Genomic DNA, 140,062 nt, shown 5'->3' on the forward strand with positions numbered 1-140,062 from the left:
GCTTCCCCACCTGCCCCGACAGGACACGGAGCCCGATGGGCGAGGGCATCCACTGGCAGGGCTGCTCTCCCCGCAGCTCCCGGCTGCCCTTGGGGGACCACGGCCATGGGCGAGGAGTGCAGTACTGCAACGCCTCCCCCAGAAGGCAGCTGAGAATTAATGTGTTCAGGAAAAATACAGCCTGGGGGGTTATTCACCGGGAATCTTTCCGGTTCACCGCCCCAGCACTGCTGGCAGGGATGTGCGCGCCGCCGCAGGGGCCACGGGCAGGTTTCCCTGTCACCACCAGCTGCCGTCGTGGTGGGCAAGGGATGAGAGCACCGAGTCCAGAACAGATGCTGCCACTGTTCACGTGAACACGCTGTCCCTGGGCCTGTGCTGAGCTATTTCAAGCAAGACGCTGCGGCAGCATTTGTGCGTCTGTTTTGCATTTGCTGTGTTGAATGGCGACGTGGGTCACTTCACCCCTCGGTCCCATCCTGATGCCTCAGCAAGCAAGGCGCTGCCCTGCGCCGACTGCCTGCGTGGGTCGGGGCACGGCCAAGCCCCCGGGGACGCCCTGCTGCTGGCACTGGGGCCACGTCCCTCCTCTCCCCGAAACCCTCGCGGCAGGCAGCATGGGGCCGGAATTACTCGCTTGTGCTCCTGCTTTTGCTCCAACTCCTGCTCCTGCTCGCCAACAGTGCCCAGCAGCCCTCCTCTTCCTCCTCATCCTCCTCCTCCCCCCCTAAACCGCAGCAGCATTTCCCCCACTGCTCTGTTCGATGCTCAGCCACATCTGCCGGCTGGCTCTGGGCAAGCACTCGCCCAGGAAGGGCCAGCAGCCTTTGGGGCTGCCGTGGGGAGAGGTTTAACCTTCAGCTCCTCTGCAGCTTTCAAGTCAACGTGCCATTTCCAAACAGAGGTCTCGGGGCCGCCAGCTCCCACCTGGGCTGGCTCTCTGCAGAAAAGGGAGCCGTGGAAATGTTAGGTGAGTGCAGTTTTTCCATGCATATGTATATAGGAGTGGAGTCAGCTGCCAAAGTAAATACAACCCTTCCCTTTCCAAAAATGTCCTCCAGGAATTGTAAAGGATCCTGGAGCAAGAATTCTGTCTCAGATCCTTTATGCTTTCTATCGGGGGAAGTGTATAAACCCGCTTCTTTTTAGCTCTAGCAAAGTCAGCGTGCTGAGAGTGTTTTTTTTATGACATGTACCAAAGGCGCTGGGAGCCGGAGCCATGGCCATGTGTACCCCGGGCAGGGCTTACGCAGAAAAACAATCCCAGTAAAGAGCTTTATAGCCACTGAGGAATGTGGAACCTCCACCAGCCCGGCCGAAGCTTGCAAAGCTAATTGCTTTGGGATTTACTCTTTGGGGGGGTCGAGTCTCCATGGTTGCTGCCTCCAAGGGTCCCAGCTGCCCTTGCGGTTCATTAGGATGCTGAACGGGGAACTAGAGATGCTTTTAGGAGGCTGCAGCGGTTGTGGGGTAAGGGAAGGAGTCATGCGGTTCCCAGCTCCAGCCCTGCCTTCTCCCGTTACAGCCGGGGACCCTTCCTGCCCCAGCGGGGTCCGCGCTCGGAGCCGGCGGTGGCAGCGGTGGCCGTGGTGTCCCCATGGCTGCTGTGGGTGCAGAGCCAGGCGCTGTGCCTGAGCCCGGCGGGACTGTCCCCTGCAAGCTGACCCGCTGGGACCCATCCCCAGCCCGGGCAGAACCTCTGGGGCAGAGATGCAGGGGATGCTTTCGGAGGCCGATGCATCCTTGTGTCTCCCAGGGCGAAGGCTGTGGTGGCCGACTGCTGCTGCCGCTTGAACCGGCACCTCGCGACGTGCCGGGAGAGCAGCCGCTCCGGGGTGCTGCGCCTGCGGCTGCCGCAGCCGCTCTCCCCAGGCCCCGGCTGGCCGGCGTGTTTTCTTTACTGATCTTTTCTTGCTCATTTAAGTGACTTTGGAAAATGGGATTTTGGCTCTTAAATCGTTCAGGGGCTTTTGAAAATTTGACTCTAAATACTTTCCGAAGTGCATTTGTATGAAGTAATTCTCTCCAACCTCCCACAGTGGTAGTCAGATTGCATTTAATCCATCACTGAATGTTCCCGAAGGCTGGGATCTGGCACCGCGCTCCACACGGAGCCGCGGCTCGCCCCGCGCTGTGCCGGCACCGGCACCGGCGCTCGCTGCCCGGCCTCCTCCCGCCCCAGGCACCTCTCACCTGCTTGTCACCGCCTGCAAAGCCGGGGTGACGGACCCCGGCCCCTCGGCTCTGCCCGCGGCACAGCCCCGCCAGCTACCCAAGCGAGCGCGGCGGTGCATCCCGGCACGCGCGGCTGGCAGGGCTCAGCCTCCCCTGCCGCGGGGACGCCGCGGCGCACGGCCACCGGCACGACGGGGCTCTGCTCGGCAGAAGCACTGCTAACCCCCGGCCGCCAGCCCAGCCCCAGGCCCCTTCCCACCCCCACGGCAGATTTTCCTGCTGAGCACCAAGGGCTGGTTTTCAGAGAACAATTATCCGTCTTGTGGAAACATGGAAACGATATTCCAATGCACGGGGCTGATTCGATTACGTCCGTGACCCACCGAAATTAAGTTAAGGCGTTTTTCAGCCCTAGATTGAATTATTTCTCCTCCCTCTCTTTCGTTCCTCCTGTGCAGAGCAGCAGGGCGGCTGGGATGGGGCTTTTGGGGGGCAGCGAACCCGGGACCCCGCGAGCAGCCCCTGGGTGCAGCAGTGCCCACGCACCCGGGCCTCGGTGCTGCTGAGGTGCCAGGGCACTTGCCGGCTCGTTTACGGCCGCTGGCAGGGCGAGCTCGATGCCGGTCTTCAAGGCAGCGTCTGTCGCTCCCCTGGGAGGCCGGGGCCACCGTGGAGCCCTGGCACGGCAGGCAGGCGCGGAGCTGCCAGAGGTTAGAGGCAGCAGAGCCGCTAAATCCCGCGCTAAGCCCGGCTTCCCTCTCCCGCTGGGAAGGACAGCCTTCAGCAGCGGCTCGGCACAGTCGGCACCCGGCCCCGCGCCTGCTGCGCCTGCGTCCCGGGACGAGCCGTGTCTGGGGACGAGCCACGTCCAGGGCAGCGGTGCCGCCGGCAGCCGCGGCCACGTGCACCCTCGCAGGCACGCTCACCCCTGGTGGCCCACGTGCGCCATTCAGGATGGCACCGTGGGGACACCGCCAAGCACGAAGCGAATGCCCCCTGGTGCTCTGGCACAGCCGGGCAGAGGGAAGGAGCCGGCGCGTGGCCCTCTGCAGCGGGGTAGCCAGGGCGGCACGGCCAGGGTGGCACGGCTGCACCCCAGGCTGCGTCCCGGCGAAGGGGCAGGCGTGGGGGCCGCAGAGGAGCGAGGCGGCGCGGGGGCGATGACAGGTGGGAGAGGCCGGCACGGAGCGAGGCTGCAGCCGATGGTTCACTCTGTGGGACAGAGGAATGTCTGTGCTGGCTAATGAGTCTGCGTGCGGAGGAAATGCTTTGCCAGTGAGAGCTCCGGTTAAACAAGGCCGGTCCGTTTCTGCGGGAGCCGCCGTGCCGGTGGAGGCCCCTCCGTGCTCTGCCTTGCACCTGGGCTCCCTGGCACCGGGGGCTGTAGGTGGGATTAGGGCGAGGGCAGGAAAGCCAGCACTGCCAGGGCACGGCAGCCGCAGGGCCAAGACGGTGGCAGAGCGTTTTCTGCCAGCAGACATCCCGCTGGGGCTGCTGTCCCCGAGCAGCAGGTGACGGTGTGGCACGGTTCAGCTGGGCTCAGCCGTGGCCAGGAGCAGCCTCGGGGCTGCTCTAAGCTGCTCGCCGTGGCCTGCGGTAGGGACCAGCTCCGGGTGGACCCCCAGCCCTGCCCGCTCGGGGCGCGGAGGGGACCCCTGCCCCAGCCCCATCCGCCTGCACGGGGCAGAGCACATCAGCATTCCTGGGAGCAGGGTCCGGCCCCGCGGCGGCCGCTCGCCGAGGGAAAGCATTGAGGGGGGATTAGCCGTCTGATGCCCCCCCCTTGCTCAGGCGCTTAATACAGAAAACAAACACCCTTGTGCGCCCCGGTGGCCTCGATCCAGACGGGCTTTCTCCATGCCCGTTGCCTGAGCAACCCTAATCTGTCTCCCGGGGCACACCGGGGCCCTGCACCCCCCCCCAGGCCCGTGCACCCCAGCAGCTGCGGCAGTGCCGGTGGCGTCCCGGCTGTGCCTGGCACGCGGCTGCCAGCGGGATGCCATGACTCCTCCGCCTCGGGAACGGGCAGCACACGGTGGCTGGGAAAGGCTGGAGGTGTAGGCTGTGGACACCCCACTCCCCCGGGATCGGGGCACCTCCGTCCCGGTGCATGATTTGAAACTGTGCCGAACCAAGAGGCGGCAGGACCTGGCTGTGCCAGCACTGCGTTTCCCTGCTTTCCCACTCAGGGCAGCAGGATTTTTGGGGTGATGAAGTCCCCCCTGCCATAGCAAAGGCGGGGATCAACTCCTGCTCGCACTGGTCTGCAAAGGGAACGGGCGGTGGGTTTGGGGGAGCAAGAAGGGGAAAGAGGGTTGAACCCCAGGCGGTGGGTTTGGGGGAGCAAGAAGGGGAAAGAGGGTTGAACCCCAGGCGGTGGGTTTGGGGGAGCAAGAAGGGGAAAGAGGGTTGAACCCCAGGCGGTGGGTTTGGGGGAGCAAGAAGGGGAAAGAGGGTTGAACCCCGGGCGGTGGGTTTGGGGGAGCATGGGAGCAAGAAGGGGAAAGAGGGTTGAACCCCAATCTGCCCCGTCCGAGGGCAGCGTTGGAGGCAGGCAGCGCCCAGTTCTGGGTGCTTCGCAGACGAAGGGGGCTCTTCTCCCACCCCCGTGGCTGCTATTGCTGCCATCAGCATCCCCGGGGCACCGGGCATCCCTGCACCAGGCGAGGGCAGAGCGGGTCCGGGGGGGTGTGCGTGCCGTGCCCGTGGGCCCCATGCCCACCCCCGGGCTGGTGGGGAAGGGGCCGGGTGCCCTCTGCTCCCACCCCGCCGGTGTGCCGGGGGCCGGGGCGGGGGTGGGGGGGTGCCCGCACTTTTCCTGATTTATTTTGCGCGCAGTCTCCCTCCTGCGACGGAGAACCGGAGAAGCGCTGCCGGGCTGCCACCTCCGGGGCGGGTGGGAGAAAACAAAAAAAAAAAAAAAAAAAAGGAAAGAAAAAAAAAAGAGGGAAAAGGAAGAAATCGCAGCCCAGCCCAGCCCAGCCCAGCCCGGCCCCGCGCTGCCCGCTCCGCTCCGCATCTCCCCGCATCTCCCGGCTCGGCTCGGCTCCGCACCGCCCCGCAGCGCTCCGCTCCGCTCCGCCCCGCACCGGCCCGGCCCGCCCGCCCGCTCCGCCCCGCGGCGGGGGTGCCCGGCCCGGCCCGTCCTGGCCCGTCCTGTCCCGGCCCGGCCCGGCCCGTCTCGCCCGCTCCCCGCCGGCGGCAGCCCTCGCCCGCCCGAGCCGCGCTCCGCCCAGGTAAGGGCTCCGCTCCCCCGGGTCCCCCGGGTCCCCCGGGTCCCCGCGTCCCCGCGCTCACCTGGGCGTCCCCCGCGGGTCGCGCCGGGCTCGGACGGGAGGAAAAAAAAAAAAAAAACCTCTCTTGAATGTCTCGGTCACGAGTCCCTGTAATTCTGATTACTTTTCCCCATGCAGAGAGGAATACTGCGAGGACGCTTCCAAACGCCTCTTTCCAGGCGAGGTCCTAGCCTGCGTGCTTTCCTTTATTTCTTTTTCCCTTTTGTCATCCCTTCTTTTTTCCCCTGACCCACTTTAATCGCGTGCCTTTTCCGAGGCACCGTACCCAGAGGCTTCGCCGGGTTCGGGAACCAGGCAGACCCAGCCGTGCCCTAACGTTCCGACCTTGCTTTCTGCTGTTACAAAATACGTTTTGTGAGAACAAAAGTGTTTTGGGGGAAAAGTGCCGTGACCTTTGGGACGGCCGCTGCTGGGACATCGGCGCTCGGTGCCGTGGCCCCGCCGGGAGGGTGTCCCCTCCCGCGGCTCCAAACATCTGCCCCCGGTGGGTCCCGGGTACCGGCAGGATCAGGGCAGCTCACCGCGGCTCCTTCCACAGACACCTCGGGAAATACAAGGTGCTTATTTTATTTGGGGTTTTTAAGAGCGTTGCTGTTAATTGGCTCCTGATCTACCAGGTTCCCCGGCTTTGACCGTTCCCAGTAAGCCAGGAAAGATCCCCCCTGTACGGTCGCCCCAGGCGAGGCAATAACCCACCGGAGATACTTTCTCATCTGTGGGCAGCTTTGCTATAAGGAACATGTTTAATAAATCATAAGGCCGGTGAATTCCTGGGATTTTTATTGCTTCTGTAAAAATGCAGTTTTGATCCGTCTGTGAGGGACACTGGGAAACAAAGCTGCTCCTTTCAGAGCCGGATCCTACGGATTTAGGACACCGAGCTGGCGGCGGGGCCGGCGGCTGCGAGCCTCCCCCGGGCAGGGGCAGCACCGCGGTGGGTGGCGGGACAGGGGGGCTCCCGGGGCAGGCCCCAGCCACGCTGGGGTTTTCTGTCTCTGCTTTTTGAGGGACTGAGCACGAACCGGGTGCCCGGAGCCCCGTCTTGGCTTCCCTCGCACCGCCGGGGCTGGGGACGCGACCGCGTGCGCAGAGCCGAGGCAGCGATGCCAGGGGAAACATCACAGCTGGAAACCCAGCGAGGCTGCGCCGGGCTTCGAATTACATTTTTCCTCCTCGCCCTATTGCCCAAGGGGGGAAAAAAGCAGCAAAAAAACAAACTGCTAAAAAAAGGGAGAGATTCTTGCAGGAAGAATAGCCCGGTTTCCATCAGCCAGGCTGACCCGATCCCCCCCCCCCGACAGCGGGGCAGCGGATTGCCCCGGCGTGTTTGGGCAGAGGAATGGAAATAAAGTGATTTTCTTTATTTGCTTGTTCCAGTCTGAAAAGTGGGGTTTAGGGCTGGGAGCTGAGCCGAAACGTGAAAGGCACACGGAGAAGTGAACCCAGGAGCTGTCAGGGGGTCGTCGGGATTTCGGAGAACACGAGTGCCCTGGCCAGGGGAGTTGGTTACGGGTTGAAGTGGGTGGTGGAGGGTGCCCGGCTCTGCCCCAGCTGCGCTGGCTCAAACCGACAGCCCGGTCTGCCCTTGGCCGCTGAGCTGTCCTGCAGAAGCAGTGGTTTGGTGATCGGGATTTGTCCCCGTCTCCTGCCATGCCTTTGTTTTAGGCTGCACGGAGCCCAGCCGCAATAGCAGAGGCGGAGAGGGAGCTTTTCTTTGTACAGGGAAGCATTTAAATTCTTTACAGTGATTCATATATTCCATTCATATGAAACACAGTCCTGCGGAGTGTGAATGGGGACTGCTGGGGGATTTTTTTTAAGGCAATAAGCCCTAGAAGTGTCAAAAGTTATTCACACCTTGGTGAAATCAAGGATATTTCTGTCCGTGGCTCTTGGCAGGGGCTCAGCACTGCTCGCCTTGTGTCGGGTTTTCAGTTTCCCACTTGGATACGGTGCGGGGGGAGCGCGGGGGCAGCCCTCTCGCTCCCACTGCCCGGCTCTGTAAGCGTTTCTCGGTGCTTTCTCAGCCCCCAGGGGTCGCGGGGCAGCCCCCAGCGCTCGGCCCTACAGGGGTTCAGACCCCCGTGGGTCACGCGCCCAGAAAGCCCCCAGGGCTGGAAAGCAGCCGTGTCTCGGTGAGCCTGTGGCTGGGTGAGATGCTGCCCCTCGCGTTTCACCACTCGTGGGGTGACCACCGAGGCTGTGACTGAAGCTACAGGCAGGCTGTCCTTGTCCCCCCGTCTCCCGTCTGCCCCCCATCATGGGGGACATAAGCTGGCCCAGCGAAGGGACGGGCCGTGCGAGCATCCCAGCCTCGCAGGACCTGCAGGATGGCTTCACGCGTCCGGCACAAGCCGGTGTCCCTCCGGCAATTGCTCTGTGGCGGCTGTGCCTGCTTCAGCACCGAGAAACCCCTTCCCCTCCTGGGACTTTTGGGGGGTGCTGCCCGGGGCGGCCGGGCTGGGACCTCGGCGAGAGGCTCCGGGGGTCAGGCACGGCCCTGGGGGCACTGACCTGCTCTGGGGGGGCTGCCAAGTCCCCCTTGGGGAGCGTTAGTTTGGAGGGAAATCGAGTGGAGTGGCTGGGGGCCGAGAGGTGCGGGGGCATCGCCCCGCTGCCAGGATGTGCCCCAGGTACGGGGCCAGCACCCGCGGGGGGCTCTCGCCTCCGCCAGCCGCTCCGGGATGCTTTGAGCCACTGTAAATCCTCTCCGAAGGAACTGGGAAGACAGTTTTATGGCTGCTGGGGAGGAAGATTAGCAGGGTGTTGTTTTCAGAGCTGATCCATCACGGGACGCAGGCGCTGCGTGGTGCATCCGAGCGCTCGGCTGCTGGCGGGCGGCGCAGCCTTTCCTGTGAAGGTTGAGATAAAAACGCCTGGTTTTAATGTTCTGTCTGCTCTTGGGATCTGTGTTGTGAGTGACAAAACCACCTCCGTGGGCCCCAGGCCCCACGCCCGTGCAGCGGCCGGGCTCTTCATGAGCCAGGGGAACGGCAGATCGAGGGGATTTGGGCAACGGCACCTGCAAAAGGCATTAACCCCAGCGGAGAGGGCGTGCGGGGCCGGTCGGTCCCTGCCCATCCTCACGCACTCCCTCTGTCATTCTCTCCTATTTCAGCTTGTCCGCAGCCCAGGAAGGAGCAAAGTTTCCATTCCCCTGTGCTAAAGAAAATGTCTGTGACAATAAAGCCTAATAGTTCAGGAGGGGGAGGGATAAAAAGACACCGAATTGCGTTTGTCTTCCCCCAGTTTCTCCCTCCCAGCCCCTTCCCTGTGGGAGGGGGTGCAGGCCGTCAGCTCTGTTGGGGATGTGCTGGGCTCCAAGCCTCCCCACTCCCCCATGTGCTCAGTCACTGGCTAATTAAAGAGGCTAATTAACTGCCTTAACAAAGGTGGAGGGGGCATTGACTCTCACCCACTCCCTCCTTTGCACCCAGGGGTTCCCCGTGCTGGACATTTTGGGGAGAGGGACTGGGTGCTGCTGGAAACCTGGCTGTGTCCTGCAGCAATCCCGTGGGAGCAGAGCCCTCGGGGGTGGCAGGCGAAGCCAGGGGTGATGCCCAACGCCGCTGGCTCCCCCAGGCTCTCCCCTCCCGGTCAGGGCTCAGGCGCACGTTGCTTCCCCTGCGTGGCGACTTGGACGCCGGCACAGACATAATAAACCGCTTTTCCTTTTCCCCTTGTCACCGGAGCCGTTCCTGAGTCACATCCCTGGCCGCCTGGCCTCTTCCCCAGAGCTGTCTGCTCTGGCTGCGTAACCCTGCACATCGGCTGCGAACTTCAAAGCGATGAGACGCAATCTGGCTGCGAAGGGTCCCGGCTGGATGGCAGCTCACTGGGGAAACATCTGCACGGGGTCCGGGGGGTGCAGGGGCCGGGGCGGCCGGTGGGATGCTCTGCTCTGCTCTGCAAAGCCTGGCTCACCCCTGGGCATCGCTCAGCTGCTCTCGAGGAGCTGCAGGAGCTGGTCCCTTCGCCAGGTCCATCTTCTGCCCCGTACCCCCGTGTCCTCGCAGGAGCATCCCACCAGGGACCCTACAGCTCTCGCTGGCTGCTGCCTCCCTGCAGAGCTCCCGAGCTTGGCCGGGGTGCTGCAGGTGGGAGATGGGTGCTATCAAAAATGAGGTGGGAGAAAAAAGGAGCCGACGGTGGCCTTGTGAGGGTTTCTGTTGTACCCTCAGCCCATTAGCTGCAGAGCGCTCCTATGGCCCCCGGCCCCGGCGTCAGCTGCGTTCACGGAGCAAAGCTGCAGATCGCAGGCAGAAACTGCAGCCAAAATCTGCGGAGCAGCCGGGTCTCATCTCCACGACCTTCCCTGGGGCCGAGCCCATCCCACTGGCCCATCTGGAGATGTTTGTCCTCAGAGGCTCTTCCAGGCGCCTCTGTCTAGGACAGGGCTTGGCAAGAAGCAGCCAGGGAAGAAGACAATGATCTCGATGTCCACCTGCGGTGGATGCAGAGATGGAGGCAAGGGCTTTCCCAGCTTGGATGTTTTTCACCAAAAAACTGAGTCCCTATATCTTGCATTGAAGTGCAGCACTCCCAGCAGAAGCTCTGCCTTCCCCGGGCAGGTTGTCCCCCCAGGAATTCCCCAAAACCAGCAGACTTCTGCAAACCTGCTGCAAACCCGAGTGGCCCAGCAGTGCCAGACCGCTGGGATCTCAGAGCGCTGCCTGTGCCTGCCCTGCAGTTCTCTCTGGCCATCGCCGAGAGCCTCTTTATTGTTCTTGCGGAGGGTTTTGTTTCACTGCTGCCTTCCAAGTTCCCAGGGATCTAAATTCTAAAGCAGGGTCTTGTAAAGAGCCCCGTCCAGATGGATGAGATGATATTGCTGGTATCAGATGAGATCTATCCCCTGTCTTTATCCGCAGACAATGCAACAGTGGGAGCAAACAAGGATACGGCCTTTCTTCGGAGGCACATTAGCCAAATAAGAGCCTTCTCTTTGTTTTGTACCGAAACCCAAGACCCAGCGGCCAGACCACCTCGCGTAGCTGCCCTGATCTCCGCAGCCACAGCCACGCGAGGATTTACCCCTCTTGCTGCAAAATCCCCCGTGCCCAAGTTGCAGGCAGGGCAGGGCAGACGGGTCCTGCCCGTTGCATTGCGAGGGTGTTTCCTTTCCTGCGCCCGCTGTCGGGGGGCCGTGTCGGTGCCCCCGGGGCCGGGCAGGTCTCTGTGCTGCTGCAGGGATGGAGCAGCGCTCGGGGCTCTTCTGCTCTCGGGCGAAGAGACGTGAACCCGACACCTGCCGAAGGTGGAAGTTGCTTTGGTTGTGCCCCATCTTTAAGGGAGAGCTGAGTCCATTCAGCCAAGGATCAGGCCCGTCCGGAGCAGCCGAGTCCGCTCTGTGCACAATGCTTGCAGTGATGCTTGAAGCCTGCGGCCAATTCACCTGCTTTCAGATTTCATTACAAGTCCTAAAATTCAGCCCAGGTTTGTTTTAAGAAGTTACCAGAGGCTGAGAGAGCCTGGGGCTGATTTATGGCTTCCCATCAAAATCATGTGGTTTTACCACGAAACTTGGAAGCTCTGGCTGCATTTTTTCTTTGGAGATTTTGGCTTTGCTCCAGGCTCGGCTCTGAGGGGCGAGAGTGTGAATCCAGGGTGTGCATCAGGGCTGGAGCATTCGGGTGCTGCAAGTGAGATGGAGGAGATACAGACTGCTGCAAAGAGAATATTTAATGTCAGGACAACACAGCCATCTTTCTCAGGGAACCACCGATAAGGCGACGGGATGCTTGGCACGGAGGGGAGCTGCAACAGTTCCTTTGCTTTCAATGTGGCTTTAATTTCAACACTTGCCACTTATCGCCCTTGCATCCTGCTCACTGTTCAGCAGCTCGATGTCAGCAACCGAGAGCAACGTCCCCCACCGCGCCTGCGTGCCCGGGGAGGTTGTGAAGTCCCGCTGCTCTTCTCAGAGCCCTGCTCCCGGACCCGCGGGGTGAGCTGCTGGTGCCCACCGGGGTTAAATATGTGGGCTTTTGCCAGAGGAGCATATTTTCAGCCTCAAACATGCATTGTCAATGACTGCAGAAAGGTATTTCTCAGCTGCTCCAGTGTCCTGTAAGCCAGCCAGCCAGCGGAGAGGAACAAGCCTACTTTTATTGCTATTTCTTCATATTTCCTGATATTGCCAGTCTGGCACTCACAACCCACAGGCAGATCCCCGAAGGTCCTGGGTTTGGATTACAGCGGCGATACTTTTGTCTTTTCTTTGCCTTTAATTTCAGATGCTTTGGGCCCCAAAGGGCTCAGGCCGATAAACCCACCCACTGCAGCCAGGCGGGCAGAGACAGCAGTCTCCCCGGGGTGAGCAGCCCGGGCATCGAGAGCGGACCACAAACCAGGCCAGCGTGGGCGATGCGGGGCCGTGCCCAGGGACCTCGGGCGCAGCTGGGACTGGGACCGGGACCGGGACCGGGACCGGGACTGGGGCATCCCCATCGCCACAGCAGCACGAGGGTCCCGGTGCCCAGCGACTGCTGTGTGCCCACAGACCTCTGAGGGTCATGTTGGGGGAGTCTCGGCTGCCGGCTCGTGGATGATGCGTGAACAGACAAAAATAGTGCTTTGTGTTACATAAATAACAAGGTCAGGGCGGCTGCGAGCTGCTCTGGCCACGAGCGAGTGCCGCGTCCTGCCAAGCAACCCCTGGCGCGGGGGCTGGCGGGACAGCAGAGAGTCGCTTCGGGGCTTGGGTGGGTTTGTGGTTTTAATTTAGTGGCTTTTTAAAGTAAAGATGAACGGGGGAGCTGGGCAGCGTCGCATCAGTTCCCCTGTCTGCTTCCAAAGGAAGCTGGTGGGGCCGCACCGAGCACCAGCGGCTCCGTGCCCGCTTCCCGAACCTCGGCTCGCTCCTTCCCACCGGCAGCACGGAAAGGTCTGCGCTGCAAACAGACCTTGTCCTTGCCAAACGCTGCACCGTGCCGCACTGCACCGGCTAGGAAGCGCCAGCTCACGTGGCACGGACCCGGTGTGAGATGCTTGGGTGTCCGGCACCGCTCCTCTGGCCGGGGCGCATTTGATGCTGCTCGGCACGTCCGCCAATGCTTTTTTCCATTACGTGTTCTCCCGAAGCTGTTTCTTAAAGACCACGTGTTATGTTATTGCCGAATATAGACTATGAGCTGGGACAAGACCTCAGAGCTCCTCCGAGCAGTTATAAGCAGAGCTATACAATGAGTTTGTAATTATTTTATACCAAGCCCTGTATTTTCCTCCCCGCAGGGAAAGGCCAATAGAGCGAACAAGAGCAGGCCCATGCCAAACCATGCCCAGGCAGTGCTTTTATGAAATCTTGGGTTCGTAAGAATTAATTTCATTTAAAACATTCTTTTCGTTTCTCATAAAGCGCAGCAAATCCGTGGTACTTAGGGCAGGAATGCAGCGAAAGCGCTGCCGGGCAGGCAGCAAATTACCTGCGGCAGATGAGCCGTGGCGGCGGGGTCGCCCGTGGTCCGGACCTGTGCTGGCCTCGGCTTACTCCGGGCACGCGGCTGGGAAGAAGAGAGATGTTGGAGGAACTGTCTTGGATGCACTTGGGTATGGGACTCCGGCAGCACCCCCATCCCATCCTGCGCTCCCAAGGGATGTGGGAGTTTGGGCATGTTTATCCCCAAAGTTCAGGTGAACGCCGGCGTGGCCGTTTCCCAGCCCAGTGCCTGTGTGCTGCGGGGCTGTGGCATCCTGCACGGGTGGGACAGGGTGTCACGAATCGTCCCTTTGAGTCCTCTGGCTGGTGGCGGCTGGTCCAGGGATGAAACCTGGCCAGAAACCCAAGCAGACTTGCTCAGGTGAAAGGTTGCAAATAATTCAAGTGAGTTTTGGGGTTGGGGGTACCTGAGCAGCGGCTGGGGGCCGGGGTGGTGCTCCTGGATGGGGGCTGGCAGCCAGCGCTCCTGCCCTGCATGTGAAGGTGTGAAGACCAGGGCTGTGGGAGAAGCAAACCTCTGTCCACCTCATTGCTGGACCGCCGGAGGCATGGCAGGGGGCACCTTTCCAATGGCAAGACCCCTGTGGGGCCGGCTGCTGGGGGGCCCTCGGCATGGGATGGGGTTTGCTCCCTGGGGTCCAATCCCAATTGGAGGAACAGCCCCGAAATCCCATTATTCTGGAGCACAGCCCCACTGAAAAGGGGTTTAACTCTCCTCCCTTCAGCCATTTCCCCCTCTCCCAGCCTCCCAGGACAGGACCCAGGCGGGCATCTCATGTAGCATGTCCTCTTCGGATGCAAACGGGCGCTCGTGACCTTGGGTGCCCTTCCCCGGTGCCCTCGGGTGTCCGGCTGCGAGCTCAGGTGTGGGACGTGCCCACGGGAGCTGGGAACCGGAGGCAGCTGATGGGTCCGTCTGGCTGGTGCCGCCGCCGGGCTGGGATTGCTCCCCGCCGCGCTCACCGGCACTTCCAGAGGGGCTCGCTTGCTATAAATCCCTGCCTCCCACCTGGCTGGTGGGCTCCAAGCCCGCTGGAGAGCTGATAGGGATGAACAAGAGGAGGATTAGAGGGTTTAGCAGGTGTCAAGCCTCATCTTTCATCCCACTGCGGGGAAGTCTGTGGCTCGCTCTTCCCCGCTCCTGCACAAGCCCTGCCGGAGCTGGGGCTGCCCTTTCCTTCTGCGTGTTCGCTGCTGACCTGGAGGGAGCAGGCGATGGGGCTTCCAAAATGCAGGGTGAGCTGGTGGCCCACGCCGGGCTGCGGCAGGGGGTCTGCAGCGTGCCCAGAGCCCTCCGGGCACCGTCCAGCTTCGGGCGGTACATTTTTGCTGGCTAGATGAAGCTCCTGAGAAGGAGAGGTCAGCAGCTCTCCGGCACTGCGTGGCACGGCACAGCCGAGCAGCCGGGGCCGGCGGGGATGCCCCGGGCGTGCGGTGAGCCGGGCGATGGAGTTTGCCAGCTGCGGTATCAGGTTGAGCCGCGTCGCTCCGCGGTTTGCTGGAGAGAGCGTGAGAGCGCAGGGCTGGGCGCGCTGTTTATTTTGGTTAAATTGAGTTTTCTCCGGGAGATTGCGGGGCGCGGGGGGCCTCCAGACAAGGGGCTTTTGTGAGCCGGGCTGCAAGCCGATCCCCTTTTGTGGTTTTGCTTTTTTGGATGATACAATTTGTTATTCCAAGAACTACCCAGCAAATGGACCCCATTAGCCGAGTCCCCGAAGTGGCTGGAGCTGGCGCTCGTGGTGCCTTTGTCTGCGCCCACCTTGGGCCCGAAGGGAGCCGCTGAGGCCGCGTTACCGCAGTGCCTTTGCCCCCGGACGGTGCCCGGGGGGAGACGTGGGGCCGGGGGGCCGGGAGCCGCCGTCCCTCCTTGCAGGCTGCGAGGCCACGGCTGTGCTGACGGGGCATCTTACAGGATTAGCCTGGGCTGGGAAAGCCAGTGGGACAGGCGGAAAGCGCCGGGTTTGTTGAATTCCCCGGCACACTTGTGTCCCCGGCGGCACGCTGACAATAACCCAATTGTTGCCGCGTTGCTGGGGGCTGGAGCCGGTGCCGGGGGGGAGGCCATCCATGGGGCAGCCCCCTTGCCCCCTCGGACGGGGCTGGACTCTCACCCTCACCTCCAGCCACCTGAGCTCGGCAGCTCGGTGGGAGCTGCGGGAGTTTGCATCCCCCTCTGCCCTTGGGCACGAGGGCTCTGGCCCCAGCCCCAGCCAGTATTTAAGGTACTCCCCCCCGACCCCGCAGCATCCCTGGGGTCCCGTGGCGGCTGCAGTTCTGCAGTTCCCCACAGCAGCTCTGCAGAACCCTGAGCGGGGCACGGGCACTTCTGTGCCACGCACGTGGGTCCCTGGCACTGAGCAGCAGGACCCGCGCTGGGGGCAGCCCGTGGAACCCGGCCGGTAGCCCCCCACCTGCTCCACGGCCGTCCCGGCACGTGTGGGTGCACCCTCGGCGGCCGTGCAGCCTCGTGCTGATGAAGCCCAGCCCCAGGGCTGCGGTGCCAAGGCATGTCCATCCCGCCGGGCAGCCCAGGGCTGGGCGGTTCAGCCGGAGCATCCTTGGCCCGCTCGGCGTTACGTCCTACCATGCGGGGATGCTGCTGGCTCTGTTTGTCTTGGCTCCGTTGGGCTTTTTCCTGCATGCGAGCTGGCTGGAGCTGGGCAGAAGCCAGTGAGTTTATAAATAAAAGCATCGGACACCTCTCTGGGTGGTGCTGAAAGCTCCCAAAATAGCCCCGCTGCCCCGCCAAGGCTCGCGTGGCCAAGATGTTCGTGGCCAGGATGTTCGCAGAGGCAGCTCCGGGGCTGGGTGTGGGAGCAGGGCTCCCCCCCGCTCCCTGACTCCCATCCCGGCCGCCCTTGCAGAACAGCCCCGGTGTCTCCTTCCCCAGCCGGGACATGTCCCCGCTCCCGCCAGCCTCCCGATGGGACGTGTCCCCCAGAGCTGGCAGTCCCTCGGCGAGGAGGGATGCTCCAGGATGGAGGGGATGGGTTTGCCGCAGGGGTTGGGTACCAGCAGAAACCTCCCCGGCAGTGCAGGCACGTGGTGTCGCGGAAAAGGGGGATCGGAGCTGACAGGGACCCGACGCCGCTCTCCCGCGAGGGGAGCAGAGCGGCTCTGGGGCAGGGTGGGTGCCAGGCACCGCACGGAGGGGACATTGGCTGCGGCAAAACGGCCCCTCGGCCAGCTCTGGTTGACGGAGAGCCGGGAGGAGAGTGCCGGCTCTACGGCTTCACCTCCAGCACCTGGCGCTGCTTGGCCGCGTGCTGTACTTTTGCCGCGGCGCCGCAAAAATACATTTTTGCCCCAGCCTGGGCAGGGATGGTCGGAGGCCGTGGGACGCTGGCCTCGCGCGGCGTTTGCTTTCCGCCGGCGGAGGAAGCCTGGCTCGCCGGGGGCCGCGGTCCAGCCCTGGCAAATCCCAGCGGGGGCCGTGGGAGGGGGCAGCCATAACATCCTGACAAAAGGAGCCTGGCAGCGGGCAGGAGACGGCGCCGGGAGCCAAGCGCGGGGGCAGGACCCCATCCGGGGCTCCTTGTGCCGGCCGCCTCCGCTCGACGCCGTCTGCCCTGCCTGCAGCGTGCCGGGAGGGATGGAGGCGGTGGTGACCTCGCAGATCCCGGTGCCTCCCTTGGGGCCAGCCGCAGCGTGCCAAGGGCTAGCATTTGGGGGGGGAGGGTGTTCCCGGCACTCAGCTGCAGCCAGAGCCGTCCTCCCACCGGGCCCCCGCCAAATTCCACCCAGGGCCTGGCATTTCAATGTGCTGTGCTTTTGGAAAACAGCATTTTAATGCTCTTGCTGTAAATGAGGTGGAAAATGTCCGTGGGCTTGTGCGGGAAGGCTTCTGGGAGCCCGGCCGTGCCGTAGGCGTGATGGGGTCTGGCTGAGCCCTGGCCAGGCGGCTGGGGATGGGGTGGGATCCTCCAGAGCCTCACGTCTCTCCGGGACTTCCCTGCGATTTCAGGCCAGCTCTGCTTATTCCGGTGATTTCTGTTGCAGCGGCGAGGCTGATGCTGCCTGTCCCCGGGGTGGGTCCCGCCAGCTTCTCAGTGCGAAGATTTGGGGTGCACCCTGACCTTCCTGCGGTGAGCACAGCCGGGGGGCTGTCACCCCTCCCCGGGCAGGGATCGGGGGGCATTGCCCGCTTCCGTCCCCGCACCACCCCCAGCCCGGCGAGTGCCTCCAAGAGCCTTTCCCTGCTCCGTTCCCACACAATAGCTCCCGGGTTGAAGGCTGAAGGGTTTCTTTTCTCTTTTTGGTTTTTTTTTTTTTTTTATAATTGTGCTCTAGAAAAATGGGATGAATAGGTCGATTTAATTTTTTCCCCATGTTTCATTGCCACATGTGAAGGCTCGTAAGTGCCAGGCGAGTGCGGCAGCGCGGTGCCCGCGGCAGACACCCAGCGCTCGCCCGAGCCGGGGCTGCCACGTGCCCACCATTTCCTAGAAGGCAGCAACATGCCAGCACCTGCCCCGGGTCAGGTCTGCTCCCCGGAGCGGGGGGACAATCGGGATCAGCGTTGGGATCCCTCGGGTGCGGGAACGGGTGCCAGTCCCCTCCCGAGAACCACGGCAGCCTCCTGGTACCCGTGCCCAAACAAGGGGGTACCCCCATGCAGAGGCGAGGGGGTCTTTGCCGGGCTCAGCGCCGTGCCACCGGCGGCCTGCATGGCCTTGGGCAGGATGAGCCCCTCTTTGGGCAGCGGGTCCTGAGCGGGGACGGGGGGAGGTTCCCGCATGACACAGCCCAGAGGAAAACTCTGCTTGGAAAAGAGGAGCTGAATGTTTTTCCAGCTTGAAGCCTAAACAAAAGGTTTTGTAATAAGTGCGTCCCCTGGCCTCGGCTCAGCACCCGGCTCAGCCGGCCGCAGTGGCCAGCACAGCCCTCCCCATCCCCCCTGGGTCGGTCCCCGGCTTTGTACCCCGGTGCTCCGGGGATGGGGCATGGCCCTGCATCGTCACCGCTGCAGGCTTCGTCCCATCCTCCAGGAAAACGTGCCCCCGGGAGACTGCAGGGACACAGGGACACGGGGACGGCCCCGAGTGCTGCCGGCTGCGTGTCTGTCTGAGGGCTGGCGTCTCTAACAGAAATAAATAAGTTCCACTAAGAAAATATTCTGTATATTCTGCACTGATTTCCACTGGTGCTTGAACTCCAGGTCCCCAGTTTTGCTTGGCAGAGGGTCCATGGTAACAGAGACGCCCAAGGCAGATGCTCTGCGCCCCGCGGGGAAGCAGGGCTGGTCCTGGTGCTCCCGAGCCCTGGAGCCTGTGGAGGTCACCAGCTCCTCGGTGCCTTTCCCAGTCGGCTTGCTCCCAGCGCTGTCCTGGCTACTCCTATCGCTCCCTTCTCCGACCTGCATCTGGAAGCAGTTTTTCCCCTGGCATGGTCTGGGGCACGTGAAATCCATCCCATTTTCCTCTGGGCTGCCCCGGTGCGGTCCAGGTCTGGCTGCTGCGCAGGGCACCGTCTGCCCCCAGGCAGGGCAGCTCTGCCGGATGGTGCTGCGTCGGGAGAAGCAGGAGAAAGCAGAAGCTGCAGGAGATGAACATGGTTTGTGGGTGCAGGGGTCCAGCCAGGCGCAGGCGAGGGGGATCTGGAACCCTTTAAAGCAAATTAAATGAGATACTCGATTGCACTGGAAATTAGGAGCCTGGTAATAAGATTATGGCTTCGGGTAGCGGCACACTGGTATTACTTGAGGTTGAAAGCTCTTTGTTTATGACAAATAGAGATGGTGCACGTGGGAACGGTGAGCGGCTCCCCGTGTCCCCACAGGACGCGGCACCCGGCTGGCTGAGACCTGGGAATCCTGGGGGAAGAAGGGAGCGGAGCTGCCGCATGGGACTCGCTGCTGCCTCTGCCACAGGGCTCGAGGGGAATGGGGGTTTTGGCATAATCCCCAGGAAAGCGGGGGTGCTGGAATTCCCTGTGAGGCTTTCGGCTCCGAGACAAAGGAAATGTGGAAACTAAAAAAAAAAAAAAATATAAAAATTTCAAATTGAAAAAATCAAACCAGCTGATTCAGCGATGTTGAAACATCTTGTGACAGCGTCGGACAAATTTTTTCCAAACAAAATTCTGGGAAAAAATCATCCTGATTTTACACAACCCACGTCCGGCCTGATGGAAAGGCACGTGCTGGGGGTTGGCCTTGGGGCTGCCCGCAGCCGGAGCGGCACTGGGATCGGTACACGGAGCCCCACGGTGCTGCGGAGCCCTGGGAGCGCAGCCTTGCAGAGGCTTTGCACCCACCGCGGCGCTGGCCCCGCCGAAACGGTCATTACAGAGCGCAGAGGAAAATCTGAAATCCAAGCCGGCAGCGCGGGGCCAGCCCCGGCCGGGCGGCGGGAGCGCGGTTTATGGTAGCGTCTTGTCAGAGTTTCCACTGAACACCTCAGGCTTGCTGGGATCTCGCATCAGCTCACATAAATTAAATTAAATTAAATAACATAAACTAAAGTACTGCCTGAAAAGCTTGCGCTCCATCCCCTCGCCGGGGTGTGAATATGTGTAAGCAGCTCCGCCGCTGCTGCTGTGCCAGAAAAGCTCCTTTGTGGTGCACAGCCCCAGGGGCAGCCGGGGATGGGGATGGGGATGGGGATGGGGATGGAGACGGGTTGGGGTGCTTGGGGCAGCGGGATGGGGAGGGTTCAGGCTGTGGCAGTGGGGGACAAGGGTCCTGCCGGGAGCCCCCGCTGCCCGCAGAGAAGCCGCCACTCATTTTCTTTACTGGGCTAATTGAGAGCGCAGCGAAGTCACGTGCTTTAACCCCCCCTGACAGCCCCGAGCCAAAGCTGGGCTTGTCGGTCACCCTCCCGGGCACGGCGAGGGCAGGGCAGGCGAGGGGTCCCTCCAGCCGGAGGGGTGCAGCCCCCACCACTCCACCTCCTCGCCACGCCACGGCCACCCCGCGGCTCCGCCGCTGCCCGCCCCAACGCCGCACCCGCATCCGGCAGGTACCGGTCCCCGGCGGGATGCTCTGCCCTGGGCACGGCACCGGAGAGACCCTGGGATGGGACCGGGGCAGGGCTGGGGGATGGCGGGGACGTTGGCGACCACCCTGGGGGGGATTTGCTGAGCAAACGGGGGGGGAGGAGGGTCACTGGCGCGGAGAGGTGCCGGTGGGAAGAACCGGGGGACCGGGACCCCCGTGCCACCCGGCTGTGCCTGGGGAGCAGCATCTCGCCCCGGCGAGCCCCCGTGGCACGGGTGGGGATCAGCCGGTGCCAGGCTGTGTGCCGCCGAGGCGAGGGCAGCTTTCGGAGCGGGCAGGACCGCGGCACTGCCCCGGCAGGTAACCCTATCCCCCCGCGCCGCCCGCCCGCCGGGGAGGGACGCAGCCGAGGCTCCCGCTCCTGAAATTTATTTTAATGTAAACCTAGCTCTAAGGCAGCTTTTTCTCATTTTTAAACTATTTCATATCAATCCTTGGCCTGACATTTGTTTTCTTTGAGTGCGGTGGGGAGCGTGGTCGGCATTGCTGAGGATATCTCCTCAGGAATCTTGGCAGAGGCGGCTCCCTATCTTTGAAGAAACGGCAAATGCAAAACAGAAGGCAGATATTAGAGAAGCATAAACAATATTTTCCCCCTGCTAACCCCAGAAACGGCGCAGCGGCCGGCTCGGCGACACGGCGGCGGGGGGGACCCTGTGCCCGGACCCCACCGGCGGCACAGCACCTGCCCGGATTGATCCCCAGGGCAGACGGACCGTGGGTCCCCAGCATCGCTCCGGGGCAGGTCCCCATCATCAGCGGCCACGACGTTGTGCGGAGGCACGTGGCCAACCCGGTCCCCAAGGGCTGTGACCGAGGAGTGGTCACGCCAGGAGGGTTTCCAGTGGATCGGGGGGAGGCCGGTGCAGCCGGGGGTGCCCCCACCGGGGTCTTGCCCTGTTGGGGGCCAGGAGCCGGGCTATGGGGTCACCCCCCAAATGCTGAAACCCCAAGGAAACGCTGCTCCGAGGGTGAAGCTGGTTTCACCAGCGTGTTACCGCGGAGGGGTTTTGTGGAAGACGTGCACGGCAAGGACGGGCGGGAGCGCGGGCAGCGGCCGGAGCGTGGGCTGCACACGCAGGTTCACCTGGGGGTGCTGCTAAAAAGCTGGAAGAGGAGAGGAAACGGAGATCAAAGGACCCAGCAAAAGCAGGGAGACAGGATTTCAACCCCTGACATTAAAATAAAATGACTGTTAGGATAAACACTGCAAGGCAGCTTCCCATCCCGGGCAGCCAGGCTCGCTGGCGGGGCAGAGGCCGGCGTTATGTTCTTTGGCATTTCACACTTGAGAAGGAGTTTTCGCAGCAGCTCACAAATTCGCTGTCGTATCTGGGCAGCTGGGAGAGCGGCGGAGGGAGGTGCTGGTGAGGAGCAGCGGTGCTCAGCCTGGGAAAACAAGGGCACGGGGGATGCCGTGGTGGTAACGCTGTGCCGGGGAACGAGCAGCTCTCCTGGGGGCACCGGGAACCGGCTCGGGAGCTGCTGTCCCCATGTGCTCCTTCTGCTCCGGAGCCTGATTCCACCTTGGTGTGAGGCTGTGATGGACGGAGCAAGTCTGTCTTGTGGGAGGGCAGGTGCTGCTGTTGAGGGTCCTTGTTGCAGCCGGAGGTGCCGTGGGGATTCTTGCAGGCGGCGAGAGGAGACCCGGGCGTCAGGGTGATGAACGGAGGGGCTGGGACGGCGGTGTTGGGGTCTGGGGCAGGAGAAGCTCCTGGACACGGTCACAGGGACGGGTCCTGCAGAGCAGCCGCTCGCTGCTTAAAACCTAATCCACTGAGGAATGAACGTCCGTGGGTTCAGCCCTGGCCTCTCCCCCTGTTTGCTTTCAGCAGCTCAGGCATTTCTGGCCCCCTCCATCCTCGGACCCAAATTTTGCCCTAGTGATGGATCATTAGGTGCCAAGGAAGTGGCTGAAAATGCTGTTGTGCTTGCTGCGGGGACCTCGGACAGAAGGGATGGGGTGCCCAGTTTAGGGCAAGGTCCTCCCCGGTGACCTCTGAAGCCACCGCAGAGCTCTTGGCCTCGCCAGCGGCTCCCCACGGCAGCGGCTCCCTTAGTGCTGTCACGGGTTCCCGCTGCTCCTCGATCACCCGCATCCCCCTTCACAGGGGTTCCCTTCCCACGGGGTGCGTGGGCAGGGGCTGGAGCAGCCGCAGTGTTGCTGCGTTCACTCGTGTGCAGAAGCTGCATCCCCCCCGTGATGCTGACGCAGGTGCGGTGGGCTCCAGCGGCACCGGGCTGCTCTGTGCCGTGCCATCGCCCCGGCTCTCGGCGGGGACAGCGTGAATGGGGACACGGGAGGTCCCTGGGGCATCCCTGCCCCGTACGTCCCAGCCTGCGGTGCGGGTAGCAGCCCCCCGAGCGAGCTGCCCTGGCCACTCTGAGCACCCCTGCCCCAGAAGGCTCTGGCCCGGACCACAGCTCATTATAATTAAGCCGGTGACCCCAGCACGAGGCTGGAAGTTTAAATGTCTGCGGTTGATGGCCACTTGCCCGCAAATTCCCCGAGATGGGAATCGCTCTCTGCGGGTCCCTCCAGGCTTAGCAGATTTCTTTGCAAAATACCCGTTGCATTAGAAAATGCTGTTTCTGCACAGGAGCTGCGAGGGCAAAGCAGCATCTGACCCACAGACCCCGGGTAAACACCGTCTGCTTCCCACCAAAGCTCATGTGTCCCTGGAGCAGGGCTGCTTTGGCTGACGGAGCCGGCACGCGTCCCTCGGGGAGCGATGTCCTGAAGCCCCTGCAGCTCGCTGGGGCTCACAGCCCGTGTCCCTCCCCGGGGCGTCTGGGCAGATGCTCCACATCCCGCACCAGAATCCGGGCATGAGAGGCTGTGCTTGGGTCGCGGCACGAGCCGGGGCTCATGTGGCAACGTGGACCCTGCGCAGCCTGGCCCCCGGGAAAGGGGCTCCGGATCCTGCCCGGTGGCTGCCGGGGTGACAGAGGGGACGGGACCCTCCGGCACCGCCGTCCTCGCTGTACGCCGCAGCTCCGACACTCGGCTCTTGTTCTGCTCCGTCTTTTGGCTACGAGGGACGGTGTTGCTGCTGCCCCCGGGCAGGCCACCATCCCACTGGGAGGAGGAGGAGGAGAGGGGAAGAAGAAGGGAAGAAAAAAATGAATCCCCACAAAAATGTCTTCATAACAGGAAACGTCTCATAAAATACCTGTGGTTTGGCATGTGTGATCCGACTGGTCAAACTATGCACCTGGCAGGCAACCCTGCTATTAATGCTGCGCACAGTCTGGTATTTCGGTGGAGCTGAGGCTGGCGGAGGGGGGAGGATGGGACCGGCGAGCTCAGGGCACAGAAACCCTCTGTCGGGGCCAGGGTGAGGGGGGAACACGTCCCTTGGGTCTTGCTCGCCTCCATGTGCGCCCGGGGGGACATCCCAGCTGTATTTTGGTGAAGGGACCACAATGCCCCTGGGATGTGGTGAGCCGGGCTGAGCCTCGCACTCCGGGCAGAAACCCGGCGTTTCTGCAGCTTTGGGCCAGGGTTTTCCACCCAGACCCGGGTCCAAGCCAGTGCAGACCCGAAGTTCTCTGTCCAAGTCCCCAAACGCCGCGGTGCCCGCCATTCCCCAGGGATGGCTTCACCCCTGCGTGCACCCTCGGCTCCGACCGAGTCGGCAGCGATCCGCCGGGGCTCTCCCACGCTCCGCGGAGGAGTTTTGACAGCTGGAGGTGAGGGATTAAGCCCCGAACTGTGACCTGCGGCAGGTTCATGCCTTGCTGCGCTCCCGGCACACACGGGCGGAGGGTCATTAATCCGCCTTAGCTGATCCCTGACCCGCCGGCTGCGGGATCAAGCGGCGGCACCAATCCTGTTGTCAGTGCTGCCACCGGACCCGGGCTCCTTGGCTCTGGGCAGTGTGCACCGCGGGCAGCGAGCGTGCACCGCGGGCAGCAAGTGTGCACCATGGGCAGTGTGCACCGTGCACCATGGGCAGTGAGCGTGCACCACGGGCAGCGAGCGTGCACCATGGGCAGTGAGCGTGCACCACGGGCAGCGAGCGTGCACCATGGGCAGCGTGCACCGTGCACCACGGGCAGCAAGCGTGCACCATGGGCAGTGTGCACCGTGCACCACGGGCAGTGAGCGTGCACCACGGGCAGCAAGCGTGCACCATGGGCAGTGTGCACCGTGCACCACGGGCAGTGAGCGTGCACCACGGGCAGCGAGCGTGCACCACAGGCAGCGTGCACCACGGGCAGCGTGCACTGTGCACCACGGGCAGCGTGCACCGGACTCGCCCCCGCCACGGCCCGAGTGCCGGCCCGTTGCCAACGCGGGACATCTCCCGGCCAGCGCGGTGGGGCAGGGTGCGGATCCCGCACGCTCCCCGCTCTCTGCGCATCACGGATGACTCAGGCGTGTCCGGAGGCGAGTCAAGACAGGGAGAAACACCCAGGTCGGTTTTGCGGCAAGTTCTTCAGCAGCTGCCTGCAAACCAGCTGTTTTACGACCGGCGGAGCGAGCAGAGCCCTGGCGTCCCACCACCTCGTGTTGTACACCCACCCCCGGGCTCCTCCTGCTGTGGCCCCCCAGTGCCAGCTCCGCTCCTGGTGCCCTGAGCTTCGCACGTGCCAGCTGGCCCGTGGCTACCAGAGCAGCTCAGCCCGTGGCCTTTCCTTCAGCCCTCCACCCCCGCCTTCCTCCGCAGTAGTCGCTAACGCAGCAGGAGTTAATTAGCACAGAGCCCCCAGCCTCGGCGTTAATTTGGCTGCAACCCCTGCCTGGACCGGAGCAATACAGATGGACGCCGCAACCCCCCTCAGCAAACCGGGCTGAAGGCACCGCGGGGCTGTGCCGCAGGGCAATGCGCCGTGCCGTGCCGTACCATGCCATGCCATGCCGTGCCATGCCGTGCCATGCCATGCCTTGCCATGCCATGCCATGCCATGCCGTGCCGTGCCGTGCCGTGCCGTGCCATGCCATGCCATGCCATGCCATGCCGTGCCGTGCCATGCCGTGCCCAGCCTGCTCCACACGGGCGCTGCAGGGGTGGCAGGAGGCTGTCTGCAGATGGGGTGGGGTGTTTTTCTTTCGTCAAGGAAAATGTTTTCTTGTTCCCTCGGCTGATGGGCGGGTGAGGCTCCGGGTCCGTGCGGCGCGTACAGCAGCTTTTGGATCGGATCAGGTGTCATGCATTTAAGGACCGGCTCGTGCCAAGACTCTCCCCGCGCGCTCCGGCGCTGCTCGGCCGAGCTGCTGCCTGATGCCTTTGGCTTTCGCAGCCCGGCCTACGGAAACAACGTGCTCGCTCTCGGTTTCAATAGCTCACTTTTCGTTTTTGACTCGTTTTATTATTATTTTTAAAGCATGTGTAGCGCAAACCAAATCATCTACCTCCTGCTGGAGGCAGTCCAGCCCCGTGTTGGGCTTGGAAAACCTCCCTGCTTTATTTTTTATTGTAAATGACCGGAGGATGGAGCGGCTCGATGGGACACGGCGGCGTCCAAGCCTGCGCTGCTCCAGCCCACCCACACGCGCCGGCTGCTTTCTTGGTGCTTTCTCTTCGCAGCGTCCTCCTGAGCCGGGCGAGCGTGCGAGGTGCTCGCCGCTGCTTGCTTCAGCCCAGGGCGAGCTTCTGCCGCCGTTTGCAGGGGTCGTGCCCGTGCCCCGTGCTCCCGGTGCGCGGCACGGGGACGGCGACGGGGCCACGCCAGTGAGCCTGGGTGTGCGGTTGAAGCACATCGAAGGTCCCATCCTGGCTCATCCCCGCACCCCAGCAAACCTCCGTGGGGGGCTGGCGTGGCCCCGGGTTTGATGCAGGGGCAGAGCTGGGGCGAGGGCCAGCGAGCAGCACGCCGCGCCCCCGCACCGATCGTGCTTTTACTGCCGGGTTTAAACAAGTTCTCCATTTTACTGACCTTCAGCCGCAATCACAGATCCCCCGTGGATCACATATATTGACTTAAAAAATAATTAGCCTTGAAGGGAGCAGGCGCGGTGCCTGCCTGGCAGGCCCATAATTAATATTTAAATAACAGGGGCCATAAATCAGCTGCAGCTCAGCGAACAAGCCCCCGGTTGTGTGCGCGGGGGAAGCGCACGGCTGCGTTGCTCGCAGGAAAGTCGCCCAGTCTGCGAGCAGGGCCGTGGCCCGGAGCGTTGACATGGATGCCGCGGGGAGAGGGGAACGGTGCGGGGCGGCAGCAGCCCCCTTCCACCGGGAACGGCTGGGAGCCGTGTGCCGGGAGCGCGCCGGGAGCTCGCCGGGAGCTCGCCGGGCCGACCAGCACAAGCCACAGACTGTTTCTGGAGCGATGGGAGCGGCACGGGCTCCGGCTGCCCCAGCCCCTGCGCTCCTGCGAGAACAAGGTGACATTTCTTGTCTCCTTTCTCATGCTTCAAGTGTGAGATTTTTTTTTTTAATTTTTTTTTTCCTTTTCCCGGAGCTTTCATTGCGTGCCAGGGGTTTTTAACACGTCTGCTCACCGACTGCCAGGGGAGCAGACACTCGCACAGTTCGCGCGGCGGCGGGGCGTCTGAAGCCGTGCCAGGGGTCTCCGTGCCGCGCCACCGCACCGGCTGCAGCCGGGTTGGGCCCCCCCATTCCCCCTCCCCGGATCCTAGCAGCGCGGTGCTGCCGAGCCCCGTCCCCGCTCCAGCGCCTCGCCGGACCCCTCGAGCGCTTCCCCTGTATGAACTCTCCCGGTCCAGCTGTTCCTTGCTGGGCTTGGCTTTTCTGCAAGGAGCGGCTGTGGCCGAACTCCGTACTGTGCCGGGGGGGGCTGCAGTTGCACCCAAAGGACGGCAGCCCCACCAGCTGCCATGTCCAGCCTGGCATTGCAGCACCGTGCCCGCGAGCCGGCCGCGGTGCCCCCAGGCAGCAGAGCGGGGCTGGGGAGCATCTCCCCTGCTCCAGGTGGGAAAAAAGTGACTCCTTGTGGGATGTCTGCTGGCCATACCGGAGCAGCTCCCAGCCCCTGGACTCCCATGAGGATGGGTGGGTGACACCCGGCTGTAGCGGCCCCCACCATACCACGAACCAGCCAACGTTTGCAACCTGCCCTGGGAGATGAGAACGTTGCACGGCTGCTCGTTGTGATTAATTATCATTTCATAACGCAGGAGATTTCAGGCATGAAAGAGCCTCTTCACAGACACGTTCTGCACACTTTATCCATCATATGAGACTCCAGATGTTTCCATTTTATTCTTATTAAATCACCGCCTGGAGAGCCCGGGTAACGTGAGGCCTCCTGCCCCAGTGCCGGGCACCGCCGCGGGGGACGGCAAAGCACCGGAGACCCCTTTTCCTTGAGGGACAGAGACATGTGCCTGGGGGTGTCGGACCAGACCCCCCCTCAATGTCCCCACAGCCCCTTGGGAGAGCAGGGGCAGGTGGAGCGACCCGTCCGGACCAAGGGAGGACGTGCAGGAGCTAACCCCGTGTCTGGAGATCCCAGGTTACGGACGGCCACCTCGGCGCGGAGCAGGGGGACTCCGTTTCTCATCTGGCATGCAGCGAAACCGCGGCCGGAGCCAAAGCGGATGGATCACCTTGTCCTCCTTCTCCCTTCCCTCTGGCTCCGGTTTCCCCCGGTCCCGTGTCTCCAAGGGCTGAGGTCTCACAGAAGGACAGGGGGACGTTTGCAAACACTCCGCAGCACCCAGCAGCGAGGTGCTGAGCCACCCCAGGGTGCTGCTCCTGCGGCATGGGCTTGTTGGAGCAATGAGCAGCATCCCGTGAAAAAACCCCAGTCGAGGGGAGGAGCAGGGGAGAATAAAGCCCAGGTGGGAGAAGAGAGAGCTGGGAAGGGAGGGAGTTAGAAATGGAGGCACAGGGGTCATACCAGGTAAGGAAAACAAATAAATAGCTGATTCAGGGGTTTGTTCTCCTCTTTTATTTAGCAGAAACTGTATTTTTACAGCTGCAATCCCTTAAAATGGGATTCTTTTTCCCTTAAACAAATCCTTGTAAAATAATGCTTCATAAAAATAAGCGTTCCTCCTCTCGACCCTGAAGACAGAAAAACAATAACGCCAGCAAGGCCCTCTCCGTGCCGCCAAGGAGGCTGGTGGTGGCTGTCACGCATGTCCCTGGCTGTGCCCACCCGAGCCCAGCCGTGGCCTCCCCTCCGGGTGCCGCGGCAGGTACGGCACAGGACCGGTAACCGCTGGCTCCGGCGGGATGGGCAGAGCAGAACTCCTCTCCCAGCATCTGCCGTGGCCACCTGCATCTTCACAGGGTCTGGGGTCTGTCGTGCCACCAGCGGCAGAGCCGTCCCCGTCCCCTCCAGCCCCGAGCACAGCACAGGGGGCACAGGGGGCCTGGCTCCGTGGGCGTTTACCGGGCAGGAGAGCAGCAGTCAAGGCTGCCTCGTCACTGGAGACCTCCAAAAACCTGCCAAGCACTTGTAGCATCAGGAACAATCCCACGCCAGGGCTCGCCCTTCCCTTTACTTATGTTTCCTTTAATTTTGTTTTAATTTGGGTTGGGGTTTTTTTTTGGGGGGGGGGTGTTTTTTCTCCAGGCTGCAACTTTTTTTTCACTGCTGCTTCAGCAAAAGCGATTCAGGAAATTCCGATCAAATCCCGGCGCGCAGCAGTCCTGCCCCTGCTCCCCGGCGGGAGAGGCAGAGGGCTTAATTCTCATTAATAACCACCATGGGTCAATTATTGCAAGAAGGAGGAAAACCAGCAAAGCTCTTCGGCATCACATGTTATTTAAGCTTCCGAAAATAAATGTTCTTTGCAAATCAATCTGTTTGCAGCTCTGCGCGTGGAGCTGGCAGAGAAAAGAGTTGCTAGAGAGAAGTTATATTTATAGAGGTTATTTATTTTAAATAAACAGGCACTTAAGGCAGAGGCTGCTGCTCCCAAGTGCTGCAGCCCTCCCCTGGGCTTTCCCAGCCAAGGGCTCCCGTCCCTCACCCTCCAAGAGAGCTCCCATTGCTGCCCGCAAAGTGCCGCAGTTGAGCCACAAACAGCAAGTCTTGGGCTCCAACAGCGTGGTTTTGGTCCAGCACCCACCAAGAAACGCAGCGCCCGTTTGGGAGGTGCAGCACCCACCCAGCCGCTCCTGGGGCAGACAGGGCTCGGTGGCAGGAGCCACGGCCGGAGCGCACGCAACTATTGTTAGAGGAGACCCTGCTCACTTGAGAGATGCAAAAGCAACACTCGGCTCAGCAGGCTGTGGTTTTCATTCTACCTTTTCTCCCCCCTCTTCTTATATATGTTAAAAATATATAAGGGAAGCCTGACATGGGCATAACCCCAGACAAACAGGTACTGGGGCAGCCTCTGACAGGCTCTGCTGGGTGCCTGTTGTTAGTTATTGCTCACAAACCATGTATTTATTGTGCATCTCCCAGCTGGCACGTGTTGGGAAGCGTAACGCGTTCAGGGCACCCGTGGTCCAGAAAAAGACGAACTGGAGGGAGTCCCACTCCCGCCGTGATCTTTCCCGGGTTCCCGGTTGATCCTCGTGGGACGGAGGGTGCAGGCAGGGGTCGTGGTGCCCACTCTCACTGTCGCTTTGTCCGCAGGAGCAGTGGGGAGCAGGATGCTGCCGGACGCCGTGGCCCTGCTGGTGGTGGTGGTGATGATGGTCGGCCTTCGCTCGGCGGCGGGAGGAGGCGCGGCAGGCTACGCCCAAGTGAAGTACATGCAGCCCATGGTGAAGGGACCCCTGGGACCCCCCTTCCGCGAAGGCAAAGGGCAGTACCTGGGTAAGGGATGCGCTCTGCGGGAAGGTGGGATGACACGGGGCCGTGGCTGCCTGGGACACTTGCTGGGATGGCGGGAAGGGGCCGTAGCATCCCACAGCCATCAGGTGCTCGACATCCCCTTACCCTCGGGGTCGGTGCCCCCAGGGAGCAGCCTGGCACGGCCAAGGGTTCTGCTGTCCAAAGCACCTTTGGCCGAGCACGGAGGGGCTGTTTAGGTCTTCTTAACCCAGTGCAGAAGGACGAGGACAGGCACAGAGCGGCTCAGCAGAGAAGTAGAGCCCTTTGTTCGGGCTGGGTGGGCACCCTTGGGTCCCTCAGTCTGGAAGCCGGCGCACAAAGGGGACCCGTGAGCCTTTTGCTCCCATCCTCCTGCATGTTTGCCGGTAGGTTCGAGGCACAGCCCAAGCGCAGGAGCCCCGGCACTCGCCATCTCTCCCCCTTTACCACTGTTAAACCTGAGCTGTCCCAGCAAGGCTTTTTCCAGTCCTCCACCTATTCCATTTTCCCTGGCTGTGTTTTGCACCAGCTGGGAAAGATGGCCAAGGCCAGAGCCGAGACCCAGCCTAGCGAGGGGTGAGCAGAAGAGAGACACATTTCCTCCCTCAGAGAGCAGCAACCAGAAACTCCACACGTGTTAAATCACTCCCCACCAAGTGACATGTGCCGCACGGAGGGGCAGAGGCACTGAGATCATTGCTCCATGCAGCCAGGCCTCCTGCACCATATCCAGCCCAGCCCCTGCCTTTCGTATCCACCTGCCCCAAGCTCCCCTGCCCACACACCATCCCCTGCCTTTGCTATAATCCCCTGTGCCTGCCCAGGGCTCCTTTTATGCCCAGGCTTGCCCACAGGTGCTGGAGGTTAGAAGGCACAGGAGGGTCCATCAGTGCCCCACACCAGGGGCTTATTAGTGTGTGTTAATTGCACACACCCTGGGGAACTGCTCAGGAACTTGGGGTCTTTGCAAACAGCAAATGTTGAGTGTGACTGAGTTTCCCCGGCATTTCTTGGCTCATCAGGGCATCCCTCTGCCAAGCCAGCCCCCAGCACCTCCCCAAGGTGCACGCGACCCTCGCTGCGCCCAGGGCAGCAGCAGCACCACGGTATCTTCAGCTCAAGAGGGGGATGGAGGGGAGGGTCTGAGCCCTTTCCTTGATACCAAGCACAGCACTCCCCAATGCTTTTCCCAGAGCCAGCTACCGCTGGCAGCACTGCAGGATGGGGTAGTGCTGGGGCTCGGGTGCCCAGACCCACCGGGTCGGTGCTTGGCCCTCGGGAAGAGCCGCCAGAGCCCTCCCCGTGGGTTCACACAGACCGGGACCCTCCAGGGAGCTGAAGTCTTGGCTCTGGGAGGAGAAACTGGAGAAGGCTCGGCTGCTGGTGGCTGATTTACTGCTGGGCTGAATGGCTTATCAGGAGTTCAGCTCAGCACATATGTCAGAAAACACACAGCAAAACCTGGAGCCGAAGCATGCTACGAGCCCCCCCACCTCCCTGCCCCCTTCCCAGCTGTTGTAAAGCTGCTCCCTGAATCCCAGCCAGAGACAAAACCTTCCAGCGTAGTGCAGGAACGTTTCAGCTGCTGGTGGGACTGGATTCAAATATCTCCCTGCTGGTTTTCCTTCTTTTTTTCCCTTCTTCCTATGCGTCGGAGCGGCTTGCGCTGCCTCTGAGCAGCGCCGCCTGCTAACCGTGGCAGAGAGAGGAGTGAGCGTGCTGGGCTGTTTGCAAGGTGCAGTTTGGGTGCAAGCTTTGCCAGGTTAGACCAGGCACGGGTTAGAGGAGATGCTGAGGCAGGGCACGGGAGTCCCCTGGACATTACTCTCCTAAAACCCCTGGGAAAGAGAGGGCGGACGGGGCGATGCAGGCAGGGGGACGCAGGCAGAGGGGCAGCTGCAGCCTGAGCCACCAGCTGCGGGGCCGCACGGAGGCAGCTAGGGAAGCCGGTGCCTCCTGGATCCCACCAAGCTCCCATCTCTGCTTAACCTCTAATTTGGCAAGGAAAATCCCTGCTGGCCTTCTGCCCTGCTCGGGGAGCTCAGCTGACTCGCCGCGACGGCGCAGGGCCGTGCCGGGCCCCTGCGGGTTACCCCCTGAGCCAGCGGGGACCTGTACGGAACACCCCCCCCACCCCAAGCCGAGCTGCCCCAGCCTGGCCCTGGGGCTGGGACCCCCGCCTGGGGGGCCAGGCCAAGCCCCGGGGCTGTGGGGGGCTCCTACCGGTCTGCGGGTGCCATCTAGTGAGAGACAGGGCTGGTTTCCTCAGGGTGCCAGACACCTTTTCTGACCCAAAAATAGACTCCCCAGGAGCATGGAGGCAGCTCCGGGCAGGAGATGCTGCTAAATGCTAAAATGCTAAAAGCATTTAAGCAGATATTTGCACAGTTGGGTTTTATTTTGGTTTGGTTGAAACCACGTCTGTGCAGCTTGCAGCCAGGTAAAACGGCTGCTGGGTGCTGGCCGGGGCTCAGGGCTCGGGGAGCCAAGTCAGCGGCACCCTAGCTCGGGGCAGCGATAAGGCACAGGCGATGCCTGGGATGGGGGTTTGTGGCAGGCGAGCAGTGGAGTTCCCCTCCAGCGATGGTACAGAGGGTTCACCCCGGGGCAGCAGCCTCAGCTGCAGAGGTAAAGGAGCACTTTTCACCTCCCCAGGCTTGGGGAAGCTCAGTGCAGAGCCAAGGTTCGTCCTCTGCCTTCAGGGCTGTGCTGCCCAGGAGGTGGGAGCAGGCGGGTGCTGGGCAGCACCTGGGATGCTGCTGCCCAGTGTCCCCAGAGCAGATGGCCCACAAGTCCTGCTGCTTTTAAAAGAGACTCAGTCCTGTGATCCCTGGGGGATTGCTCCTTGCTGCATGTGGCCAAGAGGACTCCAGGTCCCTTAGCTCCTGCTAACGGAGAAACTTTGCTTGCCACCTCCATGCTTCTTTCTGCAGTCTGCTCCCATCTCACTGCCATCCCCTTGAACGGCAGCTCTGTCTGTCAGGGCTGGGTCCTGCGCTGAGCCTCCCCGCAGGGCTCAGGGCAGCCGCTGCCATGGAAGACGGGATGAGAGATGCAATAACACTGGTCCCACGCATTGTCCCTGTGAGCCTGTGAAACTCGCTCTCACGAGACGGGGCTTGGCAGCAGCCCTGGAACGAGCTCAGCCGGGCTCTGCCATGGAGCAGCCAACCTCTCCTTCCTGCAGTGTCATCCGGCTGCGCTGGCCAGACCTGCTACTGACTGCTCGTGGCTGGGAACCACTTCCCATCTTGCCGGATTATTCCTCTGCCGGCCATTCCGCGCTGCCGGGTCCCTCCTCCAGGCATGCGGGGGTCCTTACCAGGGATGGACGCAGCTCCAGAGGGGCTGCAGGATCTGCCTGAACGTGTCCATGCTCCTCAGGAGGTGAAAAGCTCTGGTAGTGCCCAGGCAAGAGCTTGCAGGAGGCCATGCCTGCTCCTTCCCCTTCCCGCTGCCCCAGCTGGCTCTTTGCATTAGCATTCATGGCAGCTTTGTTCATGCTTCGAGGGGAACACATAACCCCATGCTGCTGCTGTGAAATGCAGAGCTCTGAGACATGCGTCTGTGGTAAGACATGGTCTTTTGAAATTGGATACCACTGGGGCTGCAATGTCCCAGTTTCTCTCCGCTAACGTCCCCGGTTTGGTTTTCCCGTCTGCTTTTTTGGCTGCCTGCAAATTGGCAGCTCTCGCCTGGCGTTTCTCTTCGCTGCCTTGTGTGAGAGTGTGTGTGCTTTTTCCTTCCTTCGTGGGCTCAGCTGTAGATCCTTGTTCTGATTCCATGCAAAATGACCTAGAAAACTAATTCTTTTCAAACCATTGCAAGAAGACAAAAAAAAGGGAAAACACATTGAAATAATTTTCTGGAGAAAAATTTTTCCAGAATTCAAACCCCAGAAATCTGCTTTAGTGCAACACTTCACATCTCCCTTGCCTTCTTTCCCACACCATTTTCTGGGGTGAGGAGCAGGAGGTTTGCAGAAATCCAGTGGCAATGTCATGACAGACAAGTATTTCCTTAATCAAGACAGCCAAGTGACCTCTATTACAGCCTAGGATGTGGGTCAGGCTTTGATATATAGATAAGCTCTGAAAATGTTTCCATTACCAAAAGAAAAACAAGCAGGCACCAGGCTTGGAAACGGCCAGAGCTAATTGCTGTGCTTAGGAAAGGTAAAGCCACCTCTGATGCACCGGGAACAGTGCCTGCTGCTGCCACAGTTATTCTTTTCACGTGTCTCAAATCTCCCCTAATCTTTTCCCGTTGACTGAGACAATCTCTGTGTTGGCAGATCCTGGCGCTGCCGGTGTCCGTGCTCCCAAGGCCCGGCGCAGCTCGCTGAATGCCCAGGCTGGGGGCCGGGCTGGCAGACTTCGGGGAACCCCCTGCCTCCTCCTCAGTGCCATGCTGGTGCACGCAGCCTCGTGTTCTGCTCCCATCCCAGACGGGATCCATTCCCATCCCGGGAACTTGCCCATACAGATCTGTTCCCAACTGGAATGATCTACCCTGGGCAGATTTGGTTAAAATTTGCCTCAGATGTCAAGGTCCTTTCCTCTGCCCTTTGCATTTCTCATCATAGGCCCACGTACATGCAACTGCCAAGTATTTCCTTCATTTCAAGCTTCCCCAAAAAGTTTGACAGATTTATTCTTTCTCACCCATTCCCGATGTCGCATGGGAAGCGACACCCTGCCTGGGCCAGCCTCAAGGAGTTATTTATGCTCACGTCTGTGCTTTAAGTACTGAGCTGCGGTGGGCATGTAATCTGGCTCTCCTTGGCTTTGTAGTCTCTCAGCCCATTAGTTTCTTTCTTATATCCGTTTGCAAAAGAGCTCTATAAATTCTTTAAATGTCAAGTGGTTACGGCCTATTCCCAGCTGGGCTGACTCATTTGGACGTAACCGAGGTTGCGTTTCCCTTGCAGCTATTGGCTTTTCCTCCATCCTCAGCACTTTTTTTCTTTTTGGTGAGTTTTTCTCTGCCTTGCTGGACATGGGAGCTGAGCCAGCGAGCACCGCAGGCATACCTTAACCCATACACGAATCACCTCTTCGGTCTCTCAAGTACATGTCCAAGAGTTTTCTTTCTAATCCAAAAGGATTAAAGGTCTCCCGAGGCCCTGGACTCGAGGGATGGGGTGGAGGGATTATCCTCAGTCTTGGCTCGCTCTGTCGCCATCCTCTCGGCTGAGCCCAGGCAGGAGTGACCGAATCCCACGGTGCTTTCGAGGCCGCTGGGAAGCGAGGCAGCAGGAGGTTTGAATCCAGCTCCTAAAAAAACCCCACAGTAGGTCATCACAAAACAACGCTGCCAGAGCCGACGGCAATTGCTGCTCTTGTTGACACCCTCCGCGGAGGGATGGATGGAGTAAGGCTTGGATTAATACCCTGGGCTCTGGCCAAGGTCTTGCCTCACGACAGTCCTCCTGATGTGGTGGCCCAGGAAGCCGCTGTGGCCATATTTAAATAAACCCATTCCTAGAGAAGGGCATTCGTTAAAGCCCCTGGCTTTAACGCCCTGAGGGCATCACGCACCGGGCACGCTCCTCCCCACTAAAGCTCCGTGTCTCCTCTATCCACAGACATGCCGCCGCTGCTGCCGATGGACCTCAAAGGGGAGCCAGGACCGCCAGGGAAGCCCGGCCCGCGCGGACCCCCCGGACCCCCCGGCTACCCAGGAAAGCCGGGCACGGGGAAGCCGGGAATGCACGGCCAGCCTGGGCCCGCTGGGCCCCCCGGCTTCTCGGGCATTGGGAAACCCGGCATCCCAGGACTCCCCGGAAAGGCTGGTATGAAAGGGATGCCCGGAGCCAAGGGCGAGCCCGGCATGCGAGGGGAGCAAGGGCCAAGAGGACTACCCGGCCCCCCGGGGCTACCGGGGCCAGCCGGCATCTCGGTCAACGGGAAGCCGGGCCCCCAGGGCGGCCCCGGCTTGCCCGGTTTTCGGGGCGAGCCTGGCCCAAAAGGAGAGCCGGGTCCCCGCGGAGAGCGAGGGATGAAGGGTGAAAACGGCGTGGGGAAGCCAGGGTTACCGGGGCCCCGGGGGAACGGGGGTCCTCCCGGCCCCGCGGGACCCCCAGGGCCCGTCGGCGTTGGAAAACCCGGCCTCGACGGCCTGCCGGGCGCGCCGGGGGAGAAGGGCGACATGGGCCCTCCTGGCGGGCCCGGCGTCAATGGGGAGCCCGGCCCCATGGGGCCCCGGGGCCCCCCTGGCATCGACGGGATCGGTGTCCCAGGCGCAGCGGGGGTCCCGGGGATACAGGGCCCCATGGGACCGAAGGGAGAGCCCGGGATCCGCGGCCTCCCCGGTTTGCCGGGCCCGACGGGCTACGGGAAGCCGGGCTTGCCCGGCCTAAAAGGAGACCGCGGGCAGCCCGGGGTGCCGGGAGCCATCGGCGATAAGGGGGAACCCGGCGTTGACGGGGAGCCGGGGGAGCCGGGCCCTGCCGGCATCATCGGGCCGCCGGGCCCGCCGGGGTCCATGGGGCTGCCGGGCAAGCACGGGCTGCCCGGCTCCAAAGGGGATGTGGGGCCAAGCGGACCCCCGGGAATGCCGGGGATGCGTGGCGACCAGGGACCCAACGGCTTTGCAGGGAAGCCCGGGGTGCCGGGAGAAAGGGGCCTGCCTGGGTCACTGGGACCCCCCGGCCCAACGGGCCCCAAAGGAGAACCAGGGTTCATCGGCCTCCCGGGGGTGCCAGGATTAACGGGCGGCCCCGGCCCGAAAGGCGACGGCGGGATCCCGGGGCAGCCGGGGCTGAGGGGCCCCTCCGGTATCCCGGGCTTGCAAGGACCCGCGGGTCCCATGGGGCCGCAGGGGTTACCGGGGCTGAAAGGGGAGCCCGGGCTCCCCGGGGTTCCCGGTGAGGGGAAGACCGGCGAGCCCGGCATGGCCGGACCCATCGGCCCCCCGGGAATGCCAGGAACGCCAGGGCTGAACGGGCCGCCTGGCCCGCCGGGGCCGCCCGGGCCGCCGGGAGCGCCCGGGGTGTTCGACGAGACGGGCATCGCGGGGCTGCACCTGCCGGACGGAGGCGTGGAGGGGGCCGTGCTGGGGAACGGCAAGCCGGGGAAGCCGCAGTATGGCCGAGGAGAGCTCTCCGCCCGGATCGCACCAGCCTTCACCGCCATCCTCACCTCCCCCTTCCCGGCATCGGGCATGCCGGTCAAGTTTGACAGGACTTTGTATAACGGGCACAATGGCTACAACCCGGTCACCGGGATATTCACCTGCCCCGTATCCGGCATTTACTACTTTGCCTACCACGTGCATGTCAAAGGGACTAACGTTTGGGTGGCACTTTATAAGAACAACGTGCCCGCCACCTACACCTACGACGAGTACAAAAAGGGCTACCTGGACCAGGCCTCAGGCAGTGCCGTGCTTGAACTCAAGGAGAACGACCAAGTCTGGGTACAAATGCCCTCGGACCAGGCCAACGGGTTGTACTCCACGGAATACATCCACTCCTCCTTCTCCGGGTTCCTGCTTTGCCCCACATAACGGCTGTTGGGCATGTTTCCTTTTCACCCACTTTAGCCATAAACTGTCTTTTTTTTTTTGATAAAAAAGTTTTTTAAAATTAATACAAAAAAGAAAAATCACTGGGAAGAACGCGCAAGCCATTGTCGCGGGACCTTGCTTCATGCTGTTTGATCCATGAGTCAAGAGGGTAATCGGAAAGGAGACATCTATCTTTCTTTCTTTCTTTTTGGGGAGGGAGAATGGAGGGAGGGGCGTGACTTCCTCAGCAAAGCGTATTTGGAATAAATTTTACCCTAGTGACTGTACATCAAACACAGGAACACGCTTGGGATGGCAAGGATCTGGCTCTGCAGTAAACTGCTCTGTGATCCAGAGAGGGTCTTCTGGAAGACCAGACCCTTCTGGTCTGTAATCAAGTGCCCTTGTTTCCCATTTTGAGTACTAGTTAAATAAATACAGCTGTTGTAATGGATGGTGTATTTGCTAACCAGCACAGGGGTCCCAGGCACTTAACACAAACCCATACAGCAGCAGAGATCCATGATGGATTGAGAAATTTCCTTCCCAAACCATCAGACGCCCAAGTTCCAGTCTCACTGATGCCTATTTTTTCAGGCTGTGCTTTGAGGCAGTCTCTCTGATTCACTTCGGATTCAGTGTGGTTGGATTTATAATCATAAAAAGTGGAACACTTTGCATAAGCACCTTCTTATATAAAGTAAATATTATTTTTAACCCTCTTTGCCCAGCACCTTTAGGAATAAAAACATCCAGGCATTGGTATCTAGGAGGATGACAGATGACCTATTCCAAAGCCACTGAGGGAAGCTGGGACCCCTGTGATGAACAACGATCCTCTCTTGTGGGCTAATTCGTCTACTGGCAAGTCCAAGGGCTAGTTCTGTCCTGTCTGTTTCTTTGCAGCCCAAAGACTTGCTTGGCCTCATGAGCATCTTGTTCCTTGACAACACAAGGATGGCACTGCAAGCCCGGCTTACGGTGCTTCTAGCCTGGTTTGATAGAAGGTTTAGTTATGCTTTCTTGAAAGTGCCACTTATGGACAACTCGCTTTTACTGCCTCACTATTTTGGGATGTGTAAACTTTTGCATTGGTATCCCCCCTTTCCCTGGGGACCTTTTAATTAAGAAAAAATAGTGTTTGTTCTAACCTTCCATTCAGTCATTTTACAACGGTGCTATTATCTACTTAACAATGTTATGACAAGTCTAGTGCAATATATACCTGTAAAAGTGCACCATTCCAGGTGCCAATCTGTGACTTAGGTTTAAAAAAAAAAAAAAAAAGAAAAAATCACATTTGTCTGTTGTTACCACTTTGTCTCACTAATGCTTGAAATGTTACCGACCTGAATATGAGCTACAAGGTTCTGGGAAAGGTATGCGCGGATACTGACCACTTGGCTGCTCTGTCCTTTGCTAAAGGGAGCAACTGAACCCTGTTGCTTTGCAGATTTTCTCATGGTAGAATAGTCATTGCCACTTGCACTTACAGTAAAGCGATTCTTCTCATCCCAGGCAAGTAGCACGCTGCTGAAGTTAATCTACATGCGGTTACACTGCATGTCCCTCCGCAAAGGCACATCCCTGAGAAAACAGCAACAATTTGGTTACCAGCTGAGCAACTATTACCCTTAAATTTTCCTAAAGCCTGTTCTGTGGCCAAAGAAAAGAAATGTAGCAAGAATGGGACTTGGGATTGTTCTCCAGGTGGACTGTACAAGATATTTAAACAAATTTTCTGTTTTGTTTGTTTGTTTGTATTTCTCCTTAAGCCTGTCCCATGTTTCCGCCTCTTGCCATCCAAGGGCTTCCTTTTAAGAGCACACCTATCCCTGAAATTAAGAAACACAAAAAGAAAACTTACAGTCGGAAGGCCAGTGCTTCAGCTACTGCCCCGCTGGGGCTGGCGCTGGCCTGTCGCCCTCCCCAGGGTTTTATTCCACATAAAGCTGGAAGTTTCATGTAAAGATGAAACCTTCTCAAGCTGAAAGGCTGTCCCAGTGTCCGATCCCACTGGACGTTTTTAACTCCTGAAGGCAGGGGGGTGCCCGGACCATTCGGGTTTTGATCGTAACAGGTTACTTCCCAGCAGGAACAGGAGCCATACAAAAAAGAGTCCCTAAAATTAAAAGTGGAAGCTCAGATGCTTTCTTTAAGCCCAGGCCTGGTAGGGGAGGGTGCTAGGATGAGGCCTGTGTCTCCTTTATTGAAGCATCTTTCCTGTGGAGAACAGCAAGGAACTCGAGCTGGTGCCAGCAGCGGGGTCTGGCTCCCACCGCGCGGCACTGCCGGCGGCGCGCGCACACTACCTGCAGCAGGGCCAGGAGCTTCTCGCGCCCCAGCCACGCGCTGGGTTGGAAGCTCCATCCTGTTACTCAGCAAAGTGACTTATTTATACTGTGTCCTAACCTACATTCCATCTCTTTTTGTTCTGTTTTGTTTTATTCAAAACTTCTTGTTCTAGCTGGCAAAAAGCAATGACAAAAATACTCACTATAACCACACCGAGATAGTAACTCGTTCAGTGCTGTAGATATTGTTTTGCAATTTCACTTTCCCTTCACGTGCAGAGCATAAACCATAATCAACCTTCCGCAGCTATATAACCTGTTACACTTACACAGTAATTGCAAGGCAAAGATATTACACGCACATAGAGTTAGGCTAGAAAAAACGATGCACAGGATGAGGGAGGCTGTTCACTAAACCGGACACTGTCAGGAAGAATTTTTTTTCTGGAGTACTGAGTACGTGATGTTCGCCAGCAGAAAGGATTATTTTCTGTCGTGTGTGTGAGCGCATGGGATTTTGGTTTCAATCACAATAATAAAAAAGGTTGGGTTGGATGAAGTATGTCTATTTTTAATTATGAAAACTGCATTACGATGTGCATTTTTATATACAAATTCTTACTATTTTTTTTAAATTTGCCTCTAGTATCTTCATTTCTAACCTAGTATATAGAGGTTTTTAGTTTTGTAAATACTTATTACATGCACTGTCTGTCATAGTAAAAGTTGGTTTAAAATGCACTCTTTTTGTGATCAGAAACTGGCCTTCTCTTCAGAACTAAAACTACAGTACTTGATTGTATTGACAAAACATCAATAAAACTTATTGTATAAAAGGTGGGCTCAGCTGTGCCTTTGTCCTGTTATTAATGGGCTTGTTCGGCCTTGCTTGTAAGACCATTCATACAGACCCCTTGCACTGTGTTTCCTTCTCAAATCCAGCTCACTTGTTCCCAACAGTCCAGCAGATTTGCTTGCTAATTAATATTCTTATGTAAGAAGGTATTGCATGTTTCTTGTGATTAAGGAAAAGATTCCTGTCTCCGGAAGTTCATTTTTAAAAAAGGATGAAATCCAGACCTTTCCTGACTGGCAATTACTAATTTGAGGAATTTAAGTCAGAGTGTTGGGGATTCCCTTTCCCTTCTGTGTTTTTTCCATGATACTTTATTTTTTGCTACGTTACACAACCTTGTCTACTGCCAACCTCCACATCCCGAGCCACAAAAGCAGTCAGTGCAGCAGCCCACAGAAGAAATGGTGAATCACCTGTAAGCAGATCACTTTCAGAGGCTAAAAGTACAAAGAATAAAGAGAAGAAGGTATGTTTTCCCATCTCATCTCTTACCTGGAAGAGGAGATGTTCCTTGTTACAAGTCAAATGCTTCCAGAGAAGCCTGGTTGCCATGTGGGCAGACTCCTTCAAAAGCTGACGATGAAGAACAAGCGATTCTCCTGCTGCAAGTCACGGGGGCACCCGGCACGCTCCCTGGTCTCTGCATGATCATCGCACACTGGACTCCAGCAGCTGAACTCCTTCCATGCGCTGCTCCTTGCTGCAAACACAGCCTGCAAAGGAGAAGGGCCTCTCCAGTGAACCTAATGTGCCTGACCGACGCTTCTGACTCGCCCTGCTGTTAACAAGAACCACTACTCCTGGGCTCTTACAAACTTCAGCTGCCCCTTACTGCTCACCGGCAAGAGCAGCCACCTGAAAGTAGTCTTCACAGCAGATTTCCAGTGCTAAAACTCACCCCAAATGAAGCACGAGTCTTGGCTACACCAAAGATGTCCTAACCAGTGCCAGACAACTTCCATTCTGCTTTCTACAGAAAGATTTCAAGAACCCATAACAAAGTAGTTTCAGGTTGAGTCTTAAAGTGAAGTATGGGGTAGGGAGAAATAGCCCAGAGGTTTTCACACGACTCCTCTTGTCATTTAGTATGGAAGCACAACTTCATGACTTGAATGAAAAGACAGGAGCAGTGGCTAATTAACAAAGATAGCTAAGTGATTTTATTTCTTTCTGAGGAAGTCAGAGCAAAAGGCTTTAGTACACATTTAAATTCTGGCCTAAAATGAGCTATATTTTTTAAACAGGAGCTCTTCTGCTCTTCGTGAGTTCCAAACATTTAAAATTATAAAGCTGCTTTAAAAGGAAAATATCTTCTTTTAAATAATTCTGTGAATATGTTCACACCTCTGGCAGAATAATGTGAAAAACCTGACATTTTACATCTGCAGCATAATACATAAATATACAATAGACCAAAATTCCACATATTCTGAGGACAAGAATTCATTTATACAAGGAAAACCCATTAAAGCATCACACAGAAGACTGGCACTTGAAGGAAGCAGACTACAGGAAAAACTGGAAGGACCCATCACAGCCAGATTTTCCACATGTGCATGCAGCCTGACACACACAACAACCATGTGCCGATACTAACAGGGAGTGAGCTCTGTTTGAGCAGAACGGTCACTTCCCGGTGCCACAAGAAATACTAGAGAAATAATACAGAATTACACTGTCACATTCAAATTTATAAACATTTCCATACAATGACTGCTTGCCTCTTTCTTTTTGTTTCCAAAATTAAAAAGCTTTCAACCCTTTTTAGACATGCCATACCCAAGCTGTTACTCCCTCTTTGACCAGCTCCACTGGGCAAAGGTTTTAAAGGTGAAACTTTGGAACAACACAGCTTTGCTAGAATATTCTTGGCCACCAGTACCAGCTTCAAATGCACAAATTCTTTTAAACTCTGATAAACTGTCCCCCAATTAACCTACCTTTCCCTTTATTTTCAGATCATTCTTACCAAGTACAGAGTTTTAAGGCTGTGAGAAGTAACTCCTGCTTCCTACTGAAGTCATTTTTGTCACTGACTGCAGCAGAACCAGGAATTCAATCCTTGTGTAACACTAGGTTTCACAACTATCTCCACCCACAGATGTAAACAGCAACCTCATTTGGAGTTCTGGACATAAACAGGACAGCATTATAAATGCAGGATGCACAGATTAGGAACAAAGGAGTAGCTAGAGTAGCTGCAGCAACGTGAAAGCCAGCTATGTAAGGGAACACAAAATGCAATAGATCAGGACAGTGCCAGGCGGATTGCAGAGCAAAGGACACCGAAGAAGCAGTAATTAGTTACACCCTCTTCCAGCAGTAACAATGAGCCAACTGGGATTCTGTCCGCATGCACCAAAGGCATTTCTCACAATGCCACTAGCAATGCAAAGAAATCCCTTCTCCAATCTCTGGCACTTTTCATTCTGCTTTGAAGGAAGCAAACCTCCCTGGGAGGTCTACCCTCCAGCATCCTCACTCCACAACACAGGTGGTAACCTGTGCCACCACGCAGGACATCCTCCAGACTCTCCAGGGATGTGCCTCTCTGATGACTCCCATCTACATCCCTTAGCTGGTCAGCTGAGCGTGAGCTGGTGTTTTAAGAGGGGTGTGGAGCCTATCAAAGCCACTGTGGGACAGACCACTAACAACTGAAACAAAGGAGTAGAGGAAAACAGCAAGAAGGTTAGTGGATTCAGACACCCATCTAGTAACTGTAATGACAAAATGGCGTAACGGTGGACAAAGCAAGAAGCAGAAATCTTATGAAAAACTAGACGCTCCTGTACACTTCAGAGGAGATGCACCCACTGTCCAAGGCGCCACATGCAGCCACTTCCCAGCTGAAGCACAACCGAAGGGTATGTCCCCTCTCTTCCAAACCAGCTCGTGCTTCCAGCTCTCAACTCACAGCAGCAGGCGTCTTTCTCACATGGAGGCTCACTGGCATCTGCAGATGGCATGGATCCACCACCAGATTTCTGACCAGAAAAGCAGAGGTGACCACCCGCTTCGCCTTCCAAAACCAGACTCCCCTTGGAGCTCAGAGCCGCTGGCAGTACAGTTCATACAAGCTATTTGCCAGCTTCTGTGTCTCTTGAAAAGCTTCACAGCTCTGCTCCCAACTTGGGGGTATCTGTTCCTCCCCATAATAAGCCCCTGCAATGGCTCCTGCCATGGTAGCAATGGTGTCTGTGTCTCCACCCAGAGAGATACAGTAGATGATGGTCCTCTGCAGGTTGCTGTAGTGATCAGGAATATCTGGGTCAGCTTCCATACAGCGCAAGAAGGAGTAAATTGCAGTAGGGACAGACCGCAAAGCAGCAATGCCATTGCCTGTTAACAAAACCAATCATCTTCAGTGCTGCAGAACACTTGTGTCTTCCTTCCCACAGAAGTACCTTTTCCCTTCTAACCGCAACTTCCTATTGCCAGTTATTTTCAATACCAGTATCATTGATTTTATCATGACAAGGTGCCAAAGTCTGCACCTCAGAAATCTCCCCGCAGTTCCCTGGTACTGCTCACATCCTGGAGACCAACTCCCAGCTACACCAGTATAGTTTGGTGATACACATTTACCCGTTCCCATCCAACATGAAGATCTGATAGCCATTAACACAAGAGATTTTAGAATATTAAGAAATGTTATTCATGATAAGTTTTTCTTAGCAAAACATTCTTCTCCCCACCAATACAGAGATGGAATCACTGGGTCAAGACTCAGAGAATTACTGACTGGTGAGCACAGGCAGCTTTTCCAGCACATTCTGTGCCTGACAGGCAGCAGAGGCCAAAGTGGCAATCAAGGGGAGGACATATCAAGCAGGCTTGCTGAGTTAGTCCTGCTTCCAGCTCTTTCCTAATACTTGTAGTAAGAAAGGTACTTACCTAATTCAAACAATACATCTGCTTTGGGAACACTGCTGAGCTCCAAAAACTCCTTTATTTTCTTTAGACGCCTTGAAAATGGTAAATCCTCAAATCCCAGTCTGGAAACAAAGAGTACAATGAAGAAGAGAGAATGTAAAGAACCAGAATAAACTGTACAGAGCAGAGTTAGTGCTCCTCACAGCCACTTACGCTCGGGCGTCAGTAAGAGACTTATCGTCTGCCTCTACATCTTCCATGTGGCTAATGAGCTGCTCCAGGAAGGTCTCCTTGCTGAGTTCTCCCTGCAGGGCGAGATGCACGGCCAGGGCCTGCAGGATGGCTCCGTTGTAGCCCAGGGAGTTGGCATGGGTTAACTCAGCACTCAGCTTCGCAAACTGTGAATGGAAACACATCGTGAGCAAACCTACCTGAGAGATCACGGTGGGAGCCGCCTAACAGCAGGGGTTCCCAGAGCCGAGGTGCCCAAAAGAGCCAGGAACGGTACCTTCTTAACATCCTGGACATCAGAATACACGAGTGAGATGCCTGCCACCCTCATGGCACCGCCATTGCCATAGGAGCCTTTCCCATTAAACTGGGCTCTTGCTGGTTCAAACACATCATTGCACTTGGGGCTCAGGAGCTTCTTGAAGACATTGACAACAGCCATCCCATAGCCCCTGTTGGGTTCCTTCTTGTACTCCTCAGCAAACCTGGCGTGGGCAAGAGAGCAGCAGTTACACAGGTGAGAAAAAATACATGGGGTATTTGGTCTGTTACTGAAGTTTGTAAAGAGGTTGTATAAAGCCACCTGATAAAGTGAATTAATAACACGTGGGTAATTCAGTGACAGTCAGGGTTCAAACAAGTCAGTTCTGTAGGGAAAGAATCATATTCCCAAAAATTGGTGTGAAAGGAGGAAAGGGTGTATAAACATCACTTTTCACAACCCACTTGTTTCCCTCTCAACTTTGCCTTGAAATAGGAGCAAACTGGAAACATTTCCGTGGGTCATAACCACAAAGAAAGTCTTTTGTTCAAGTTCAATGGAAGAGTTTTCTAAACAAATAAATGCTCTCCCTTAAGTGGAACCAAATGCTACCAGGGCTGTGGATTCAAAAGGGAAATAGATCACAAACAAACTGAAGCTGACCTCGCTAATATTCACTAACTAAATTAAGGGAAGTACCAACATAAATAGCAACAAATAAACATGAAAGGAAATGCTTCTGAAATATCTAAGCATTATCTTCCACAAAGGTGAATATACACACATACGGCTACAATACAGCATGTCCCATCCTGCTTCATTTTAAAGCAGGCTCTGAACCCACGCTAAAGCTAACAGTACTGCATGTTCCAGGACAGTGCAAAACACACAATAAGTTACACGATTAGCCATCGCTTTTCTGATTTTTTTCCCCCCACAAATTGATGACAACTTTGCCATAGCCTCTGTCCCCTTTCACAGAAAATTACAGTGACTACTTAACGTTAAGAAAGTTTTGCCTTTACTAGTAAATGCCAACACCCTAGCCTCTGAAGCTGGCTGCAGTCCTTACCTCTTGGCCATATCCACTTCATCAAACTCTCGCTTGGCTAGCAGGGACTGCACCACCGACCTGCTCATGGCTGTGTCGTCAGTGTACGAAAGCGTTTCTAAAACAGAAGGCCAAAACATAATGTGACCGTCCAGGGACAAACTCTCCTCCTGTCCTGCTCCACTGTCACCACTTCCCTACTCTCCAAGGCCTAATTATCTGTATGCATTACCAGAAGTTCCCCAGCACTGTGAGCTTGTCACTAGCCACAGTCATCAGAGGAAGACACAGAGCAAGAGAGATGCATCCACAGCAAGAATGAGACAGAATGCATTTCCAGATTAATAAGAGCCAAGAGAAAGTGTTTGATATCCAGAGGTGCACACAGACAAGTGAGACAAGTCTCTTTCTCAAGGAGTCTACAGTGTACGCTGACAAGCAGAGAAGAGAAAGCGCAGTTTCATTTCTGGACAAGGCTGCAACAGAATCAAGTGCCTTTAAGATCCTACTGGAAGGGTTTACAGGGCTTGCTGCACAGCTCAGAACCCCAACGCACATCTGTCATCATTTGCTAAGAGTTAAATAACTGTTCTTGTGCTTCTCTTACTGTACTCCTTCTCTGTTTTTGGTACACCTGTCCCTTACTGACACCCCCGCACTGCAATACCCCGGTTCCCACCACGCTCCACACCCCCGGCTTCACTCGACCACAGCAAACCACAGGTCCCTCCACACCAGCCATGTGCACAAGGAACCAGGAACTGCCCTTGGGGGGGGGCAGAACCTGGGCACTGCTTCAGCAAAGTCATCCTCGCCCCGCGGGGGGGGTGTGGGGGAAGCTAAACCCCACAGCACAGGGGCACACGCCAGAGCGGGGGGGCAGCCATGGTGTCCCAGGGGAGGTGTCCCTCGCTGAGGTGAGGGGCAGGACTGGGGGCACCCACGTTTCGGGAGGGCGGTGGGCCTGGGGGTGTGGTGGAGCGGGGGGGGCGAAGACAGGCACCCCAAAACCCGATCCCGGGGGTGTCGGGGTCCGGGCCCGATACTGTGGGTCCGGGGAAGGGGATGTGCTCCGGGGGCCGACCCCCATCCCTCTCCCAGTGTTTCCGCCCACCTCTGCGGGCGCTGCCGGCCTGTTCCCCCTCCTCGGGCGGCCCGGACGTCGGTTCCAGGCCTCGGAGGAAACGTAGTAGGTCGGAGAGCTTCACGACGCTCCTGCCTTCGAAAACGGCGCCCAAACAATCACCCAACAACGCCCCGGCTAAACAGCCCCGGAACCGGGCGGGTCCCGGACGAGGCCGCGCAGCCGCCGCCCGCCCCGTCCCTGAACCCGAACCCGCCGCCGCCGCCATCTTCTCCGCCGCCGCCGCTCTCCTCCGGGCCGCCAGGGGGCGCTGTCCGCGGCAAAGCCGCGGACAGCGCCCCCTGGCGGCCCGGAGGAGAGCGGCGGCGGCGCAGGGCGGGAGAAAGGTGCTGGGAGGCCGCTGCCTTATTTCCCTACTTCCCGGAAGGGAAACTGTCGGTTTTTTCCCCCTCCATTTCTTATTTAATCCGAGAGCCAGGAGCCGGGGAGGTTACCGATCTTCTTCCCCTAATTTCGGGGAAGAAGAGCAGGCCAAGTTCTGGTCTCGTCACGCGTGCAACAGTCCGACTTGTGAGGAGATCTACTCCCCTCAGGGAGAACGTGCAGTACTGGGAGCGTGCCCGGAATAAAAACAATAACCTGACGGCAGAACGCGAGCGCTGCAATTTAATTTTAACAAGTCCCGTCGCCACAAAGAGCCAGAAGGGACTCCAGCTCTCGCTTTTGTAGCTGCCTTAGCTCCGCGCCGCCAGCAGGCAAGGGGAAATCCCAACCCAAACTTTACTTTAATCATTAAAGCGAGCAGATTTGAGTATTAACCCCCCCCCTCCAGAGCAGATCTGGCCTGCAGCCACCATTACACAGTCCCTTTTCAGAGCGCTGCCTTGCACTTTAAAGGACTTAAAACACCAAAGAGCCCAGACGGATTCAATCACCACAAAACGCTTCCAACTCTGTCGGATGACAACTGCTCTTGGGGACAGACTCTTTATTGTTCATAATGCTCCTTGGAGTGCAAGAGGCTATAAACATCATAGAAGGGGACAGACAGTTATATAACAGACAAGGAGGAGGGAGGAGAATTCCATTATCCTAACACAACACAGATGTCCGCTTTCCTTGCTAAGGAACTGAGTCACTAGTAGCTTTCTCCTCAGCGTGGCTCGTTGCACAACACTCCCCGGCGCACTAAGCCAACTCCAGCTGCCCGTTCTTCAGAGCGCGGTTCGTGGTCCTGTTGAAAGTGTCAACCTCTGGCACAAATTTCTCAGCAGGGACCACAAGCTTTCTCCGGCTGTCCATGCACTTGTTGTCCAGCACCAGGGAACTGGCTTTGTAGCCAATGTCTGTCTGAATGCGGTGAAGTTGTCTGTAAAGAGCGTCCAAAGCATCCCTGGGAACAAGCAGAAGTGAGAGGAGTTGGGTTCAAGCACTGCATTCACTTCCCAAGTTGGACAGGAAACACCCCGCTTTCCACTTTCTGGCAGCAGAAATATCTGTGCAGCATTTGCCTTTGTACAAAGAACGAATGCATCAGGTATCTCTCGGTGCACAGCAGCAGCAGCAGCATTTGGGTCTGTGAACAGCAAGCCCTCGTGCTGCTCCTGGCGTGCAGCGCAAAGGTGTGCACCCTGGCAACCCATGCCAGCCCAGAGCAGCGCTTCTATTTCTTCCTTTACTTTTCACCCATTTTCTTTTTTCTCTTTTAGAACTGTCTGTGCCCGGTTGAAGTCACAGTCAAGCAGGGACCATGGGAACCTCATTCACCCTCCCACCACACAGACCTCTGGTGCCTTGCCTGCACCCTGCTGCCCACCTGTCCAGCTCCCCACCAAGCCCCAAAACTATTTCCACTCCTGAACAGACACGAGCTCCAAAATGCAGCTTCTGGAAGTGTGCCAGGTCCAGGGCTGCACAGAGCCATGTCCCTCACATGGGCAATGCTGAGCCACTGCTCTGCCCCAGAGAGCAGGAGACTTACTGTGACTCTGCTAGCTTCTGTTTGAGCGCACGGATCGTTCCCTCCAGCTGGTGAACCTCATCTGTTAGCCCATACTGGACCTGCAAGGCAGGCAGGGAGAAGGTGACAGCAGTTAACAGGGCTGAAGCATTGTTCTACAAAGGCTGCGGTTCTCTCATTCCCCTTCTAGCGCAGCTATGACATTTATTTCCTTGCTTTGCTAGGTGACTGTAGGATCCACTGCTCAGCCCCTCTGTAGTTTTCTCCAAAAAGCATCCATGTTTTCCGGACCCACGGCAGCCCCCATACCAGACAGTTCCCCCCAGTCCCTCCTGGCAGGGAGCGTGCCAGGCAAGGCTGGTACCTGATCCCGACAGAGCTCCATATTGGGCCGATACGTGCGGATCTCCAGGCGGGTGTGTGCCACTTTCAGATCTTGTGTTTTCCTCCGAAGATCTTCCTCCAAGCGTCGGATGTCCTCCTCCATCTCAGCAATTTCCTCCAAGGACTAAGGATAAAGAGATATATCATGAGGGACAGGCAAGGATACAGACCAGAAAACAGCCCCCATGCATCCTTGGCTTTTACTGTGCTGGGAATGGATTTTAAACAAGGGCTGGTGGGCTTCTGAGTACTGAACCCCTCTGCCATAGATCGGGCTTTTCACATGGTCCAGGCATGGTGCTGCTGGTGTTTTATGGCCACAGCAGCTGAGACCAGGGGTGAAATGAAAAGGCCAAAATCTGGCACTGCTGCTGAGAAATGGCAGAACAGCAACTGTGCTAGCAGAAAGAGATAGGATGCTGCAGGGATCATACATGCGCCACTTAACAGCTCTCATGTGGAAACCATGCTTAGGCCAAAGTAGCCTTCCACATAACAAAGAGCCTTTTGGATTCAATTCCCACCCAAGGTTGTGGTCGATAACCAAAGAAGCAACATTTACATTCTGCTCCTGCCATTTCAGTTCATCATAGGCTCTTTCCAGGTCTCTAATCCTCTTGCGCAAGGCAAACTCTGTAGCTACACGCTGAGCCTCCAGCTTGTTGTTTGTCTGAAGAGAGAACGGGCTCCAGTCACACACTTCTGGAAGGTGTCTCCCTCCCAGCTGCTGCCTGTGAGGTTGGGACAAGCCCATGAGCAAAACCAGCTGGGTTCTGGCAGCTGCGATGGACAGGTATGTGTCTTCCATGTTGCTGAGACTGCTGCAAGCTCTGCAGCATAATCCAGCTCCTCCTTTAAACCAGGAGGGCAGCTGCTCTCAGAGAGGCCTGTGGGCCAATGCCATCTTTTCAAAGACTCCCTTCCCCTGGTCACAGCACGTGCCAGCCCATGCTCCCACACTGAATCCAGAACTTCTGCACGACCGATTCACAGCCAAGGGACTAATTTACCTGTGCGATGGCAAGCACTGTTGCTTCTCGGAGCTCAGTCGAAGCTTTCATTTCTGCCTCAGCACGCTCCTTGTTGCATTGGCTATTCTGTTCCCACTCATCAGGTGCAGTTGATCTGCGAACAAATCAGCAGTTATGAAAATAAGTTGAATGTTTGCAAGACAGTTCAAAAGGAACCACCTGCTGCAGGCCAAGAAGGCTTTGTGGAGTACAAAATGATTCAGGATTTCTGGAGGTCACATCCTGTCTGATCTCCTTACTGCACCAGCTGGAGATTGCTACCCCATGGCTCCTGCACTGAGCCCAACATCTGCTCAAACCGGGGACACAGCCAAACCATGCTATGAAATGCCAAGCAAGTGAAAATGTGCAGCAGCTCCCCCATAAGCTGTGCCAAAGGCCGATACCACGCTGCTTACTGTCACCTTTAGCCAAGCACAAGGGAGGCAGGGCAGCTAGCTTTTCTGGTTTTGCGGTAACAATTCAGGTAACTCCCAAAAGCCTGTGGCTTCACAACTCAAGAGCCACAATAGATCCCAGAACCCAAATTCTGTTCTGAGCTCTCTCCAAAACTGCACCCATTGAGCCAGGGTATAGCATGGAAGAAAAAAGCATCCCAGGGCTCTTTCAAGCACCAGCACAGATTTGGCCACGCAAGGGCAGGCTTTTTCCTTACCCATCTGGGACTCGTGTTGGGTTGACCTTGAAGGAGATGTTGGGAGAGTTTACGTTGAGGGATAAGCACACACGATCTATTTCCAATGCTTCCATCTTGCACCGGTGGTCACAGCTCAGCTGCTGGCGAGCTTCCTGTAAGAGGCTGCAGAAAGCAGGGTTGGAGTCAGTGGTGAGCACGCAGAGGGAGAGGCAGCTCACCACTTCCAAAGCTTTCATCACCATCTCAGTCATCTTTTTAAAATGAGCGATGAGCTCCTGCCCTCCCAGTGAACTGGGCCCAACTTGATAAAGCAGCACACCTGCTTTACTGCCTGCCTGGCTCCCCCGTGCCCTGTTCTGGCATCGCACCGGTGAACTGAGCTGCCTGCCCTCCTGCAGCAGGGCAGTGATCCACAAGGGATTAGGGCCTGGGAGCTTTAACCACTCATTTGTGAACCAAGGCAGGTGGCACAAGGTATCTGCCCGGGCCAAAATTTTCCACGGATGCTTATGAAGTCTCCCTTGACATGCTCTCCCCTACAAACCCCCAACCCCATAGACCTTGACAACAATCATCAGCGTGGCATTAGAAGCACATTAAACTGCTGGGGCCAAGCAAGGAGGGCAGAGTCCTGTCGAAAGCTGTGTCATTTGCCTCACCAGAGCTGTTCGAAGGCTTCTTTCACTCTCTGCTGCAGCTGCCTCTTGGCTTTGTCTATCACCTTCACCTCCTTGTGCAGCTCCTCCTCCACAGGGTCCCTCACCACATCAATGGCACGGCGGCTCTCACGGAGCGTCAGGCACTCGATGGACACATCCAAGGGCAAGTTCTTTGCCTGGAGGGCACGTTCTGCTGCTTCCTTCACCTGGAAGAAGCAGCCAGCTGAGTGTGTGTGGGGTCTCCTTCAGGGATGGGAGGAAGAAAGGAAGGGGAAACCATGGATACCCTTCTCAAGAGGGCCTCACACTGCCTGTCTTTGCAGTTCTGAAACCTTTTAGCAAGTCTGGAATGAAAATTGCGAGAGCCAAATGCATTAGTCCTCTACATCTGCTATTTGCATTGGGAATCACACCTTGTTGGGGGCTAATGACTCCAGGAGCAGCAGCCTCTGGGTTTAGAACTAAAAGAATCAGAGAGATGTCCCACTGCTGTTCTCTATTTAAAATCAAACATTTTTGATGGTGTTAACATATTTCTTGTTATCCTCCAGAGCTTTAAAAAAACCAAAAAAATAAAACAAAACAACAAAACACACCCAAACACGAGCGTGCAACACACAGCTCCATAAAATGGCTTGGCTCAGCCAAGACCACAGTGGTTTGCTTTCCAGGAAGTCATTTCATCAGGTATGGATCTCAGTATACCTGTGATAAGCCCCCCTTGAACTCCATATGGGCTCGCCCATTTCAGAAGACAAGCCTCAATTATTTAACATCCCATGTTGAGAGCGTAAGTTGATTTCCAGCCATCTGTCTTCCCAACATACTTTGGCTAAGGCATCGATTTCCGCATCTATGTCTGCGAGGCATTTGTCCAGGGTCTCTTTCCATCTGTTCACACTGCTGATACGTTCAGCCAGGCGGGTTTGGTTGTCATGCTCATCCCATTTCGTCTGGAATTAGAGGAGAAACGCCATTACTTTTTTTTAAATTGCAATTGTGAATCTTGCTGAAGCCTTTCCCTGTTTTCAGGATTGACTGACCCCTCAGAGGAGTACATCACGTTGCCATTTCGTCTAATAGTCATCTACACAAATGCAGAGCACAGAAAACAATTCAAGTTGCAACAGACACAAGAATCACACCCAGGGATTTCATGACAGTACGCACGCATCATCGCACATGGGTTTAGAGGAAGTAAATGCACATACTTAGCAGGTTCTGTAAAGGTAAAGCCTTTTCCTATTCCCTTGTGCGTACAGCCAGATCTAGACACTGTCCCATACTCCTCAGCCCGCTATTCTGACAAACCCAGGAGCAGCCAAGCTGCCAGAAGGCCCACCTGGTTGTTGGTTTCGTTGCAGAGAGCTCGGGCTTCCTGCCGGACTTGGTGGGAAGCAGAACGCTGGCGTTCAGCGTCAGCTGAGATAAGATAGGAGTTGGTGTGCCAGTCCGGCAAGGTGAACCGCTGTCCTGGCTTTACACTCAGTGTGGTCATCTCGCTAAACAGGTGACTAAAAGGGAGCGGAAGATTTTTGTGTTTATTTGTGGAAATACACTAGAAATGGAGATGCATCCACAAACTGGAAAGCTCTTCAAGACGAAGGCAGCAGCAAGCTCTAATCTGGCATCTCACCTAATGCAGGCACACATGTCGGCGCAGCCGGGGAAGGGCAGGCGATCGGAAAACCCTGTCCGCCTGTCTGTCCCTGGAGAACGATGCTGTTTGCAGAGAGACAAGGAGCTGCTCACAGCACCGTCTCCCACGTGGTATTTATTGAGCCTGGACAAAACAGCTGATTACATTACTGATTCTGCTTTTGTTACAGCTGCACAGGCTCAGCCCAGGGTTGCCATCCCGGGGAACTCGAAGGCTTTGCTGGAACAGTATAGTTTCCAGCCATCTTCCTTGCTACCCAAGCACATCCCCGCAAAACCGGCGGGAATCGCAGAGACCGCTCAACAGGACCAGAGCAGCTCCTGAGCAGACCGTGGCTCCCCAAAACCCCCCGGTCGGGCGGAGGTCTGGGGCAGACAGACCAGGTACCCCCCCGCCGGCCCCCCCAGCCCTCTCGGGGACAGAGCTCCTGGAGCGCAGCCGCCTGCGCCAAAGAGAAGAGAAGCCGGGGAACTCCTCGAGGGAAGGCAGGCCCGCAGGCCGGACTTGGGGCTGCAGAGCCACGGAGAATTCCCGACACCCCCCCCCGGGTGGAAAGGGAACGGGGGGGGGGGGGGACGCACACTCACAGGGAAGGGGCTCAGCCCCCGGCTCGGAGCGGCCGGGGTGTCCCAGCTCCTCCGGGCCAGGGCCCTGCTGCTCCCTCGGGGCACAGACCCTCCCCGACCGGGTCCCGGTCCTGCTCCCTCCCGTTCCCGTTCCCGTTCCCGTTCCTCTCACCGCCTCGGGGCCGGTTCCCACCGCCGGGCCGGTTGCCAGGCACGCGCGGGCCCGTTGCGAGGCGGCGGAGGGGGGGGGGGGGGCGGGGCTCTCCCTCCCCCTGCACCCCCTCCCAACCCCACCCCAACCCGACCACCCCCCCGTGGACACCCCCACGAGTGGGTGACCGGGCCGGCTTGTCTCCTTATCGCAGTTTGGAGGGGAGGGGAGAGCGCAGGCTGGTGCAGAGCGACAGCAAAGGCAGGTGGTGGTGGCATTACTAAAAATCTCCAAAAAAAAAAAAAAAAAAAAAAGGAATAAAGCCAAGCAGGTGGAGCAAAGGGAAAAGGCCGAAATCATTCCCTGGCAAAGGTGCAGGAGCCCTCCCTGCCTGGTGCATCCCTCCCCAGGTGCCCCCATGGCTCGGATCAACACCTCCGTCTCCATCCACTTCTGTGGGAGTGGGACTAAGTTAAAATGATGCAAGCATTACAAAAAAAAAAAAGCATCACACATGCATTTCAAAAAAATTTATTTTTCAAATGAATACGGTTCGTTTACAATACATCCAGCTTGATGGTATCTAAAGCCAGTAGAGATCTGATGACTGTTGTGTGTACTATACACAGTCGTACAGAGGTTACAGATGCCTACGAGAGGGAAGGAACAGTGAAAGAAGTTGACATTTTACTGTGCTGGAAAGAAAGCAACTCTTGCAACAGGTAGAAAATTTTGGCAAGAACAATTTGTCTGGAAAGGGAGAACGGGCAGAGACACCGCTTCTGCTTAGCAAGTACATCTCAAAACACACCGACACATGGTTTCCCTCCCACCCCACATGGTTGCAGCCCACATCCGCAATACAAATAGGCACACATGGTCAAGATGGTTAAGTAAAAATAAAGGCTTTTTACCAGTTTGTTTGCCATCCATCTACAATCTATTTGTGCAACATCTCAAGTCACAGCTCTACTTTATTCTTGAAACAATTCCCTTTTGCTTTGAAAACCCCTAGTACCTTCACGGTGGGAACACATTCAAGTTCCTGCTCAAGCAATGGTAACACCAAAACGAGAGAGGAGCAGTTACCAGCATAAGAGAAAGAGCAAGACATACACATGGAAGGGAATCTCAATCCGCCAGACTGGTTTATTAGAATTTTATTCTGAAAAGAAAGCCCAAACAGCACAATTTATTTTTTTAATTTAAACATACGGTATTAAATACGCAAAATTTATATGCACAACATTGCTTCCAGCGGTCTCCTAAACAAATACAGCTCGGATCACTAGCAATGTTTATGGCACACACTATGCCACCTGAGCCACCTTCTCCTGAAGATACTTTTAATACCCATATTGGCTCATAACCGAATGCTACCAATTACTGTAAAAGCTTTAAAGTAATAACCGGCTGATAGACAATGTTCTTATCTATGATCAGACACCTCCAGACCACGTAAACAGCCTAGTTTTTCCCCACGACAAGCAACAACACTATTTATCCACCAAGAGGTGACCTGGGGAAGCTTAACTGCTTAGACCAAGGGAAGAAACAAGAACGTAACAGACAGGAGGATCTGTACCCTGTGAGCCCAAAGTGTGTCTCCTAACCTGTGAAACGCAGGATCTGTACACCAGTGTCGCTGGTCATGGCAGTAGGGGCTGGGCAACGAGCCTGTAAAATCAACATTTGAGATCAAAACCTCGTTCTGTCAACTCTATTGCTGTGCTGAGGTTAGCTTTTCAAAACTGCCTGCAAAACAGACACAAAATGCAACATTCTAGAAGCAGGTTTTTCCTACAGGAAAACAACATTAAGTTGTCTCAAGGCTAGATTCAACACTGAAAACTGCAGAAATGAGAACATTTCGCTGAAGAATAGAAATCCAAGTCCAAAGAAAACTAAAAACTATAGCCACAGGAGGAAAGTGATGTACAAAACTGAGTACCCAAAAGAAGCCATTCTTCACTGCAAAGTTGCCAGAAGTCAGAAGACAAACTTCATCTCTAGCAGTCTTCCTCTCACTGAGTTTTTTTGGCATTCAATTTTCCTCATCAGTTAAAGAGCACTACTCAAGTTTCCACTTTGCTGGCACACCATCAGGTTCAAAAACTTCAAAAGGTCCTTTAAATCTAGCATTGCTCCAGCGGGTATTACTTTGCTATTATGTCTGAGTGAACACTAACCGGCAAGACATGGATTTTCTATCAAAGAAACTGGTTTTGAATATATTCAAGAGATTTGCAAGTGTAAGCATAATGAAAGTTTATTAGTAACTATTTTAATAGCTAATTTTTGCACACCTGTACTTAAGTGGGTTGTGGACCTGTGATTTATGGGCTAGCACAGCCCTAAACTCAACATATAGTCATATTTTTCTGTGTTGCTAGATAGTATTACAGTAGGTATTAATTTTCCAACTGCCAAATGTGTTTGAAAGACCTATATAATTCTCTGCAATGAAAAAAAAGCCCTTTCATTTAAATAAACTTGCCCTCTGACAGTCTGTTTTACAACAAGTGGATTACCTTAAAAGAAAGCAACAGGTAAACATCATGGGACTAATCCCAATGGCCTTCCTCGGGTAGAGCTGCGATGAGAAGTAAAGAGCACAGGCTCACTTCCGAGACGGACTCCAAACAGAACCGTATGAATTGCAGATGCAAACTTGCAAGAAGGTGCACAGGTTTGTATCAAGAAGTTAGCACTTCCACAACATGATTCATCCTCAGAACAGCTAATAGCTAGCTCTCGTAAGGCGATGTGAATCATTATGAATATTTTCTAGATAGGGTGAAAAATGAGGCAGAATTGTTTACCCGAGGTCAGAGAGGGAACCCATTTCAGAGCCAGTATTGATACCAGAGTTCCTGGCTGGATAACTCATCAGTATCTCAAAACTGCATAAAATATAACCTATTTGAAAAGCTCTTCCATTTTGGTCTGAAAATCCGCCTTTTTAGCAGCTTTAAGCCCAAAGTAGCATCTAAGGACACAGGTGCTTACTTCTGCACAGCACACAGTCTACAACAGCCTTCCCTCTACTAGTACCTCGATACCAGAGGATGGGGTATCTTTTCTCCCCTCGTACCACTTTGCTAACTCTTTCCATACCCAAGAGACCATACAATTTTCTACGTAGACATCACTACCCTCAGCTGCTGGCAAACTGGTTCTTGAAGAATTATCTGTGATATTTAATCCTCACCTCCACGTTCCCACTTAATCAGACCTCTGCACTGCTCCCTGACATTCACTGGACAACATTCTTCATGTCCTTACAGCCACCAAACGGGGGTGGGGGGAAGAAGCAATGGAGTGTATGGAAAGCTGTAGGAGCACAGTAAAGAGTGAAGACATTACTGGACAGGCAACATTCAAATAAAGGCAGAATTAATGATTCTCATTAGATAGAGAAACATATCAAGGTTAAATTTTATTTTAAAAATTGCAAGTCTACCAGGAATTATGTTTATTTGATGACATTACTTTCCAGAAACCACTTATTTTAAAAGCTTCTCCTCTCTGGGTAGTTCTAATTCACAAATAATTCAGGGCTCACTTTGATTAAGTAATTCAACGCAAAACCAACTCCATTCTGACCAAGGACTTCAAGCTTTAAAAACAGTTCAAGAAAAACACTAACCATCCTACCAATGCAAACACAAGTTCTTCCACCTCTGTTCTTGATCAGAAAAAGGCACATGCTTGCTCTCAGCGAGTTCAAGTCTGACACAAACCGTTCAGGACACATAAGCTAATGTTTGACGTTCCCATCAATCTCCCTGAAGGGCTTGAGCTGACCACAGCTTACCTGACATCCACCCAACTCCTACCCAGTCCTTTATTTCTACAGGCAGTTGCTTTCATCACCATCGCACTACCACTGCCCCCCACATCCACAGCTGATTTACCTTCCACACGGCTACAGCATCCTCAACGCAGCTAACTCTATATAGGCAGCGGAGGGAGAACGATCCTGCGTAAGGGAACAGGGAGGTAGGTAAGAGCTAAGAGCAGAGCAACTGTAGTGCTACAGCAAAATAAACTCTACAACTGCCTGCTGCTGTTTTTCTTGGTAGCCAGGCACGCTTCAGTGTGAACTGCGTGAAAACTGCAACCAGAAATCTATCAGAGCATCTATGTTTTATGGAGGGGTCAGATATTGCTCACAAAACCCCTTGGCTCCGTTGTTTCTAATAGCACCGATCTACTGGAACTTTTATCTGTTTCGACCAAGTAAGGTAGCTTCAACGTTTAGATACAAAACACAGTTTAACTATACAGCTGTTACAGGCACTGCCACCCACCTGCATCTCAGCACAGTCCTTTTAGGAGGTGAACAGGCACTCTTAAAAAATACGGGAAAATGCTTTTCCCCTCATGTGTTAGTTTTTGAAGTAGTCCTGTGGGGTCTTTTTGGGTAAACTGTGGATGCAAATATACAGGTTCACAAGGCTCTAGCAGCATGAGTTTTTTTCAGTATATTCAGTTTTTTCAATATGAAGACAAGTTTCCTCCTTGCATTTTTTAGAGCTTTCTGTTGGCTTAATAGCACAGTCACCACTACCACTTCTCCTCTTCATAAAACATATAGCTAAGTCAGTTCAGTTTTAGGATTAATCCCAGCACGATTTACTATGAGTAGCATCAATTACAGCAAATCCTCAGTCTCAAACTTTGCCAGGAAGGAGGATGAATTAAAACTATCCATGTGCACTAGGTTGTTGTTTTTTTTGGTATTGTTTGTTGTTTGGTTTTTTGTTTGTTTTGTTTTTGTTGTTTGTTTTTTTTTTAATTTGAAGTATTTTAATAGTGTCTACATCTTCAGCGGTTTGTTAGCTTGTATTTAAATTGGATACTTTAAAACATCATGCACCCTCCAATGAATGCAACAGAAACATACAGAACATTTCTACTGTAATTAAACCCATGTGTGCTACAGTTCATCATCACCAAGGCAAGACTTCTAGGAAGAGATCTGTGCCCAACACAAACCTGCATCGTCAGATGTAAGTCCATTTCATTTCTTTTGATAGAAAGAAGAGACAGCAACTTCTTTCTAAATTTCAACAGCTTCAGTATTAGCTAAATGTAGATAGAAAATAAACTGGTTGATAAGCAAGGGAAGAGATGGAGAGTATTGCTGCAAACAAGCTGATGGTGCAAGATTTTTGGCCCATTTTAGTCTAAAAGATAAAAATGCCTACTACTAAAAGGGATAGAAGACACAGTTTTGGCTCAGAATTTAGACTGAAAAAATGCTTTCTAAATCCTAGCCTAACAACGTTAAGAAATTTGGAATATAAAATAATTTATCATCATTGCAAGCTTAAATACCAACAAAGTGGCATTGGGTGCTGTAATAAGACAAGAAAGTTGGTAACAAACTACAAGAAACATCAGTTCATTTCTCTAAATTGAATCAGAAGAAATCTACACAGCAAAAAGGTACTTGATTCATAGTCTCTGTGGGTAGCATAAGCGGGAGTGCTATATTGCGCATTCATCTGGCAGCATCCCTTTCAACAAAGAGGTGTGGGCAACTCCAAACAAGGGTCACTGCCCCACGCTGGGACTGTGTACCCTAAATATTTCGTTGATCGTGTCCAAATTAATAGATGTCAAAAAGCTCTGCTTATTCCTAGAAAAAGTCCAGACACGAACATATTACTGCAAAGATACCACTTGCAATTAAAGTGGGAGTTTTGCGCTTAAGCTCCTGATACTCAAAAATATCCTGACTGACATCAAGTTATTCTACATCTTAAATGCCCAATACAGTATGAACAGTAATAAAACGAACACAAAGTAATTTTAATTTTAAAAGAAATAAGGTACCAATTAAAGTAGTCTGTCTATCAAGCTGTTTCATTCAGTCTCCTCTCAAACACGACTAGTTAAGCTGACTTTGGAGAAGAAAAACAGAACATTCAGAAACTTCTCCCACCTAAAAATAAGCGTCAAAAGCAACATACGGACCAGACACACACAGACCTATGAGCTGCACACAGATTACCAATAAATATATGGAAACACCACAATAAAGGACAAGGTTCGTCATAAAAGAAAAAAGTCTGATAACTGCTATTAAGACCATTACAAAAATGAAAGTTAAGTGTATTTTTTGCAGGCATGTGCAAGCACATTACAGTGTAATCAAAGCAGAACTTTGCTATTATTATTACTTTATGCAGCATTACAAGGTTACTGAGGTGCAGTGTTTAATAGTCTAGTCTACAGCTTTTCCTGACCGGAGGAATGCTCACCAAACTCACTATGGACCCACACCCTCTTCAACCATCTGAGTGGGGCAGCATCCCCCACCCCACCAAGCTGCTCCCCATCCAGAGTATCAAAACTCCCAGCTAGGAATTACAAGTCCCACTGATACATGCACATCACCCCTTTAAACACATAAGCCACGTGAGGTCTGCTCACAGCAGGACTGACCATCTCATAAGTCTTCAGACAGCTTTCAGTTTGTCTACTTCATCTTTGGGAGCCTGCTACATCTAAGAGACGACATCCTTCAATAGCTATGGATTCCCTTTCAGCACTAACTACATCGCCCCAAGAGTCCCATGCTGTTGCTTCTACACCCCCCCACCCCCACCCCCCCACCCCCTCAATGTGAAGAGGTAAATTGCATTGACTAAATCAAAACCGATTCTAGCCTGCCAGCTGAATTTGGTGATCGCTCCTCAATGCCTCTCCCTCCGAATGAAAACACCTTCCTGGTTATTCTTGGTCCTGACTCAGAGAAGCTGATGCTTGAAAGTACCTGAAAGATACCATCAAACACTTGGCATTTTCAATAATTTATCTTAAATTTTCAGCCATGTACAACTGGAAAATAAAAATCTACAGCACCATCTTCTAAAAAGGCACTTTCTGAGGACTGTCTTGCTTAAAAAAAATAAGATCACTCCAAGTTTTAAACAGTGGAACTGATTTGTTTTAAAAGGACCCTATGTTAACTACCCGTGTTAGGTGAGGGGGTACCTCAGACAAGATTTGAAAAGGCCAGGGCACGTGGGATGGAAAGTGGATGGAGTCTCTCCATCAACACCCTTGTTTCTATAAAACTGATGCTTCGGTATTTTCCTTCGCAAGCCTCTCCCTTGCAATTCCTTCCCCTCCATATGCACCTTTGCCTACTCAGGGACAACAATTTGGTTTTGTTTTAGTGTTATAGGGATCGGGATTCTTGAGACTCTGCTAGGGAGGTAAAATGTAGCATCCTGTACCCATCTCGTTCATACCTCAACTACAGAAAGTACAAAATCTTCTACTAGCAGAAAGCATCAATTAGCTCAAGCTCTAACCATTATCTTTTCAGGTTTACAAAAAAACGATGAGTGAACTGGCTAAAGTGAGGTTTTATTTAAACGTGCCGAAACAAAAATGATATCCTAACACCCAGTATCAATCTAAAGTACCATCTTTGGGTAGAAAAGACAGACAGCAATCTTTCCCTTTGACATCCCTACGGATTTTTTCACTAGATGCAATCAACCTGCCAGTAGCAGCCACAAAACTCCACAGCACTGAAAGGGACAGAGTATCTGCCTGGTGTGACCAGAGACTAAGATGGCCATTTAGAAATAACGATCTCCAAAAACTGAATTTAGTTTCAATGTACATAATCTGAGCTTTTGATTCCTTGGTTATAAAAGTGCTTCGAGTAAGGTTCTAAACCCTCAGTTCACAAAACGGGGAAAATACCAAAAGAGGACAAGATATGAAGAAAGTATTAAAAAAAGGCCTCAAGCTTTTTTAAGTGTAGGCTGAGCTTGGAATTTCACCAGAGCGGACTTCAAGACTAGTAGAAAACTAGTATTCATAGCTGGAATTTGTACAGAAGATGACTATCTGATATCTTATGTTGAGCATTTTATAGGACAAAAATTTGCACATGAAGAAGTGAAAACAGTTTAGGACCAATAGCATCTTGAAATAATTTGACTGACAACTTTCAGAAACCCATTTTACTCCTGAAAACCATTTCTGTGGCCAAACAAACTTCCAAAAGGATGCCAGAATGAACCCTATAAAAATAACTTTTGGATGCATTTAACCAGATTACACACTGAACAGTAACACAGCAATCCTGAGTAAAATGGCCACAGCTGAAGTGCCCTACAAAGGAAAAAAGCTACTTACAGTGGAGTCAGTCATTCTGTTAGCAGATGTCGCGAGTTGAACACCTCAACTACAAAACGCTCTACTTGTCTCCAAATCTGGATCTACTAGTCACCAGATCGCAGGTTTCGGCAAGGCTTTCTGCTAGAAAAAAAGTTACGAGAAGCACTGCCGCCAGCCCCGGGGAGCGGTTCCCGCTGTTGGCACAGCACCAGCGCTGCAGCTGCAGGTCTGTACAGCCGATACACTAAGGCTGCTCCTTCCCCAGTCCAGCCCGGGGGCCCTTGTGCGTGCTCCCACCACGGAAGCAATTAGTGGCACTTGTTAAGTACAAGTGAGGTCTCCGTGCAGTTAAACTGGTACAGTGTCTTAGGAGACGGGAACCGTTTTTCTAGGTAGGCATAAAAACGAGGCCAGTATGTCTGCAAAGTAGAACTGTCAGCCTTTGCCCATGTCCCTCTTTGGACTATATACAGACAGCTCCCAGCAAGAGAGGGGGATCTGGTATGCCACTCAAGATTTCCCCAAACAGCACATAAAATTTGAGATTTTTTTTTCTTTTTAAAGGAGAGCAGGTACAAAAATAAAAGAAATCCATATACTCTGAAAATATACTGGAAACTGCCACCACAGATGAGGTACCATTTATCCCGACCCCCCACCCCCAAACTGCAAACATCAAAATATATATGTTTTTAAACAAAGGAGGAATATCTGGCTATTTAATCTCAGTTAAAATGACAGCACCCTTTGTTACACTTGATATTTCACACCATTAATTCTCTTTTGAAAAAAACAAGATATCTAACTAACCTTGATTCCTTGCTTATCTCCTCATTCCTTAGTGCAGTAATTGTCCATCTCCATTTAAATAAATATAGCAGCTACAGCATCATAAATGTGTGGCCCTCACAACGCCAGTAACTTGATATCGTAATACAAATAAGTATCGGCACTTTACGTAGATATTTGCAAAACCAAGAACAGAGATTAAAACGTCCAAATACTCTTCACATGAAAACCAGGTAAAATGCTAGCTCAACAAGTAATTTAACTCACTTTCCCAATGAAGTTTCTTTTAATTTTTTTTTTTTTGGTGAAAGTAGCAAGCAACAAAGCTTCTCAAATCATAGTCACTGAGCGCAGGCAGGATGAGAAGCATACAGCGTCTTTGAAAGGAGCATTAAAAGACTTTTTAAAAAGGAATTTTCATCGAAATGCCAGAAATCCACAAGTCTTTGTAAAATAGTTTTTTTAAAAAAAATTCTCTGTTTTAAAACAATTTTCTGTAAAAAGCCTAACCTGAACCTTTTATAAACAGAACTGCTAGCTAGAATGCTTCTAAGAGAAAACTGTCAGGTCACAGACGAAGAGAAACATTTGAGAGACTTATTCGGAAACCATCTTGCTCAAATTATTTTGTTACACCAACCTCCCTGCAGCAGGTTTATCTGAAGGCGCTGAAAGGTAAGTGCATTAAGAAGTCAAAGAGCGTGGCTGGGCCAGTCCCGGCTCCGCGGGTGCAGCTGGCGAAGGCGTGCAGCTCCCAGGACCCCAGAGACTCTCAGACACGTCAGGGTCTGCCGAGTCTCCCTCCACCACCCTTCCACCTCCTCTCCGGGGACCCCCAAGCCACCAGCCAACTGCCCACCGTCACGACTATTTCCAGTGCAATTTTAGCTTTGCAAAGTTAGTCTTTTTACATTATCTTCCTTGATATTGGGAGATAAAATATGTATATACACTAACGGTTTAGTAAAGCTCTTTGAGACAGTGTTGTGAACAGCACTACATACATTTCAATACAATATACAAATGCACAAAATACAGTACTCTGTTTTCTGGCAGAAAAAATGGGGGAGATTCACGTCTGTTGAAGCAAAACGGGCTCAGATTTTAGGCTCAAAATACAGTATATTGGCAAACAGCGGATTTCATGAGAATGACAGGAGATAAGCTACTTATATCAACCCACTGGTTTTCATGTGGAGAGCAGGTGGAGTTCAGAAGGGCTGGGATAACAGCAATGCCCATACAAACGATCTGCAGTATATATACTATGAACCAGTGCAAATAAAAACAGTCAAAAATGCAGTTCACGAGTTTACAAAGTGCAAAACTCCCCAGTCCCCTCATTGAATAAATGCTCGTCTCTGACATCTTAAATATTGTCTTACCTTTAAAGTGGAATGAAAGAGTCCCATTAATTTGTTTCACATTTCAGTGATTTAACATGTTAGAACTATCCCAGCCCTCTTTATTTGCAAAGTGAAATGAAGTTACCAATAACTTAATTTTAAAAGGAAAGTCATTATCAAAGAGGAAAAAAGCCTAAAAACTTTTAATTCCAGACATTTTACTGATGTCAAATAGATTTAACTAAGCATGTAAAAACTTAGATCTTAATAAAAAACCCCTTCCATTTAATTCAAATATCCTCCACATTTCAAAGCCAAAAATACGGCCAATTCCTTTGTTAAATCAAAACACTGCAGTGACACGTAAAGCTTGCAGAATTCTAGAAGCAGTTTTGCTATTTTTTGATTTAAAAAAGGAAAATTCAAGATTCCTTCTGACTATAAAACTTTCCTTTCAAAATTAAGGCTTTTACTTTGTCCTTTTAAAATCATGGAGGTGTCCATTCTTCCACAGTTAGTGGTACAAACACTGCTTTAGTACAGCTCAATGGACACAGTTTTTCTTTAGAACGCTTATTGCACTAAAAGATAGCAAAACAAGTTGTCAGTTTTTAAAAAATAAACATGGTTACATTTCTAAAAAATAAAAGTTGATGTTGACCATATGTTCTGTAATAATTAAATTAAAGCATTATTATTACTCTAATAAATATAAAAGAAACAAAAGGAAGCTAAACTTCAAAAAACACATACATATGAAATCACATTAAGGTGTGAGAGGCAGCAAGTAAACTAGCATTTTTCGTTTTTCCAAAAAGACCTTAGCTCTAAAGTTTCAGTTCTGGTGTTTACTATATGTAATCCCATAAAACTTGGGACATCTGATCTCATGTGAAGCTTCAACATATTTGACTTGCCAGATAGAAAATAATTGAAACTTTTGGACTAGGTAAAACAGCAGCTTTAGTAAATTCACCAGGGAGCAAGAAGAGTTTGGATCACTACTGCCTGCACGTAATACCACTAGCTTCTTTGCTTTTTAAAAGGGAACTATTGGAGCCGAGAACTCCAAAGCTGTGAAGAAAGACACAAAGGCAGCAGTTGGCTAAATTATGTTCAAATTACTGGATTAGTGTGCAAAACATCTTCCCCTTCCTCAATTTTTTTCTAGCTAGTGCTGTACATTCAAATGTACTTGGATATGTTCACATTCGAATGCTTGATGGCAATATTGAGAGAAAGATTCGTCAATGCAGTGGGGTAAAAAACTTAAATTTTTTTTTGCACACTTCCCTCCCCAAACAATCATTGTGATTGTTCCTATAAAGGTGGTTTGCTTTTTTTTTTTGAAATTACACCATCAATTTTTTAACTTTTTTTTTTTTTTTGCAAAGATAGTTGTGCTGCCGAGCAACTTGAGGTAAAGGCATAAGAGGGTTAAACTACGAGAAATTAAAAAAAAAAAAGATGGCGGTGCTTCTGCGCCAAAAAAGCGGTTGGCTGGTTTCGTATTGCATAATAGTGCTGTGTTCCTCGATGAAGTAAACAATCTTCCTTGTGTCAATTTAAGGGTTAGCCTCTCGCCCCTGCACAGTGTCAACTTCAGCATGATCGGAGGCACACCCCATAAACCAACCCCACTGAAAACATACATTGTATGTGGCTTAATTTTTCAGTTCTTCCTTTCAGTGAGTATGCTCCCATTTTATTGACTTAAGCGAAGTACATCGTGCGTAAGGTGTCTTGGTGAATTTGTACAGCCTTCGCAAGGGCCTGTGGATCTCTCCCATTGCTTTGTCCTGAAACATGGCTTCCTTCAGCACTGCAAGAAAACAAGACGACGACAAGCAGGGCTGTAAATCATATTAATTTGGATCAAAAAGCCACCCTGACATCTCTTCAACGTTGAGGAGAGCAACATGGCAATAGTAATACTGAGAAAAATCAGGATACTGAGAAAAATCTACTTGTCTATTCATCAGCAACCTCAAGGCTTTTGACAAATCTCTTTACCTTAGCTACTCAGCTTGTTCATCTAAAAATAAGCCTGTTACAAATATATTGATGGCTTGATGGTTATAAAATACTTCTGACGTACAAAGCAGAGTTAGGTAAGTGGAAGGCACTTAACATTTTGCTTGATTCATGACTACTCTAATTCTAGAGCAAAAACCTAAATGTGTGGCTTGATTCCCTCAGACCATGTCAAAGTAATAATAGAATACTTTATTAAACTAAACTGAATTCTTTTAATCTGAGTGTTATTCAGTAGAATCCACCAACCCACTCCTGTCTGACACTGAGCAGCAGCTGTCAAGAATGATTATCTTAAGACTACTCCCAGAGGTAACAAAAATTAACTGCAAAATGAGCAGTAATTATCTATAGTCAGATGGCTTTATGCCCAACAATGGAGCAAAGACCAATAGGGACAAAAACTTAAGCACACATTTTCATTTACCTGTCATGTTCTTTGTCCACGAGATGGTATCGTGCTCTGAATGCTACCAGATGAGCATAATACGCTGGTGCAGGTATAGAAACCGATCGTGTACAGCGCACATATGTGTGGCAGAGCTGGTAAGTCAGCAGCTGAAGTTCATCTGCAGTAAAACAGTTATCATCCCACAAAACATGATAGTGTGAGGGACGGCTGGTACCCTAAGAAGAAGGGAACATGAATTCACTTATCTGGCTTTTCCATACAATCAAGTCAGATTTTTAAGTTCAGAAAGGGCCAGACTATCTAGTCTGAACTCCTATGTAACAGCAGCCAAAGAAAATTCAGTCTTATGTCAGCCCTAACTGTGTTCAAAGATGAATAGGAGTCTAACATTCACATGATTATGCTACTCTAATTATTCTTGCTTGCAAAAAAACCCCACATGCCTTCTAGATAAGCCTCAACGATCAAAACCTGCTCCCAACATGACTAAACCATGATTACGCTACCTCTTAACTACCTTCAGTTAAAACTGTTTCTCACCAAGACACATTTCCCAGAGAAATAACTGCTGCTTTTAACTCTTTCCAATTCCTTAGCACCCTAATTTAAAGTATGAACACGAGAAACAGCTCAGTATTTCAGAAGTTACCTATTGAGTTCTACCCAAAACCACACACTTCCTTACTTCTACACAATGTCATCTTTCCTACAGGTTCAAGAGTTGCATTGCTCTTTGGCATTATGCTGAATCAAATTTTTACATGTCACTCCTGTCAAGGTTCTGTCCAGATACATGCGTTCACCATCAGTACTTCAACGTTTCCTTATAGCTCATTAACCTGTACTGAATACTGAGTACAGTTCTTAGGAACTCTTAAAAGTTCTCTATTAAATGATTGACTTGCACTTGCTCTGAAAGACACTCTTTTGGAGTGAACACTCCTCTTCCCTCCTGCCTCCCCCCACAAAAGGTGTGAGGCACTAGAGTTAAAACTTACAGTGTAACTGAATTAGGTTAATAGTTGTATTTTAACCAGGCTAGAAGTCTCTCTTTTTAAAAATATATTTACATATATATAAAAAGGTAGCAATTTATTGTGGCTTGCTATATTAAAAACAATGAGCTGCAACTACATCTGGCATTTCTGCTTCAACTTATATTGATACTATTTTTTTCCAAGAGGCCAAAAACTAGCTTGCCCAGACCTAGCATGAAGATATACATCTAAGTGGAGAAAAGCAGTAGAAGTTTTGAACTCCTTAATACAAAACATGGCAATGATTCAAAACTTGAAAAGAAAACATGCCCACCAAACCTAAACAAAACTTATGACGATGCGGTCAGACTGACATAAAAATTTGAAGAGTTAATTTTTTTCCATATTTAAACAATATCCTGATACAATTTTTGGCATTAAGTTGACTCTCCACTGTATTGCTGGCAATAACACCACATTGTTGGATTTAATTTCCATAGCCTGCAATTCACTAGTCTGCACTTAGTCAGCAAATAATCAAACATTGCCTTCAGTCCTTCAAACTGTTTACATTTGAAAACTTGATTCAACATTAATTTCATTGTGGCTATACACAATAAAAGTAGAAGTTTTATCTTCAGAAATAACAAAGGTACAAAATAAAGTGACCTCTTTAAAATAAACTGAGGAAAGCATCACTTACCATCAATGCAAGTTTTAAAGGTGTAGCAGAGACCACCTCTTAAGCAAATAATACTGTTAGTCCCACAATACTGTGATACCTCATAAAACTGAGCTAAATGACATTTCCCTACTAAATAACTGTGAACTATAACTGTAACTATAACTATAAACTGTAAACACAACTGTCACAAAAGGGAGAAAAATAACATGTTCTAAATTCACATTTACTTACAAAGAAACAATCATACCTGTATTCCAGCATGGCTACAGAGGTAAAAATCAAACTCATATGGATGTGTAATGTCTGTATCCACAGTTGTTCCAGCTGGAATATTGCCACTTCGTCCAACCTAGAGAAAAGGTTTTGTTAAAAGTGCAGCTAAGAACTGTTTATACATCTCAACTGTAATTAAAAATACAAGTTTCTATTCAACACATGCAAGGTTTCAGTGAATGAACTGCCTCAGTTACTGTTTGGAATGCACTAGGATATTTGACAAGGATGCTGTATGGCTCTACCATCTCAATGCAGAACATTGCACCTACAGCACTTCAGAACTGTCAATCTCAGAAAGACAGAAAAGCTGCACATACATTTGTATTTAGAAGTGTCAGCTTGAGTTTGGATCGACTCACTCAGAAGAACAGAAAAGTTCAGGGTTCCATCATGTTTTATTTTCTTCTACTACAATTGCTGTAGACCTAGTCCTAGTTAGTTACATGAATGTTAGCTATAGTTCTAGTTCATTGACAAAGACTAATGGACTACTTTTTTTTTTTAACAACATAGTCAAGGTCAATGATTTTTCAATTTGGGGCCACATTTTATGCTTATCAACTCAACATCTTCCCTGAATGCAAAGATAATTGACAGAGAAGCCCATGTTAATATTTTCTCCAACAGCATAAGTGCTTGACATCAAGCTTTTCACATAAGGCTACTATGAGAGAGGGCAGTGATTACCCTTTCTGTTCTGTCAGCACAGAACAATCGTGTATGATGTCGCTTCTGCACCACAATATAGGTTATTCCAGGCTGGTAATCTTTCTCCAAACTGATGCAGGCTTCTCTAATGGCTAGCAGTTCGTAATACAAAACCTACAAGCACAAGAACAGAGTAGTTTATGTTTTCCTTCCATTGTATTCTACATGCAATACCTAATAAACAGTTTGTAGTTAACGCTTAGTGCAACTTTGGCACACAGTTAGTAATCTTAGGAAGTACTTAGAAATACAGTGTTTCCCAAGTTCTAAGACCTCTCCTTCCCAGACAGTAAAGAAGTTGCCACTTTTCTTACCCAACATGCTTAAGAAATTATCTCCTTAAACGTCTCAATTATTTTGTGGTATCTTGGTGCAAATGTAGGCAACTCAAACAGCACAGCTATTCAAATATGACAACTGGAGTTATGATGTAGCAACACAGTCCTTCAAGAAACCCACAAATGAACCAACCTGTCGAAACTGTCCTTCAGAGACGCCGTCCCTATAGAAGATGATACGTGTGGGCTTGAACCGTGTTGACTTGTAGAACTGGATGAGAAGCTCTCTCACCATGGAGGCTAGATCTTGGATGATTTCCTGCCGGGGTCGCTGAACTCTCACCGTGGCACAGTACCGGCTTGGATGAGCATCCATACTACCTACAACCTTCAGGGGAAGATTACATGAGTAAAGACTTCAAGATCAATCTATACCCCCCAAAAATTAAAATAGCAGAAAAGCCAAGAAGAACAATTTTCAAGTAAAAGATGCTTACGTTAGAACAACAACCACAGTAACATTTTTAACTGTAACTTGTAGTAGGTGCAGGTTTAACACCTTTTGAAAAGAGGTATAAAACTTGCGCTCCAAGCACCCTGAAATGCATCTGCAGAATTGGGGTCTCCCTTGCTGCTGACAGCACACTAATGCATATTCTGATAATCCAGACACAGCCATTTTTTCTTTGAAGTTTTCTCACCTTTTACATAGAGAAACACTTCAGTTTGCCTTAGTTACTTTAAGTAAGGACACAGTTTCCATAACTGCAGTCAATGCCAAATAAAATACCAAGGGGACAAAATAGGAAGGGACTGACCAAGCATCCAACCACCACCTTGATCTCCTGGACTGTACCAACACAAAAGGTAAGAAGCATCAAAAGCATTCCTGCCAAAACAGGCCTTTTTTGTATTTTTAAAGGGAGAAAAATGTAATGAATGTTATTAACTAACATCAAAGCTGCATTATTTCCTTTAGAATATTTTTGCAGAAATATATTATTTAACATGACTGCCATTTTACCTTGATTTAAAAATTAAAAACTAAGAAAACAGTCTTAAGTATCAAGCAGTGTTTTTCTTTTAAAGACATGATTTTTAATAACATTGGGAACGTGTACAAAGAACTGGCATAAGCCCTGAAATATATTTGACATAGGCATAGTCCATGAGTTGCATTTACTATTCTAACATTTACCTAAGATGAAAAAACAATGCTAATTTAATAAAACTTACAGCAGCTATTGAAGGCTTCTTTCCATCTCCAGCAGGAGGGTGAGTGACATCAGCTCCCAAAAAGATCACTGGCTGCTGGAACACAGAAGGTCTTCAAAAAGAAAAAAGTGCTAAGTCACACTTGTAGATGAACAGTTGGCACAAGCTTATTGCTCAATATGGGGTTTTGTTTATATTTCAGCTAAGCTGCACAGAGAAGCCTTCTTATCAGGTACTCTGGCCAAACCTAAACAATGAAATCTTTGTGCTTAAGATGTGAGCTTCAAAACCACCACAGCAGTCATTCCAAAATAAACTGCCATTTAACTGTGGCATGATTCTAGTGGAGAAAAGCCACAGACCTACACGTGAACAGTACAGATGGCTTCTTACAGAAACTATCATTCTACAGGATGATTACGCTAGCCATGCAACAAATGGCTGGATGCAGTAGCGCACACATTCTGGCTTACAGGATTTAAGGAGCAGGATGGTCTCCCAGTGCCTTTAAAATATTCTTCCACACACCACTGGACTCCAAGCTTTCAGGAAAGAATTCTTGAGACTTGCACTCCAAAAGTTTTTCTGGCTTGCTACCTTGCATTATGCATATTTCCACTCAAGGAACAGGTATGCTCTAGTTAAGGTTAGAGTCAATCCGAATTTCTGCTCTTCAGGACTGAGAGACTTGTGCTTCTCCAGAATGATCCAGAAACGAGCACACATGGGTTGGACTTCTCAAACCTTCTCACTGAAGGCATCAAAGCAATTGGAGCACACATTCAAATAGAGCTTAGAGACTAGCTATGAACAAGTGTGAGCTGAATTACTCAGACTATTACAGTGAGAGAAGACGCCTCCAGTGTTCTTCTACCCTCATTAACAGCACATTGGTATGTCCAACAGTTACATTCTGTGATGTGTTGTATGCTCTTAAATTCACAAAAACTTCTGATCATATTAATATTTCAACATCTCTAGATCTGCAGTTTCTCTTCAAATTTTTGATACTGATCAAACATTTGAAAAGAACCTTGGCTTAAGACGTAACTCACGGGCCAACAACTGCTCAGAGCCCATGCTAGAAGAAATTTAATGCTACCTCAAATATCACATACCTTTACCAGAAGAATATTTCACCTTAAAATTTAGCCATGTTTAAATTCTAGGTGCTAAGTAGCAAACGTAATCACGTCTGTTAAAACAAAACCCAAATCAGTCTCCGTGGAGAGCCTTACCGTTGATGAGGTACAAGGATGTTGTTGATTCCTCCTAGTTTAACATTAATCTTCAGGCACAGATTTGATAGGGTCTGTGGAGATGTTTTAATGACATTCTTGACTTGAACACACTGTGTGGCCATTCCCAACAGTGTATCTCCCACACGCTTCACCTCCGCTGAGAAGCAAATATGAGGATACAACTTGAGTCCATTTGAAATTATGGCTATATTTTGATATTAGCTTAAGTCACAATAATTTAAATGTACATACTCTGCAAAATAACTTCCAACTTATCTGCATACTCAGACTTGCTTCCAATTCATTTTATCTTCAGATGCAAAACATTGGTTTCTAATGTCTAAAGAATGGTCCTGAAGAATTTCCTAACTTATGCTGGGCAGCAAATTTCTCAGAACAATACTTGACCAAACAGGTAAAAGACAGAGATATTCCCTTACCATACACCGGTGTTTTCCCTGGCAGGATGACAATGATGAGCTGAAGCCCTGAATAGGTGTTCTTGAGGTGTCGAAACATGGGCTCCACACTGTCTGCACCCTGGGCATATTTACAGAAACAGGGCTGGCCTTGGATCGGCATCCCTGCATCTTTGGAGATCTTGCGCAGCTGGTCTGTGAAACCCCTAAAGATGAGAAGCTTTTCTGAATTTTTGCAGTAGCAATAGCACACAACCACCAAAGCAGAAGGGGACAGAAGAACTGTGTTACTCAAATGAAGACAATTCCAAATAGCTTTTAAAGCAGCATTTAAAAAATGTTCATTACGTGGAGGCTGTACAGCTTTGAAACACCACAGGCCAGAATGGGAAAAAAGAGTTTAGACACCTTTAGTACTTCATTCAAGATGCTAGAAGGAACTATATACAAAGCAGCAATGTCACAGGACCAAAAGCCCATGGTGTACCCAGGCACAGCATTTTGACTGTAGCTTCCAGCAAGGAAGCAAAACAGCTTGGATTCTCTCCCTAACATCTTAGATGATTAAAATCAGGTGAAACACTCATTAGAAGTCCTACATTCATGTTTTCACTAAGATGGCTTCATTAAGAGAAAATTCCAAAGCCTGAACCGTGACATGCCTTACTTCAGTATTTCTTCTCTGCATTGTCTTTGCGTTGCAAAGCAAGCTATAGCCCACATTTTGATCTCAACACCAGTGTGAAACTGCTTCCCTCGCATGTCCCATACTCCATGGCTTGGGGTTGCCACTGTTCGATTCTGTGGAAACAAAAGTGATGGATACTCAAGTGACTGGAAAAAAACAAAGCCTATGCTATTTTCAGTTTCAGGATAACAAAAAGAAGTTTACCATTCAAACTCTGATCCCTGTATTGCACAATGCAACTGAACTGACTTAAAATAGTCACTATGCACAGGAAATCACTCTTCAAAATAGAAACAAAATGCAAAACTCTCACCCGTCCTCCATACTGCAACATTGGAGCTGGGAGCACGCGCCCTGTCACATGGGCCATCTCATCACGGACCTTGAACTGAAACTCTTGAACAAACGGATCTGCATCATAATTTGCACTTCTCACCTAGAAGAAGAGTTTTTCCATGTTACAGGAGTATCTCATTATAATTCATATAACAAACAAAAGGCTAACAGGAATGCTGCAGAAGTGTTATACAGCAATTCCCCTTGTCATTGAAAAAAAGCTCAGATTTAACTGCTTGACACTATCAACCTATCCCCAGTGAAAACAATTAATACCATGAAATACATTGGATGAGATTTTTTTTGTTCCCTTAGTTACTCGAGTGCTCATTTGTAGTATGCTCATTCAAAAGCATTTCGTTTACTCACAGGATAGATCAAAAAGCCTTCTCCTTTAGAGACAAGCAAACCCAAGATTAAACAAATTAATTCACTTTATTACGGCACATTCACGTCTTCTGTATTTTCCAGAGGAGACTTATTTTAATTGAAAAATTTTGGCTAACTTGTCAGCTCAAACCCCAGACTGTTTCAAATAAGAGCTATCTGTTTATAAGAGTATTCAACTAAAAATGTTCAAGTTTTATAATATTTCAAGTTAGAAAAAACAATGACATTTAGGGTGTCTGGATTCAGCACCAAGAAAAGATACTGGTGTTATCAGGTGAAAACATGTAGTGTCTACTACAGAAAGCAAACATCTCAAGTACAAGACTGAGGTTTAGGAGACCTAGAATCATTCTTCTACCCTGTTACAGATTCCTTGTATGATTCTGGACAAATCAAGTTGCTCCAGTTTGTTTTCAGTATCTATTAAAATTAAGTAGTGATGCTACTATATCTTCAAACTATTAACAGAAAAGAAAAAAAAGGGCAATGGTCAAGACCCAAGTCTTTAGAGTCTAGCTCATGATTTTAAAAGTATTTAGCACCACTACAAATATAAGCGTCCTATAATAATGAAAAAAAGTATGGTGTTCAAATATCAACAGGAATCAAGGAATAGAAATGCACCTAGAACAAAATCTTACTCTCATGAATTTGGGTACTAAAACCAAGTCCATTTCACAAATTTGTTTAAAAGCCCTGATGGCCCAATACAACAAAACACTGAACTATTTGTCCTGAGTATTTCCAATACCTACTTAGAAGCAATTGTAAAGATTATAACACAAGAGCCCATACTGCTGGACTCATGGTATTGTTGGAAGCTATTTTAAATAAATCATGTTAAAGAAAGTTCTTAATCTATTACATTAAAGGGCTAGAAGGAAGGAATGAAGAGACTAGGCAGGTCACATAAGAAGATTTTGCATTAATGTTACCTGCGAGTAGTATCACACCAAACTGAAATTAAAGAACTAACCAATCTGCTTATTTCCTCTTGTCTATCTGGGGCAGATCTCGCTGTGGCCTTTATCATAGTCGATGTCTGATTGTCCGTTAGCTTCTTGATACACCGCTGGCCAGCTACAATGTTACATACCTTAAAGGAAAATCAGAAGCGTCAATACAGAATAGGAGCACTTAGAAACAGATCCCAACATACCGTACGTACACAATACTATGCTGTCACTACAAAACACACCCTCAATGTGTTTAAGGAACTGCGTACTTCCTTCTCATAGTTCTAAACTTTAAAGCACTTTTAAAAATGTAGGTAAGTCTTTAGTGAAGGAAAAGAATAACAAACATGTAAATATGTAAACATGCTTGTACTGCAAAGTGCACTACTTCTTAACATTTTGCAAAATGATATAGTCTACCCTTATCAAGCTGATTTATCAGAACGAGTTCATTACTTCTAAAGGCAGGTAGGTGTGTTTCTGTTCTTGTCCCACTTGTAGGCAAGGAAGATGAGGGTATTTCAGCTGGAGGTTGTATTTCTCTCTGAAATACTGTGCTACTGTTCTCTCCACAGTCTGGCCATTTTCTAACTGTAAAGGAAAGCTAGAAAGACATACATTTTAATAAAAATGTACAGAAATCTTAGTTGGCAAGTATCGACATCCCCCAAACTAATCAAATATTAGGTCCTGATAGACATTCAGTGTTAAGCTATCACAGATTTTATGCTCTGACAAAAGGCATCTTACGTTTGATGACTTGCAGGCCTTCTTGTTACGTTACAAACGCGGTATTTCCTTCTCATCGTTCCACAGTGAGTCACTTCTACCTTTAGACCTGCACAAAAGTACCCAAAACCCTGATGTCATAACTACACAAAAATTTGCACAGGAGACACAAGGTTTCTTATAACAGAACATGTTCTAATCCAACAGCTTTGATGGTCAGCATCAAACAGAACAACATAAGAAATTATTATTCTCTAAACATTTTGCTTTCATTATAATTTAATTTCTGACTAATCAGTTATTATCCTCAAAAACAAATCATAGTGTGTAATATTTAATGTTCTGTCACCTGAATTTCTTGTAGCAGTTTCATTTAACAGGCATGTGACTGATCTCAGACACAGACAGTTGTTTTCACCATATTGTTTTGTTCTCATTCTCAATGCTGCATACCTCTTAAAACTAGCAGTTCCAATGTAATTGAATTTAAAAGGGCAAAGCCAGATTTCTGCCTTATTGTTCATTTTCCCCCCTAGCTTTGTGTCCACATTCAGCCTGTAATTTTCTTTAATTTCACTGACCCAGTTTAACTTCAGATTTTGAGCAGCTGAAGGTCTCGTCTAAAAGCACCCAGCCCACACAAGAGGCTCAGCAGACTTGAGTCTCTATCCGCAATAATGACAGCAACAATGGCAGCTTCAAGAGGCTTTCAGTGGCTATTTCTATTAACTGTGCATGAACTGTCTGTACTGTACAGAGAGAGCAGACTCAACATCTGCTGAAGTACTGGGCTTATCACACAAGTGCTGCATAGCATCAACATGCTGTTATGTCTTTCCCCAGCCCCATGGCAGAGAAGCCAGTTGAAAACAGAGCCTTCTCACCCAAAAGATTCAACCTACAGTCTACTACTTAGTCTTTTGAGAAAGCAGTTGGATGACTTGTTCTGTTGAGGCTTGTGGACCACAGACTGAATACCCCACATCAAATCAGGTCCCTAAGTACCAGATAGCAGGTACCATGTTTAGTTTACTACGGACACAGACATTCCAAAGAAGTATCAACTGTACTTCATTGATTCCTGACAACACTAATTGCAACAGTAACACCAGTATTACTTAGAGGATGGCATAATAAAAAATAAACTACTGCTGCCCTGATACAGCATTAAGAGAAAATACAAAAAAAGAAACCATGAAGCACTGTGGCCAAGCAGAAAAGGGTTGTGAATACACAGATAAGTGGAACCCGTTCACTGCTTTGTCATTAATCTGCTGTGACACTACAGAAGGCACTACCCTCCCACAGAGCTGCTCACAGGCTTCCAATTCTTTAATGCAGGATTTGTTTCACTATACATGAGCACATCTTGGCTGGAGTTGCCAGATACTACAGTAGTAAAAATAAATATTGACAGCAAAGGTAACCTTTCAATATTGTCTGACTATGGCAGCAAAGTGTCTGAGGCATGCCAGATCAAGCAGAGACAGCTTCTCATTCTCCAGTTAGCTGTCTTCCAGAATGAAAACAGACAGGTAGATGTAAAAAGGAGGTGTGTTAAGACTACTACAAAATAATTCCTTTAAGTTTTTTTTTTTTTTACTAATGACTATTCTATGAACACATCAGTTTATAACTATAGCTCAGATTTATTTTTTTGCTGTCCAGTATTTCAATATAATCTAATCTTGCATCAAGTAACACAAGTGTTTAAGAGCAGAGCTTTGAAAAACCGAGCTCTTTCAAGGTTTCTCTGTCTGCCAATTACACTGGAATAAAAGGATATGGGAAACACAAAGCAAAGTAGCATATATGGAGTGAAACTACTCAAACCAGCAGCTTATGCAATTCCTTTGGAATGGAATTTGGCCTTCAGCTGCAAGTTAGCAAGTGGTACTTGTTTTTCCACAAGGCAATCAGTTATTAGAAGTCACTGCAACAGCATACTTTCAAAGAATCAATGATGTTAACTTTGAAATCAATTTTCACTTTGCCTCAGCATTTAAACAGCGGGAGACTTACAGCACAATACCACTATGGCCTCAATGACCCTTGCTTATAAAAGGTTAGCCATCCAGCAAGGCAACAGCCACTTACCTCTATCCAGGCAATAAAGAACACAATTTCTCCTTCCCTCTTTAAGCCCCTGGGAACATACCTAATTTTTCATCTTTCATTTCTGTAGAGCTGCATTGTTTCATTCAGGACTAGAACTAGAAACAGGGCGTACTGCCCTTGGCAGTCCCAGGGCCCTTCTGATACATGCTAAACAGGAGGTTTCCAGTTCAAACAAGTCCCTTAGAATTAAATCGACTGCATTACCTGGGACAGAACAGATACACTTCTACTCACCCTTTATCTCTTTGGTGAATTTTACCCGATGAGAATCAGTCAGAGGTCTTGGTTGTTCATCGATATTATGAATGTCAAGAACTTCACACATAAACTGAATTACAGGTTGTGCTTTATAGAAGGCAGTGGCAGAAACTAAAAAGAGCAAAATATTAAGTGTGAAAACCCCAAGTCAGAATGTTGTGAAGCAGTATACAAATGAATGCTTTTTAAAATTCCAGGTAACCCTCAAGCAGATGTTGTGGAGCACACATTTTTAAAAACGGATTAGCAAGCCTTGCAACAACTAAGTATACAAAAGCCAGCATAGAGCCCACAGTGACACATCAGTCTCCAGCACAGTCATCCTGTAACTACTTTGCATTTCAGTGTTTTGAAAGGGTTTTTCCCCAGATAGTATTTATTTCTAGAGAGCTGTAACGTCCCTGAGAGACATTCTCTTTCGACTCTGTATGGAGCTGCAAGCAGAGACAGTATTAATATCTCTCTACTGAAGACCTTTTAACATGAAAAGCTAAGATTATTCAATATGCAATATAATTTTGTCAATGATATGATCTCAAGTACTGAAAAAATATTTGGGAGAAACGAGCACTATTTTGACTATACACCAATTATGTTAGTGTCGTGGGGCGTGCAACCCTTGATCTACCAAAACCTCTTACCCTCCCTGCATACTAATGACACAATCACATTAAGTGACAATATTCTGTTTTTAAACAGGACAGTTGACTCATTCCATGGAAGGAAGACCATAAACAATCTGTTTGACAAAGCTATAAGCAACTGAAAGAGTATCTTTTAGTAAGAAAGGTGAGGTGGCACTAAATATAGCTCAAACACAAACTACTCCATACATTTAAAATTTTAAATGGCAACAACAGAAGAGAAATACTTGACAAGTGTTTTATTAGTTTTCCAGATCTCATGTACCAAAACCACCACATATCAGTGCTAATACAACGAAACATTTTTCAGACGTGTGTCACTTTAGCAGGCTGCCAACTTTACTCAACACACTCTGGCCAACACCTCCGGATGTCGATTACTGAATGAACACAAACAGCTTACACCCCCAGCGACTGGCAGGGTGCAGTTTGTTTCCCACAGCAACATAAGTGACACAGAGAAAAACAGATTTTGAAGAGAACCTCGTACAAGTTTGTATTGGCTTTGTGTGGCAAGGTTTTGGTAGCGGGGGGCTACAGGGGTGGCTTCTCTGAGAAGCTGCTGGAAGCTTCCTCTGTGTCCGACAGAGCCGATGCCAGCCGGCTCCCGGACGGACCCGCTGCTGGCCAAGGCTAAGCCCATCAGTGACAGTAGTAGCGCCTCTATGGTAACATATTAAAGAAGGGAAAAAAAGTTGCTGGGACAGACAGAAACAGCAGCCAGAGAGAGGAGTGAGAACATGCGAGAGAAACAATCCTGCAGACACCAAGGTCAGCAACGAAGGAAGAGGGGAGGTGCTCCAGGCACTGGAGCAGAGATTCCCCTGCAGTCCATGGGGAAGACCACGGTGAGGCAGGCTGTCCCCCTGCAGCCCAGGGAGGTCCACGGTGGAGCAGATCTCCACCTGCAGCCCGTGGATGACCCCATGATGGAGCAGGCAGATGCCCGAAGGAGGCTGTGACCCTGTGGGAACCCTGCGCTGGAGCAGGCTCCTGGCAGGACCTGTGGCCCCGTGGAGAGAGGAGCCCACGCTGGAGCAGGTTTGCTGGCAGGACTTGTGACCCCCTGGGGGACCCACGCTGGAGCAGTCTGTGCCTGAAGGACTGCAGCCCGGGGAAGGGACCCATGATGGAGCAGTTCGCAAAGAACTGCAGGCCGTGGGAAGGATCCATGTTGGGAAAGTTTGTGGAGGACTGTCTCCCGTGGGAGGGACCCCACGCTGGAGCTGGGGAAGAGCGTGATGAGTCCTGCCCCTGAGGAGGATGAAGCGGCAGAAATAACATGTGATGAACTGACCGTAAACCCCATTCCCCATCCCCCTGCGCCGCTGCGGGGGGGAAAGGTAGAGAATCCGGGAGAGAAGTTGTGCCCGGGAAGAAGGGAGGGGTGGGTGGAAGGTGTTCTGAGATTTGGTTTTATTTCTCATTACCCTACTCTGGTTGATTTGGTAATAAATTGAATTAATTTTCCCCAAGTCAAGTCTGTTTTGCCCGTGATGGTAATTGGTGAGTGATCTCTCCTGTCCTTATCTCGACCCACGAGCCCTTTGTTATATTTTCTCTGTTCTGTCCAGCTGAGGAGGGGGAGTGATAGAACGGCTTTGGTGGGCACCTGGCATCCAGCCAGGGTCAGCCCGCCACAGAGTCAAACAACTAGAACAAAATGAAGTGATGGGATTTGAACATCATCTTCGCAGCCTCAAACCACAACATAAAGTGATTGCCCTGTAAATTGTAGCATACAAAGTTCTTAAGTTTCTCATTCACAGAAAGGACTGAAAAATTTCTACTGCAAGAGTTACTACTATGCTGTCTAATGCCGGTAAGAAAAATTTGCTTCATGGAAAGTAATAGCACAGTACATCATAAATTGGTATAAATTAACTACAATTCAGGTAGGACAAGAGTATTATCTCAGTACCTAGCATATAGATACTAGTAGTGGTTATTTCTCAGACAGGTAAGACTTTTACATTTGTCTTTCAAACAACAGCTACACCATGGCTGCTGTTTGAAAGGTAATTTTACAAGAACAAACCCATCTGAAGTCACATGAGTATCCTCCACAATTTAGGTAAACCAGAAGACATGGACTTGCAAATTTTCAGCACGAAAGCTCAATATCATCTGCAACATTTTATTATGCTCCAAGACAGACACTAAACACAACTTAAGAGTGCTTAACCTAGTGCAAAAAAGACAGACTATTTACCTTGGGTTTATACAGCATTTCAAACAGTGAGAACAGAATGCAAATTAGAGAAAACTTTATGCAGCACCTGCATCTCAAACACTGACGCTTTTCAACAGGGGTTTAACAACTAGAGTCAGAGTGCTTACAGAACCAGGGAGTCTGACACATGCACCAGTTGATCTCAGATGCATTCATCTGGGACTTTATAAAGTGGTGCAAAGCAGATCTGATTTTGCATAAGAAAGCCCATCTCAATTAGCCCTATTCACAAAAGTGCTTGTGATATATTTTACAGAGTTTTCTTGCAAGTATTGAATAACACCTAATGTGGACAGCTGCATGGAAACATATCTTAAGCAATTTGCCTGTATCACTGTGGATGTACCAATACAGAAATTAAGTAGGAAAACAAGCTATGCTAGACTTGTCCTTCCTATATAGCAGGATTTTTTTAATATGTCAGGTAAATTTCTGCCCAAACACTGACATGATGACAAATCCAGAAAAAGAGACTAGGATTTCTAGGTAGTCTTTGCCACACAGGTCTGGTCTGAACTGGCTGAACAGGAAGCCAACGTATGCATACATACACTTCATTATTACAATCTCCTCACTCTACTATTATCATTACAACTTCTGCAGTAGGTTGACTTCACAGTTAATGTTGCATTTCCTAAGGATATTACAAAAGACAACTACTAAATCTTCAAACTGAGCAATGAGACACAAGTATTTTTCAGGTGAAAACCCCTAGTGTATAACGCAATTAAAGTTTGAAAGTTTTCTTATTCTGACAAATTCTAGCAAAACACCCCAAGCTTCTTTAACTCTTTATTATCTACAATATGAATTAAGAAATCAGTGTAGAAGATGGCTTCTGGTTACTAAATCCCCCTGCACAGATGGCACCAAAAGTTATTACCACACAGAAATATGGTACCACAAACTCAGCCAAAACGACCAAAAGGCAAGGTCATTTTTACTCTTAGAGGCATGTTCATTATTATCTTTATTCTTAACCCTGAATCCCAACTTACCATCAATATTGAGCATCATCTTCCACATGGCAGGCCGAACAGACTGATGGAATCCAAACCAGACCTCCCTACCCCCACCCAAGGGGTGATCATAGCCTTCCGGAGCTGAGAAAAAGGAGCGGCCCACAGGGGTATACCTAGTGAAAAAGATGACCACACGTTTATGCTATTGCTTTCCAAATATAAAGTACTGCTTTCCAAATAAAAAATTCTATAATAAAGATTACTACACACAGCATTATTATTTTTGGAATTTTGTGCACCAGGAATCTGTGCCTAGAATCAAGTTTAAATACCACACTCTTCTGTTCCCATTGCAGTGTTTTTAAAATTTAGACAACACATTTACTAGTTTTATCAACACAAAACCACTTTCAGTTTTTACAACAAATCGAGAACTAAGTTAACTTACCCTTTCTGATATTCCACTTCAAGAAAGTATAATCTCCATCACAGCAGATTCTGTACAACAGCATTGTATACACTGGACTCAACCTCAAATACCATTTTGCATGTTTTACTAGGGAATATTTGAATACAATGTATACTCAGAGAAGTAATAACTATGGTGGAAATAAAGTACTAGAGAAACTAATGTTTCTCTCTCAGGCAGAAAACAGCAGCTCATGAACCTCCACACCTCCTCACATTTGTAATGGACAGGCATTAGTACAGTGGTTAACATCTTTCATGTTTCCTTAGGATCTGGGGTAGATGAGGAACACTGGCTTCCATAAAACCACATTTTAAGAGTCAGCTACACCCAATGAAAAACACCTGTGCAAAGCCATCCTACCATCTAAAGCTAGCAATCAAACTTTAAAAGTAACTTTCATTGACCAAATAAAGCAAAATTAATTTGGCGTTCTCTAATGTTTCACGGTTCTGAGATAATGAATAACAGACTTTGTTAGGACAAGTATCTAGTCTCAACTGTGTATTTAAAACATGAGAAGCATGCACCATTGATGGGTACATCAATGAATTAAAAAGACTCGTGCTTTTTAGACAGTCACAGCCATCAGGTGCGTGATACTTGGCTCAACTTGAGCAAAAAACATGAAAGCAGTGCTACAGCATACTGTAATCTCTCAGTTATTTCAATTAATGCCTATTATGAGTGTCTCCTGTTTCATGATCTTTTCAAACGAATACATCACCTGCTCTAGAGTTTAAATGTCTACAGAAATACACACTTCTACATAATTAGCTTCAATCTCCCCAGTTCAGCTAACCAGCTGTGCTGCATAAGGGGAATGATCATTTTTTCTTTTCACCTGTGAAGAAACAGGGATGAAGGTCTCCCAGTGGGGATACTTCAGGTAAAGACAGACTGCAGGAAGACAGTGAACCTACTTCATGGAGGGTAGGTGTCGTAGCACCACATCGACAGCATGAACAGGGTTAGTGCTGATAGGTTTGTCTAGTTCCAGAGGCTCAGGCAAGGTTCTTCCTGTCAAAACTTCATGCAGCAAGTGCCAGCTCACCCGAGAAACAAACTTTATTGACACTTTGAAGGGACGATCTTTTCCACCTTCTCCCGGTAATGTCACATCCAAATCCACCTGCGTGGGGGGAAAGCAGCTGTTTAATCTCCAGTCTGGTAGTCCTGAGTTTCCACACCTTCCCATAACTGGACCAGAGACTCAAACTCAGATATTTAGGACACAGCACGTTTGATAAAAGTACATTATCAAATGTGCAAAATAAAGAGAACTGGGTCCTCACCAAGCAGAAGAGGATCATGTAACTTTGTCATCTTGAATCAGAAAACTCTTCATTCCAGAGAAACTGTGGTTTGATTTTTTTTTTAAAAAATCTTCATTGTAAGATAACATATTACAGTCTGTAAAACTGAGCATTTAATAGATTTTGCTGTAGAAAGAGGATACTAAATTGTAGGGGAGGTTCTGAATGCAACTAGTAAATGCATATTTACATACATCGGAATTTGCAGAAAATACATTAGAAGGACTCTATTTCAATACAGATACTTTAAGATACTTTCAGTTTTTCTGAACTCAGCAATATTAGAAATTGGGCTTGTTTCTTTTTCTTTCCTATGAAGCTGCTACAAGTACCATTTTTTTTCTAGTTATCTTACCCCAGTAGTGGCCACAGGAAGCGGATTGGCTGTATAGAGGCTTCTTTTCCCATCATAAACTGGTCTACGGTCCCCAAATATTGTCACTTTAAAATGCTGCACCATTGAGTCCACCACCTCCCTAGAAAAGTTCATATTTACAATGAAGTAGTTTTCAAAGAAATATCAGACTGGAACTGGCTTCCACACCGCCTGTGTTTTGCTGAAGTAGTTTCAACAAACATATTACTCAAGTGAATTATAGAACACCCACTGCTATTGCAAAAAGATGCTTCACATACTTCAACTAAAATAACAGATAAACACTAAAGAATGAAACCATAATCAACACAAATGCTCAAATACTGGAAATAATTTCAGAAAGCGCTAGAAACAGCTGGGGCCTTTGTATAACCTTTGTTACAGCACAACTCTATCTTACTTGACACAACGTTAACTCCCTTATTCTACAGAAATAAAACGCTTTTCTTAAGCATATGCAAAGTAGCATTCTTGCAAAGCAGAAGCTTACTAGTATACTGTTGCCTGACCAGGAAACATTAGCCTAAAGTACTTCGGAAGACGATAAATACTGACTTCCTCTTCAAGCAAAATTAGTAGCAGTACTTTCACCTCTCAGCTGGGATCGGGGTAAGGGAAGAGAAACTCTCTATTTCACAGTTCTTTATGTTACTAAACACTCAGAATCCAAATTCTTTCACTGGCTAAAAGCACGTCAATACACTTGAGCAATTTCAGAATATGTACTTAGCACTCAGTCGTGCTCCTGCACGAGCCCACCTTATCCGAGAACCCCAGTCTGCACTGGTACACCGCTCCCTTCTAACACTACGCACAGGGCTATGCGTGCAAAAGAAATTATTTCGGTAAGTGCCAGCTTGTTGTCACATAATCTGTGACAAAAGCAGAGGGATAAAAGCTAGCGATGAAGAGTAGGAGCAGCAGGGAGAGAGCAAGAGGCTCTGTAAAACAAACCTCCCATACTAGAGTTCTCAGCTGTAGCTCTGCTATTCATCTCGCACATACAGCACGGTTCAAAGCAAAGCGTTATTTACCTTCTGCTTTCCAGTTTACAACACAGCGGAAGCAGTGGTAAAGAACATCGCTATAAAGGAAAGTGAAAAGGAAACAGAAGACACTCTAGATTTTAAATCCTCCCTACAGCTAAAAGCTAATAACGGTGCAGGTGAATTTAAAAAAGTCAGAAACTATTCAAGAACTAAAACCTCTATTTATTCCAAATACAAGCATGCAGACAGGATGCTAGTCACAAACTATTTCAAAATAGCTGAGTCTATGTAAATCCACTGACTTCTTAGAAATAACTGTCACAGCATGCAAAAGAAAGGGAAAAATATATTTCTAAGGAAAACTCTTCAAAGCAGGTATTTCAATATACTGATTTCAATTTAGACTAATGAAAGCCATTCTTCTCTGCGTAATCCACAGCACACTATCCGAAGTCATTTATTCAGCAGATACTATATTCTTTTATTTGGCTCATTTATACAAGCTCTTGGAGTTTTAAACTAACACCTGCCACATTTTTACACAAGTGAAAGTTGGTAAAGTAGTAGTATTTTTAAATAACCAATTTCATGGTTCCCTACTTTGAAAAAACCAATATGCGTGCAAGATTTACCCTCAGCTTTCAAACTACAGCTTATATTAGGATCCATAATTTACATACTCTATTTGCTGTCAAATTTGAAAACAAATTTAGTCTTTCATTTGAAAATATTTGACTATTAAAGCAACTCATTAGGTTTGCTGCCTGTGTTCAATTAGTCTTCTTAGTTTACCTTGACAAAAACCAGACAGCTGCTTCTACCAGTTGGTAACATGCATAGGGAAAAGGAAGCCAGTGTCTTTACTGGTAGAATAGAAAGCTGATGAGCTTCTGGACAAAGTGCATCTGATCTACACCTATACTACAACAACTAAATTTATGCACGAGAAAGCTCTTAAAGCACTTAAAATTAACTCCAGTCTCTAAAAAGCACTTCTGGGAAACAACCAACCCTCACAGAACCGAACAAAAGTCAAAAGCAACAGTTAGGTACTCAATCTGAGACTCGCAGAAGTTATGAAAAGTTGTATCAGCCACAAACATGCTCTTCAGGAAATCATTATTATTTAGGTAAGCAAAAATATTGATCATTTCACACAGAGTTACTTTACAAACTCAAACCTAATGCTGTTGCCTCTCTCCACATGAACTGAAAACTTCAGAAGACACAGCATTTGTCTAAAGCATAACCAACTAAAACAAGCTGTGACAAACATCAATTTTGGTTTTGGAAGCAAGCTTCAAATTACCCTACAAACAGGACCACGAAAGGGATTTTTTTTTTTCCCTTTTAAATTTTAAATATAATTGAGTTGCTATTTTAAAACAACTTACTTCAAATGCACTATTTTCAAACATCTGTAGTTTCTCCCACTGTTATGGAAACAACTAACTACACAGAATCACAAACTGCAATAGCTGGAGCAACCAGAGCTCTTACAGCTTTGTCTCCCTTAGTCTATTTTAATCAAGCATTGCCATACAACAGACAAAAAAAGTGTTTGTGGTCAACAGATTTTAAGTGAAGTGACATTTATCTTCATTACAAGATCACACTCGAAAAGAACCAGACATACAAAACAGTAAGTCAGTTTAGCGCAGTTTATATTTTCCTTGTACCCCTATGAGCATAGCTTCACAAACATTCTTCACTTAACAATACGGTGGTAAATTAACCTTTCATAACAGTAAGATTATATTAAAAGTTAATTCACACAACTATTATATCCCAATTTTAGCGATTTATTAGTTTCCTTTTAATTAATACTTAACATAGGTATTTATATAGCCTTCATAACTGCAGCATGCAGCTAGCAGGGGGAAAAAAAATCACCAGCCAGAATCAGGCCCTAGCAATATGCTATTGTTAAAATGTAAAAAAACAGAGTTGCAGATGAAAGAGGAAAAAACTGCTTTTCAGCTACCCTGAAATTTAACTGATGAAACACATTTCACAAGAAACTAACAAGTAACTCCTCCTAAAAAAAATTATTAGATGCAGAGAAGAAATACAGGAAATACTAAATGTTGTAATCTTTAAAAAGCAAAAATTATTCTAGCTCTAATGTCAGGTTTTCAATTGACTACTCTTGCTGAGGCGGCTTCTCTGGCTCCCAAATTTATGAGGTTTAGGACGAAATACACAAAGACCATATATAAAGAGCTGTACTACCAATCTGTTAAGGCTGAAGAATCCTGCACTCAATACGTACAGTTTGTTGGATCACTAAATAAACAGAGACACAGAATATGAAAATATTCTCTCCATTTAACCAGCAATCTAGAAATAAAGTAGCCTAGTAAGGGATTTAACTGACCCTAATACATAGCAGACATGAAAATAAGATGAGATACAATGTGCTATACAAAATGCTGTAACAACAGAAAAAGGACACAGGTAAAGCTCAAACCAAGTCTGACCATTTCAAATATACTAAGCTGATTGCGTGAAATACCAATTAACAAGGGGAAAACTAGTTTGTTTGCAGTGCTTTTGTACCACTGCTCCTAATGGAAGCTTTTCAGCTGAAGGCTGTCTCCTCCTGTACCTACTGCCAGTATTGCAACCAAAACAGGTAATTGCTTACAGCTATACCATATTTATGCTACCCTGAAGAATGGGGGTTGCTGCCAAACAGCTCACAAATTACTGTAACCACTAATGGCTGGCCCACTTCATAGCATCTGGCCACAACCAAACTGAAGAGAACCTGGAAAATGCTCTGTACCTGTCTCGCAGATGTTTGTGAGAACTGGCACACAGGACTCCATAGCATAATGCTCAGATTTTAAGCTACACAGAGACTATATTTACTTCAGTAGGTCTCTCTGTTGCTTAAAAATTTCAGTATCAGTATAACTTACAAACAAATTTCACCTTCTTACCTGTTCACCCTCCGAGGACACTTATCTGGTTTGATATCCACCTCATAGAGGTAGACATCAATCTTTGGGATTTCAACTTGGAAGCAGTTGGCCAGCAGTTTAATGGGTTTGCCCATGGTGCCATAGCCAGGACGTCTGGGCACCATGAGTAGGGGCTGTGCCCCGACGGGTCCTGCAAAAGAAAAAAATACCACAGATTAGAAGACAAGCACAACAGACAAGCTGTGTTGCAAAGGTACTTCTTGCTTACATTTCAGCAATTTAAAGATATGTAAGGCTCCTTGCATTTGCAGGTACACATACTTGTCTCTCATTGAGACTTACTAACGTACTCCCCTTTTTCAGTCTTAGGCAATTCCCCAAACTGACTCAAGGGTGACCAGGCAGGCACCAGAGCCAGCACACTGGAAGAAGGGAAGATTAGCTGTATCAAACAGTACACATCAAACAGCGTGCTAACCTAATGAGTTCCAAATGAACACTTGCCCATTTTTCCTTCATGAGCCTCCACCCACAGCTAGACTGTTTTACTGATGAGTTTCAGTTTCTGTGATTAGCATGAATAAAATCAGATTTCCGAAACAAACAAAAAAAGTGTGCTTTTCTTCATAACACTTTACTATTGCAGAAAGCTTGACTGCCATGAAAACACAAAAAAGTTTTACAAGTGTTTTCTGAACCCCTAGTAATAACAAAGTTGCCGCAGAATACAAAAATATGGGAGCAGTTCTGGACTGATGTATGTTGTTTGTGATAAGCTCTTAATTTCATTGCCATTATTAGCTTAGTCTTGGAAGACAGATTATTCTTGAACTTTGCTGGCTGAAAATGGATGAATAGTAAAACCATTACCTCCTGTCTAACTGCACCGATAAAGCCAATTGGCCAGAAGAGGAAAGACTAAGATTAAGACACAGGATTGTAAAACTCTTGATTACTTATACATCAGAGAAGAATACCCGCACAGCTGCTCAGAGAAACCATCAAAATCTGCAGTAAGAGATGGGTATTTTGAAAGTCAGCTAAAAACGCCTGTCTAGTAAGATATGTTACATTCTCATCTGGTTATTGATTTGATTTAACTTACTTTGCATAATTTAGATGAGAATCCTCAGCTCAAGATCTGGGTTACTCATGCCTTACAAAACCAAACACAGTAGTAAACACAGTCCACTTTCAAGAATTTCTACTGATATTTCCACTTTAAAAAAATCTATTTCCAGTCAAGAAACAACAAAACCAAAATGCTTTGTAGCCTGAGTTTTAAAAAATTACTCATCGTACAAATGTCATGATTTACAGAGCATTCGATTAAGTTAAAGTTCTCCCCTCTACTCCTACTCAGTGACGCAGATAGCAATTCCAGCCCACTCATTTTCATAGAAGAGTTAAAATGTCAAGTGCTGGTAAAAAAGTCTTATTTGCCTTTTGATTAATCTCCACCATTCCCGGAAAAAAAATCTCATTATCTTGAAGGAAACCTTGTACTGAGAATAGGTGAACATCAAAGCTTAAGTTCTACCGTAATATTTGTCTGGCTCTACCCAGAAACCTACCAAAAAATTCTGAGTGGGCTTGGCTTCAAGCCATAAGATAAAACAAAAACATAAAACAAGAAGCATCATTTAAAACACCCTCACAGACTATGCTTATGCAAAACTTGTTCCAAGCATCTGTTCTCTTAAAATTTTTCTTCATTTTAATACTGTCACACAAGTAAAAGCAGCTCTACAATTTACTCCAGATATATTTTCAGAATATAAGCATATGCAAAAAGTTACTACTAAACATTTGAGTGGCATAAATGACTCAATAGCTTATTTTAACATTATGATGACATACATGCCATAGTTTATATTTAGTTCATATCTGTAGGAAACACCAACAAAACTGCTGAAATAAAGGTAACGTTATAAAGGTTGCTATAGTCTGGTCTGCCCTGTCTCCCCCCACCCCATTTGTTAAAATCACATAAAATGTGAAAACAGTTGCTAAAATCTGCAAGCACAGAAACAACAGCCAGCATGAAGACAATCTTCATGAAGGTTAGGTGAAGAAGCGCATGGGACAGGGAAATCTTTGTCACTATCTCCTCTGGAAGTTGCACGAAGTTGAACTTTTTAACTGAGCACTCAACTACCGGAGAGTGCTGGAGAAGAGATAAATAAACCCCTTTACGGGAATGCTATCCTGTTGTTTACTCCTTTGCACAGCTTAACAGAATCCTAGTGATCAACTGCATAGGGGCAAAAACCTGAAACAGAGAAACGATACTCAGTTACTAATATGAGACAGGGTGCACTTCAAAATCCTGGGTCATGAAAGAAATGCTCTACCCAAAGCCAAGTATGCAAGCAGGCTTCCAAACTCTGCTCCTTGAAAAACAGTGGTGAACAAAACAAGAAAATACCAGTTGTTAGACAAAGGCTTTCTTTAGCCTGACTTGTTCAGCTGTACCACACGTGGCTCCTCAGGAAACAGCTCACCCTGGAGGAAGTTAGAACCCAGATTTTGGCAAACATGAACTAAGTGACCAATAAATGAGTAAGTGCAGGTCTACACACTATTCAAGAACAATTATTTTTTTAAAATTCAGCTGATTTTGCTATCATTTGGTGCGATACACACGCTCCCTTGGACAGGTTAACTTAAAAGCATGAGTATATTGTAATTCAATTCTGCTATCACTGTCCAAATACACTAGCACCCACTCAGAATATCCTCCTTTCAAAATACACTAAATTGCCAGATTGCATGTTGTGAAAGTCTGCGTCACTGGCTTCAAACCTGTGACTCAAAACCCAATAAAACATAAATAACAAACGACGCTCTCTGAGGACAGCTACTGCTCCCGTATCATATCAATGACTCACTCAACCTCATGCCTAAGTCCTGTGTCAAGCTAATGGAAATAAACACAAGAACCAAAAATACCAGAAGTAGTATTATTCTAAATAGCACAGAATTACTATGATTGGCAGACCGATGCCTTCATGTTATTTAACCATTGCAAAAACAAAGTTGTTAAAGTTCCAAAAATCTTTGCAAAAGTGTTACTGCAGCACAGCCCGGCTCTGCAGCAGATGGAGGAAGGCGCAGTCTCCTGGTGCCTCCGGAAGAGCAGCTTTGCACTGCTCAGCTGCCCACAAGTTTTAGAGGAGAAACTTCTTTGTGTTTAAGAAACTATTATGACTCTGCCATTAGAGCATCAGGTATGTACACATGCACATAAACCAAGTCTGTTTAGCATGCCAGAATAGTACTCGGTTCATAAAACCAGATAGGGAAGGTCCCCAACATTGACAGTCAACTGATTTATAACACAGAACAATGAATACACAGATAGGAACTAAAACTGACGCTTCAGACGGATTCTTGGAAGGCTTTTATACAGCAAGGGATTATGTTTCAAGAAGATACAAGATCCACCGCTAAATAACTTGAACCTTCTGCATGTACAGTTACTCATTAGAAGCCATACAGGAAAAACCTGCAGAGAAAATATTTAACTAAACATTTAAATCGGTAATAACACAAGGCAGAAAAAAAAGAATCTCTTCGGGACCTAAAGGTATATCAATTTATAAATTACCGTTCATAGCATTTGCTGAAGTCATTATTCACGAACACCCTTCAGCAATGTTGGAAGACTTTTCTCACAAGTGAATGTTCAATAAACAAGTAGGAGCAAAAGCTCTTACAATATATCCGCAAAACAGACAAACACTAAACCAGGAAAGTTCCATCTACTCCATTTACCAGCAGTGTGTGTGCTGTATACAACAGCACACAAAGACCATGGTTTGCTCCCTACCACCGCTGCCACATTTAGAAGCAGGTATCTCAAATCCCTGTTGCATTTCACAGGGGATTTACACTGGTATTTCCCACGGGCGTATATGGGACATTGCTGTTCCAGCCCAAAGTGCACAGGTTATTGTGCCTGATGCACTAGGCTTGGTAACATGCCAAATAACCTACGTCCCATAACCATGTAGCTCACTGATGGGATGGAAGATACTTTGAATAGCTTTGTTCATATTGAAGCTAATATTTCAACAAAACCCCCAAAAAGATGAAAAAAAGGAACTGTCACTTTTAGAGGGCTTAATGAGGAAACTAATATTTCAAAACAAAGAAACAAACATATTTGTGAAAAGCTCATGCCAATACTACTTTTCAAAGTCTTAAAGTTTGGAGTAACATTAAAATACGGGGACAATGAAATTAATTTCAAGTGTGATTATGTGGCACCTCTGCCAACAGAACCATTTACTCCAACAGAACCTGAAAACAGTGGAAGTTTGCAGTTGTCAGTATTCAGATCCACAATTTGAAAATTCCTGTTAAAGTCAGATCATATTCCAGACAAATATGGAAGTCCCTCAAATGGTTTAAATGAGCTCTGAATCAGAACCTTTTCTTCTGTGGGATTATGGATGTTATAATAAAGATTAAACACAACAAAAATTGACTGCGATTTCTATGGCAATACAGCCAGCAATATAGAACACATCTGGCGTGCATCCAAAGCACAGGCTTGAATCTACCTAGCAACCAAACGAAGCCCTAATCAGAATAAAGCCTGAACAGAGCAGAAACACAGTAACCTGCAAATACTTTCAACGAACCATTTTACAGAAAACTGAAGCTTTTGGCATACAAGAGAGTTTTACAGCATGAAGCAAAATACTGATTTCTAGCAAGACGCTAATAGAAAATACAGATCTCCTTACATGATCCTTTCTTTACAGAAAGGCACATCAGTACCAAGCTTCCAGCAAAAAATTATCCTCTTTCCTATTGTGGCTTCAGTGTTATAAAACCAAAAAATATTAACAGATGATGACTTAATAGATTTACTTTTGTTTATAAAACAGTTCTAAATCTCTAATTGAATGGGTGACTGAACAGCCTTAAACACATGACAGAGGACTTAAGAGGTAAAATATTATTTAAACTCTAGTTCAGTAACACAAGGCAGATTTGTCTAACAGATCCTATCCTCAGGCTGGAGTCTGCACACGGGAAAAAGCTCTCCATGGAGGGGGGGAGAGGATGGAAGGGAGGAAAAAAAAAAAAGATTCCCTTTCAGAGGGCCCCTGGCCTCTGCTTGGATGCAGAGGCCCAGCCTGTGGAGCTTAAAGAAGATCCTATCACTACCAGAAAATAAGTTAATTGTAGATTAAAAAAAAATAGATAGGAAAGATTATATTTAAATGTTGGTTTCAATAATCAAGCTCCTTACTTATGCCAGAAATCATGAATTGCCTTATTTCTGTAGCTGCAGCCTCGCTGGGTGGCATTACATTATTTATGAGTAATGCAATCCACATTTTCTAAACATTCCTACTCGCAATTTAGTTTGTTTTTTTTTTTTTTAAGGTTTCAGATAGTAAGTCATGTTAAAACTCATCAAAAGCCAACATTTGGATGCCATACTCAGTGATAGCCAACTGCACAAGTAAATACGAGTGCGCTAACTTGTTCTATCCTAACGACGTTACAGGAAAAACCGCAAAGTGTTTTGGAAGCATTTACAATAAATGCTTCCGAACCATTAAAAAAATAATCTTATCATAAAGAACTTTAAGCTCAAAAAAGCAGCTTATATCCACATTGTAAAGTTAATACCTAACTACTCTAGGAGAAGAGAACATGACAAGCCACACAAACACAGCAATACTTCTCCCTTGAAGCTATTTCCACAGACCGAAATCAGGAAAGTAAACTGACACAGTCTTCATTGTTGTGTGTAGATACATCACATTTTGCCACCAAAAGAAACCTCTACCAACATGTACCTGCAGTTACGCTAAACCCCCCACTTCATAAGAAAATGTGCAATTCTTAACGCACTCATTTTTATTTTCCCGGTTTCCTATTTACTGTTTTGAAAACTACATAATTCCTTCCCAACACTCACTAACTTTGAACCGCTGCTATGGAGAGCGAAACATCTACCTGTCATTTATGTTTCGAATTTAAGATGCAAGCAGTTCCCCTTTTTCCAGTTTACTGCCTGGAAAGTATCTAAGAGCAGAACACCAAGATCTGAGACACATGGTCATATTACTGAATTTAGAACCACACTACCAGAAAGCCCCTTACAGAATAAAACACAATTTTAACAGTGACTAAACAAAAGTTCTTTAAACAGAATACTAAAATTTACTTTACATGCTAACAAGTTTTGCATGTGAACAAAATTAAAAGCAGCAATAAATTCATGACAAATTCCATCGTTTTCAGAAAAATGCATTAGAGCACAAAGAAATGAGTCTTCTATGACTGAAGGACATTAAGAACAAAACTGACTTGCATCCAGCTATAAATTTTTCTTCAATTAAGAGGTAAATGCTTTGCATGACAGTTTGGTTATACAGTCTAGTCTAATGAGAGAGAAAAATTACTTCAGTTATCAAGCTATCTCCCATCACTTAGCAAGCCACCCTGCTTGCTGCTACTTCTCACTCCAAATTCAATACAAGTCTTAGGACTATCAGCTGAATTTTCACATTATCCAGTAAGATTGCAAAACATCAGTTGCAGGCTGACTCTCAGCTCTCTGCTGTAGGAATCGGCTGGAGTTAGATACAGTGGGAGATAGTGGTTGGATCAGTCTTGTTTAAACACATACCAGATGTGTCGAAAGGCATATAAGCCATGTATATTTCTGTCATTTCTTTCAATTTCTACTGGAAATTAGCTCAAGAAGTATCCTGACACCTTTACCACTAAGGAAGTAAAGCTACGAGGATGAAACAATTTGTGAAGTTTGTATTGTGAGTCAAACAGCTTCCACTGCAACTCCAGAGGAAAACTTCCATTATATCTCACATCACACGTGTTCTGGAATAGAATAACTTTTGAAGGCACTTATGATTCATTCCCCTTCCCTCCTCTACCCCACCCACCAAAACGTAACTTTTAGTGGTCCTCCCAAATCACTACTCTTAACACAGAGAAAGCAAATTCTCAGCATTTTATCTGCCCAAAGTTTGTATAGAAAAGCAAACAGAAGATTAAAGATGTCTGTACTGCTCCATTAAAAACATACCATACTACAGTAAAAAAAAACCAAACCAATTTCACACTTTTAACACAAAAACCTGTAAACTTTGAAGGAACAATTTATGAAATTTAAATGAAGACATACATGGCACTCTGATTTGACTCGATTATACCACAGAACATCCTCAGTTCCACAGTAGCACTGTTTTAATATACCTGCCTTTTGGAAGTTTACTTAATGCTCTCCTGGTGGAAGCGTGATGCATGACACTGAATTTGATCTGTTACTGAGAGCTGCTTTTACTTCGCTTCACCTTTTTTTTTTTTTTTTTTACAGCGAGTATTTCACTGCTATTCCCTAGTTTACTTGATTTCACCATAACCTGCACCCTGAACAGCTGGCTTCACATCCTTCTCCTACTTTAAACTGTGTTCACGTTACGTGAACTAGACGAGGCATACTTTCCCGATTCCATGGGCTAAGCCTAGCGCACAAATAGGAAGACATCTACAGCACTGCTTCACCTAAAACATCCTGGCACACACTTCCACGCTTTACTCCAGGTATACTCACAACCCTATCTTTGTTTCCCCGCTCTGCTCATTCTATCCCGTATGTTCCCTTCACACACAGATAAGGAAGCACATCTCAATATCCTTCTACCTTTTATGACAGAACTTGAACCCTTATTTGCTCCGCCAAGGATGGTTTGTGTCGTCCTGTACCAATACTGATGTCTGACAGCCAGAAGGTTCCCCGAAACACGGAATGTTAACATCGCATTTAACACTTCCACAGTGGACGTGGAAAGAAACTTCCATTGCGCTGAACACAGCGCTTAGCGGGCCGAGCCCATCAGGAGCACCGTCTAATAGCGTGCTTTGCTAAAATCTAACATATTGTAGCCTAACAACAGGTAAACTCGTATCAAAGAAAAACTAAGAGGTTTACGGGCTACTCTTGCAAATCTATTTCTTATCATGAGACAACTGGAATCGTACCAGGTTATAATTAGAGTTTACTTAACACGCACAGTTTATGAGCATACTGTCTGAATTCCACCAGATTGCTAAAATCCAGCATCCTCCTAAAATAGTTTCAACTCCATCATATACCTCATTAAGCAAGGACAACAGCTCAGGTGGCAAGTTTTCCTGGCCAAATCCATCATTAACTTAAATCTCCATGTAAGTTACAACGGTATCTACACACACAGAGATGAAAACGTATGTTTTGCATTGACACCTTCAGTCTCATACTTGTATTTTCACTTGCTCTGGCTCCTCTTTTAGTGACAGAAATGGAACTCCCAATAACTTTTGACATTCCCTTTGCCATCCAGCTACATCACGAACCGCCGATTAAACACTGCCCAAATCTGAACTCTCCCTTCCACACTTCTGTCAGACTTGAGGATCAATCCTTTTGATAAACTGGAGCAGAAGCTCCTTCTCCAGCTCCCAAAATACATTTTAAGCACAAAGTTTATAAATACTAAGCACGTGCTTCCCATGCAAAAAGGCCCAAGCGGCTGAAGGCAAAACCGTGAAGATTTCGGGCTGGCCGCCGTGCAGCAGCACTCCCGAAGGCACGCGTAATTGGCCCTAAAATTCTGGGGCCCGGCGAGTAGCCGCACAAGGGCTGACCGTCTCATCTCGGGCAGGCAGAAGGTGCTGAAGCGAGCACTTGGCGGTGACTGCCTGCTCTGGAGGCAAAGCTTCGGTTTCCGAGGCGGTCTCTCAAAGACATCACCGCAGTTACGAGATTATGCAAGCTGGCCTACAGCCGCTGCCTGGGAAACGCTAGTTATGAAATACAAAAAAAAAAAAAAATTAATTCCCTACTATCTTCGGCACAGGAAAAGGGGGCAACAGAGCAGGACGCGGTGCCCGGCTTATCCCCGCTTACCGGAGCGGTACCACAAGGGTTTCCGCGGTTCCCCCCCCGGGCGGCCGGCGGGACACAACTCCCGGTTCCCCCACCCCCCGCCCCAGAGAACCCGCACCTCCCGCTCCCGCCCTTCAGCACACGCCGCTCCGCCACCGGTAACCGGGAGGCGGCGGGCGGGGGTGAAGCGAAAGGCGCGGTGAAGCCCCGCTCCGGCCCAGCGGCGGGCGGGGAGGGCTCGGGGCAGGGACGGCGCCCGGTGTCCCGTTCCCCGCCTCCCCCGGCCCGGCCCCGCCGGTCCGCCCGTCCTCACCTGCGCTGCCGATTTCCATTCATGGAGCTGGGCGCAGCCGCTGAGGGGCTGCGGGATCCGCCGCTTACAACCGGGCCCGGCGGCCCGGCTCGGGGTTAAAACGCTGGGCGGCGGCGGCGGCCCGCCCCGCTCCCCGCAGGCCGCGGCCCGGCGCTTCGCCTACGGCCGCCCAGGAGCTCCGCTCCGCTCCCTTCAGGCGGCGGCGGCGGCGGCGGCGACCGGAGGGATTCCCCCCTTCTTCCCCCCCTCCCCCCAACCCAACCCCCCCGGGCGGAAGTTGCGTGGCCGCCCGCAGCCCCGGCTCGCGCTGCCGCTCTGCCCCGCCGCCGCCGCCACCGCCGCCGCGCGCGCGCCCGCCCGCCCAACCGCCGGAAGTCCCGCCCCCGCACGCCGGACTAGCCCGCATTTTTTCCGGGGAGGGGAAAGGCGGTGCTTCCGGGAAGGAGGCGGGGCCGGAAGGGGCCGGTGCCGCCGCCGCCGCCGCCGCGGCGAAGGCGGGAACCGGCGCGAATCGCTCCGACACGGAGCGGGGCGAGTCCGTCAGTCACCGGCGGAGAGCGGGTCCGAGCGGGAGGGAACGGGGGGCTGACCGCGCCCCGGGACCCCGGGCCCGCACCCGCCGCCTTCGCCGGTGAGGGCCGGACGCGAAAGCAGAGGGCCGGGGCTCTTCCCCGCGGCCTGAGGGAGGAGGATTTTCGACTACGGCTGGAAACCGTCACGGCGGCCTTCCTCCTCTCCGCCGTCCTCCTCCTCTTCCTTACAGCCCGCCGAACGCGGGCCGCGGCGCTGGTGGTGTGCGGCGGCTTCTCGCAGTTGTAGCCCAGTCCTGAATAAATTACGTCACCCCCCTTTTTTTTTTTTAATCCTCACCAAACCTACCAGAAAAAAACAGCGCCTCAGCCTTAGTCACACTCAGGAACGTAGTGCTCTCGCCAGTTATTTATTTCCCCCTTTACAGGACACAGCGACGCGCTGGACGGGAGCTCCAGCAGCTGCCGGCACGTTCCGTGAGCGCTGCCAGGAACGCTGGCGGAACACGCGCGTTTCTTCCTCTGCGCCGAAACATCTGGTAACGTGCGGCACGTATCATCTGCGGCGCTAAGGTGACTGACTGGAGGGGACCCTGCGAAAGGGCACTGCGAGAACATGGAGGGGAGAGCTGCAGACTGGGCCGGCAGGAGGGCGAAGCGCAGAGCGAGGCAACTGTAGGCAAGGCTAAAAGACTAAACACTGCTGCAGATGACGAGGGCGCGCCTGTGAATATGCCGCCTTCCTCCCGCAAGGCTTTAAAACGGCCTTCTCGGGGAGCGAGATGTAAAGACATCTTACAAGTGTACACTCAACTGATTAAAAAAACTGATAACTAAATGCACATTATCCTTCGACATTCCCATAACAACCAAAGGATTGACATCAGGCTCGTGTTTATTTTTCCCATTTGCAGATAAGTAACTAGGGTTGATGAGAAGAATAAAGACTATGATTCTCTACATCAGCATAAATTCAGAGCATTTGTCTGCCCTTTTCTTAGATTTTGGCAGTGTTTTTAACAATGTTTAGTACCACTTTGTTAAGAGATTTGCCACCAAACAACCAGAGGGTGAAATGAGCAAAACAATGTGTGCACGTGGGGAAGCAATTCAGATGTACCAGGCTCGGCTCAGCACTAGGTCAGGCAGTGGCACCCTTATCTCCATTTCCTCTGCCCCCAAAAGATAATTTTTTGGTAAGAACAGTACATTGAGACTTGTCCAAGCAGGTCTGAACCTGCTACTCATTATGAAGAAATAACGTCACCTCTCCTAGTGATGAGAAGGGCACTCCCCCAGATAAACTGCTGGGCAGGTACCGAAGACCTGGAACTTTGGGCCAGCAGAAGAGGAGTTAGAGATTCATAATCCAGATGTCAGAAATCATCATTAGGAATGACCATCCTGGAGACTGCCAGCTAAATTAATCTTTACAAGTGTAAATTTAGTTATCAGGTAAGCTATACAGTAAGGATTCTAAAACCATGCAAATTAAAAATAAACTACTAGAATATTTCCTTAACTGAAATCCTGAGAGGGAAGGGGAAATGTGATCACCAAGATCAAGCAGATATGGCGGAGGGAGACACCTCTGCAAAATGCACATACCTTAGAGGCGTGCAAGCACTTCTGGTCCTGCAGTTTAGGCAGGCTACTGTAATCAGAACCAAGGGCCAGGGCTCAAATGCCCAATCTAACATTTGAAACCAAGGAGTCCGACCTGTTTTCCAGGACTTCAGACCCAGCTGCACAAGGCACAATTTTCTGTTACACCTCTCTCACAAAAACAGCCCCCTTGAAACTGCAAAAGAAGATTTCTGTTATGTAGCAGGATTCATTTTTAAAAAGGTGATGTAATCTTAAAACCAGCAGGAGGATGTGTGCAGAATGTGTACAGGTGCTCAGTTCGGTACAATACATTCTGCGTGCTACAGTTCAAGTAAATTAGCTAGCAAGTACATGTATGCCATTACCAAGCACTTCCTTAAAATTGCTTAGCATTATTCAAAAACCCAGTTACAGCTCAACTGCTAAATAATTCATCGTCTAAAGGTATGTCAATACACCTTTGCAAAGTAAAGCACAAGCAGAACCAAAGAATTCAGAGGATGGCAAACAACCTCCAGTTTTGGACCCTAAGACACAACATGAGCTGTTGGCATTGGAGAGGACTATGACGTTTGCAAGGAATTCCAAAGCTGGAAAATGTTAACATGATGCAGTACCAAAACCCAGAGGATCAACTTTAACCCCAATCCAAAAGGAGTCCGAAATCCATCCTTAAAGCATCTTGGAGCCACCGGCCTTTTTAGCCCCCAAAGCACACAATGTAGCTGGAGAAACAGCACGTTTTGATGTACACTTCTGCTATCTAATAACCCAAGGAGCTCAAATTAAGTCAGTTCTCAAACGGATGACATTTAATAAAAAGTGGAACTGGCTACCATATTCCAAGAAGTTTTAAGCACATACTTGTTTGCTTAAGTGTTTCTCTCATTGAATTGAAATCTGAAAAGTGAGGGGTTTTGGATCCTCCACAGTATCTGATGCAATTCAGCTACTGTCAGCATTTCACTGTTTGTCCCCAAGCCTTTCTCGAGTGAACGGCCAGGACTGCATGTACCTTCCCCACGCAATCTGACTCAGGAGTGTCACCCCAACATGTTCACATTGCTTTTATTTAGGTCTTCTGCCAACAGTTACAGGGTAACAGATACTTGGGACTGCAAAGTCAAAGTTGCAAGCAAAAATCAGGACCAAGGCAAAAAAAAAAAATCCACAAAGGCAATCAAATCAAATATAAATACAATGTTCTGGAGCTCTTTAATCATACCGTTTTCTTTAATAAAGAGGTGGTTACGATCTTACAGTATGTTCTTTTGGCCTAATCCAAGGATTTTGTTACTCTTTACCAGTCTTAATTCCACGCATACAAAAAAAAAAAACCCAACCTGATATTCAACCTTTAAAATATAAGCCATATTTTCTTAATAAAATAAGTTTTGTGCTGCTGCTTGTTTAGTAAGTACTGTACATCAACTGTTCACGTCTATTTAACAAATGGACCATACAGAGTTCAAGCTAAAGCAAAAAAAAAAAAAACAAAAAAAACCACAAGAAAAATAACAACCCAAACAGAGTGTCTTGTAAACACCCTATGTACAGTTCAACACTTGCTTGTATAAAGGAGGTATGAAAGGGGCTAGAAATTGAACACAAAAGCACTGGAGTCCCGTAAATTTTCTTTCACAACTATTGAAGTGCAAATCACTCAGGCAAGATATGAATTTCACTTGTTTATTGCTGTCCTGCTGTCTGGCTTCCCTTCCTGAAAGAATCACATTCTTTTATTTCCCACTGATTTTCCAAGAAGAAAACCTTCCGCGAGGCAACGTTGAATGCTTGGGCTTTTTGACACTAAAACATCAGGTCGTGCTTGCGAATACCAGAACACCCCGACCGCCCCTGGAAGCTCTGGGGAGAAGGCTGCTCTGCCCTCTCGCCCCCGTTATGTTCAGATGTGAGATAAGGGAAACAAACAGCGTTCAACAACTGACAGGCAAATGAAAGTTATTCCTCTTCCCACAAAACTGCATGCACCTGGTGATGTTTCCAGTTGCAGAAGGAACACGTGCGCATGGAGAAGGCAGAGACTCGGGAGCCATTCGGGATGTCCGTGTGGGGTTTGTGGCTAACTACAAATCCTGATATGTATCTGGGTTAACACCTATCCGCTATGGGTAGCAAAATGCACAGCACCTCAACATGCAGTTACTCATTTGCATCTCGGACAAGAAAAGGGTAGAAATGCTGAATGCTGGAGCCGCGTAGAAGGTACAGTGCATAGTCCATTATAGAAAACATGCGGGTAACTCAAACCCCTTCTAAATTTCTTCAAAATGGAAATAGGGTTTCAAGGGCACAGCAGCTACTGAGTTTGGCTTTTTTATTTATTCAAAACCATGAAAACCCAACGCAGAGGGTGAAATAAGGGCAGAATACGATCTGCAAGTCAACAGCTGAGAGTTTCAGAAGCTGTGAAGCTTTTGTGTAATTAAAATTGCTGTTAAAAGTAGGTGCTACATCAGCAAGTCTTCATTCATAGTTTTCTATGAACAGCCACCTTACAAATGAGTGCAAATCTTAAAGGTCCATTTTACATTTCAAGTCTCAAGGTTAAAAAAAATTGTTACAGAGCAACAAGCTGTTTCTGTAAATGCCCACACTATCTCTTTTCAAATGGTTAAAAATGGCACGTGCTATGCCACAGCTACTAAAAGACATTTCAGAATTCTAGACCCAACTAAAACACTAAAATAAAAACTAGAAACCAAAATACCTTTGCCCCTCGCTGCAGAACAGCAGCCAGGGGCTTTCCATTGTAATGCTGGTGAACAAACTGATTTGCAGAGAGAACCTTGACCTTAACCGTGATTTGATTCTTAGCGAGGGGCTTTCTAACACAAGGTGAGCGGGTACAGCCCCTCTGAGATCATTTTGCTTTCAATGAACACAAGCCAGAGCTCTGAGGATGAGATGGAGAGGTGCTGAATTTGTGTCACTATGCAGGCACTTGTGTATAGGAATGTAGGCTTCTCATGTTGACACTTAGTGTTGATGCATTCCCTACTCTCTAAAAGCCTTCCTAAGAGTTCACTACCCTACTGACCATGAATAGTTCCTGGTCTCCTCTCTGTCACCTTGCAGATATACAGCAGTGGAGGTTGACACAAGGTGCAAAGGAGAATATGAACCAAATACTGTAGTCTTGACGAAAAAAAGGACTGTGCTAAATGTAGGATCTTCACAAAACGTGACATCAGTGGGCTCAGCACTTAGTTTGCATAGCATATTGATGTCTTCATTTTTCACAAACACGTTGCCCAAAAAGAAAACGGGTAGAGTGAATTCCCGGTGTTAGGACAGATCAATGGGCCAACATGACCAACGTGGTTTTCATGAAGGCAAGGCAAGTTTAAACATCAGAAAGTACAAAACAAAAAGGTGTGCTTCTATTCACACGTACTGACAAGGGGCAGTGCTTGTGGTGGATCTGCCTTGGAAATGCGTTCACATTTGGCAGTAAAATGATAACAGAGCTCTTCCCTTTAAGAGCTTGGTAGGAGTGTGCGTGTCATTTTTTTCTCTTGAAGGAAGCACTGTGCACACTTTCATATAAAAAACCCAGATAATCTGCCCACATGATACTGGTAATGAGTTGCTACTACTGCCCCGCTGTGCATAATGGTCATTCTGTGCAGCAAAATGAGTCTGAAAAGCAGTCACTATGTTACTGTTGGGAAAAAGGCTTTTTTCCTGTTACAAACACAGATCAGTAGGAGTTTCCCCCATGACAATAACAAGGATTTCATCATTCTGACTAAGGAACAAATCTGGTGTGCTTTCAGAATAAAAAACCCTGTGCATGAGATCAGCAATACCATGACACGAAGAGCAGCAAAACCTAGCAGCAGAGAGGGTGACAGTTTGGAGGTGCTGGAGTTGGGGTACGCGGTACTTCGGAAAGCAGCCGACCCTGGCAGACATGTGCTGAACGCACATGGGAGACGGGCGCTGAGGAGTACCTGGCGCTGCACGGACTGCAGTTGGTAACACTCATCGGACAGGAAACGTTAGAAATCTCTGGTGTGAGCGCACAGCCTCAGGAAGTGCGGTGATGTAAACTCTGAGAATGTTAATGACTTGTGTATTTTGGCAACAGACTCAGTATCGTATAAAAATAATGTTTAGTAAAAAAATCCCGGTGTCCATCATAAAAATTCAGGAAAAAAAAAAAAAGAGAAAAAAAATTGATAGCAATTTCCGTCCTCATGGGATGAAGATGCCCCCATTTGTCAGAAACAGTTTTAAATAACAAGTAGTACATTGGAAACAAAAATGGGTCAGCAGCCATTAAACGTGTCCTATATGAAAGTGCACATCTTTCAATGGAGTTTAACCACCATGAGGTCATGATCTAACACAAACTGCAACTTAGGACCATAGAAATTAACTCCTTCTGATGGAAATATGGACCACCATCAAGACAAGATTACTATTTTCCTTACAAGATTAAAAACATTGAAATTTTGCAGCATCATAGTAAGGCACTCACCCATGGAAAAGTCTGTGACTGTTGCTTCAAATGGCAGCAGCTAACTAGCTTTTAACACAAGGAAGACAGTTTTCAGTTCTGAGCTAAGTGCTAGGGTGCCTTACATTATATGGGGGAAATTATTCGGGGGCGGGGAACTGTTAGTGTTAGAATTCTCCTATAAACTAGTTGTTTTTCCCCTTAACCCATTAAAGCATCTCATATTCTAAAATATTAGTTTTATAAATCTAGTCTTCTGTTTTAAGGCTCTAAAAATCCCCTCCCCCCAACCCCCACAAAAAATACCTACCAGCGCCTGGTGGGCAACGGAGGACCAAATCCGCCATTTCACAGTCAGGAGTCTATAGTATTGCATCTTAAAAATGAAAACCTGCTTCCGCCTCCTGGGAGTTTTATCCCTTCCTTGAATGCCTTCATGTGTTTGGTCAGGTCAAAATTTTGCAAAGCCAGAAAAATTAAAAAAATAATCATCAGTCTCTTCCAATCCTACAAAGGTGTTGGATCTTTCTGTCCCGTGGTGCTGGTCTCCTGCCTCGAATCGACGCTGCCTGCCCTGCAGTGATTTCTCATTGGAAAAAAACCAAGGTGTCCCAATGCTTCCTCTTTTGTATGGCTCCTACAAATCTGAAAGCTTTCTTGAGTGAGGTAACAAAAGTTAGGCTTTCAAGCAAAGTACATGGTACGTAAAGTGTCCTGATGAACCTGCACAGCCTTCGCCAAGGCCTGGGGGTCTCTGCCGTTGCTCTGTCCAGATATATGGCTGCCCTCACCACTGAAAATCAAGGAAATCACTGCATAATTATTTCGTATTTCCCCCTCCAGGAACACCGAGAAACCCCCTTGGAGATCAGGGTCCGTGAGTGCTGGCAGCACAGGAAGGCATCTCACCACAGCGTACAGGGATGCTGTGCGTGCTGGTGACCATGCCCGGCACTGCCAAGACTCCGGCACCTCGAGGTGGCTGCTAACACTCGGACACCCCAGGGATGCTCCTCCAGGCCAGGGATGAGCTCAGGATGGGATGTAACCTTCCTTTACCCCCAGTTCCCCTCTAGAGCTGGGACCTAAGAGGAAGCAGCTATGTGCAAGTCTCCCCCCGCAGAAAGGGCCTACTGCAGCGCTGCTCTAACACAGGCACTTTCAAACACCAAGGCAGGGTGATCATGCCCCCTGCCCATCCCTGGGGTCTGCCCTCCCGGGGCTGCGGGCAGAGCCCCCTCACCTGTCATGCTCCTTGTCCACGAGATGGTACCGTGCTCTGAATGCCACCAGACGGGCGTAGTACGCCGGAGCTGGGATGGAGACCGAGCGGGTGCAGCGCACGTAGGTATGGCACAGCTGGTACGTGAGGATCTGCAGTTCATCCGCGGTGAACCGGTTGTCATCCCAGAGTACATAGTAATGGGATGGCCGGCTCGTACCCTGGGAAGGAGAGGGGGCAGTCTGAGAGGTGCTGCCTGCACCCAGACGCAGGCAGCTGCCTCACATCCCGATCAGACCCTCCCTGATCAAACCAACCTGGCAGACAGCGTGGGCAGCACTGCGAGGCAGCAAAGCCCTTCGCACTGAGGTGCAAGCCAGCATTAACCCCGCTGCCCCACGCCCAGGCACTGCCGGTGCTTCTGCGCTGCCATCCCTGGCTCCCAACGCCGCACAGCCCACTGCATCGCGTATCGCACCGGCTGTCCCCCAAACTGGGCCAGCTCCCCGCTGTCCTTGCAGGGGGAGAGGAAGCCAAAAAGCCTCCCTTGTGGAAGCAGCTGTAGATTAAATGAGTGCAATTTTTTCAGTACGGTTTCTGACTAATCTTGGCTGACTGAAGAAAGGCAGCTGCAAAGCAAGCCGCCTGCTCCAGGGACGGCTGGCCCCAGTTCTCCCGCCCACGGCCAGACAACAGGTCCCTGCTGACAATCAGGCGCCCCAGCGAGCCCGGCACGCTCAGACACCAGCTGACAAGCTGCTGAATTGGCCACTCTGAAGGAGGAAAATCTCGTAGGAGAGATCCTTGGCTCCAGGAGAGAAATTGAGTACGTGCCACATAACGCAGCAGCAGTGCCGTCCCAGCACCTGCTCGCCAAACCACCTCAATGGCAGCTTGGATTGAACTGCCCACGTCTCCAGAGGGAGGCTATGACAGGGCCGGGTCAGATGCACAAGAGCGCAATCTGCAACAACAGCCGAAGAAAACCAGCAGCTTCAAGACAGCCAGCTCCGTGGTGCGGTACCTGAATGCCTGCATGACTGCACAGGTAGAAGTCGAACTCAAAGGGGTGGGTGATATTTGTATCCACTGTTGTTCCTGCTGGGATGTTCCCACTCTTCCCAATCTACAGGGAATAGAAAGAGAGATCCAAGCACTGCAGAGTTCGGTTATTTCCAGCTGCCCAGAGCACCGTCTGTAACACACCTGCCCTGCACCAGGCCCTTGGCGCAGGGACCCCATTTCAGCATCTCAGTTTGAGAGCACCATGCAGAGCTGCTCCCCAAGTGCCTGTTAAGGGGGCAGAGAAGCAGCTTATCCTGCTCTGCTCCCTGCCCGAACAGGCTTGCTGGCATTTTCTGCAAGCATCAGCACCAGGCATGTCGTGGAGCTACAGCAAACAGCATCAGAAGGAAAGCAGGCAGGGTGAGGGCTATGCACTGGCCCACCCTACTGTAGAAATGAGGATTAAGTGAGCAACACTCCAGGGATCTCTGCAGAGTGTACACTAGAGCCTCTGCCAGGAGATACTGGGGCTTTTGCACCCTGATCAAAAACTGTCCTCCATTCCCAAGATTAAATCTTCATGGTCAGGTAGAGCCAGAGTCTGATTAGACTAGATCTAACCACTAAATTTAGAGCAAATCTAGGAAAAAGCCACAGCAATCGATGTTACTGCACAGCACACATGAACAAACTGTGAGCAAGCAAGGGGTTATTCATCCTGTCACGTCAGCGGCTACAGCTATCACCAAAACAACAGATGTTTTCAAGCTGACAGAGGCTATTTCAAGAGAGTCACCAGGATCATCAGCACCCAGTAACTCATAATAACAGCAAACAGCTGTCTGGGTTTCTAGAAGCAGCCTAATCCGCATGGATGCGGGATTCAACCGAGCAGCACGTTTCATTCAAGAAAGAGCTCTCTGCCTGCCAGCGGTGAGCTTTCCCCTTGGCAAAGTCAGGGCTGGCTCCTCCTAAGGGCCAGGGATGAATCAGCTGCCTCTGGCCCCGGCACCCCACAGTGCTCACCCTCTCGTTCTTGTCTGCACAGAAGAGACGGGTGTGATGCCTTTTCTGGACGACAATGTAGGTGATGCCAGGCTGGTAATCCTTTTCCAGTTTGATGCAGGCATCTCGGATTGCTAGGAGCTCGTAATGAAGGATCTGGAGAGACAAGGGCATGCAGAGTGAGGGGACACACCGGCACCCAGCTGTCCCCGTGCACCCTCAGGAAACCCTGCGGGAACTGGTGCAGCCCCACTGACCAACAGGGATCCAAGGGGTCCTCACCTGCGGGAGCTGCCCCTCGGGAACACCGTCACGGTAGAAGATGATCCTGGTGGGTTTGAAGCGGGTGGATTTGTAGAACTGGATGAGAAGCTCCCTCACCATGTAGGACAAGTCCTCGATGATTTCCTGGCGAGGACGCTGCACGCGCACCGTGGCACAGTACCGGCTGGGGTGGGCGTCCATGCTGCCCACAACCTGCAGTGACAGAGACAGGCCAGGCTCATGCGTTACAACGGGAAAGGATGGAGGGGACGTGGGACATTCCCAGCCTCCACTTACTTCCAACACCCACAGCTGGCAGTGGGCAGAGCACCTGAGCTCACAGATCAGGAGATGGGACAGCAAATACTGTACTGGCAACAAGTGCCCAAAAGGGACATCCCTGCTTGCAGCCACATCCCATTTTCACACTCTGCCATGCCCTTTGCAACGTTTATGGGAATTTCCAGCAAGACAACTTGGCTGGTGCCACTGAGCGACGTGGCTGTGGGGACTGTTGCTGCTCTGCCCCTGCTTTGCTCCTCCTGCCCAACAGCAGCGGTGCGAGGGGGGAGTGGGGCTGCCCTTTCAGCCTGCCTAAGCCCTTCTCCCTCCATCCCTCACTCAAAAGGTTTTTGGCTTCCACAAAGGACTGTGTGACCCCAAACCCCGTTCTGCTGTTTTTGTCAGGGCAATGACATCCCCAGGGTACAAAATCCCACCCGCAGGTGCAATGCCGCTGCTGTAACAGCTGCTGCTGAGCTCTATATCACAGCAACACCATGGAGCTCTGCTGTCGGCCGGTCCTTACCCCTCCGACTGTGACACAACTGCCCTGCCCACCCCGGGCTGCCTGGAGACCCTCTGCCCAAAAGGTGACTGAAGCAGGTCGATGTTTGCATAGAACATTTGACAGCATCACATCCCTACGCCTGCCCTCACTTGGCCGCAGGCAGTGGAGCTGCCCCAGACGGCCGTGGTCTGCCCCGCCAGCACTGCCACCTCCAGAGGACACAGCGGGGTTGTGTCACCACACTGCAGCTATGGAGCGGAGAGTTCCCATCGCAGCTGGGTGCTCTAGAGGGGTGACCTCAAAGACATCAGGGCAAAGAGGCTGAGAGCAGTCGGGCTTGGCTGTGACGCAGGGCTGGGGGTGCAGCGTGAGTCACAGCCGTCAAAGCAGGTGCTGGCCCATGCTGGGAGACAAATGCCCAGCTGCTCCGCTGCACTGTGTGGTCTGTGTCTCCCTGAACGCAAGGGAAAGCACGGCAGACCCCACGTCCTCAGTGGTGTTGAGCCTGCTGCCCTTGCCCTCAGCAACAGTTTCACTTTTAGTTTGCAAATGGAGCTCTAGGGTCTGGGCTGCACCACCGGAGCTGATGTGTGCAACAGAAATGTTTCCTTTGGCTTCAGCCACAGACCCCCTTCTATTGTCTAATTAACAACACACCAAGGACAAGATCAAGGCCATCTGAAGGCTCCATCCTTCTTCTCCCCTGCAGCTTCAAAAAAGCTTTCATAAAAATTAAGAAAAAAACCCCTCAGTGGTCCTGCACAAAAAAACACAGAAGGTGTTTTCAGAGGGGAAGCATTGCCGCCAGGAAACAGACTGTTCTGTCCCACCCACACCTACAGCAAACAGCCAAAAGCATTTCCCAACGCCTTCTAATTAAGAAAAAAACACTCCTCCAAAGAAGCATTTGCATGCCAAGGAAAACCTGAGCTATGAGTCCTGGAAAGTTAAGAACTTAATAGGAAACGCTGACGTGCTTAATTAAAACAGACGCTACAAGAACCTGACACTCTTCTTCACTGCAACGAGCACAAGGCAACGTCTTAGAGCCTGACGAGGGGCGCAAGCTGCCACCCAGCCTCACCAGCATGCGAGTGGCACTTCACTCGATGGATGCTCCTTATTCATTTGAGGTGAAGGCAAATCCTCCTCCCCAAAAGGCTCAGAAGAAGCCCAGTCACCCCGGTTTCCCCCACTGTCTACAAAATCCCAGCTCTTCTGCCTGGGGAAGGTCCCTCACAGGGCTGCACTGAAGGACCAAGATGCCCAGCGATGACTCCGGCAAGCGCAGCAGCCGCACTGAGCTCCCTGCACACCCTGTCCAACAGCGCTCACGGGGTCCAGCACATCACGAGCCCCATCTGCTGGCAGCTGCCAGCTCTCCCCGCGACTCCCCAAAACCATAGCTCCTCTGCAGAGAGGCGGGAGGGGATCAGGGACCCACAGCCACAAGAGTGGGATCAAAACACCTGATAGGGCATGGGGCCACTCTGAGAAGTTTCACCATGGGGACGGTAGTGGCACAGCCCCTTTACGGACACATGAGTCCTGTTCCAGCTCCTGCATTCCTGCAGGGCTCTCGGGCATCAAGCCTGGCCCCTGACAGGGAACTTACAGCTGTTATGGAGGGTTTCTTCCCATCTCCTGCCGGCGGGTGAGTGACATCAGCCCCGAGGAAGATCACTGGCTGCTGAAAGACGGCAGAGCTGGTAGGAGAGAAGAGAAAGCAGCAGTCAGCCTTTCAGGGCCATCTCAGGGTGATGCACAACCCAATGGAGGTGAGCAGATCACACAGACGATGTCTCCTGACCTCCAGGCTCTGGCCTGGGCATATCAACAGCTCATTACAAGGTGAGACAGGCTGCAACCCCCCATTTCAAAGAGCTACTTTATGCAGCTGCCCACAGGATCCCTCTTCCCCAGGAAAAGCCAGGCAGGCAGCACTGCCAGGGACTTGGGAAACAAGCCCCAGAAATGTGAGAGGCAGCAGCCGTACGAACCGCTGGTGAGGCACAAGGATATTGTTGATCCCGCCAAGCTTGACGTTGATCTTGAGGCAGAGGTTGGAAAGGGTTTGCGGGGAGGTTTTCACCACGTTCTTGACCTGGACACACTGCGTGGCCATTCCCAGGAGGGTGTCCCCAACGCGTTTCACCTCAGCTGCGGGCAAAGGAAGCAGATGAACACGCAGGCAATCGGCAATGCACCGCTTCCAGCAGCATCCTCAGAAACGGGGAAAGAAATCACCCCATGAGGAGCAGAGCCAGCCCTGCCGAGCCAGAGCAAATCCCCTCTCCTCTCCCCGCTCACCCCTGCCCCAGACGCACCGTAGACCGGTGTTTTCCCTGGCAGGATGACAATGATGAGCTGAAGCCCTGAATAGGTGTTCTTGAGGTGTCGAAACATGGGCTCCACACTGTCTGCACCCTGGGCGTATTTACAGAAACAGGGCTGGCCTTGGATCGGCATCCCTGCATCCTTGGAGATCTTGCGCAGCTGGTCTGTAAAGTTCCTGTGGCCGGGAGGAGAAGCAGTGAGCCCTGAGCCCTTCCGCACGGCAGCTCTGCCACGCACCCCAGCCACCGAGCAAGGTGCAGGGACCTGCGGCTGGAGTGGTGCGGCACAGGACAGACAGGGACATCACGGCACTGCGCCTGCAGTTTTACAGCATCCAGCAAGCGCATGGTGTGGGAAACACAAGACCAACACGTGTTAGAGCTGAATCGTCCCCTCTTGGTGCCCTCTTACCCAGGTACTGACTCTTCCTGAAGTGATGGAGCTGTGAGCCGTTCTCCGTTAGAAAGCTGGAGAAGCGGGGAGCAGACCTGCTTGATTTCCAGGTGATTTGCAAAGTTGATGCAAGCCTTCACTTACCAAACTGGACAAAGTACTCAGCCACACTCTGGATTTTTGGATTGTCAAGGATAAATTTGATGCAGGGAGAGCCAGAGGGAGAGCGGGGCTCCCAGCTCTGCCCCAAAGGGGTCACAGGAGGAGTGCAGTGTCACTCCCACCTCCACCCACTCATTGCAGACATAGAGACTTTGAGCTGCTCCAAACCATCCCAAATATTAACTGTGCCAAACACCCAGAAAAGGCACAGAAAATGCTCGCCTCAATGCATCCACTCTCAGTCAGGAGAAACCCAAGTCCCCAGCAGAATCCAAAACCAAGGTGACCATTTCCCTAAGATAAATAAACTGTCCCTGCTCTGTGTCACTTTGCTACTGAGGCAGAGAGTCTCTAAGCTACCAAAGCTTTTCAAAAAGCCTAAGACTTCTCTGTAATAAAAACCCGGGGCAAGTCAGGATGCTTCCTACATGAATTATATTATTTCAGAAAGGGTATTGGGGAAACTGTTAATTAAATATCCCTCACAACCCCATCTCTCTGAGGAGACTCAGCTGAGAAGAGTTCAATACAGCCTTAGGGCTGGCAGTATCTGATCACAATACTGCAGCTACCTGATGCAAAGAGCAGATCGAGGAGAGTGTGACTGTCAGCTCACATCTGCTGGAGTGCCGATGTGCTCACTCTAACCTGGCAGGCTTTGCGATGGCTCAGGGACTGTCTGCAGCCAGGATAAACAGTCAGGCACTCTGGATAAACTAGCAGAAACAAGACTGAACACCCAGTCTGAACCTGGATTGAATTTGTACCACAAGCAATTCAGCTGTGTGCAGATCCAGTATTAGCGATGAAGGACGTGCAGCCCCAGGCTGGGAGCAGCAGGGTGGCCGCACCACGAGCCACGGCTCCCCCGGCTCACCCCACCCACGCAGGCTGCCCCTTTCCTTACTTCAGCACCTCCTCTCGACACTGCTTCTGCGGGGCAAAGCAAGCAATCGCCCAGACTTTGATCTCAATGCCGTTGTAGAACTGCTTCCCTCGCATGTCCCACACGCCTTGGTTGGGAGTTGCAATGGCCCGGTTCTGCAAGGCAAACAGACGGTCAGAGCGCTGCCGTGTCCTGCCCAGCCCCACGCCGGCAGGCCCCGGGGAGCACCCGCACATGCCGTGCTTGTGCTCCCCACCACAAAGCTGCACGCCCTCGCCGGAGTCAACTCCCTGTGCTGCCAGGGTCTGCTGTGGTGCTCGGTGGTGGGCAATTTACAATCTCAGCTCCTCAATAGTGATGGAAAATTCACCCGAGCTGCCTTACCCTGAGCATCCCTCTTCCCTTCAGCTCACTTTTTTTGTCATCGAATGACTCTTGGCTACAACTTTCAGAACAGCTATATTGCCAAAAACCGAAAAACCCCAAACCCCAGGCACTCTGATAACCTACAAGCTCAAAGCTCTAACCTACAAATGTGAAGGTAGCAAAAGTTTTGTTCAGAAACAGCATTTTCTGGTGTGAACACATCTCTTTGCACAATGCAGCTCAACACCCAGGCAGTGCAGCCCTGCTTACCCTGCCTCCATACTGCAGGATGGGCGCCGGCAGGACCCTCCCCGTCACCTCTGTCATGTCATCCTTCACCTTGATCCCAAACTCCTGAATGTATGGATCCAGGTTGTAGCTGGCATTCTTCATCTGCAGAGGGAAGGAAGGGCCATGGCAGGGAGCGAGACCTAACTGCTGCATCCCACACAGCTTCAGCTGGCCGGGAAACACAGGCACCTAAAGTCATGTTCTCTATAGAGCTGAAGTCCTCTCCATAAGGGGAGGGCAAGTGGTTTAACACAAAGGGCCAAACCCTGTCCTCCAAACTTACCCACGGGGGACCCGATTTTTCAATGCACTGACCAATGCAACCAAGAGCAGAGCCTGCTTCTGAGATTTAAGGCTTCAGTGGTAAGGTTCAGACTGGCAAGAGACTGTTATCAAGAATCGCAGAAGGAATATCAAACGTCCCCAGCTTCGGAAGCCCAGAGACATCAGTTTGGGTAACAAGAGCACCATTAACCAGCTCCTGCCTGGCTGCCGGCAGAGCTGGGTTCCCCTGGCTCGCCCCAGGCTGACCTGCAGACAGAGTTCCCGTACCGCAGCCCCACAACACACAGTCCCCACATACACCCAGAGCCGGTGTCATTTCTCTAATTTGTTTTCCTATTTTTAGTTCCAGCTCCCTTTGGGTCAGGTTCCATCAGCGCGAGGACCTGAATTTGCTGCACACGAGTTTCCATGGTCACTTTGAGCTGGGCTCCTCTATGCAAGTGTCCGTTACAGACATGCAGGTGTCTCTGACTGGGATTCAATGAGAAGAGGGGGATAAAGACAAGCCATTAACCCCACCAGCATCTTCTGAGCAGGTCGCAGCTCTCCAGCGCAGAGCAGCTAAGGAGCAGGACCACAACAAGGTTCACCACAGACAAGACACCATAACCTGCCATCAGAGCCGCAGCCCCGATACCGTCCCTCCCACCCCTCCCCAGGGACTCATGCCACGTACCAGGCGACTGATTTCCTCCTGCCTGTCTGGGGCAGACCTGGCTGTTGCTTTTATCATGGTTGACGTTTGATTGTCTGTGAGCTTCTTGATGCACCGCTGGCCTGCCACGATGTTGCACACCTGCACAGCAGGGGATAGACAGCAGCCACGCGTTAGGGACAGGGGAGACATGGGGGACTGTGGCTGAGCTGTCCCATGCGCACGGCACACGGGCCCTACAGTCAGTCCCAAACCAGAGGTGCTGAGCCTGCAGCTGCAAGAAAATGGCATTTTTACAGCATGGTCTCCTCCCTCGCTTACTAGAAGCGGCTCTTGACAGGTCAACATTGAGGCAACTAGTGCCCACAACACATTAGCTGCAGAATAATGTCATGCATCTGCCAGCAAAGGCCACTTGCCTTTACTTTGCATGGTGCCCAAAAGCCGGGGTGCCCAGCAGTGCAGAGCCAACACTCACCTCCAAGGGCAGGTATGTGTGCTTCTGCTCCTGGCCAACCTGGAGACAGGGTAGGTGGGGGTATTTCAGCTGCAAGTTGTATTTCTGCTTAAAGTACTGAGCCACTGTGCACTCCACTGTCTGACCGCTCTCCAGCTGCAGGGGAAACCTGGCAGAAGCAGGACACGAAGGATGCACCTACTCAAAACACACACTTCCAGACCTCAAGCACTACCTACTCTGGCTGGGAAGAGAGGGAACCGGCAGGCTCCCACTCTGAGCTACCATAAAAGAAAATAAAAAGCACAACAGTGGTATTTTCAGAAATCGAGTCAGGAATACTCTGACCCCAGTGAGGTCCCATAAATAAAGCTCTCCCTCACTAATCCAGCTAATCAGGGCAAATGTTTATTGCAGGACATGCCACGCATGCCACTGTCAGGTACATAAATACAGCACACTGGCACTCAGGAGGACTTCTGTGCTTGGTGCCCTCCCTGGGAGCTGAGCTGAGCTCCAGGGAAAGGTTAACCAGCCTCTCCTGGTACGGGGCAGTGGCTCCGGAGTAGGCAGAGCACGGGGGGGGAGGAGGGGTACATCTCCTTTCAAAACCACAGGAAAAAAAGATTAAACTTCCTGGCAGCAGGGCTGAGGGGTGCCGTGCCATCTATAGCTGGAGTGCGTGATACCCAGCCTCACCCAGCACCAGCTGTTCCCGGCTCCATAAAGAGCTCTGTGAAAATGAAGAATTGACCCGATATTCTTCATGGAGCCAAAATTAGACAGGAGAGCCAGCATGAACACCCTGGCGAGGTGTCACATTCCTCCTGCGCTCGCCAAGGCCCAGGGCTGGGACCCAAGGATGCTGGAGCACAGGGGAAGCGGGGTGCACATGGTGACAGGCTCATGAACCCCAGTGAGATACACCTGGAGATGGGGTTGTGTGACAAGGAAATGTGGCTGTGGTGAGGTAGGTGCCCCAACTTCAGTGGGGGCTCTGAAGTCTGACAGCGCCGGCCTGAGCGTGCACTGCTAGTTTGGTATCAGGCAAGCACGAGCCAAAATTTCGTGCTGTGGGGTTTTTTTTGGTTGTTTTTTGGGGGGATTGGTTTTTGGTTTTGTTTTTTTTACTGTTGGCAAAATTTCCAGAAACATTACAGAAACTTGGGGGGAGGTGGACAGCCTGAAAAACATTCCACCCTCCCCTCCAGCTCCACTCAGCGAGCACCCAGCAGAGAGCACAAGCACAGCCCCTCCTGCCCCAGCACTGTCCCCTCTGCTGCACGCACAGGGAGGTCTGGAAGGTCCGCCTGCTTTCCCCCCAGCCTCTGCCTCAAACCCTGTTTTGCTTCCAAGTCTCCCTGGAGGCAATTCCCAGGGCAAACCCCAGTGATGAGCCCTGGAAAAACCCGTGGGCTGTGGGACCTGACAGCTTGGTGCTGAAGGCACCCCCTCTGTGGTGCTGCAGCCCCCGTCCATGGGGGACTGTGGGGAACAGGGCAGCCCCCAACACGGAGGGGTGCCCAGGCCCAGCCTGCTCCCAGGCACATGCAAATAATTTCAAGGCAGGGAATTGCTTTATCCCCTGACAAAGCTTCTGCTTTGGCAGTGTCTATTTTAAGAAAGAAGAAAACCAAACTCGGAGGTAAAAACTAGGACAATTCCTGGCATGCTAACTCCCGCCCGCTGCAGCGCGCCGCCTGCCAGACAAAGCATCCTCTGCACTCCCACCCTCCTCTGCATCCCGCTCGCCTTCACCGCGCATGACATGGAGCTGCGCGAGCTGCTGCGCCCAAAACCCCTGCAGAGCCCCAAACACATCCCCTTTTGCCATCACAGGCTGGAGTTTCCCTTCCAGCTCTCCCTAACGACACCAGCAGCTGCTAAAAAGGAGAACAGCTCGGATTTTTCCAAGGGCATCTTCCCACCCGCCTTACGTCTGGTGGCTGGCCGGCCGCCTGGTAACGTTACACACACGGTATTTCCTCTTCATCTGCCCGCAGTGGGTAACCTCGACTTTCAGACCTGATGCAAGACAGGGAGACACAGCAGAGTCACTGGAAAGGAGGGAGCAAATCCCCTTTGCCCAACTTCCCCAGGACACCACCAATATCTCCCTTAAATAATTAACCGCTTGTAGAGAAGGTATGCTTGCAGATGCCCTGTGAAGTGCATGAGGGAGGCAATGGTGCCCCAGGAGACATTTTAAATGAGCATCCCCTCTACCCCACACCTCGCTGCAGGGGCCGGGGGGGAGACAAGCCACAGTCGGTGTCTGGGTCAGTGCCTGGCTGGGGATGGGTCCCCAGCGCTCCCCGGGGGCTCTACCTTTGATCTCCTTGGTGAAACGCACTCTCTGCGAGTCCGTCAGGGGCTTTGGCTGCTCGTCGATGTTCCGGATGTCCAGCACCTCGCACATGAACTCAATTACGGGCTGGGCTTTGTAGAACGCGGTGGCCGACACTGCAGGACAGATACCACAACGCGTCTATGGTCTCTCCCAGCAGATGGACCTGGCCCAAAAGCCATCCGGATCCAGCCTCCCCACACACACCCAGCCCCACTGCTGCAGTTCCCCAAAATGAAAAATACATCACCATCAATGTTGAGCATCATCTTCCACATGGCAGGCCTGACCGACTGGTGGAAACCGAACCAGACCTCCCTGCCGCCTCCGAGGGGATGGTAGTAGCCTTCGGGGGGGGAGAAGAAGGAGCGGCCAACGGGAGTGTACCTGCGAACCAGGGCAAAATGTGTCAAACGGCACATGCCAGTCCCACCACCAGCGACTGTGAAGCACCCCTCGCCCCTCTGAGCTGCCGCTTGCCTTGCCGGCTGCATCACCCCGTTTATTTCTATTGCGAGAGCATCCACAGCAATTGCACCGAGCTGCACGGCCACCTCCTCCCAAAGACCATCAAGGCCAGTCCCAGCCCCAAAAGCCTGCCAAGGGCAGCCAGTCCCCTCCCTGGTGTGCTCAGTGCTTGCAGCACAGCCCCTGTTGCTGCTAGCACCCACCCGCCGTGCTGCCCCTTGGAGCAGGTACCTCATGGAAGCCAGGTGCCTCATGGCAACATCCAGCGCCTGGACAGACTCCAGGGGGACAGGGATCTGCCCGCTGACCAGGGCCTCATGCAGCATGCGCCAGCTCACGATGGCCATCCATTTGATGGAGACCTTAAATATCCTGTCCTTGCCTTCCCCTGGGATCGTCACCTCAAAGTCAACCTGGGTGCAGAAGGGAGGGAAACGATCATGCCATCCCCGCAGGCACAAGGGGAGGAGGTCGTTTTTAGCTGGTCCTTCCCAGGCAGGAGGCAGGTCGCGCTGCCTGCATGGGGCTTGCCACCCCCTCTTACCCGCTCGTTTCCAATGGGTAAGGCCGTGACAGTGTAGATGTTCTTCTTCCCATCGTAGACTGGCTTTCGGTCACCAAAGATCTGCGGTTTGAAGTGCTGTACCATGTACTCCACGACTTCCCTACACAGGCAAGCGGGACAAGAAGGAGGGGCAGGGGGAGAGAAAGGCGAGGTTCGTTTTGCCGGTTTCTTTACAGCCCACCACCTCCTGCGAGCTGCCCTGTCCCCAGCCTCCTGACTCGGGGCACTTCTGAGCCACATGACACCAAAGAGCAGAGCCGAGTCCCACCCTGGGCAAGAGGACCCCTGGACAAGCAGCCACGCACCTTGCCCTGCAGCTCAGTACATCGGCTTTGGCAGAGTGAGTTTACATGGCGTGCAGGAATGCGCACCCGCCGGAGCTGGCCGCAAACCCACCGCACATGCCAGGAGGGTGAGAGGGAACGACTCACTGCCCACGGCCGCTGAAAGCATGTGCAGCATCTGCTCACCGGCCTTCGGGGTGCAGAGCTATCCAGGCTGCCGGGGCAGGAAAGGAAGGGCAGCGAATAGGACATCAAAAAGAAAAACAAAGAAAAGTACGCAATGGCCCGAGGTCTGGGCTTGCTATTTTTAAATACGGGATTGTTGCCAAAATAGCACAGCTGCTTTGAAGAAGCAGGGGACTATGCTGAGGTTCAGGACCTCTGAGGCTGTCAGGGGCAGGAACCAACGCTGCTGCACAACCACGGCTGGTGGGATCCAGCCACCCACAGATGCCGGGCAGCACTGCAACCCCTGCCACCATGTCACCCTGATGGCTTCCACTGGTAAAGAGAGAGACAGGCACTTATGGAGCCTCCACAAGGAAACTGGAAGCAGGGAACAAGTGCCAAAACCTCTAATACTTGCCTTACCTGTTGACTCTGCGCGGACATTTGTCGGGTTTGATATCCACTTCATAATGATACACATCAATCTTGGGAATGTCCACTTCAAAGTAGTTGGCCAAGAGCTTGATGGGCTTCCCAACAGTTCCTATCCCGGGCCGACGCGGCGCTTGAAACACCTGCTGCAATGGTGGCAGGTATGCGCCTGCAGCTGCCGGGAGAGAAAAGGGGTCAGAAGGGCTGGGAGAAACCCCATGCCCAGACAGACAGACAACGCAGAGTCACAGCACTCTCTATCACTGCATCCTGAACCGGGAGGTCTCCCGCTACTCATGCTCCCGGCAGGAGGTGGCAGTGGCAGAATTCGGACCAGCACAGCTGGAAGCAACTTCCTTGGGCATCATCCGAGCCATCAAAGTGCAGTCGCCAAGCCCTCCGCTCTGCTGTGCCGCCACCAGCTGTGCAGTTGTCAAACCATCCACCAGCAGATAAATAATCTCTGCTTTGCCTTAGGGAAAGGAACTCGTCCGGGACCACACATGGCAGCAGTACAGGTCTTCAGAGGACAAGGAACTCCCACCGCCTGTCCTGACCACAGGCACACCCATGTCCTGGCATACACCACGATACCCATAACTCAATTCCCTGACCAGATGCGGGGACAGAAGGCCATATTCAGTTCTCCTGACACCGAAGGACAGGTTGTACCTCATGTCCACTTTAAAAGAGCTTTGAAAGCACCCGCTACGCCACTGTGAAGCTGCACTTCAACTCCTGTTTCACACAAGAAATGTCGCAATATGCAAACAACCAGAACAGCAACAAGAAACTCTCCAGCCCTGGTTTTAAAAAGCAAGTAGAGTCTCATATCTGTGCCAAGAGCTTGCCACAGGTCTGCAGCAGCAGCAGCAAACTTCACCTGAAGCGTGTGAGAGACATCGGCACACTGAATTAGTGAAGATACACTCAGACCAAGCCCAGACCTCCCAGGGCTGCAGTGTGTTTTTATTGCCCGTCCCTTCCCGGCTCATGCAGGAGGAAACCCTCTGGCAGCATCTCTCTGGGCATCGCCAGCATCCCATCCCGCAGGACGGCGTTTGCCGACCAACAAGCACAGAGAGGGCTAAGCATCTCGCCTGTCCCGCTGCACGGCAGCGACGGCAACATCAAAGCCAACCCATGCTGGGCTCCGGCGCGCAGAGCGCTTTGTTGTAAGGGCAGCTCCAAAAATAGCCTGGGTCTGACAGTTCCACAGCGCCGAGTGGGAGGTGGCACTGGACTTGCTAGGTCGCGGGGTGAGGAGAAATGGGATGCTGTTGTGAACCCCAAAGAAGAAAGCACCCATCTAACGCTGCCAAGGGGCCTTGCCACGAACAGAGAGGTCTCGCCCAGTTCCACCTGCCAGTTGTGGCTGTTGGATACACTCTACCCCTGCCTCCACATGTTTTCCTCCAAATATGTCGCTCTTCCGCTCATGGAACACCCGGGGTGGGTTTTAGCAGGGAAGGGATTTGCAGGCACCCTCTGCCCCCGCATCAGGGCTGCGGTGGTCCTGCCGTGGGGAGCTCAGCCAGAACGCCCCAGCAGCAGAGGCAGCCTTTGTGCCGTGGCCAGGCCAGCCCCTGTCCCGCTGATTTACAAGCCAGCACTGGCACAATGGGGAGGCTCTGCCTGATGGGAGGAAGCGAGGGACCACGTCTTCTCCGGGAAAAGAAATACAGCCCCACCGAGACACTCAGGACTTCTGCCGGAGGCGAAGTGAGGGGCCGAGAAGTTGGCAGCGGCCCCACCGCCTCCGTCCCCAGAGCTGCCTCCAAGCGGAGAGCAGGACCGGCTCCAACAGCAGAGAGCTGCAGGTCTGCCCCTCTCCAAGGGGATGCAATTCCCTGGATACTCCATCAGCAGGGACCTGCAGACATGTGCTTTTTCCCCCTTCATCCTCCAGCAAATTCCGACTCACTGCCGGAGGGAGGATGCCACAAGAAACAGGAAACACGTTATTGCATGTGCACTACACGATTATTTAACTGCTAGATTTTGCAGGATAACAGCTTGCTTTGGTTTTATACCGGTTATTAACAATGGTGTTTCGAACTCCAGGTCACAGGATAACCCAAGTCCCAGTACCTGAACTTTTGTTTTATCCTTAACCCCTCCCACAACGTAATTCTCAACCGCTGTTCAGAAAAAAAAGAAAAAAAAAAGTCACATCGATGGGGAAGGCTAACTCCAGGGAAGATGCTGATAAAAAACAGAGAAAATTAAGAACAGTTTGATGAAAACCTCCCATGGATTATGGGAGGTAGCGAAAAAAAATCAATCCCTTCAAGCAGCTTGGGCCCCAAACTCATAAAGAGGAAAGTACCAGTTTTTCCACAAAGCCCATTATACAGACTTACTGTTGAAGTTCTGGAGATGCACGGACAGATACCAGTGCACGGCCACAGGACTGAACTGCGCTTCTAAACTGACCACACCCTTGGACTCAAAGGTATCTTAAAATATTGCCAAAGAAGCATTCGACACCGCTGCTCTCTTGAGGAGACATCTGCCCTTCCTGCCCCGTTCCCACCTCGCCCGTCTCCACTTATCCCAATCTGCATCTTCTGTTTCTCAAACCCAGCGACATCTCAGCCAGCTGGGCCGCGTGCGGGGAGCACAGCATATAGGATATTCAGAGTGCTCCATCTGGGTGGCCAACTGTCCAAGTCAGCCCCCAAACAGCGTCCCGGCTCCAATTTCGGCTCCTGAACACATGGTGCTCTTAGCACCCCTTGCTCCCATCCACTTTCTTTTTAAAACCGAATTTCAATTCCAGCCTAAAAATATCAGAAGCAGAAAAACAGAAGAGCAGCAAACTAAGCTTCAAATTTGCTTTTTACTTTTGCAACCCATCTCTGCAAGACTTTTCCTGCCGATGGAAGGCCACCACATCGCAGGACACCAAGGGGACGGGATGACCCTTCTGAGCATCCAGGGCTGAACTGCAGCATTAACTTCTGCAAAGCCAACCTCTGCTCTTGCTTCTGCCCTGCGGCAGGAGCCTGGGAGCTCCAAAATCTGCCATGAGCCCCAAGCCTGGGGCTAAGCCGGCCCCAGCGCCTCCTCAGACAAGGTAGCATGGGACTTGGAGCAGTCTGACAAGCAAAACAGGGATCTCTAAGACCAACGCGGGGCTCGCACCCCTGCAGGCACTCACAGCTGCTCCAGGACAGGGCGGCCACCAGCACCCACGAGACAAACGGCTGCGCTGCGCTCCAGGGGCAGCTCATTTTAAGAAACTCATTTTCAGATGAGCTACTCGCGGTATAATTCATGTCTCCACATGACGAACATTTCTTGGCAATCGCCAGCTCCCTGGCTGCAAGCTGATGCATTTTTAAATCATGGTTCCCAATGGAAGAGGTATTTGCCAGCGCTGCTGGAGCCTCCGGTCCCTGCTCTGCCTTTTGAGCGAGAAACCGTGCAGCCCACTTGGAAGACCTGCCAGAGGACAGCAGCTCTCCACTGCCTTCCCTGCAACCACATCAAGGCCAGCACTCGCAGTTTCTCCTCTCCTGGACCTTCTCACCCCCGAGACGATCCCGGCAGCCATGCGCGAGCAGGACAGCTTCTCCACGTGCCCATGGCATCCACGTAGATGCAGGGCAGCAGCCACAGCTCAGAAGCTGCCTGGTGGCACTTTGGGGCCGGAGAAGAGTTGAAGCAGGTTTGGGGCCAGCAAGGAGCCGCGCTGCAGAGGGGTGACTGAACGGGTCCCGCACCCATCCCGCAACCCCAGCGCTCTGGACCAGCCAGCCCGAAAATAACACTTTGCCATACAAACCCTCTCACCAGAGGATCACCAGATGCTTTATGAACGTAAAGCCTTGCAATTAGGATCATGAATCACAGATGAAGGAGTTGGCCTCCAGCAATGCAAAAGTTGTCTCAGGAGTTTGATGTGAGCCACGAGATATTGCAAACACAAGATCATATAAATGGGCAGCCTGGCTGGAGGGAGCAGCACCACAATGGCAGGGAGATGCTCTGCAAAGACCAGGACAGGACACAAGACCAGCGTCGAGGATGGGAAAGTTTGCCCGTGGGCTGACTCAGAGGGTTTTATTTTGTCGACCGCAGACACACGGTCCTCGAATGCAACAAGCCAGAGCAGCCGCCCCAGCAGCCCAGCCCCAGGCTCGCCGTAGGGGTTGCGCTGCCTGCCCGGAGCTCGCCCAGCAAAGCGGGGAGGGATAATGACTCTTCCTTTCTAAATTACTTTGAGATCCAAAGATTTTTTTTAAAAAGCCATTATCTGTGCACAGCCTGGTGCAGTGGTGCCTACCCAGGACGCGGCTATTTATAAGAGCGGTGATGTGGGGCAGCCAGCACAGGGAGGGGGACCAGGGGTGATGCTCGGTGCCCGATGGGCGCTGTGGTATCTGGCACCTCCAGTGTGCGAGATGGGCTCTCACCTGGCCTTGGCTGCTTCGGCACAGGTGGGAGAGACCCCACAGCTCTTTGGTGAACACGCAGGCTGGGCTCACCCCTTCTGTGCCATGTCCCTGCCCCAGAGTGCTCAGGGCTGTATTGGCTTTGTGTGGCAAGGTTTTGGTTACAGGGGTGGCTTCTGTGAGAAGCTGCTGGAAGCTTCCCCCACATCCGATGGAGCCAATGCCAGCCGGCTCCAAGTCGGACCCGCCACTGGCCAAGGCTGAGCCCATCAGTGACGGTGGCAGCACCTCTGGGATAACAGATTTAACAAGGGGAAAAAACTGCTGCAGCAACTACAGCTGGAGAGAGGAGTGAGAACATGTAAGAGAAACAACTCTGCAGACACCAAGCACCAAGGTCGGTGCAGAAGGAGGGGAGGAGGTGCTCCAGGTGCCAGAGCAGAGATTCCCCTGCAGCTGGTGGTGAAGACCCTGGTGAGGCAGGTTGTCCCCCTGCAGCCCAGGGAGGTCCACGGGGGAGCAGATCTCCACCTGCAGCCCGGGGAGGACCCCACGCCAGAGCAGGGGGATGCCTGAAGGAGGCTGTGACTCCATAGGAAGCCCACGCTGGAGCAGGGAGAAGTCCTGCCCCTGAAGATGATGGAATGGCAGAGACAACATGTGATGAACTGACCCCAACCCTCATTCCCCATCCCCCTGCACCGCTGCTGGGGAGGAGGTGGAGAAAATGGGGAGTGGAGTTGAGCTGGGAAGGAGGGAGGGGGTGGAGAGAAGGTGTTCTAAGATTTGGTTTTATTTCTCATTATCCGACTCTGATTTAATTGGTAATAAATTAAACTAATTTTTCTCAAAGTCAAGTCTGTTTTGCCTGTGACGGTAATTGGTTGAGTGATCTCTCCCTGTCCTTATCTTGACCCACGAGCCTGTCATTGTGTTTTCTCTCCCCTGTCCAACTGAGGAGGGGGAGTGATAGAGCGGCTTTGGCGGGCACCTGACTTCCAGCCAGGGTCAACCCACCACAGGGTACCCCCATGATTTGCCTCAGTGCAAACCCTCCTGAAAGCCGCCCTCCGCCTGGCTCGGAGGACACTGTGCCGGGGAACCCCAGACAGCACGACGCAGCATCCCTGGGCACCTCGTGCCCGCAGCCCCTGGCTGCAGCTCAGAGCAGCAGAAAAGGGGGCCAGTGGCAAAATGGGCCAGTTCCCCTTTGGTAGAAGAAGCCTCATTAAAAAGCGCCCCAAACCACCCGGAGACAGGGGGGCTTCTGCATACCTCAACTCTCCATGGCGAAGCTGCACAGGCTCCCACTTTGTCATGTAAATGCGGGCGCCCGGGGCCGGGGGCTGGAGGGCGAGTGTTGTTCCTGCAGCACAATGCGGCCAGTGAGCGGGATGAAATCTGCCTGCCATTATAAATTCAGCGGCCCGGGAGAAATCACAGACTTTCGCACACAAAAGCCGTGCCCTGGGGATGCGCCGGGAGCATCACCACCGCTGCCACCACCACCCCTTCGCTGGGTGCACGTGCAAAGCACCGGCAGGCAGAGACGGCGGTGAGGGCAGCGCCGCCAAGGTGAAAGTCCGTTTGGGGTAATTATTGCTGGAATACGCTTTGTTTCTATTATTTATGGTAACAGCTGGGGAACATGACCTGCTGCCCAACAGCTGCCTGCACCCAGGCAAAGCCGCCGGTGGGACGGCATGAAATTACCATGTCATTTAAATCCTCTCCAGCGCCGCATTCAGCCAAGGGGCCACGGGAACGAGGCCGAGACAAAAGGGAGTTTTATTGCGGTGGCGGGTCCCCGTCAACCCCCTCCCCATGCACCCAGCACTGCCAAAATACAGCCGGGAATCAGAGAGGAGGAAGCGGGGCTGCGGCACACCAAACGCCGCCGGACACTCAGCGTGGTCCATCCTCACCCTGAGCCATTTCCTACCCTAAACCAGCCCCAGAAACCACCCAGGGAAGAGAAACCCCCCAGTCGGGAGGCAAAGCAAGTGGCAGCACCAGCAGGAAAGGCAACTGCTGGCAGGGCGAGCAATCAGCTTTCCCAGTCTCCAGGCTCAACATATTCAAAACCGCCGGCTGTAAGCAGTGACCGACACCGTCCCACAAAGCCCAGACTTCAAAAAGCACCATCTCATCTCTGCCAGCCCACACATCACACCCGCTGCCTGCTCGTTCCCGAGTCGCCGTGAACATAACCAGGTTCAGGCGGCTGCAGGCACTTTTTGGTTCGACACTAAACCAAGTTTAAGTAGATCACACCCATGCGGGGCAGAGGGCTCCGGCTGCAGCCGTCAACGTGCAGCATTAAACCCGTCCCGTGCACCACAGCCCATCTTCCAAGGGGAAGTCTGAGCTGCCCAAGCGCTGCTCCTGCCCCACATTGTGGTGGCTGCATCCAAGAAATGTGCCAAAACAGGCTCTAATCTGTCTTACTACGGTATTTAGTTCTGAAAGCAGTTTAGTTCTTTGTATCCTCGACACCCGAGTGCCAAGCGCTGCAAAGGGCATCGTCGCGCCCTGTCAAACCTCAGCTTCCCGCTTGGAAATAGCGGGCGACAAACTCGAAAGCGTCAAGTTAAAGTTCTGCCCCACCACAGCTGAGGCCAGTGCTGCCGCACCCGGTGTGCACAGTCCCGCAGCCCAGGCTGGGCCAGAGAGCGAACCCGCGGATGCTGCAACGGAGCATAACAAGCAGCAGCAAGAGCATTGCCACCTCCATCGCACTCGTTCGCAGGGACTGCAAACCAGCTGCTTTGGCTCCAGGGAGAGCGGCACAGTGTGGTGATGCCAGCGGCACGGACACGGCTTGACCCGTGGCGGCATAAGCCAACCCACGAGGGTCTTGCTGAGCCAGCCCTGGCTGCCCAGCGGCTCTGCGTCCCCCTTTTCGCTCCCTCCGATGGGGTGTGAGAAGCACCCATCACCATGAGTGCCACCACCTCTGCCGAACGCACCAGGCGGCTTGTCCGGACTGTGTGACCCTGCACCATGAACCTGGGGTCCCTGCTAATGGCACCTGGACCGGGCAAAGGCTGACACCCCTCCTGGTCTTGCACCACTCCCGCAGACTTTCCAGGCAGCAGCCAGGGACGCGCAGAGCTGGAAGCAGCAGACAAAGGCAGCCCCCAGCGCCAGAGGGGACAGGACAAAGGCGACGCCGGCTCCTTTCCGTGTCCCTTCATGTCCCTGCAGTGGGTGCACTGTGCCACAGGCAGCCCCACAGAGCCACTGGCCAGGGGCTCCTGGTGAGGGGTTTAAAACCCACAGGCAGCTTCGCCACAGCTCGCCCTGCTGAAAGAGCAGCGCTTTTCTGCCTGATTTGGCTTCCTTTTAACGTCTGCCATCTTAATAACTTGTCCCTGTTCTGTTCTTCCCTGGGTTTAGAGAGAAGCTGCAAAAAGTGTTTAGAGATAAATCATACACGCCGTGTCTCCAGGCAAGGTGCTTCTCCCAGCTTTGTTTCTTGGTATAATCCCATCCCAGAAACAGGCACGTGCAATCTCATGTTTCCTGAAGATAAAGAGATCCAACAGACGGAACAGCTTTGGGGTTTTTGCAGGGTTTAGCACAGGAAGACAACGGTTAAGATTAACAGCATTTAGGAAGTTTGCAAGGGATAAAGAAAACTAAAAGTTGGGGGGAAACTGACTTCAGTTTTTAAAACTAGTGCATGCGTGCCTCCCTGAGCAGTGCCTGCGGGTCAGAAGATGTCCCAGGTTCCCTTGTCACCTTTCCAAAAGTCTTTATGTTGGGCACATCCAGGCACACGCTGGGTTTGTGCTTTATTACCCTGACAGGTCACGGCCTGGCATCGTCAGAGCTTGAACATGAGCCCCATACCCGGGCTCCGTCGCAGGCAAAGGGATGCTAAGGCAGGGTGGGATCTGCAGTGGCTCCTGCAACACGGGGTAAACGTCTTTGCTGCACGCAGGGTGACCCGGGTGGGAGCAGACACCCCCCAGTCAGATTTGGGGAGGAAAGGGGAAATTTCCAAAAGTGCAGCATCAGAGCCCTGCTCTCAGTGCAGCCCCCACCACCCCAGGGACCCCCATGCTGCCAGCGGGACCAAACCCCAAACCCATACCCCCCGAGCGTGGCCCAATCTCATCGGAGAGATTGTTTTAAAGCACCCAGCACCTTAACAGAATTAGTTAAGGCCGGTGGTTGGAGGGTGCAGGCACACCGGCAGCATTATCTGCTTTGCCCCGAGGTGGCAGTGCCGCTATCACCCCGAGGCACCGGCAAAGCCCTCGACGCAGCCACCAAATCACGGCTTCCAGAGGCCAATAAATCAGCCCCAAACACAAAGCGCCAGCAGCCAGAAGGTAACACAGACACGAAGAGGTCTCCATGCCACACTTAAAATTAAATACCGTAAGGAAGGTCCAAAGTTTGGTCATAAACCCGCAGCAGTTTTATGTCAAAATCTCGCCACGCCACCGCATTACAGCGGGCAGCAAACTTGCCAGCACGAGAGCCGTGAAGGGGCAGGGGTCCCCAGTCCCCACCGCTCCCTCCCCTCCTCCTGCCTTGTTCTAGGCACCAAAACCCTTCTGCGACTCAGAGCAGCACAAGTTCGCGACGGTCACGCCGAGCACGGGAGCGAGCGGCTGCCGACGTGATGGCCGGCCGGGCGAGTTTTGGGGAACACCCTGGCCGCGAAGGGTCCAGACCGAAAGCACCACCAGCTGCTCCCATCTCCCGCCGGGTGTGCGGAGGTAGGAGTGGGGGGACGTGGGGGTACGGGGTGACTCTGGAGCTCAGCCCCCCGCAGCCCCTCACCAGCAGCCGGCCACGCACAGCCCCGGCTCCGCGCATGCCCCGCCGTGGGGAGAGGAGCCGCTTCGTGCTGTCACGGCGCGCGGCATCGCCGGCCCCACGCCAGCTCCCGGCTGGTGCCCCGCTCCCCGAAACACCGCACCGGAGGGGAGACGGGGAGCTGGGGGGGGGGGACACGGGGGTGACGATGGGGAGCTGGGGGGGGGGGGATGCTGCCGCTCTTCTGTGCGAAACAGGCCCTTTGCGCAGGGGTCGCGCCACGCTTTGGGGGGCGGATGGACCCCACGCTCCCAGCTCTGCGGGTCAGACACGTCCCCCCCCCCAACCCTGCACCCCAATCCTGCGGGTGCTCTGCCCCGCACGGCCCCCTCCGCCCCAACCTCCCCATCACCTCCTGCCCTCTCCAGGGCACCCCGGGGGGGACAAGCTCGCCGTCTCCTCGCTGCCGCCCACCCCAAAACGGGGCAGCCCTGAAGCCCCCCCCCCCGGGCCGGCTGCAGGCCCAGACAGGAGCGTTCCCCCCCCCACCCCCCACGGTCTGCCCCTCACCCACCCCTCCTCAGCCCCCCCCTCACCCCAATACCCTACCGCAGGGCCCCCCCCCCGCTTCCCACGGCATAGCCCCCCATTGCACATCCCTCTTCCCCCTCCCCCCCCACCGCGGGCTCCCCCCATTGCACCCCCCCATCCCTCCATTGCACCGCCCCCCCCCCATACCCCCCACCTCACCCCCACGGCGCAGCCCCCCCTCAGGCCCCTCAGCGGGCCCCCCCCCACCCCGAACCTCCCTCATCGCGCAGCCCCCGTCACACGCTTCCAGCCCCCCACGCCTCGCCCCCCCCCCCCCCCCCTCAGACCACCGCTACCTGCTCCCGAGGGTCCCGCTTCCATCCCATCCACGCGGGCGCCGCTCCGAGCCGGGGGCCGCGGTCAAGGGGCCGGGGCCGCGGGCAGGGGCCGGGCAGGGCCGGGGCCGGTGACTGCACCGCCGCCCGCCGCAGCCGCCTCTCGCCGCGCCCCAACGCGCAGGCGCCGCCGCCGCCGCCCGGCCCCGCGCCCAACAAAGGCGGCGCCCGACGGGGCCGCCGCCATTTTGGGCCCGCTCCCGGCGGGCGAGGGGAAAGCGGGAGGGATGGGGATGTATACACGGACACGCACACCGGGTGGTACCGGGGTTGGCAGGGCGGGAACCGGGAGGGGAACCCGAGCGTTGCCGCCGCCCGGGAGTAGTGTAGTGTGGAAGGCCGGTGCTCGGGCCTGCCCTCCGATCCGCGCCGCCTGAGACATTTTTTCAGGGTCTTTTTCCGATTTGTGTTGCCGGGCCGGGGAGGAAGCGGCGGGAAAACAGGTTCTCGTATTGACAGGGTTTTTTTGTTATTCCTGAGGTGCTCCGGGTCTCGCTGGCCATGAGCCCGCTGTAGCCCCGCTCCCCCTCAACCCAGCCAAACTAGGCAGAAACGTCCCGTTTTTTCACCACATTTGTTAGATTTGCCCTCCCCAGCGAGGGCTGACGAGTGGAAACACTGACCCCGTGGCACGACTTTGATAATAAAGTCAAAAAGCCCCAGGAGCATTGTTTCAAGACAAGGCTAAACGAGATGAGGTTTGCAATCCTACTCTGGATTGTGCGAGGCAATGGAAGAAAACCACAGAAATTCCAAGTATTAAAGCGTTTTCGCTTCTTCCTACCCCCACACGCAGGAGCGAGCGTGAGGCCCTGCCATTATCCCCAGGGCCGGCGCTGGAGCAGAAGCCAGCGGGCAGCTGGTTTTTTTGAGGCACATTTAAGGGAGGAAGGTGCCACGGCTGCGTGCGGCCAAGCAGAGGACGGGGAGATGGAGGCACATCATCGCTTAAAGGCATTGTGCAGCTCCAGCCCCTGGTTCCTGGGGTTTGATCCAAGGGATCTTCACGTTAGTTTTGGAAGACACCAGGATAAAGTCATCCTTTGCTTTTTGAGCTCCTCAGGCTTGCCTGAGGCTGAACCATCTCGGTTCCCAAACCCCCCAGGATCTCCACTGCAAAAAAAAAATAAATTTAAAACCTGGAAGCAGGGGTTTGCTGAAGATGCAGGTTATTTTAAGCAATCATGTGTCCCGAGTTCATTTATAGCTGTCATGTTTTGGCCTTGGCCAAAAGCTTTTCCTGTCCTTACCATCGTATTTTTAGTGAAGTACAGTTGTCTGAGGAAACAGCAAACCCTCACCTGAAATAGAGAAGATGAATAAGCAAACAGCTCTTTCATTTATTATTTTGCAACTCTCTAATATAGAATCACTTTTCCAGGCAGATACAGAGTCTATTGACACCATAATTTCTCTAGACATTGCAATATAATTTCCCGAGAACATGAAAAAAAATACACCCATTCCAAACATCTCCCCCCCATGGCGAGTGCAGGCTCCGAAAACGGGTTAATTTAAGCCCTCCTTTTAGTATCTCTAGAGATGTTATCCATGTGTACTTCCATCGCTTTCTAAGTCCTAGCACATCAGAAATAAATATGTTGTGGCAATGAGTTCCACAGGTTACACATTGTGTACAAGTTTTAATTAAAAGTTAAATAATTTAAGACATTTGTTTACAGGCAACAGTATCGGTTCCTCACTCTGTACATTGCATTTATTAGACATCAACAAGGAAAAACAGAACATTTGGCACAAGAATGCCAATTTTTTTTTTTATTATTATTATTTTTGGACACATGAACACAAAATATCCCTGCAGGCTAAAAAAAAAAAAAAATACATTGCAAGTTGTACACGACCAGCATCTTATCGCAACATGGGGCTGCTAACCCACCCATAACAGTTTAGAAAGAGTACCTCGTATTGCTATAGACATACATCCAGTCCAAATTTAATAAAATACAATTTTAAACATTACAAGTCTAACAATATAGAAACGAAAATTACATCATAAGTCAAAATGAACAAATGCAAACATTTTTACATTGAAGTTTCAGCCTCTAGACATAGAAATATGAAAGTGTCAATAGCAAGGTATAAGAAAATCTCTAAGTGATATTACAAGATCTTTCCTCCAATGCACAAGGAAAAAACCTTGTAGTTGAAACAGTATTGATACAATGCCCTCCAAACCCTGCTTTCTTAAAATGAAAGCAGAGTCACTCCCTTGCTATTGAGCAAGAAAAATCCTACAGCACATCCACAAAGGTAGTTTGGGGGGGTAGGTTTTGTTAAACACTGGATCTGAACAAAGGTGCCCTTCCCCAACCGAAGAGCAAAGCTGTTGATAGAGGTTAAATAACTCTGACACTTGCGTCTGGGACAAGAGACGTACTGCATGAAGCATGTTTGCCTGTACATCACCACCTCTTAGGCCCTTTGGATGCAGCTACAGGCACTACACTAAACTGTGGTACTTACAACAAGAATAAATAAGCCAGGCTGTTCAAATGGTTGAGACAGGCTAACTAGTGATTGCCAGAGCTTGTTCAGAATTCAGCTGTTCACAAAGCAAGCAGAACTGGTTTGGAAATGGGATTTCTGCCCCCCATTTTTTTTTTTTTTCTTCTTTTTTTAAATGTCAACCACCCCCTTTCCCAACTCTTTAAACTTTGCTACATTTAAAATCTTTCACACCACATAGCTAAACAGTGGCCAACAGGCTTTATTTATAAAAAAAACAAAACAAAACAAAACACCCTAAGAACTACATCTACAGAATGCACATCTTCCCATTGATTGACACATGCATAACGATTCAGTCAGGCCCAAGGGGTTAATCCAGATCATCAAGCCCAACCTCCAGACTTGGCTCAGACCTGTGTAGGACAGCATTGCCGAAACTTTGATCTTACCGTTACCGCCACGCAACGGTCCTGAACTTCAGTGCTCTTCTCCCCAAGTGACAGCACTGCACCCTTAGTGGTGCTTCTCTACAGTGGTGTTTTAACACAAGATTGAGTTAAGGTCCTCGCCCTGCATCCCAGGGCTAGCCGAGGTCTAACAATCCCCATAGTCTGAGGTTAAATATTCAGTCCAGTCACAGGCAAACAAAGGAGAGGCTCTCACTTCACTCAATCTGAACTAGGAGTGCTTGGCACTGGACAACTAACTAACTGGTGACAGAATTAAGTATTTCTTTGCACCCTTGATAAACCAGCCACATTCTTGCCTAGTGCACAAACTCAAAATAGCGATCTTTGATCCTATAACCTAAAAAGGGTGCTCAGTTTCTTTTCAAGGTGCCAAAGTTCTCCACGTGTGTTGGGTCAGTCAGAGTTCATTCTAAAAAGGGGTTTTTTTTTGTATTCTCCCTGAACAAGTACTGAGAAAAGCAGCCATCTAGCTGAAGCAGCGGTCAGTCTCCCACCCACGTGTCCTGATTTTATTACACAAGTGAGGTATTCTTTAAAAAAAATTAAGAAAACTAAAAAGAATCTTTTTTTCTTTTTTTTTTTTCAATCTAAACCTGTCCACAGTATGTGCCAGAAGCAGAGTTCACTTCAGTCCCAGTTTCAACAGAAATGAAAAAAGTTTAAACTTAATTCAATGAGACGTACTACTTGAAAGAAGGTTATAAAACTGTTTGAAGACTTAAGTTCAGTGTACTCTGGTACAACTGAAAAAACCAGCATTTAGAAATGTAAACTTTAATTTATTTACAAGCTTAAAGACTGAAGGAAACAGCATTTCATATTGCTGAAATTTTGAGGGGGCTGGTTCCTAAGCTTTGGAACAGGAGACAACTTAGCAGCAAACCCCACACGAGTATCAGAGACCACAGTGCAATCGTTGGACTTCTCAAACTTCTGTCATCAAAGTAGTGGTGTTGGCTCTACTCAGTTTAGGAATAAGCTTTTAATCTGTGCTAACTCAGGTTAACACTAAGAGGAATCTAGCCTTAACATACTATGTTTGTGGATTCCAAGAGCATTCAGTGAAACCAAGCCCCTGTTCTTTATTACGCGTTTCAGCTGAAAAAAGCCAAGCAGATTAAAAAAATCCTAACTTCTAGGCTGGGACAGAATCAGTATATGAGACTTACATTGGTTAAACATGCTGTTGAATGCAGTTGTGTGTGCAACCTAGATTCCCAGGGAAAAAAAAAGTTTAAAATGCTGGTACAAGTCCTTAGGTTGCCTGTCACACAATACATTTAGACTGTACAGATTGGCAAGCCTTTCCTACACGTAACACCCAGTTTCCAAGCTTATAAAAAATGTTGTAGACAGGACACCAACAGTGAATATAAAACAGTTAAAAATAATTCTTAAAAAAGCATGGAAGTGCGTCTTTTCTAATTAGTTTCAGAAACTGCCAAATTGTGTGTTCAGAAAACGACACGAGAATGTTGGTTAAACTCATGCACAATCCTCAGCTAGAAAATTACACTGTTGGGGGGCTTAAAAAACAAATATTTATTGCCAAAGTTAAACCTCCTATGAGAAAAAAGTTTTAAAATCACTTAGATTTATCAAACCACACAGCAGCATAAAGTGGGCACTTTTGTAAAAGTTTGCAAAATACCTAAAAGCTAATTTTTTTTTTTTTGTTTTTATCATTTTTAGAGGGGGAAATGATGGTTCAGTACTTGTTACGATACCATGGCAGTATTATTTGTAACCATTATAATTAAAATGTACTGACAGGCATCACTATCTGGTTATATTACACATTCACAGAACAAGAACCACCTATCTGAACTCGCAGTATAGTGCAATTGCTTTGCAGCCGAAGTCTGCAGAGATTAAAAAGATAATTAGTAAAACTGACAAAAAACTGCAATACCTGTGAAAGTTATGTTTGTTAAAAGGCATTTACAGTAGTGAAGTCTAAAATCTCCGTTAAAAAATCTATGGCCCCACACAATAGAACAATTACATTTAACTGGAGTAAAACATTTTGCCATAATATGCACACTCACTAAGCAGTGCATGAAGACAGGGAATCAGTCATCATGATAAACTAATGGGATGAGAAGATAACTTAAAAACAACAGCTAGCAAAATATTCAATAGAAACCTTTCGTGCCAAGTCCTTTAAAAATTTCAGGATGATCGGCCTTTTGCGCTTTGAGGTAAAAATTCAGTCCAATGCATCAGAAAAGACAGTCTATGAATTTCTATGACATAAAACAATGAAACAAATGGCTCAATTGTGTTGGTGCATCAGACATTGCTGTGAAGTACAGATTCAGTGCGACTGTTCAGAGCTGCTGGTAGTGGGCAGTCTGAAATAAACTGGGCCCTAGCTATAGCAGTAGGCATTCAAAACATTTCAGGACTGCATGGGTTGTTGGTTTTGCCTTATCTTCCCAGATGCTCTCAAGCAAAATACATCGTATGCTGAGTATCATGGTGGATCTGCACTGCCTTTGCAAGAGCCTGAGGATCGCGGCCATTGCTCTGTCCTGACACATGGCTGCCTTCAGCACTGTAAAAATGCAGACACATACACAGAACCATGAACAATTGGGCCAAGCAGTATGTAATTCAGGTCCGTTATCTGGCTACCAAGATGATGAGGCACAGTTCCTTACCTGTCATGATCCTTGTCCACAAGATGGTATCTGGCCCTAAACGCTACCAGCCTGGCATAGTATGCAGGAGCTGGAATAGAGACTGATCGCGTACACCGGACATACGTGTGACACAGCTGATACGTCAAAAGCTGTAGTTCGTCTGCGGTAAAACAGTTGTCATCCCACAAGACCTGGTAGTGGGAGGGCCGGCTGGTTCCCTGTGGAGAACAGATGAGCAGTCAGCTAGAGAACATCAATAAAAACAGAGGTCGCACCTGAAGGCTGTACCTTCTATCAGTGCATTGACAAGTAAGTGCCAAATGGGCACCAAACTGATGCGACTGTAAGTCTGCCAAGCTATAAATAGAAGCAACATTACTCATCGGGACAACTATAAGGATTTAGTCCCGTAGCCTGAGCACAGCAGAGCTGAAACATTACCTGAATTCCTGCATGGCTACAGAGGTAAAAGTCAAATTCAGAAGGATGTGTGATCGTGCTGTCCACAGTAGTGCCTGCTGGTACGTTGCCGCTCTTACCCACCTATTGAGGAAAGTTTATTATTAGCCCATGGTTTTTTTTGGAAGTGACCCAAAAATACCTCCTAAGGTAGGCTCTACTTAAAGCTGTTTGAGAATTTACTGCTCAAAAAGGTGGAAAAATATTAAGGTCATTTACATAGGAGGAATGAAAATGTTCTCTTTGAGTTCATTTTTAGAAACTTCACCAAATCCAGCTGGTGTGTCATCAGAGAAAATAAAACACTTGCCAGTACCATTAAAATTGCAGAGTGGGATAAAGCCTACACAAGTAATTCAGGATCTGAAAATGCAGGTTTTCTAGAATAAATTTATTTCATACCCTCGTTTGCACTCACAGCCCAGAGATCTGTGTTTTTTTAAGGAAACCTGAGATCAAGAACTTTCCTAAAGAAGCTTTCTCAGTTGGCTTGTGAGTTGGTACCATAGGCAAATCTTACAGATGCATCTAGAGACAGAACAGGCAACAAACGGAACAACTAGTTCAGTTTATAGTCAGGAATCCCAGATTATAAAAATCCAGGCTACAGCTCCAGGTACACAAGTACAGGGATATAGAGTACGCCTACTCCAAAAGTGGATGGGAACAAGCTGTTCCATCTGATCGCTTGATCTAGAGCAATAAGAAAGGGGAGGAACTGGTTATTTTGGTAGAGAAAGCCTGTTAACTGCACAGAACTGCTACTGCTTGTACAGATTAATTCAATTTTAGCGGACAAGATGGATACCACCCCACTTAACTAAACAATCTTACTTTCCTGTTGCCATCACCTCCTTCTTATGTAGTCAACATTACTTGCCCTTTCAGTTTTGTCAGCACAGAATAGTCTGGTGTGATGCCTTTTCTGCACAACAATGTAGGTTATTCCTGGTCTATAATCTTCTTCCAAACTAATACAGGCCTTCCGGATTGCTATCAGTTCTGGCCAAGCTACCTAGAAGTAGAAGATTTAACTATTAGGTGCTGAATTCAGTACATATAATACTATTTTCATTTTTTCTGTGTACAAATGGCACTTTGTAAGGAACATGATCAGACAGGGTAACTGTACATCGTGCTTGCCCAGGAAAACTCAATGAAACCATTAATTGTTCCCGTAACAAATGCAACCCACATATATGTTTGGGTTTTTTGTTTTTTTTTTTTTTTCCAAGGGCCAATCCCTTTTCACAAGCAACAAGAAATCATCAGACAATACCTGCTTCATCTGTCCTTCTGATACTCCCCCTCGGTAGTAAATGATCCTTGTGGGCTTGAAACGAGTGGATTTGTAAAACTGGATCAATAGTTCTCGCACCATATTAGTCAGGTCCTGTATCACCTCCTGACTGTACAGCAACTCCTGGGAGGTCTCCTGGCGGGAGGTCTGCACACGCACCGTAGCACAGTAACGGCTAGGATGGCCGTCCATACTGCCTACCACAGCAGCAATGGATGGCTTCTTTCCATCCCCAGCAGGAGGGTGAGTGACATCTGCTCCCAAAAAGATCACTGGCTGCTGGAACACCGATGGCCTGTTTAATATGATTAAGGTTTATCAAATAATAAATAATAACAATAATAATACAAAGAAGGGGGGTGAGGAAGGAAAAAAAATATTACAACCGGAGAAGGTCTATCCAAACCATTCAACAGAACTAAAACCCTGTCAGAATCTTTAAGGATGAAGTTCTCTGCCTCAAGCTCTTACAGTCCAGAGGGAACAAAGTGAAAAGGACCAAAGGCAGAAGAAGTTACAAACATTTATCACAAGTCACTCCGCCTCACTCCTTTTCTTTCAATTTGGAAGGAGATACGGTATGTTTAAGGAGGTGGCAAGACAAAAAGGTAGACTGAGCGAACCCAAAAGGCAGGAAAGAGAGACAGAGGAAAAAAACCCTGTGTGAGCTTGTTTTCACACACACTGCTGGATGGCTCCAACACTAGAGATGACCCTTATCACAGGGCTTACTAGGCAGAGTCTGAATGCAGAAGCATCCTTCTCTGTCCACTTCAGACTGTGGCTATTTCTAAAGCACATAATATTTTGAAAGGTATCATTTTAGCAAACAAAACAAAATTACACCGTTTTGCTTGACAATCCAGACTTCAAGGAGAGCTTTAGATTTAATCTCACCTTTGATGAGGTACCAGCACATTGTTGATTCCTCCAAGCTTTGCATTTATCTTCAGACACAGGTTGGATAGCGTTTGTGGTGAGGTTTTTACCACATTCTTTACCTGAACACACTGAGTGGCCATTCCTAGAAGAGTGTCACCAACTCGCTTTACTTCAGCTGTGACAGAAAAATAAGTTAGTGGTTCCAATTATGTGAACAGTCAGTAGCTCCCTCTGCTTTCTCTCTTTTTTTTTTTTTTTCCTCCAGATGTTATCATAATTTAGATCCTTAAAAGTTCACTGACAAAGGTTCAGTTCGCTCTTTGGTAAGATACAAGTACTCCAATCAGGCCTGAAAAACCCATCTCCAAAAACCCCTTTTAAATGGAACATATTGCCTGCTCTGCCTCTTTCATACTGCCAAAGCGCATAAGAAGTTGTACAGCAAGTGGGCATGTAATTTAACACTTTACAGCCTCTTCTCCATACCGTAAACAGGCGTCTTTCCAGGTAGAATCACCACGATCAGCTGCAGACCAACGTAAGTCAGTTTTAAGTGTTTAAACATGGGCTCCACGCTGTCTGCACCCTGGGCGTATTTGCAGAAACAGGGCTGGCCTTGGATCGGCATCCCTGCATCCTTCGAGATCTTGCGCAGCTGGTCAGTAAAACTCCTGAAAATGACATATAAATGGATTTGTCCAGGCCTTTTCACTATGCTTCACTTTGCCATTAAGTTTATCAACAAGATCTAAAGCTATTTCAGATATTTCACAGCAGTTCCGATTTGACACTACAGTAATTATTTTTTAGCAATTTGATCACTATAAGAAACTCACTAATATGATTCTAATCCTGACTGAGGAAGTTTCATAAGCCTCTGTTTCTGTACTTTTAGAAGTCTCACAGAAACAAAAATACATTTGAACTGAACATTCTGAGGCAGATTCCCAAACTAATACTGATGCTCCAGTAGATTTTTACTCATTTGCCAAACTTACCTGAGCATTATTGCAACCATGATTTTTGCCAAACATTTCAGTGGTTCACACAACCTCTGTCTTTAGGATTCTGTAGAGTAATTTGAAGGACAGGGGAAAAAAATGTGGTGTATGTTGCCTGGGAGGCAGTAAAGGTTAAGAAAAAAAATAGTTCAGGTTTTAGAATGAAAGACCATCATCAGTTATTTGTAAAAACAACAGAATACAAGTGGAATGCAGCCTCCAGAGCAGGAAAAACAGCCTCAGTGGTACGGAATTAATGTTTTTCCTAGCTGGCCAATTAGGTTATGAACTTTGTCATAGTCTCCTCCCAAGTTGTAAATATTTAAGAAATTGCAGAACTGTTGTTTCCTCTTTTTACTATTAGATGCATTAAAATCAACTTATACCACATATCACCTGTCAGAAACATGAGGAAAACAAACCTTGAAATAGGCATCCTGAATAAATAGGAAAATACTTACTTTAGTAAGTCTTCCCTGCATTGTTTTTGAGGAGCAAAACAGGCAACAGCCCAAACTTTAATCTCAATGCCAGCATAGAACTGTTTCCCTCTCATGTCCCACACACCTTGGTTTGGTGTGGCCACAGTCTTGTTCTAGGTAAAAACCAAAGGCAAATTAAAAATAAAATGCTGCTTTGTTTTGACTATAGCTGAACAGTGTTCATACAAAGGAGGCCTTATGAGAAGATATACAAAACACTTACATGAATTTAAATAAGCTCAGGACAAGATATTTTACAAGGCATGGAAAACTCACCCTGCCTCCATATTGCAGCATTGGTGCTGGCAAAACTCTGCCTGTCAACTCCGTCATTTCATTATGGACAACAATACCAAACTCCTTCAGATATGGATCAGGTCCACCAACCATACTGTTACTTTTCACCTGGCGACATGAAAAGTACTTGTGTAACTACACCTAATGCTTCACGTGGCTCTCTCCTCTTTGCTATGAATAGGCTGTCTATTTAAAAGGATTTGTTTTAAAGAAGTCGGATTTTTAAACTTCTGCAGTTCTTGGTCATTCTGCTTATCATATATAAGCTACAATGCTTCTGGAAGAGCCATAAGAAGTGGCAAGCACAGACTGTTTAGCTGGAGAAAACACTTACTAGTCTGCTGATTTCTTCCTGTCGGTCCGGTGCTGATCTTGCAGTTGCTTTTATCATAGTTGATGTCTGATTGTCCGTTAGCTTCTTTATACATCTCTGGCCTGCCACTATGTTACACACCTACACAGAAACAGGGAGAGGTGGTGTGATACTGTTTAACAGACGATACACCGCAATGCAAGAGAAAGTTAGATTCTTACCTCAAGTGGTAAGTATGTGTGTTTCTGTTCCTGTCCTACTTGGAGACAGGGAAGGTGAGGATATTTTAGCTGCAGACTGTACTTCTGCTTAAAATACTGAGCTACTGTACACTCCATAGCCTGCCCATTTTCCAGCTGCAGAGGAAACCTATAAAGGACATTTGTTCTAGTTAGACTTTTCAAGATATTTTTTTTTTTAAAAAGGAAAAAAGTGTATGGAAAAATCTATTCCACACTAGAAATGCTGGAAACACATTTTCCTTAGCCACTGGATCTCTTCTTTATGAAAAGATTTTATAGACTGTATACTGAATCTTTCATAGCTATTTTAAAAATTATAGCCTTTCATAACTGTATTTAAAAGCCAGGATACAGCTTCAATTTTCCTGTATTGAAGGAAATAAAGCAGTGGTCTAAACCCACACTACTCCTCTACTCCACTAAGACTAAACATTCTTGTAAAGCCACACAGCTGCTTCACCTCCAGAATCAACTACTCTTGCATAAACAATATACCTAGTATATCTAATAGGTTCAAGATTTTAAAAATTGTCAGAAGGTGCTTGTATACATACGTCTGATGACTGGCTGGTCGCCGAGTAACATTGCAAACTCGGTATTTTCTCTTCATCTGGCCACAGTGGGTAACCTCTACTTTTAGACCTGAAAACCCAACACAAAAGTCATCTAAATAAATTCAGCCATAGGAGTCACCTTTGAGAAAGGTGAAGGGAAAAAGGAATAGGCCAGCTTCCCAAGCACCTTGCAAATTTTCATTACAATGTAACATGGGCAGGTTTCCAGTATTTTGTTGCAGCAGCTTTAGAACAAGCCTTTACCTCTGATTTCTTTGGTAAACTTGACACGCTGCGAGTCCGTAAGAGGCTTAGTTTGTTCATTTATGTTCTGAATGTCCAAGACCTCGCACATGAACTCAATGATAGGCTGGGCACGATAGAAAGCAGTTGCTGACACTAAGATAAAAAAAGAGGACATTTAATTTAGAAGCAGAAAGAACTCTGTTACATTAGTGAGACAGAATTTCCTACATACCATCAATGTTGAGCATCATGTTCCACATGGCAGGCCTGACTGACTGGTGGAAACCAAACCAGACCTCCCTGCCACCACCCAGAGGGTGGTAATAACCTTCAGGGGGGGAGAAAAAGGAGCGACCCACAGGAGTGTACCTGGAGAAAAAAAAAACAAAAGAAGAGAAAATGAATACTTTCATCATTCCTTTCTGATACACCTTTTTACATTCATGCCTATAGTGTTTCAAACACATTTCTACAGTACATTAGAACTGTTAGACCTAACTTACAGCAAGCATACAAAGCTTTACCAACAGTGCAGTTGGAAAGACTATAGCAAATTCCCATTAGAAACATGACCAGCCGATACATGTCCTGAGTTCAGATCAGATTTCCCTATTCTAGTGCAAATTTGTAAGGGAGGC

General features: G+C 50.2%; 6 protein-coding genes across 9 annotated transcripts in view; 1 reads left to right on the forward strand and 5 right to left on the reverse strand.

Annotated features, from left to right (window-relative positions):
* Positions 1-4,786: 4,786 nt before the first annotated feature.
* On the forward strand, positions 4,787-40,585 carry COL8A2 (collagen type VIII alpha 2 chain). Its single transcript, XM_075047249.1, has 3 exons — positions 4,787-5,411; positions 29,414-29,596; positions 35,181-40,585. The coding sequence occupies exons 2-3, from the start codon at positions 29,431-29,433 to the stop codon at positions 37,100-37,102; spliced, it is 2,088 nt and encodes a 695-aa protein (XP_074903350.1). The 5' UTR covers positions 4,787-5,411; positions 29,414-29,430; the 3' UTR covers positions 37,103-40,585.
* An 801-nt stretch (positions 40,586-41,386) lies between these two features.
* On the reverse strand, positions 41,387-47,028 carry ADPRS (ADP-ribosylserine hydrolase). The gene is made up of 6 exons (XM_075047250.1): positions 46,787-47,028; positions 45,694-45,790; positions 44,637-44,844; positions 44,342-44,526; positions 44,150-44,250; positions 41,387-43,594 (listed from the first exon to the last, which is right to left on the reverse strand). Exons 1-6 carry the CDS (start codon positions 47,022-47,024, stop codon positions 43,302-43,304), a joined length of 1,122 nt encoding a protein of 373 aa, XP_074903351.1. The 5' UTR covers positions 47,025-47,028; the 3' UTR covers positions 41,387-43,301.
* Positions 47,029-47,786: 758 nt separating this feature from the next.
* Positions 47,787-53,165, reverse strand: TEKT2 (tektin 2). Its single transcript, XM_075047257.1, has 10 exons — positions 53,064-53,165; positions 52,770-52,941; positions 52,255-52,380; positions 51,428-51,633; positions 50,787-50,930; positions 50,111-50,225; positions 49,663-49,770; positions 49,081-49,224; positions 48,738-48,817; positions 47,787-48,149 (listed from the first exon to the last, which is right to left on the reverse strand). The coding sequence occupies exons 1-10, from the start codon at positions 53,078-53,080 to the stop codon at positions 47,945-47,947; spliced, it is 1,317 nt and encodes a 438-aa protein (XP_074903358.1). The 5' UTR covers positions 53,081-53,165; the 3' UTR covers positions 47,787-47,944.
* Positions 52,253-97,170, reverse strand: AGO3 (argonaute RISC catalytic component 3). Of its 3 annotated transcripts, XR_012653104.1 has the most exons (20): positions 96,960-97,170; positions 87,745-87,916; positions 83,790-83,910; positions 83,042-83,250; positions 81,686-81,822; positions 77,787-77,921; positions 75,456-75,543; positions 75,162-75,309; positions 74,726-74,845; positions 73,337-73,459; positions 73,003-73,136; positions 72,357-72,541; positions 71,914-72,073; positions 70,697-70,787; positions 69,654-69,848; positions 69,162-69,296; positions 68,446-68,547; positions 66,552-66,751; positions 65,743-65,912; positions 52,253-52,380 (listed from the first exon to the last, which is right to left on the reverse strand). XR_012653104.1 is itself a non-coding variant. In XM_075047255.1 (19 exons), the coding sequence occupies exons 1-19, from the start codon at positions 96,976-96,978 to the stop codon at positions 65,804-65,806; spliced, it is 2,583 nt and encodes an 860-aa protein (XP_074903356.1). In that variant the 5' UTR covers positions 96,979-97,170; the 3' UTR covers positions 60,434-65,803. The 3 variants fall into 3 exon arrangements, 2 of the variants coding, with proteins under 2 accessions (XP_074903356.1, XP_074903357.1); XM_075047255.1 differs by lacking the exon at positions 52,253-52,380 and having other exon boundaries at positions 60,434-65,912; XM_075047256.1 differs by lacking the exons at positions 52,253-52,380; positions 83,790-83,910; positions 87,745-87,916; positions 96,960-97,170 and having other exon boundaries at positions 60,434-65,912; positions 82,963-83,090.
* A 2,979-nt stretch (positions 97,171-100,149) lies between these two features.
* On the reverse strand, positions 100,150-128,160 carry LOC142040043 (protein argonaute-1). The gene is made up of 19 exons (XM_075047251.1): positions 128,026-128,160; positions 117,957-118,140; positions 117,061-117,181; positions 116,744-116,929; positions 116,299-116,431; positions 116,030-116,164; positions 115,639-115,726; positions 113,723-113,870; positions 113,266-113,385; positions 112,284-112,406; positions 111,669-111,802; positions 110,197-110,381; positions 109,870-110,029; positions 109,485-109,575; positions 107,098-107,292; positions 106,837-106,971; positions 105,830-105,931; positions 104,827-105,026; positions 100,150-104,376 (listed from the first exon to the last, which is right to left on the reverse strand). Exons 1-19 carry the CDS (start codon positions 128,048-128,050, stop codon positions 104,268-104,270), a joined length of 2,574 nt encoding a protein of 857 aa, XP_074903352.1. The 5' UTR covers positions 128,051-128,160; the 3' UTR covers positions 100,150-104,267.
* A 1,595-nt stretch (positions 128,161-129,755) lies between these two features.
* LOC142040044 (protein argonaute-4) overlaps positions 129,756-140,062 on the reverse strand; it is a 16,316-nt gene continuing 6,009 nt past the window's right edge. The window contains exons 5-18 of one of the 2 annotated variants that reach the window (XM_075047253.1): positions 139,657-139,793; positions 139,443-139,577; positions 139,179-139,266; positions 138,604-138,751; positions 138,404-138,523; positions 138,049-138,177; positions 137,752-137,885; positions 136,776-136,960; positions 136,305-136,464; positions 135,387-135,702; positions 134,979-135,122; positions 134,090-134,182; positions 133,667-133,866; positions 129,756-133,560 (exon numbers count right to left, since the gene is read on the reverse strand). In XM_075047253.1, coding sequence (XP_074903354.1) covers positions 133,452-133,560; positions 133,667-133,866; positions 134,090-134,182; positions 134,979-135,122; positions 135,387-135,702; positions 136,305-136,464; positions 136,776-136,960; positions 137,752-137,885; positions 138,049-138,177; positions 138,404-138,523; positions 138,604-138,751; positions 139,179-139,266; positions 139,443-139,577; positions 139,657-139,793 — 2,098 coding nt within the window. In that variant the 3' untranslated portion in view covers positions 129,756-133,451. Of the gene's footprint in view, positions 133,561-133,666; positions 133,867-134,089; positions 134,192-134,978; positions 135,123-135,386; positions 135,703-136,304; positions 136,465-136,775; positions 136,961-137,751; positions 137,886-138,048; positions 138,178-138,403; positions 138,524-138,603; positions 138,752-139,178; positions 139,267-139,442; positions 139,578-139,656; positions 139,794-140,062 lie in introns of both variants that reach the window. The other variant, XM_075047252.1, reaches the window with a different exon arrangement.

Source organism: Buteo buteo, chromosome 16 (assembly GCF_964188355.1).
Source record: "Buteo buteo chromosome 16, bButBut1.hap1.1, whole genome shotgun sequence".
In the NCBI taxonomy this organism is placed as follows: domain Eukaryota; kingdom Metazoa; phylum Chordata; class Aves; order Accipitriformes; family Accipitridae; genus Buteo; species Buteo buteo.

Bases quoted from the DNA above. Each gene is read 5' to 3' on its own strand.
- LOC142040043 (XM_075047251.1), bottom strand. From the start codon at position 128,050: ATGGAAGCGGGACCCTCGGGAGCAG. The intron at 110,382-111,668 runs GTAAGGAAAGGG...TCCCGGCCACAG, and splicing joins TGTCGAGAGGAGGTGCTGAA to GAACTTTACAGACCAGCTGC. The intron at 104,377-104,826 runs GTGAGGGGGCTC...CTTGATTTTCAG, and splicing joins GTGGACAAGGAGCATGACAG to TGGTGAGGGCAGCCATATAT.
- AGO3 (XM_075047255.1), bottom strand. The intron at 83,911-87,744 runs GTAAGAAGGTGA...GAACTTTTCTAG, and splicing joins TGTCCTCGGAGGGTGAACAG to GGAGGTGGTGGACTCAATGG. The intron at 75,544-77,786 runs GTGAGTAGAAGT...ACTTTTGTGCAG, and splicing joins ATTCACCAAAGAGATAAAGG to GTCTAAAGGTAGAAGTGACT.
- COL8A2 (XM_075047249.1), top strand. From the start codon at position 29,431: ATGCTGCCGGACGCCGTGGCCCTGCTGGTGGTGGTGGTGATGATGGTC. The intron at 29,597-35,180 runs GTAAGGGATGCG...CTCTATCCACAG, and splicing joins AGGCAAAGGGCAGTACCTGG to ACATGCCGCCGCTGCTGCCG.
- TEKT2 (XM_075047257.1), bottom strand. The intron at 52,381-52,769 runs GTGGGCCTTCTG...CTCTAATTCCAG, and splicing joins GCAACGAAACCAACAACCAG to ACGAAATGGGATGAGCATGA. The intron at 51,634-52,254 runs GTATGTTGGGAA...TGCTTCTTCCAG, and splicing joins AAATCGATGCCTTAGCCAAA to GTGAAGGAAGCAGCAGAACG.
- ADPRS (XM_075047250.1), bottom strand. From the start codon at position 47,024: ATGGCGGCGGCGGCGGGTTCGGGTTCAGGGACGGGGCGGGCGGCGGCT. The intron at 45,791-46,786 runs GTGGGCGGAAAC...CTTCTGTTTTAG, and splicing joins GGCCGGCAGCGCCCGCAGAG to AAACGCTTTCGTACACTGAC. The intron at 44,845-45,693 runs GTAAGGACTGCA...TGCCCACGCCAG, and splicing joins GAAGTGGATATGGCCAAGAG to GTTTGCTGAGGAGTACAAGA.